At 44.2% G+C, this 144179-nt stretch overlaps 4 protein-coding genes across 5 annotated transcripts; 2 read left to right on the top strand and 2 right to left on the bottom strand.

The window, feature by feature from the left end:
- The first annotated feature begins 14514 nt into the window (after window positions 1-14514).
- Window positions 14515-20240, top strand: RPS14 (ribosomal protein S14). Its single transcript, XM_035105667.2, has 5 exons — window positions 14515-14659; window positions 17753-17903; window positions 18773-18934; window positions 19491-19567; window positions 20132-20240. The coding sequence occupies exons 2-5, from the start codon at window positions 17755-17757 to the stop codon at window positions 20197-20199; spliced, it is 456 nt and encodes a 151-aa protein (XP_034961558.1). The 5' UTR covers window positions 14515-14659; window positions 17753-17754; the 3' UTR covers window positions 20200-20240.
- A 6923-nt stretch (window positions 20241-27163) lies between these two features.
- On the top strand, window positions 27164-48009 carry CD74 (CD74 molecule). The gene is made up of 9 exons (XM_035105666.2): window positions 27164-27394; window positions 34493-34668; window positions 35660-35736; window positions 37369-37431; window positions 39771-39866; window positions 40842-40911; window positions 44393-44584; window positions 46233-46330; window positions 47483-48009. The coding sequence occupies exons 1-8, from the start codon at window positions 27330-27332 to the stop codon at window positions 46319-46321; spliced, it is 828 nt and encodes a 275-aa protein (XP_034961557.1). The 5' UTR covers window positions 27164-27329; the 3' UTR covers window positions 46322-46330; window positions 47483-48009.
- A 2852-nt stretch (window positions 48010-50861) lies between these two features.
- Window positions 50862-92084, bottom strand: TCOF1 (treacle ribosome biogenesis factor 1). Of its 2 annotated transcripts, XM_035105664.2 has the most exons (19): window positions 91858-92084; window positions 87937-87992; window positions 86135-86262; window positions 85713-85810; window positions 84492-84843; window positions 83582-83664; window positions 81601-81810; window positions 80735-80944; window positions 80278-80526; window positions 75443-75629; window positions 72298-72449; window positions 70152-70373; window positions 69123-69411; window positions 67890-67972; window positions 63755-63941; window positions 60105-60611; window positions 56111-56187; window positions 53945-53978; window positions 50865-52051 (listed from the first exon to the last, which is right to left on the bottom strand). In XM_035105664.2, exons 1-18 carry the CDS (start codon window positions 91969-91971, stop codon window positions 53949-53951), a joined length of 3234 nt encoding a protein of 1077 aa, XP_034961555.2. In that variant the 5' UTR covers window positions 91972-92084; the 3' UTR covers window positions 50865-52051; window positions 53945-53948. The 2 variants fall into 2 exon arrangements, with proteins under 2 accessions (XP_034961556.2, XP_034961555.2); XM_035105665.2 differs by lacking the exon at window positions 80735-80944 and having other exon boundaries at window positions 50862-52051.
- A 27719-nt stretch (window positions 92085-119803) lies between these two features.
- LOC132591650 (uncharacterized protein K02A2.6-like) lies at window positions 119804-132947 on the bottom strand. The gene is made up of 2 exons (XM_060271042.1): window positions 124105-132947; window positions 119804-119955 (listed from the first exon to the last, which is right to left on the bottom strand). Exons 1-2 carry the CDS (start codon window positions 127937-127939, stop codon window positions 119804-119806), a joined length of 3987 nt encoding a protein of 1328 aa, XP_060127025.1. The 5' UTR covers window positions 127940-132947.
- Window positions 132948-144179: the final 11232 nt, after the last annotated feature.

Below are 144179 nucleotides of genomic sequence, written 5' to 3' on the forward strand. Positions count from 1 at the left end.
CTTAGAGGGTTAGACTAAATGACCTCAGGGTCCCTTCTAACCCCCATTTTAGAGCTATGTGAAAGGCAATGTGTCTGATGTGGTGATGGGTTGAAATTCAGCCCAGCTCTGCTTTCTGGCAAGGAAAGATTATTGGTTTTCAGAGTTGGAACAAGAGTGTAATTGTTTTTTTTTTATGGAGTGATTATATAAGTTTTTATCACGTTGTCTATTAAGGTTTAAAGTTTAAGCACATATGAAAGTCTTGAACATTTCCCAATCTTTATCCAATCTTAAGGTTTGCTAAAGGCTTCTATATAACGTTGGTACTTTTAATCTTCCCCTTCCTTATTTTTCCCTTAGTACACACATGTGCTTCCGTGATAGGGCATAGCCTGTGTTTCCTTCCCAGTCAGGCGTCTGTACTCAAATGTATGTGTATCCTAAGGGCAGTGATAGTGTTGAGATCCCCATATTTCAGAAGGGGGGGACTAGATTACTCAAGATCCCTTCCAACCCTTTCCAAACTTAGAAAAAGGAGGGAGAGAAAATGTGTTTGTAAGCACTGAAAAGTGAGTTTAAACCCTGGTGGTATAGTGAAATGGCCTGAATTCAGTCAAGCATTACTCTTTGGTGGAGAAGGATGGAAAGATAGATTTTTAAAGTTTGGCATGAAGAGTTTGAGGTGCCATTCAGAAAGAGGTAGAGATGGTATATCATGCATTGAAAATGAATGTCTGGTGTTATTTTTTCCACCATATTGTCAGCTATTTTTTTTAACTGCAAAACTCCAGCCAACAGTTCAAGTAAATAAAGGGCCAGAAAATTTTGTCTGGAATTGGTAAGGCTGAAAATCAATGAGAATGCAAAGGATTTTATGAATTCTGGCTCTATGGCCATATTACCCATAGATAAAGGGGCAGAGAATTTAGTCTGCCATGGCTGTAATAAATTAATTAAAAACAAACAAACAAACGAAAACATTTGCAATTACGAATTCACCCCGAACCCTGTAGATAAAGGGGGCAAATCAAGATTTATTTTGCCTGGGGTATGAGGTGTTTATTTGGTGACTTCATTAGGACTTTAATCTGACCCAACTTTTATTGCAGCTTCCAAGTTAGTTTAAGGTTTATAAGCCTGCTTCTTAAGCAGCAAGAAACAAGAAACAATGTATCAAATTGTATTAGGACTCCAAACAAGGAAAAAGAATTTAAACTGGCTCTGAAAAAAAAAACACTGCTATGTTTCTATCTTTTGTTTGAAATCTAACCCTACTTTAAAATCTACTCTTTCCCCTTCCCTTCCTTTATTCAGATGGTAATGTTGTCAAGAGGTACAGCACTTTAAAAAAAAAAAAAAAAAAGGGTATAATAGACTGCCGAATCATGAACTCTGTACATGCACAGAGGCTATGTCAGCTTGAAGAGGAAAATAGAGGAGAAAAAGGAGGTTTAAACTAAGGGGCGAAAAGGTTATAATCTGCTCATGAAATATTATTCAAATTTCTTAATGTAAAGCTTTGAACCACTGAGGGAAAACAACCTCATGTATGTTACTGGTCCATCAAAGTTAAATGGTTGCCAAGTTTCAAAATCTTAACATGCCAGATTCTTTCCACAGGTATAAATAGCAGAGTACTACTATAAGTCTGTCTCTTGAGTAGTTTATAAATTAATTAAGAGGTTCAAGGTTATGCTTTGCACATGAAACTTAAATTTAAATTTCTTTATGTAAAAATAAATAAATAGATAAAGAACCATTGAGAACCATCAACTGTTTAGAAGCTGCCAATTCCAGTTCAACATGCAAAACTCTGTACATTTTAGGAACATTTCCTGACTGATTTTCACATGAAATAATTTTCCCTTTCCAGCAGGATACTGAGATTCAGTGTGCAGAGAAATTCTTTCAGAACCTTAATGCAAAATTATCTCCCAATGGGGGGGGAGACGCCACCTAAACAAGCCCCCTCCACACTTGGAAATTCATAGAAAATTGCTGTCTACCAGTTGACAGACTATGCAAACAAAAGGCTCCATTTCTTTCCTAGCAGGTACTCAGGATGGATACTTATCTCTCATTTGCATTTCACCCCGAAGCATTACCCTATGTTAATATAACCCTCCCTTTTCTAATGTAGCAATGATTGAGTGTTTTGCCAATTTTTTTCTTCCACAGCACAAAAAAAAAAAAAAAGAAAGAAAAAGTGAGGAGTGAGGAGATACAAACAGTAATTTCATTTCTCTTTGGCGCTTCTCTTTAGCTTATAAATAATCTGCTTCCATTTATTAAATCAGTTTTTCCATTATGTCTATGAAATTATTCTAACAATAACCAGGTATTGTTTTGTGACTGTATTTTGTCAGGTAGTCTTGCCTGAGTATTTCTTATTATGATGAATTTCAAAGCTTTTTCCGTTATTTTACCATTTTTCCATCTTAATTGGATATTTCACCTTCAGATCTTTAAGGTTCCTCTCCAATTTATAATGTCTTTGTATTATTTAATGATAATTCTTTTTTTAAAAAAATCTGATATCTTTGTGTCAAGTCCAATTTCATTTGAAAAATTGTTGTGTGAGTGGTAATCTAAATTTTATTGTTTTATTTTTGTATCTTTTTTTTGGTATTTCTACTTTTTCTTTCTGTACATACAAATGTAGCATCTAACTCATTCTTTCCTGTAAATAATAATAATAATATTAATCCCTTTCAAACAAGATACGTGAACCTCAAAGAGAATTCAGAACCACATAAGGAAAATGTTAATAACTTATCGATTGTGTCCTAATTAACAAAATTTTTGTCCTTTGTTTCCTCCACAGCCAAACTAGGTGAAGTAAATTAAACTGACTGAGCAGACAATAACAGCAGTAATTAAATATGAATGATAATAATAATATTTAGATGAATAAAATGCTTAACTATGATCTTATATTCTTTGCAGCTTCCCAAGAAGAAATTTCTAGAATATTCTCCCCTTTCTTGACTTTATCATTATTATACTATTTATTATTATTATTTTTTAACTAATTATATCTTCAGACCCCAACCCCCTGCAGGCCTATTTTCAAAAGGATGTTTTACAGGAAACCAAATTGACATTTTATCTCTTTGATCACAACCTAAGAAGGAGGACCTAGAAAGCTATAACGTTTCAGCAAGGTTTAGAAGTGCTGTTATAGAAGTACTGTTAACTTCCTCCCAGTGACTCGAAGGCAGACAAGAAAACCCCCTTGTTGGAGATACATGCAAAAGCAGCAAGAATTATCTCAAGTTCACCTGATTGCCTCAAGATATACAAGTGGCGTATAATTAATAATTTGAAGGTTTTGTGCATTATGTGTTATATAGGAACACTGAAATGTGTCAAATGACTTTGGGACAAAGGGGGAAAGTGAATTGCAAGGACATTCTCTCTCCTTGACCTCAAGACTCTGTGCCCTAGGATTTAAAAGCAGCCGGAATTGTCTCAAGATCATGATGGCCTCAAGACATACAACTGATATATGATTATGTTTTATGTTGTGTGATATTCGACAGAAACATTGAACTATGTCTGACAGTATGTTATTTCCACAAGGAGGGGGGGTGAACCAATTTTGTGTTTAATTGTTTTTTTATGTTTAATGTATAGTGTCCCAATGATTTTTTTTGTATTATTGTATGCCTTTTAAAGGATCAGGATATTGCATAGTCCAGTATTTAGATTAGATCAACTTATGACCACGTTTTCTTGTCCCACCTGGCACTCTGCAGTGTGCCAGCCTTCTTACACAATTTTAGATTGTTTTAAATCATTTTACCAAGAATAAGCCCCAAGATCCATGAAACACCAGATAAATGAAGGTATTTATGTCTTGATTTAACAGGAATGATCCCTTTTAGAGTTAAATTTGACTAATTTGGACATGTTTTATGGGGCTGTATAAATTCTAATTGGGTCAGTTCTAATTGGGCAAGTGTATCCAAGGTGCAAGTAGCTTTCTTCCTTTAAGAGCAACTGGGCAACTCCCTACAGTGCAAGGCCAGAGCCTATAATAAAGGCCCATAGAAAGCCCAAGGCAAAGGCATCTCTCTCATGACATGTCCAAACCTGTGGCAGCTATGGTGAGTGCCAGGCGACATGGTCAATATGAAAGCCCTAAGGGGATTCACCAGGGATTGTTGCTGTTGTGCCACGATGGAGGTGTGCAACCAGAGGAGAGCTAGCTTTTGACACCTGAAGAACACACAAAAGGGTAAACAAACAAACTGCACTTTCCAGTCAATATTGGTGGACCATCCTGTTAAATGAAATACGTAGACCATTTTTGAGAAATGCTTCTCCCAAAGTACTAAAACAACACATCTGGTTATTCTTTTGTGGGGCAACAATTTTTAAGAAAAATTATAGCCCCAAATGGGGGATATTGTTATAAGAATTTTGAGGTCATATATATATATATAATAATTGTTCATAAAACATGTACATGAATGTACAGAAACATGTCTGAAGCAGCACAGGAAAACAGGCCTGACTGACACCATTTTGACTCTCTCTGACCAGGTGTTCCTCTGCAAGGAAGAAGGGGGGTGGGGGGAACCTTCTCATTGTCTCAGGAATTAAAGTGATAATCCCTGGCATCCTGATACCTGACTGCCAGACAAAAGGGTGTGATTAACTTGGCTGGGAAACAGGGAAATGTAAATATCTCTCAATTTTGTTGATTAGGTTCTGGGGGCAGGGGGCAGGGTCCAGGGTGCTCAGATTACTGCCACCAGACCTCCCCGTTCATGATGTACCTATGATGAATCTAGGGAGGGGGGGTCTTGGGCTACACCCCTTCTGTGACATATGGATGATGCTTCTGGGGGGTGGGCTGAAACCAATTTCAAATCTCTTTTTAAGGGCAAGACATCTTTGTTTGGGGTTCCTTCCTTGTTCTCCTGTGTGAGAGGAAGGACCCTGTTGCAACAGCAAAAATAAAAGTGCCTTGCTTCGCACGTCCTGGTTTGGTCTCTGTTATTTGGTGGGCAGGAGACGCTTAAACTTTGTCTGCTTGCCAGGATACCTGGACTCTTCCTGGGTCAAGGATCCACTTAATTCTAGGGCCGTGTAGCTCTGCAAAATTTTTACAACACCTGCTAAAAACATTCCTGCTTAGACAAGCCTTCCTAGACGCTTAGAAAGCTGGTGCTGAGTTTTAATTGGTTTTAGTCTACTGCTTTCACTTTCTGTATGCTTTAAAATATTGTTGAAAACTTTTCTTGTGATAATCATCTAACTGTCCTATCTGTTTTGTAAAGTGTTTGGAGGTCGTCCCCCCACAATCAAGCGGCGTAATGAATACTAAATGAAAAATAAAAACATAATGGGCTTATGGTCTGACTTGGTATAAAACAGCTTCCTACGGTCTTTAAAAGGGAAGGGCTGGGGGCTGAGGAATCAAGACATCAGAGAAAAGCCTTGCATACAGAGGAGCAGAAACAGAAAGTGAATACAGTTCTCCCTTGCAAAATTCATTTCAGAGACAGCAGATAAGAGAAGTGTGGGCAAATAGCAAAGCTGTGTTATTTTCTGAGCCTTGACTAGGCATTTTCAGGCAACTTTTCTCCTGGCGTCCATAATGGTGAGGGGCCTATTTATTCTTTAAGAAAAAGCAGTGCTAGTATTCTCTTTACATTCCAGCATTGGAATGAGAGCCAGTGTAGTGTAGCGGTTGGTCAGAGTTTTGGGCTAGGACCAGTCACTGCCTCCCGGCCTAACTTACCTCACAGGGTTTATTGTGGGGATTAAATGAGGAATAGGAGAACCATGTTTGCCACCTCAAGCTCCTTGAGATACGCATGCAATACATTAATAATAAGATTCCCTGCAGAACAGGATCATAACCACCCAGATTTTTATAGCTGTAGCATGTTTGCACACTGAAGGACCGTCTACAAACCAGACAATGAAAGCACATTTTACACACCCACCCAAAGAATCCTGGGGACTGTAGTTTAACCTCACAGAGCAATAATTCCCAGGACCTTTAACAAATTATAGTTCCCATGATTATTTGTGGAGGAGAATGTGCTTTAAAAAGTATGGGGTGTGTGTGTGTGTAGCCAAGGGCTCATAGCTGTAATTGAGTTGGTGCCTGTAATTATATACAGTACCTTCCCACTACTAGTACCACAAGGAAATGATAGAGGACAGGAAAGGAACAGGAAAACCAACAGTGGGTCCTCTTAATAAATGCCCGGCTAATATAATGATTTAGGTTCCTTTGAAATGTAGAGGCACAGATAGAAATCTAGAGAGAGCTCCACACGGAATGGGGTCCGCCATACCAAAGTCCAGCTTGCTGATTAGCAGGACTAGCCACATATATTTTTCTGTCTGAAGTTATGGGCACAATTGCCTCTCCCCACTCCATGAGCAAAAGCCTACAGCAATAGCAAGATGGGGACAAGTTGGCTAGTATATTGTGTCAGCCCTAAAATGTGTCAATATTTATTTTTAATCTCTCACTTTCATAGCACCTTTTGGTTAATTCATTGCATTAATGGTCCTTTCTTCCTTTATTGAATGAATGAATGAATTTATTAATACGGTCGCAGACCAGCATCAACACATACAGTAATACAGATCAACACAAAGCATAACAAAGTACAAAAGGCAGTGTGAAAATAACGAGGATTTAAATAGAAAAATTAAAATCACTTCTTAACGGACTCCCTATAGTTGACATTTAGGGGTTGGGTCATTATGGGACCTTTATTGTCCTTATCACAGCCATCAGATGTTCTGCTGTTATTCTCATGTTGCTAGTGGAGAAATGAAATTGAATGGGAGAAGCTTGCCTAAGGCCTTCTCATTAGATTGCAAAGTTGATCTGGGGCTTGAATCCAGTGTCCTAGGTCAAGCTCCAGTCTAACACCTTACCAGTGTATATCTGAAGAAGTGTGCATGCACACGAAAGCTCATACCTATGACAAACTTAGTTGGTCTCTAAGGCATAGCTGTCAAGTTCTCCCTTTTTTTAAGGGAAATTCCCTTATGCTGATTAGGCTTCCTCGCGAGAAAAGGGAAAACTTGACAGGTGCTACTGGAAGGATTTTTTAAATTTTGTTTTGACCTTACCAGACCAGTCTCTATAAAGGTTTTTTAACCATGGGATGTGGAGCTCACTGTACTGTACGAGGCACATCCTTCTCTTTGCCCTACACACTTTCATTTTTGTATCTGAGTCCTGTGCTGGCAATGTGAGTGGCTGTCACCTGGACTGAACAATACTGTTTGGCAGTAAGTAGGGGAACCATTTGCTTTCATTTTATTCCAGGGATTTTAAAATAATCCTTGGGTAGACTGTTCATAGCTCAGCAACAGAGCACACTTTGGGTGTAAAAAAAAAAGCCCCATATTAAATTCCCACCATTTCCAGTTTAAAAGTATTAAACTTCCACTGAGACTATAAAATATCCGATGAGCTTCTATGACAGAGCTTTTTTCTTTAATTCATCTCAATGGACATTTACCAGCAAGGTAAGAGATACACTTAAGAATAAACCTACCGGTAGCTCACACAAATGGCTATATTCTAATAGCTGGGATGTGAAACATGAACTACGGTACAGTTCAAAACAAACCCATTACAAGAATACTAAATGGAACACAATTACTGTATATACCGTAGCTGAGAGAACTACCCACATCCCTTACTGAATCCATGAGATATATAAGGTCACATTTGCTAACAAATTCCAGATCTGTAGCTTCTCATTGCAATTGCTCCCTTTCTGTTGTTCGCTTCATAGGAACTTTGAGATGTTTGTTTGTGTGGTCATCCAACAATATCTCAAGCACCCTCTAGCGGGAGAATAGAAAACAGCACCATCCACCTTTTAGTTTCAGGTTTTTATTTAAACTCATAACCTGACAAAAGCGAATATGGTTACATCCATCTTCATTGATGCCTTAGGCAGGGGGAACTGGAGTTCCTTATAATAAGGACAAAACACATATGATCTTTTTTCTCCCAAACTCTTAAATTATCAAGTAGCTCCATAAAGTTCTGAGCTCCCTCAGATCCCAGCAAAGTCAGCCTTTGTTAGGGCCTTCAAGTATTGCCTTCCTGTCCACCCCCAAAACCATTGGATCAATTCAAAATCCAGAACTTTCTCAAACACTGAATCTGACTACGTCCACTCTTTCTTTAACCAAGGACATCTCAGGCCAGGAAATAGTCCTTAAGCTCTGAGGTGCACATTTAACAAATCTTACTCTGTTGAGTAAGATGCAAGGAAATTTCCCTGCGGTGACCTGCTTAAGGAAGAAATAAAATGGCAGTCCCAGTTCTGTCATTCTCTCCGCAAAGTCTATGCCATTCACAGCAATAGCCTTATGTCCCTACAGAGAGTGATGTGGATTAAAATCGCCACCAATTAGATCTTTTAAGAGAAAATGTTTCAGGGAATTATTACGTACATTAAAATCCCCACATACAGTTTCATTATTCTTTAAGACCCCTTTATACTCCACTGTAGATAAATTTTCACAAGAAGGCCATTGCTGTGTTATGAAGTCGTCTCACAGGGACTTCATTTGATTTTAATTGCATTACATTCCTATTCTGTCTTTAATAGAAGTGTCTTTTATCACAAAGAGACATGCACCACTGGGAAAGGTTAGAAGCAAATACTATTGCTTAGACGACTTTTAAGTGTGAAAAGACAAAGGTGTTGGTTGTTGGGTTTTTTGTTTTTGTTTTGTTAGCACGTTATTTAAATGTGCAACTCTTTCAGCACCCAGCTGACATCAACCACTACAAAGCTGCCAGCTTTGAGGCATGCAGTGAAGCCCTCCCATGCCAGCCAGGCCAGGCCCCCCAATTCCACCTCCAGCATGTCAGTTTTGTCCCGTGGCTCCCTTGTTGGTTGGCCCAATGCTCCAAGTGGTTGATCCAGTGCTGTTCCACTTATTTTGAAGCACAACTAAAACTATCCCGCTTCTTTGAAACAGATTTTAAATCCATCTCAGGATGCCACACAGAGGATTCCACAAATATCGCAAAACGTCACCTGATCAAGAACCTGGATCAAGCCAAGGGCCTTTCTAGCTGAGCATCCTGTTTCTCACGGTAGGAAGCCACATGCTGATGCAAATCCCACATACCAGGCATGGGCAAAATAGCCTTCTCCTGCCGCTGTTGTTCCCCTGCAACTGGTAGTCATAGGCATGCTGCCTGTGATCCTGGAGGTAAGACCTTTAGCGTGCTGAGCACTCTGATCTTCATAAGGTTAAACTATGAATTTTGGTTCCCCACGCCTACTAACCAACACAGCTTCCTCTGCTTTTTATGTACCCCCCTAGGTTCTTTGAGCAGGCGACTAAGTGTACAAAACTACCTGGGAGCAAGTCTGAGTGAACACAACTACAGTGGTACCTCGGGTTAAGAACTTAATTTGTTCTGGAGGTCCGTTCTTAACCTGAAACGGTTCTTAACCTAAGGTACCACTTTAGCTAATGGGGCCTCCTGCTGCCACGCAATTTCTGTTCTCATCCTGAAGCAAAGTTTTTAACCTGAGGTACTACTTTCGGGTTAGTGGAGTCTGTAACCTGAAGCGTTTATAACCCAAGGTAAAGGTAAAGGTAAAGGGACCCCTGACCATTAGGTCCAGTTGTAACCGACTCTGGGGTTGCGGCGCTCATCTCACATTATTGGCCGAGGGAGCTGGCATACAGCTTCCAGGTCATGTGGCCAGCATGACAAAGCTGCTTCTGGCAAACCAGAGCAGCACACAGAAATGCCGTTTACCTTCCCACTGTAGCGGTACCTATTTATCTACTTGCATTTTGACGGACTTTTGAACTGCTAGGTTGGCAGGAGTTGGGACCGAGCAATGGGAGCTCAACCCGTCACGGGGATTCGAACCGCCGACCTTCTGATCGGCAAGTCCTAGGCTCAGTGGTTTAACCCACAGCGCCACCCGCGTCCCCATAACCCAAGGTACCACTGTACAATTATCATAAAGCAAGAGTGGCTGACCTTTTGGGGCCTGATCCGTAGTCAACCCTCTGGGGATTGCATGCCAGAGAACATTCACAGGACCCATTTCCTAAACTAATCCATGCAGATCAGCTAAGGAGGAGGATTCTCACCCCCTCTCCACTCATACGACGATTGATCTGATGACAGCCCCAACAGGTCACAGGGCTCCACCCATGCCAGAGCTTTGTGTACAGTACTTTTATTTACTTTCCGTTTTTGCTGCTGCCACCCAAATCAGTAGTCTTCAGGAGCCAGAGCAAAATTACTTTTTGGGTAGTGGTGGTGACATGAGCCATGCCTACTGTTAGGTAAACATGAATAGGACAGGCTGCAAGGAGGCCAGCTACAGCACTCCCAATATCAGAACCAGCCCTGAAACTCCCACCACAATCCCAAAACGTGAAAGGTATCTGCAGCAATCCTTTGCAACAGTAGAACAGGATCTGGAATTAAGCTTACACAAAGAAGAAATTACTTATATTAAACTATTTAAATAATGAATCCAATTCCGCTAGGAATGAATGTATGGGTGGCTACTCTTACGTTACAAGAAGATTCAGCCCTGCATTTATGCTATGTGCTTTTATTCCCAGCAGTGCTTTTTGTTTGTTTTAATTCCCTGACTGTGTTTCTTCTCAGCCCCCGATCCCCAAATGAAATGACAGTCAGGCTGCTGAAAGTATAGCTACATCATCATCATCATCATCAGAGAAGTAGGGAATGGACGATTGCCCATTCATGATTACCAATCAATGATTTCTTACAGCAACGTGGCCTCCCACTCCCCTGTGTAAATCCTTCCAGGACCATCAAGCTGTGACAAACCTTAATGTGAAGGAAGCGTCAGGCTCCGGAGTGATATTTGAAAGGTCCCTTTGAAATATATGGCAAATCTCTCTCTTTCTCTCTCTCAATCGATGCAAACGGATGGAGATTCGTTCCAGATGAATGAGAGGTGGCAGAGCCCATCCTGTTGCAATAATCATCCGGCAAGCCTCCTTGAAAGATGAATGATATGTAAAATGTTGCCCGAGTTCCTTTACAGGAAAAGGGTAATAAAGAGATTGGAACTCGTTGCAGATTTCTGCTGCAGCACATTTACTTCTTGGCCAGGAGTCCTGCTTGTTCTGCTTCTTCCACTTGAGGGATTTCAAAACACCTTCAGATTCCATGAGCTGCCTCATCTATGACGGATATGATTTTGAGGGGCGGTAGTGATGGATGGATTGCCTTGCTTGCCATCACGGTGCTACTGAAGTGCTTAATAAATCTTTCATTGACTTCAGCGGAATCATGATTCCAGGCCTATACTTTCAGCCGGGTATATTTAGGCTGCTCGCTGGGGATGTTTTATTCACATGAGTGGCGGCAGGCTGGGGGTGGGGCAAAGGCAACATAACTAAATGTGTGTTGTACGAAGCACAAGGGTAAAGAGCCTGTGGCCATCCAGATTTTGTTGCACAACTCCCAACATCCCTGACCACTTGCATGCAGCCATGCTTATAGTCCAACAGCATAGGGAGAGAGAGAACACGTTCCCCATCCATGTTGCAGCCTGTACAATGGGGACAGAATTATAATTCAATGTAATTGAAGCCAGCTTCTAAGATCAAAAGAAAGTGTATATGTGCAAGTGTGCACACACACAGAACAAAAAAATGATCTGCTTTTATGTACACACACACACATAAACACCACTTTTGCAAGCCTGGTGCATGTCCCAAGTGGGAGCTTTAGGAAGAGATGAAGAGGTTGGCTCCCTCCTTGTCTCTGTTTAATAAATTATTTAAAATATACTTACTTTATCATGTGTTTCTCTCTTGATGATGTTCCACTTGATTCTCTTCTTTTTCCAATTTTAGGCTAATTGTTATATAACCGTGGGTTGTGTTTTTTTAACTGCAACTTTTGAAGATTTCTTTTAGCCTCCCCCAGCACGTGAAACATTTTCTTTCTCTAATTTTGTTCCCTTTTGTTATGAGCCTGCAGACAGGACCTGTGTAATTTCACATATGCCCAGACCAGCAGTCCTCAATTCCCTACCCCACCACCAGCAGACCACTTGGAAAATTGCTGGGGGTCTCAGAGGAAATCCCCTCCTACAGATCAAAGCACATACACAACTCATATTTTAATAATCACAGCCTTGTGTTTCATTTTGGCACAGACGGCACTTTCCACCTGACAATGATGGAAACAAGCCATGTGAGCTCATAACCAGTAATGCTATGAGCAGGGGTGCAAGCAGAGGAGGTGGGGTTAGCCATAATCATGCTTAAAATTCTGCTTAGTTATTAATTACGTTTCATCAGCAACTACAAATTAGCATTTACATCATGTATATTGCACAGAAGCAAACACTGCTTCATTGACACAGCTAACTCTATCCTATGAATCCTATACACAGCTGACAAACCATGACTGATCCAAATAACACTTGCAAGTTAGCTGTATTGTATGCAATGGAAGCAATGTACACAGGATAGCTGACAAAATGCATCAAAAATGAAAACCACACATGTGGAAACAGCAAAATGCAACCAATCAAAACTAGTGCAGTTTTGGGCAATACTATTTTTAACCATGTTTTGCTTCTGCAACAAATACAAATACATATTAAATATTTTTTTCTTTTTGTTTTTTTGTCTGTCTTTCAGCATCTGCACAATTGTCAAACCAGTGGTATTATGAAAATCACAGGGTTGCATCCAACACATTTCCACACAGGGTAGACCTCTTGAAATTAAAAAAACCTAAATCAAGTCACATGCATTAATTTTAATAGGTCTGAGAAGCGCTGAGTTGGATACAGCCCACATGCTTTAGGTTAGATCAGGTATAGGCAACCTTGGCTCTCCAGCTGTTTTGGAACTACAGCTCCCATGATCCCTAGCTAACAGGGCCAGTGGTCAGGGATCGTGGGAGTTGTAGTTCCAAAACATCTGGAGAGCCAAGGTTCCCTATGCCTGGGTTAGGTCATTCCTTTAACTCAGCTATGGGAAACTTTTGTTCTTCAGATGATGTTGAGCTACAACTTTCATCAGCCCCAGCAAGCATGGCCACTGGCATGTACATCAACATCCAGAGGGCTAAAGGTTCTGCTGTAACTGGTAATTTTCAGGAAGGAAATGAATAGACTGTGTCAGCACCATATTAGGAAAACCACAGGCCCTTCCTTTGGAGCAATCCTAACACTTCCACCCACCCAACATGGTAGGGCTTTACAGAGCAGCAGGGTCACTGTCACTTTCACAGCTCTGCTGAGCATCCCAGGTGAAGGGTGCAGGCAGAGACAGGGCCCAGCTCACTCAACACTGCCACATGATGGCAGCATGGTCAACTCACATTCCAAAAGATCCAGAGAACCTTCCGACCCACCTCTGGAAAGCCCCCATTTCTTGGCAGGCAGACAAGGGAGATCTGCACCTGAGGGACACTTCCATCCAGCCCAACATCCCCACCACCAGCACCACAGCGTAAAAGGGATATGGATTGCTCTGTCAGTATGATAATCCACCACTAGCCAAAATGGCCTTCATCTCAGAAAAGGTTGCAGGGCCAAGTACAGATATTCTCAACGGTTCTACAGCTTTTTGACACACAACCCAAAAAAAGTTCAACATCTTTTGTGTCCAGATTTTCACTTTTTTAATATGTACCCTACCCTCTGACCTCCATCATATAAGCACTTTTGCAAATAATAAATGCTGCTAACAGAGGTAGGAAAGGAGCAGCTCTGAGCTCTGAATAGAGACAGATTTCCCACCTTCTGGGGAAGCCACTTTGGTTATTGCAGAAATGGGACCCCCGGTTGCAGTTACAGCATTTCCACTGTAATTGCCGCAACCATTTTTCTAAGACACCTAAGCACCCCTCGGCGGAAGCACTTCATCCGATGGGCAGAGAAACTCAGGACTGGGTTTCGGCACAGACAAAACACTTGCTGAGCCAGCACATTTCGGGACTGGGAAAACGGGGCGGCCACATCCCAGCGTCAAAAGCAAGGCGCGTTTCCTTTGAACCAAGGGAGAGCAATCGCGGTCCTCTCCTCGTGGCGAAAGGCCGGCGCAGAGGAAGCAGCTCTCTCCAGCAGGTCCATTAGCTGCGCTCGCGCACAGCGAGGGATCAGTGAACGATTTGAGTGCGCTTTCCAAATATGTTGAGGTTTATGTAAATGCGCCAGTTCTAGGTTAAGCAGCAGCCCTCTGCGCAGCACGGCGGAACTCCCGCTTTCCTTCCCCGCAGCCTCCATCTTCGCCACGGACACTCGCTTTGTGTGTGTGGCTGGGGAGCAGAAGGGTGGAACGCGATGACGTCAGCGCCGACACCCGACATCTTGAGGAACAGCCCTTTAGTCTCCGCCATCTTTAGTGAGGGTTTCCATCACTGCCCCCCTCGCCGCCATTTTTGAATAGGTCATTCTGACTCCTGCCTTTTTTTCTTTTTCCTTTTTTGCTCCATATCTTACATCGCTTCCCTAATCGATCAAATTTCATGTGTGCGCGTGTGTGTATTTAAAGATTAAGCCGGATTATTTTTCGAGGAAGTGATCCGCCTTTGTCTGCGGTATCGCTTCCGGGTGAAGCGAGGTGATCTCTGACCCCCGCGACGCCCGCCTCTTCCTTTCCGGTGTTGGTTGCTGCCTGCGGAGACGTGCGAGTAAGTGTAGAGGGAAGGGGGCCACTTCCATCCACCCCCATCCTTGGGGACCCGGCTCTCCCCGAATTTGCCCGCGGTTTCCCTGGCCTCTCCTCCGCCGGCTGCACGGGGAGGGCTGCGCAGGGGTGTGCCTGGTGCCTCCGGTGTCCGCGGGAGTAGGCAGCACCGCAGTGGGAATGAGCGCGGCTGGGCAAAGCGGGGAATGAGCCTCGTAGCGCAGCCCGCCTTTCCGCTGGATTGTGCCGTTGGTTTAAGTTGCACGCCTCTTTATAAAGAGGCAAAGCAGTAGCTTGCGTCGCTTTCCATGATGTAGGCCTCTGTGGTTCTCATGAAGGCCAAGGTGGACGAGACTGAGAGGTTTCCCTAGGGCCGCCGCTTGGGCCTGTGGCTGAGTCTGCTCTCCAGTAGGCAGGCTGGCTCCCTTCCTTTTGAGATGCTTTGGCGTGGGAAAAGCTTCTTTATTTGCTAGCTGCAGGCTGTTTCAACTCACAAATTCTCTCATCCCTAGGAAGTGAACTTTTTGGGTCTGATTGCGGCCTTGTGAGATCAGAGATTACCTGGCACCATATTTGTGTTTTCTGGCCGTCCTGTTACAATTGGGTGGGGGGGGGGGAGATCCATGTATCATGGAGTGGTCTGCATATGCAAGGTTACATACAGTACACGGCCTAGCTCTGCAGGATTGCAGCCCTTAATAGCCTTATTTTTAAAGTTTCCACCTCAAAGGCTGCAATCCTAAAGCCCACATACTTAGCAGTAGTTTGCTTTCAATTCTGTAGGACTGACTTCTGGAAATCAGTTGTGCTTTAAAGAGTAAAATGTGCTTGGTTCTTTTCAACTGGAATACCTCACACAAACTCTGTTGTGTGTGTGCATGCTCTTTTTGGATTGTTCAGTGTTTGGAGATTATTTGCTTAAACCGATCATAACCACAGTGTACTTCTTAATTATAGAATGATTTTTTGTATTCTAGGTGGGGGGCACGTTGAGCTTTGTACATAGGAGAGACAGCTAACACTTCTTTTCTAACCATGGGAACAGTAAACCATAGTAATGGCATAGATTAATATATTCTGTATGGCCATGAGAATTCTCAGCCAGACCTGGAAAAGTTTTCAGGATTACTGTACTTCTGTAGTCATTTGGGGTAGGAACATGGTTTACTTTATTTTTTTAAGTATGCTAAAGCTGCTGCCATATTCCAGCAGTAGCCAATGTGCTGCCATCCAGACACTGTGTGCTCCAACTCCTAATGCTCGTTATCAATGGTCATGCAAGCTGAGGTTGATGGGAATTGTACAAAACATCTGGAGGGCACCATGTTGGCTACTCATGCTGTATTCCTGTCTCTGCAAAATCCCTGCCATCTAGGTTTCCATATATTCTGCCTATAATCTCCCTTATATGAAAGTTGAATGTAGTGACTGGAGGGTTTCCCTGTTGTAAGATAAATATCTGTTTCTTACATACCCTATTGTTTAGAAGTACTTAAGTGGGTGCTGTTGTGCTGAGGGTCCATTTCCCCTACTCCCATCTTCTTGTTGGCATTGTCTGTAGACAAGAAGCAGCCAGAAGCAGCTTTGTCATGCTGGCCACATGACCCGGAAGCTGTCTGCGGACAAACGCCGGCTCCCTCAGCCTATAGAGCAAGATGAGCGCCGCAACCCCAAAGTCTGACATGACTGGACCTGATGGTCAGGGGCCCCTTTACCTTTACCCTTTAGCTAGTATAATTAAGTGTGGAAGCAACACATTTCATTGAAATGCTGAGTGTTGCACAGTCGTACAGAAGGGATGTTAATTTAATAGGCCTGAAATAATTTTAAAAAGAAAGTGGAGACCATTATGTTAACTCATTTGGCTTCTGTGCCCTGTTTTATGAGGAGAATTATTAAAATATGTTGAAGAAAAGTCAGTGCAAATTAGCACAAGTTTTGTGTTCCCAGAACTCCCAATTCTGGTTGTTGTTGGTCTCACAATGCTGTTCCTGCCAATTAATATATTGCATGTAGAGTATCTTAATTAAGACTGTGAACTTAGTAAACTATGGTGCTATTGATGTCCTTTATCTTCTCCTTGGATTTAGAAGAATGTTCAAATCAGCTTATATTTGCCCCACTATTTTGACTGCAGTAGCTTAAACGGAAGGAAGGAATGGTAGACTTAAGTACCCTAGCTGTCAGCAACCTTAGTGGGAAACCTAAGCATGTTTTGCCATTCCCTGACTACTGTGACAAACAACTGTTAATTAATGTATCGCGGAAAAGGTTTTATTAATCCTTATTTCCTTTTTAAGTTGCCATTAAATAAAGAAGGAAACCAGTCACACATAGAAATATACAACTGTATATTTGGTGATGGGAAAAAAATGAATAAATATCATTCAAAAAAAAAGAAATATACAACTGTAGAGTTGGAAGGGACCCCTATGGTCATCTAGTCCAACCAAACTGCAATGCAAGAACCTCATCTAAGGCATCCATGACAATTGGTCATCCAACTGCTGCTTAAAAGCCTCCAAGAAATGAGAGTCTATTTTCTGACAACTGAATTGTGTATGTGGCTGAATTGAATCCACCCACCCTGGGAACACAAACTTTTCTAGCAGTCCTGACACCCATTACAGGTGTCCGCAGAGTATGCTGCAAGGGTGAATGGATGTTGCTGGGAGTGAGGTGCAGGTTAGAAGCTGGAACCTCATGTACAGGGGCTTCTATTACAACCTTTGCCAACCTGGTGATCACATGTTTTAGACTACTATTCCCTTCTGCCCCATACAGCACAACCTTGCTGGCTGGGGATGCTGAGTGTTGTAGGGCACTAGGTTGGTGAAGGCTGCTGTACTGCCTGACTGAACTGAAAGTTGGCACCAATACAGAAAGGATTTTCTGTGCAGAGAGCTGCATAAAATGGCTGTGAACTGGCCCCATGTAGCTGCTTATTAAAATAGCTTGCTTGTGTGAATTGGGTCTGAACTACTTTCCTTGCCCTGGAATTTTAATTTAATAAAGATTTATAAGTAGATCCCTCCCAAGAGACAGTACTTTAAGGCCTTCCATATCCTCCATAATTTGTTATGTTTTCTTATAACAGAAATGGCACCTCGTAAGGGCAAGGAAAAGAAGGAAGAACAGGTTATCAGTCTGGGACCACAGGTGGCTGAAGGAGAGAATGTGTTTGGAGTCTGCCACATCTTCGCTTCCTTCAATGACACTTTTGTCCATGTAACTGACCTGTCTGGCAAGTGAGTAGCACCTGTTTGTGACTGCTTTCTTTAACATGTTTTTTAAAATGAAAGACGTATGGGGGGGAAATGTTGGTCTATGAAGTTTGGTAAACTTTTACGCCTCAATACTCCTAAATGCATCTACTGGACATACCGTGCTGGACATCAAAGGCAGACCCTTGATCAAATGCAGAAGTCAAGAGACACTCACATTGGTACAGAAAGGTCCTCTTAGTTTAAAATCCTGTAAGCCAGGACTCAGGAAACAATGTGGGCCTCCAGGTGTTCCTGAACTACAACTCCCATTCTCCTTGATCATTGGCTGTGCTGCCTGGCTGGGGCTGATGGGAGTTAGAATCCAACAAAATTGAGGGCCACCATTTCCCCATGACCTGCTATAAGCTGTTCAGGCATATGGAGTACAGTGGTACTTCTACTTACGTGCCCCTTTTGTTACGTATCCTACGGGATGCACACATGGTAAACCCGGAAGTATATTTCCGGGTTTCACCCCATGGCAGAAGCACTCTACCATGCTGTGTGTGTGCGCAGAACAGGCACCTCCGCTTGCGGAAACCTTGGGATCTGACCAGAGCTCCGGAACGGATCCCGTCTACAACCGGAGGTACCACTGCAAGTAGAAACTTAAAGGACAACTAAACTTTGTGCGGCTGGCTCTGTGTCTTGTCTGCTAGGATTTACCTAGGACTTACGGGCAACAGTAGAGGCAGTAAGGTTTGGAAGTTGTTGCTTCCATATTTTAAAAACAAATTGGCAAAGAAGCCAAGAATACAATTTCTCTGCTTACCCTGTAACTTTGTATCTCATGTGAAAGTGAGACTAGATTTGGGGTTCCTCAAATAATCTCTCTGTTCCTTCTTTCTCAGGGAAACAATCTGCCGAGTAACTGGTGGCATGAAAGTGAAGGCTGACAGGGACGAGTCTTCTCCTTATGCTGCTATGTTGGCTGCCCAGGATGTAGCTCAGAGATGCAAGGAGCTGGGAATCACTGCCCTTCACATCAAGTTGCGGGCTACAGGTGGAAATAGGTATGTGTGTCATTCTCTCCCACACAGAGCTTATAAAATGTAATTAATCAGATACTAGTTAGTATCTAAGGCATTCAGCATTCACCTCTTAACAGTCTACATTATGCGGGAAATACCACATGAGAACTTTACCATGTATATAATTTTGTAGCATTCTGGTAAAAAGTATTGTCCACATTCCCAGTAGATTAAATGTCTGAATTGAAAAAAGAAAAGAAAAACCCCTGCTGGTTAATATAAAATTCCTCCATTAAACTCTTTCCTTCAACTTCCAGCATAAAGATGAGCCTATGAAGTTAGCTGAAAATGACATGGCTTTTTAAAAAATGCAGTAAGAGCCTTATTTGCCACTAGACCAAAAGCTTGAAGTTGAACTGCCATCTTATCTTCCTACGTGTCCCATATTGGTCTTTGTCACCAGTTTACTCCCTCCATATGAATTATTATAGAACCATCCAATATATATAAAGAAATGCAGTGGAGACCGACTAGACATCAGAGATAAGTAGTAAGTGCTTATCTGCTTCATATATTTCCTCATTTTTTTCCTTTGCAGAACAAAGACTCCTGGGCCTGGAGCCCAGTCAGCCCTCAGAGCTCTGGCTCGATCTGGCATGAAGATAGGGCGCATTGGTGAGTTGTCAGCTGAAGATGCATTTGAAGAATGCATCTCCTTGGAAGCCCTCTCATTTAGAAAATGGCTGGTTCTTAACGTCCCATTCTTACTCGCGTGTTAAACAAACCCTCTTGGTTTCCCATGATAACGCTTTTTAAGATTGTGGGGTACATGCTAAAGGTGCTGAGTTTACAGAATGTTGCAGATTAGACAAGGAGATGTCCCAACATCAGGTAGTTGTGACCTTTAGTTAGAAAGAATTGAAACTAGTGCTAAGCTGCATTTTGGTAACTACCATGGTATTATGAAATGTTTTTCCCTGGTAGTTGTGTCGTCCCTTCTTAATTAAGTAAAGTGGAAGTCCTAAAGCGTCTGCAGACTTGTCTGAACTTGGGACTTTCACATCCTAAAATACAGTTGCTGTAAATTGGAAGTACAGCTTCTCAGTCTGACTTATGATCCTACAGTAAATTGGGTTCTTAGTGTTAGATTTTGACCACCAGCCTTCTGCATTGGATGTTTCTGGGACCTGTGTATGCAAGAAAGTCTTCTGAATGTGAAATCCTTATTTCTCTCCACAGAGGATGTCACCCCTATTCCTTCAGACAGCACTCGCAGAAAGGGCGGTCGCCGTGGTCGCCGTCTGTAAACAGTAGCTGTTATCTTTCATCATTAAAGCTTTCCAATAAACCTCTGCTCTCATTTGTTCTATTCTTATGCAACTCTAGTCACCGCTGGTGTCCTCAGAAGTGCATCCTTGAGTTGGACCTTTTCTCACTAATTACTTACACGAAAAGCAGTCTCTTTGGGGGAGTTTCTCTGTGGATTAACAGCTTCCACGGGATTTATGTTGTATCACTTTTCCACTGAGTTATTTTTCTATGAAGCTACTCAATACTACTTAGCAAAAATAAAAAAATCTTGCTACAGTCTTAAGGACAGTTTTGAAGGTGGTGGATAAAAGTAGAGGCAAAGCATCTCAATTTGTCTTTTTGTCAAGATCTAGGGAGAAGCAATTGTGCGAGAAGTGTTTACCTGTGATTCTCCACAGGGTTGGTTTAAATAGTGCTGGAATGAGCACCAGCCAAAATAAGTGTATCTGAAGAAGTGTGCATGCACACGAAAGCTCATACCTATGACAAACTTGGTTGGTCTATAAGGTGCTACTGGAAGGATTTTTTTTTTTTTTGACTGCGTCAGACCAACACGGCTACCTACCTGTAACTAGCCAAAATAAGGACTTTGTCATAGCTCACTTTCCTATTAACACTGCACTTATTTATATCCTGTCTCTTAATTTTGCTAAAAATTCACAAGGCAGCTTCCACTAAAACAGGCACAAAACTGTTCAGAAACTAATTGCATTAATGTAAACGGGCATCATGAAATGAGAAAGCAGCAGGGTTTTGTTTTTTAAAAAATAAATCATGGTACTAAAATTAAACTGTTAATTAAAATCCCAGGCAAATAAGTTTTAACTTTACATCGCAAGTTAGGATTGGTGCTCCACAGGCCAGGAGCACTGTAGAATAGGGCATATCTCAGGCTACTACCCCTTGGTGTCTGAAGATGGAGGCTTTCAGAGCAAGAACTTAGAAAATAATCTTTAAAAATTGTTGCAGCGTTACTTAGGGAAGTTTTTAATGTGATGTTTTAGCGTGTTTTTAATATTCTGTTGGGAGCTGCCCAGAGTGGCTGGGAAAACCCAGCCAGATGCATAGGGTATAAATAATAAATTATTACATTGTTTCAGTCAGGCCATGCCTGGTTCATCAGTCTCTCTAGTTCCATCATACCAAATGAATGCTGGACCTTTTCTTGATACTGACTGTCTCAAGTTGTAGCAACAATATTCTTGATAACCAAAGGGCCTGTAAAAACAGGAGCTATTGGCGTTTTGGACTGTACCTCTGCCTTGGATTATTTCCCTTTTTTATATTATGGGCTGTACAGTTCTGAGTGTTTTAAGCGTTTTCTTCAAAACAGGTTTTGGTTCCACAGCACTGTTTTGGTGGCTTCTTCCTGACTTGGAGAAACGATACATAAAATGTCACAGGACCTTGCATGTAGCTGAGGTCTACTGTATTTAGGCTGATGAGAATATGCAAGGGGCAAAAGTGTATTCTCTGAGCAAGCCCAAAATGGCACCGCCTTCTCTTCAGATTGAGCTGCTGCCCTGTATTTTGACACTTGAAGCAATGCTTATCCCCTTGGTATTAATAATGCAATAGTAAATAAACTGCTCCACTGCTTTGTGGGACATCATTGGGAGAAGACATGGCTAAGGAGTAAACCAGGCTTCCTCAACCTCTGCCCTCCAGATGTTTTTGGCCTACAACTCCCATGATCCCTAGCTAGCAGGACCAGTGGTCAGGGATGATGGGAATTGTCTCAAAACATGGAGGGACGAGGTTGAAGAAGCCTGGAGTAAACCCTACATAAGTATGGAGTAGAGCCCCTAAGGTGGTTAGATGGCACATTGTACGCCACCTCCAGATCAGCAAGGTCAAGAGAGTGGTCTTCTGGGCAGCCCCCAACATCACACATGCTGCCCAGGCTTGCAGCCCATAGAGGTCATTTGGGTGCTGCTAATCCAGCAGTTTGACTTAACCCCTGAGGCACACAACATTGTCTTGAGACAGATGCCAGCAAAACAAGCTTTTTCATGAAACCTGAAATCCAGTGCCTGGGCAGATGCCTCATTCTGCCTACCAGCCCTGATTCATTTGGTCCCCGGATTAATGACTGCTAACTCATTCTTGAAATGTCTTCCATTTTCAAGATCTCTTTTTGTGCATCATTTCGTGGAAAAGGAACTTGGAATTAAAGAATTTCTTCCTCATTTTGTTTTGTGGTTTTATATGGAAACCTAAGAAATAGAAAAGGGGAAATGATAACCAGTATTCTAGCCAATCAGATATTGGCTACTTCCTGATGTTTAGAGTTGCTAGGTAGAAAACGCTTCACAAAAGGCTCAAGGTGTACTTCTGCCTTTGTTATGAGAGTGCAGTAGCTTGTTTAGCAGTTGTGTTCCAATGCTTCCTAAGCAAAAAGGTCATTTTGAAAAAGGTGAGCTTACTAAACTTTCCACCAGTAGTAGCTAGACAAAAGAATAAAAATCATATTCTTGTACACCTTCAGCACAGGGCAGAACTATTTCCTTTTCATCTTGAAGGATTCAAGTGCTCGAATCCTGCTTGCTGGTTTCCCACAGGCATCTCATTAGCCACTGGTGCTGGACTTTTAGGGCCCATTGGCCTGATCCAGCAGGCTCTTACGTTCTTATTGTCCACACAGACTGGCAGTGGCTCTCTGGGGCTTTAGACAATGATTTCTCCTATTCCTACCTAGGAACCAAACCAGGGAAAGCAGATAATGTACCACTGAGCTGTGGGCCCTTGCCTGGTAAAGGCTCTTGGTTTGCAAACCTGAGAAAGCCCTTTGCCTCTTGAAGAGCAAATAGCCAGAAGAGATAATAGTGGGCTTAAGTGGGCCAATGGTATATGTCTCAGTACAAGAGTTTCCACCCTTCATGAAGTACAGTATATTCCTGCGTATAAGACTACTTTTTAACCCAGGAAAATATTTTCAAAAGTCGGGAGTCGTCTTATTCGCCGGGTCGTTTTATTAATACGGCGAGTATATCCCAAACTCTATATTTTAACTGGAAAAGTTGGGGGTTGTCTTATACGCCCAGTCGTCTTATACGCCAGAATATACGGTATCTGAACTGGTGAGGTAAGTCATATTCATGATACAGGTGGCAAGCATTCATTCAACCTCCCACGACAGAGTACAGGCATGTGTGTGCTATTGTAGGGTGTGTGCATACCACAATGTTTGCACATCTAATTTCATAAGCTGGGGGGTGGAGGGGGCAGGAGATGAATACCAACGGTATTGTAGGTGGAAGGTTGACTCATCCTCTCACTCTCTTCCTACTCGCCCAATTTCATTAAAACTGCATGTAACACTGCTCTACAAATATTCTTGTCAAGAGTGCTTGTGACCTAATATCACTGTTAACGGGCGAAAGAGTTGCATATCACAGGATACAAGAAGAAGAAGCCACGCAACAAATAGTGTGTTATTTTAGAGATGAAAATATTTGGGGATTTCATAGAATCATAGAGTTGGAAGAGACCACAAGGGCCATCCAGTCCAACCCCCTGCCAAACAGGAAACACCATCAAAGCATTCTTGACATATGGCTGTCAAGCCTCTGCTTAAAGACCTCCAAAGAAGGAGACTCCACCACACTCCTTGGTAGCAAGTTCCACTGCCGAACAGCTCTTACTGTCAGGAAGTTCTTCCTAATGTTTAGGTGGAATCTTCTTTCTTGAAGTTTGAATCCATTGCTCCGTGTCCGCTTCTCTGGAGCAGCAGAAAACAACCTTTCTCCTTCCTCCATATGACATCCTTTTATATATTTGAACATGGCTATCATATCACTCCTTAACCTTCTCTTCTCCAGGCTAAACATACCCAGCTCCCTAAGCCGTTCCTCATAAGGCATCGTTTCCAGGCCTTTGACCATTTGTTTACAAAAACAGTGCTGTACCAAGAGAAGCTGAAATGTCTGAGCCACATCTGTTGTACAAATCAAGCGTATCTCTGCTTATTTTGCGTTATTTGGCTTTTGCTGGTCATGTGATGATGCAAGCTGATATGCAAGCACTGAAGTCTTACCCTTCAGTGCCTGGAAATCTTCAATATGATCCCCTAGTCATTGCCAACATACTTTCAAACCTGTTAGTTAAGACCAGGCATCCCCAAACTTCGGCCCTCCAGATGTTTTGGACTACAATTTCCATCATCCCTGACCACTGGTCCTCTTAGCTAGGGATCATGGCATTTGTAGGCCAAAAACATCTGGAGGGCCGCAGTTTGGGGATGCCTGAATGTAGATGATTTATCTGCTAATGTGGACTCCAGTTTTCAAAAGTCCTGTAATAAATAATAATAATAATAATAATAATAATAATAATAATAATAATAATAATAATTTATTATTTATACCCCGCCCATCTGGCCGGGTTCCCCCAGCCACTCTGGGCGGCTTCCAAAAAAACAGAAATTCTAAAATACAGAAATCCATCAGACATTAAAAGCTTCCCTAAACAGGGCTGCCTTGAGATGCCTTCTAAAGGTCTGGTAATTGTTCTCTTTGACCTCTAGTGGGAGGCCATTCCTCAGGGTGGGTGCCACTACCGAGAAGGCCCTCTGCCTGGTTCCCTGTAACTTGGCTTCTCGTAATGAGGGAACCGCCAGAAGGCCCTCGGAGCTGGACCTCAGTGTCCGGGCAGAACGATGGGGGTGGAGACGCTCCTTCAGGTATACCGGACCGAGGCCATTTAGGGCTTTAAAGGTCAACACCAACACGTTGAATTGTGCTCGGAAACGTACTGGGAGCCAATGTAGGTCTTTTAGGACCGGTGTTATGTGATCTCGGCGGCCGCTCCCAGTCACCAGTCTAGCTGCCGCATTCTGGATTAGTTGTAGTTTCCGGGTCACCTTCAAAGGTAGCCCCACGTAGAGCGCATTGCAGTAGTCCAAGCGAGAGATAACTAGAGCATGCACCACCACTCTGTTAACACTGGTAATGAGCATGGTACCCACAATATGTTTTGAATTAGACCTCACCAATCAAAGCTGGCTGGGGCTGATGGGAGATGGAGTCCAAAACATCTGGAGGGCACCTGGTTGACATATGTTAGGGCCTAGCACTTCAAGAGAGAGGCAGGCCCCATTTCAGTACAGTGACTGTCCAATGTAAACATGATCCAGTGAAAGGTTCTAGCTGAGCAAGTGTGACTTATTGTCCTGATCCCCTGGCCAACCTGGCAGCCAGACAGCGTACCAAGACAGTCCAAAATCTAAGGGTCAATTAGCATCTGCAAAGTTCACAGTCTGAGAGTCAAAGGCTGAAGGTCAGGAAACGAGGTTCAGGGTCAGTTAGGGTTGCCAGACTCAATAGAGGACAGGACTACTGTGCCTTTAATTGCCCTGCTCTCTTTTGAGTCTGGAAACCTTAGAGAGAGACCAGCAGACCCTTTGTTTAATTCCGAAGCAAAGGGTCTGCTGGTTTCTCTTTAAGGTTTCCAGACTCAAAAGAGAGCAGAGCAATTAAAGGCACAGAGGTCCTGCCCTCTATTGAGTCTGGCAACCCTAGGGTCAATCCAAGCCCGAAGTAGAAACCTGTGGTGGTCCAGGAGAGCACAAGACAAGGTCCTTCATGGCAGTTGAGCAGACATGGCACCTAAGCTCTGCTGTTTTCTTATACAGTGCCTGCTGGCTGTAGCATCTGGGCTTGATGAGGCATTTGACTCTCACCTGCTCTCAGCTTGCTCCAGCTGAGGAATCGCATGCCTTCTTCCCCACCTGGCCAGCTAGTGAACTGGGCCTTGGCCTTGGCCTGCCCCTGCTTCCTGGAGTGCCCTGCCTGCTGTTTCTTATGCCTCAGGACCTGCCATGTTGATGGGGTTCCTCCAAACTCTGGCTCTGGCAAAGGGTTTGGCTTCCTGTGCACTGGTCCCCATCCCCTTGTCATCCTCTGTTACCCTGTGAGTACTTCCTACACCAACCTCTCCTTCCCCATCCCCAGCTTGCCCTCCCCCTGTATGATCCAGTCCCACCTGCACCCCTGGCTGAGATCTTCTTCCTCCTCTTCCTCCCCCCTGAGCTCCTACCAGTTCATGACACTTACTCCCATACCCTCCAACATTTCTCTGATGAAAACAGGGACGTCCCATTCCATAATGATAATTTTACTATTTATACCCCACATATCTTACTGGGTTGCCCCAGCCACTCTAGGCAGCTTGCAACATACATAAAAAGGTAATAAAACATTAAACTTTTTAAAAAAAAAACTTCCCTATACACAGGATTGCTTTCAGACGGTTAACACACAAATACCCAATCTCTGCAGTCTTTTTTCTTTAGTCTAAACTTGACATTTACATTGGGACTAGCTGGTAGATTTCTGAAGCCTGCTCATTCTTTCCACCTATGAGAGAAGAAAAAATGGGGACTTTCATTTGTTCTCTGTTTCTCATGGGGTGATGACACAGGCCCTGCTATTGAATGTTGGAACTGGGAGTTCTAGGCTGTGGCGTTTTAAATTTAGGTGGTGGTTTTTGTTCTTGTTTGGTTGCAAATGAGTTAATAAAAGGTTGGTACTATATGATCTTCACTCCTTGCATCTCACTGTTTCAGGGAAGTTTTTAATCTGGTTTTACACCCCCACATAAAAACAGTATTGTTCATCACAACTTGCTATATTGTGGCGTATTGCCTCATAAATATGCAACAGTATGTTAAAGATTCACCACATGCACTTTCCACATTTCCCCTCCAGAGCCCAATCTGAAGTAAAATCTCTCTCCAAAGAACAAAAAGTTACTTTATTTGAATAAACCGTGCCGTGAGAGACTCATGAGCTACATTACAGTGTTCTCAAACGCACAGTCTATGAGGTAGCACGAAAAGCTGCAGAACTCTGCCTGACAACCGGTGATGTCATTTGAGTAGCCAATGAGATTTTTTTAAAAAAGTTAAAGCTGGCATAATTTGCTTACGACCTGTGTGTTGATACTGGTGGGGGTGGAGGAAGGACTTGAAGGGTTTTTCCAATTCTTTAGGTCCTGCAACTTTCACTTCCCATTTCTGTGCTTCTAGAAGCTTCTGAGGAGTGCAACAGCCTTTATAGAGCCCTTGCAGGTCCCAGGCAGAACATCTTAATTTGAAGCCACCAAGAACATCAAAAGAGACAGCACCATGGAAGATGACAGGAACAACCTTCTCCCCAATACATACACTGGTTCTGCTCCAGTGCCAGAAAGGTACATATGACTGCATGTGTGTACTTTCCCCCCACTACCTTGCACTTTTAATAATTTGTATGGGGTAAATAAGCATCAAGGTTTCCCACTCTAAACTGTCTGCCCCCTAGAAAGGCAGCCTGGCAGTGCCAGCCCTACCATTAGGCAAAATGCGGCAGCTGCCTCAATTAGTTGGTTTTAGATATCATGAAAGGGCAATCATATTGAAAGGTATTTAACATGTATTATATTTTTATCACAGGGGAGGTGGGAAGGTGTTTGCAGGATTTTCTGTCTCAGGTACCAAAATAACTAGACTGGTCTTGGACATTTTGCATTCCCCCCCCTTTTTTTTTCTCTCCCTCCCCCTTTTGATGGTGGTAGGGAGGCACCTGGTGTTGCTGATGATGTTGGATCAGGCAAAGAGATAGTGTAACTGCGTGTACTTTCTATGTAGCTGCCAACAGGTCCCAACTAGGTGGGCACAAAGCTGTGGTAAGGTACGGCACTCAGCTTTCAATCCCTCTCAAATTAAAAGGCTAAAACAGCAAAATATTTGGTAGCCTAAATTGGGTGGTGGTGGAATTAATTGAAGCTGCAAACCTGTATGCATTTACCTGGGTGAGTAAGCCTCTTTGTACACAGTGAGACTTGGGAATAGGATTACATTGCAGAAATGACTCCTGCTTGTTTGCAAACCAGTGCGCTTCGAACAAAGCTACTTTATATTTCTCCTCATGCTGAATTCCAGACCTTTGGTACAGTTAGTTCTGTCACAGTTGGTTTTGTCTCATACTTGGGCTGTTTTTCATAACTGAAATGAAAAGTTTGGTGCAATTGATGCTTTTTAACTTTTATTCTTGCCTGCACCTCTGCAAATAAGGGGCGATTGGTATGTTTTATATAGTCTCAGCCCTATGTTTTATAATAATTCTTTGGAACTTTTGTATTTACCAGCATTTGAGGGGAGGGGATGTGTTCTTTCTTTCTTTCTTACCTTTTTATTCTGCTGGAAAGGCTATTTTACTTTTGAGGGAGGAGGAAATGGAAAGTAAAAAATATCAGTGTGTGAGCTTGATTGTTTAGTAAGGATTTGAGCCTGGGTTTCCACATGCAAACCAACCTCTCTAGCCCTTGCACCACACTTACTTTTCTTAGTGTGCCTCCATTTTGTATATCATGCTTTCAGGTTTCTTGTCTTTTTATTAATACACGGCAAATAATGATTTCTTAACAACAGTGACCATTTCGGGGAATTACACTGCTGCGACGCTGGCAATAGGCAGTTCCTGCCAAACAAAAAAGCGAAAGCCAATCAGATAATAGAGACATGGTGGTGTCACTTGTTGCTAGGGAGAAAGGTGTTCAGAAAATGAATATCCAAACTTGAACATTATAGCAGACTTTATGTCCCGCATGTTGAGTTACTGGTATATGGAGCTAAACTATACTGGAGATGGATTTTTATTTTTAAAGCAACAAGCATTATATTCTGCTTACATTTAAAGTGAATAACCTCCGCTTGGGCTGTCTAGACTTGAATTCACATGACAGAGTATAACTATTAGAACTTCAGTGTTTCATAGAATTATAGAATCACAGAGTCATAGAATTGTACAGTTGAAAGGTAAACAGAGGTACCACCCCCTGGAATGCAGGAATCTCAACTAAATAATACCTGATAGATGGCCATCCAACTGCTGCTTAAAAATCTCCAAGGAATGTGTGTCCACAGCCTCATGAGTAGCCAAGAGGGGGCAGGGAGGGGCAGCTGCCCCCCTAAATCAAGTAAATCAATACAAAATACTTCAGTAACTGTGGTTCTCCGCCCCCCAACACAAAGCCCGCCCCCCCATGTCCCAAGGGAGCCCATTCCACTATCAATTAGCTCTTACTGCTAGAAAGTTATTCCTGTTGTTTAGTCAAAATCTTCTTTCTTGTAACTTGAAGCCATTGGTTTGGGTCCTAGCCTCCAGAGCAGGAGAAAAGAAGCTTGCTCCATCTTCCATATGACAGCCCTTTAGATATTTGAAGGAGGTTATCTCCTCTCAATCGCCCCTTTTTTACCAGGCTAAACATACTCAACCCCCTCAACCGTTCCTCATAAGGCTTGGTTTCCAGACCCTTTATTATCTTGGTCACCCTCCTCATATTCCAGCTTGTCGATATCCAGGGCTTTTTTCCAGCCAGAACTCAATTCTGGCACCTCTCAGGTGGGCATCATTGCCATTGTAAGAGTACAAGGGAGGCGTTCATGGTGAGTCCCGCCACCTCTTTTTCTAGAAATATAGCACTATGCGATATCCATCTTAAGTTGTGGCACACAGAACTGGACACAGTATTCCTGGTGTGGTCTGACCAAGGCAGAATAGAGCTGGACTATGACTTTCCTTGAAGATGACTCTTCACTTCTGTTGATGCAGCCTTTAGGGTTTGTTTGTTTGTTTGTTTGTTTGTTTGTTGCTGCATCACATTGTACCTTCTCGTAGATTAAGCAGGTGCTGTAAATACCCTCGCCGTATAAGAAATACGACCCGGCGTATAAGACGACCCCCGACTTTTGAGAAGATTTTCCTGGGTTAAAAAGTAGTCTTATACTCAGGAATAGACAGTAATTGGGAACTGTTTTTAAAATAATATTGATTATTGAGAGTATTAATATAAAACAGCCCCCCTGCACTTTCATGATTCAATTTAGATTTTTGTAAGCCCCATGTATTCTTCAAATAGGATTAAGAATTTCTGTTTAGCATAATATTCAGTCCCATTGCTAATATTAAACAGCCAATCCAAACATCTCTTCCATTAAAACAAAAAAACAAAATCCTGGTTTTCTTAGCCACCACTAAGTATTTTTTTGGTGTGGGGATCTGTTCCTTATCCCCCCCCCTCACCCTTTTCCCCCTGCCCCGAAAAGCTACTTTGCTTTTGAGGGAGGAAGAAATGGAATGCAACTGCTTTCCCTTTCGCTACACATGCAGTCACTGAGTTACTTGTTCCCTCAAGAAACTCTGAAATACAATATTTACCAGTATAACAGCCCCATAAAGTTGTCTGGGTTAAAGAGCTGAAAAAAAAGCACCTAGTAAGCTTGATTTAGGGACACGGGTGGCGCTGTGGGTTAAACCACAGAGCCTAGGGCTTGCCAATCAGAAGGTCGGCGGTTCGAATCCCTGTGACGGGGTGAGCTCCCATTGCTCGGTCCCAGCTCCTGCCAACCTAGCAGTTTGAAAGCACATCAAAGTGCAAGTAGATAAATAGGTACCACTGCGGCTGGAAGGTAAACGGCGTTTCCGTGTGCTGCTCTGGTTCGCCAGAAGTGGCTTAGTCATGCTGGCCACATGACCCAGAAGCTGTACGCCGGCTCCCTCGGCCAATAACCCAGAGTCGGTCACAACTGGACCTAATGGTCAGGGGTCCTTTTACCTTTAAGCTTGATTTGAACCTGGGTTTTCACATGCAAGCCAACCTCTCTAACCCCTGCACCACACTTACAAAATGGAGGCACGCTAAGAATTGCATGTCATGTTCTCAGGTTTCTTGTCTTTTCTTTTTTTAAAAAACAACAGTGACCATTTTGGGGAATTACTGAACAGCCAAAGCCAATCAAATAATAGAGATATAATGATGTCACTTGTTACTAGGGAGAAGGGTGTTCAGAAAGTTAATATCCATACTTAAACATTATAGCAACCTTTTTGTCCTACAGGATGATTTATATGAAGCTAAATTGTACTGGAGATTTTTTTTTTAAAAGCAACAAGCACTACATTCCTCTCTGAATCAGATCCAGAACATTTAAAGCGGATGAATTTAGCTAGGGTTTTTAAGTCTTGAATGTACATGACAGGAGATATAATAGTAGGACTTCAATGTTTAGTAGAATTATAATTCTTCTGATAGAATAATAAGCTGCTGTGAGTGATTGAGTGCTCTTTCTAAAAGTTAATTGTTTTTAATAAAAGTACTTACAAAACAATGTGTGTGACAGGCAGTAGTTTAGAAGAGATTAATATGCCATTATTGCAAAGGTTGCTTGTTATATAAAAGAAGGTAGAAAAAAAGCATAACAAATGTATTTAGAACTACTAAACATTTGTTGATTCTTGGCACTAAAACATATTTTTAAAATGTTAGTTATTTATCTGAAATATTACAAATGATTGATTTATATTTAACTGTGTGTTTATGGTTACGGTATATGAGAATTCAGTTGGCATTATCTGCATTTGTGTTTTATTTTAAAGCAAATAAACAATTTTCTTTTTCTTTTTTTTAAAAAGGGCATCATTCTCCTTTTAATCACAGAAATAAGTATTTCTCAGGTGGTGTCTGCCGCGCATAACACATGCATGCATCATTTGAAAGGGAGAACACTTTTTGTGTGTTAAAGTTGCTTTATTCATGTGCAGATTAATGCGAATTTACTCGACTGAATAAAACGCCTATGATTGATCAACTGTCAAGGTATCTTTAATCTGGTGACAGCCCTAATAAATACACGGAGAATTATTGATGTAACTGAAGGTCAAACTTCACATTACAACAGACATGCCTAAATGTATCTCCATCTCTTTAAAATGTAGCTGTGGGGAGGGGAAAGGGGACATCAAGAGAGACATCCAATATGGAACCACAGCATATGGAAAAGAATTATCCCTTTCCCCTTTCACTATTTCCCCAATGAACTTACCCCACCCCACCCAAACGGCTACTTACCCCATTAGTAAAATCATACTTTAAAAAAATTAAAAATCAATGAGGCTCAAAGCAGCTTCAGTGTTTGCTCCCGACTTACTTGCATTGAGCTCCTCCCTGTAAGGGGTGAGCTGGATTGGCTCAGGGGAACCACTGCTCCACTGCAAATGCACAAGAGATCTACATGTCTGTACTGGTATGCATGCAGAATCCCTTCATATACACACACAAGGAGATCTGTGGCCACTTGGCATATCCATGTATCCAAGGGCTAGTCCAAGTATTATTTGAATGTGGGTGCGGGGAGGTTGCCTGAGCCCCACTGTTGTGATGGCTAATCATAATTATGTGCAGTGCTTTTATTCTTTAAAAATGTTTAGGGGTACTCTCATTTTGACTCAAGAAAATAACCATTTTATAGTTCAAATCAGGAAAAATAAATACAGTAAATAGATAAAAAGTACAAAGATTCACAAAATGTTTATTGTATACCCCTGCGTCCCCCCAGAAAAAAGGCACTGATTATGTGATACAAGTGAAAACATTTATATTCTGATGCAATCTACTGTACAGGCTGCAAGAGTAGAGGGGAGAGAGAGAGAATTCCTGCAGGGGGTTGTACTAGATGACCCGTTGGGGTATCTTCCAACTCAACAATTCTATGATTCTATTATATACTAGCTGTACCCGGCCACGCGTTGCTGTGGCTGAGTCTAAGATTGGATGTGAGTTTCGTTGGCAGGTAAGACACAGACAGCAGGGTTGTATTGAATGTAGAGAAGGCCCCCCTGTTTCATAGTCCCCCCAAAAAAAGATTCCGGACATCTTCGTCAGAGTAGGAGTCGCCGGGCAGGCATTCCTATGTACCCGGTACTCCGACCTCTCCCTCTCCTCCCCTCGCATACCGCATGGTCTCGACGGTACGCATGTTCCCGGTGGGGGCTGCCGGGCGAAGGGGCAGGATCTGGCCGCTGCTCTCGGAGCAGGAGTTGCTGGGCAGCCACTCCCATGGACCTGGCACCCCAACCTCTCCCTCTCCCACCCTCGCATACCGCATGTTCCCGGCGGTACCGCATACTCCTGGCAGGGTCCGCCGGGGGAAGGGGCATGATCCGGCCGCCGCCCTCGGAGAAGGAGTCGCTGAGCAGTCATTCCCAGCAGCCTCTTCCTGCTGATGTCAGGATCCAGCCCCTGCCCTCGGAGGAGCCGCTGGGGAATCGCTCCCAGCAGTCTCTGCTTGGTGATGCATTTAGTATAGCATGTGTTACTTTGACTCCCAGGAGATGGCGCTCTGTTTGTGAAAAACAGGGTTTTACCTGCCAGAGGTGTGACACCTGTGCAATCTAAGTATATGCAAACACTCCCGTATGCGCATGCAACTTTGTGTTCAAATTTCAATGCAATCAGTCAAGCACTTTTGGAGATTTTTGCACACTTACATTTTTATTTATATAGAGATAGATGATAGATAGATAGATAGATAGATGATAGATAGATAAGATAGATAGATACCTGTATAATTATTGCAATCATACAGCATTTACTGCATTAAAGCCTATGGCAGGAATCCCCAAACTTCGGCCCTCCAGATGTTTTGGACTACAATTCCCATCTTCCCTGACCACTGGTCCTGTTAGCTAGGGATCATGGGAGTTGTAGGCCAAAACGTCTGGAGGGCCGCAGTTTGGGGATGCCCCCTGGCCTATGGCATTAGATCCACAAACATTTCTTCCTTTTCACGTGCTGTCTGCCTAGCAACAAGTGAGGTGACAAGCAGAACAGATAATGACTGGCTACAGCTTGGGAATTTCCCTCACGGTGTTTTCCATCAGGGTGAAGGGCTGTTAAATACTGTATGAATAGCATGGAGGAAAGGAACTGTAAAAGGGAATTGCGGTCCTCATGGTATCAGGGGGAGAATCCTGATTAGCAGATGTTGATCTTGCACTCGGGAATTAATCTTAAATTGTGTATATCTCTTCTATTTAAAAAGTTAACTGGATAACTGATTTCCAGACTGTGTTGTGGGAAACCATGTGACTCCTCAGAGGCTTAACTGACAGCAAAGCCAGTGTGGTGCCCTCCAGTGGTGCTGCAACTCATTACTTTGGAAGTGGATACTTTTGATCAGGAAAATTTTGTGTGTGTGTGTGTAGCTCTTATTACCGTGACCCAACTCCACTTTCCCTCCTTTTCTATGGTTGCTTTTTTTAAAAAAACTTTTAATAAACCCATCTCACCTAATTTAGCCCTTAGTTAACCAAGTCAAAGCATTCTGTTTGTGTTACAAGCCAGAGATATGCCGTGCCTTGGTAATTTGCATGCAGGTGAAGCCAAACCTGCTCTAAGAAAATAAGCTCTCAACCTGGACATCTGGACCACTGATTGGACAAACTGACATGCCTCTTTTCTATCTTGCAGGGGTTCTTCCAGTCGTAAACCTGTCTATGCTGCCTTTTCCATCCTAATAGCCTTGCTTATCGCGGGTCAGGCAGTGACTGGCTACTTTGTGTATCAGCACAACACCCAGATCTCCAAAATAACCAAGACCACCACTGAGCTGAAACTGGAGTCGCTGGCCAACAGTCTCCCTCATGGTTAGTAGCTTCTTCCTTCCTCTTCCTACCCTCTCCCCCACTCCTACACTGTCTAAACACCTTTAAGTTTAACCATGATATATTTGCAAGCCTACTGAATTCTTAAAACATTTCTCAATTTTGTGTGTTAATTCTGCAAATCAGAGCTGAAGGGACTGAGCCTGGGTCTGTCAGCTGTTTATGCACTTGAATCCTGATAGCCATCTCTTCTCTGCTTGCTTGCTTGGATAGACAGACTAGATGATAGTTTACTTTATTTCTTAAATTTATATCCCACCCCTCCTCCCAAAGAAAGGAAGACCTAGTGGATCTACATATTCAGAATGTTGACATTTTAATCTGGGGAGCAGTCACCCTGTTCTGATCAGGTTTAGTCATTTTTATTTGTGAGTTTTATAGCTTCGGTTTATATTCTGCTCTTGAGTTGCTTTCATGACTGTTATATATTGTACATTAACAGTTTATATCAATTTACAATTAATAAAAACATGAAAAGAAGCATTCTGCCCCTGAAGTCCAACACTGTACAACTTGGGCAAGGTTTTACACCCTGTAGTTAGCATGGATGAGTAGGTTAGTGTTGTCAGTTGTGCAAGAGCTCTTCATAATATATTTGGATATGCGGAGGGCTATAGCTCACTGGCAGCGTGGTGTCCTCCATTAGTTTGAATAATCCTTTTTTTAAAAAGCTATCTGAGCTTTTGGACAGTTTCGAGGGATTTCCCTCCCAGGGGTAGAGTTTGGAAAGCTGTTTCTAATATGAGATGGGGGGGTGTCTGCTACTGGGGGGAAAAACAAGTCCAAGTTTCCACTTTTGAGTCCAGCTCAGACACCTTAATTGAAACCATGAACTCTCTGTGCAATATAATTTGTAATTTTGTATGTTTGACTCATCTGTATAAGAGGAATATCCTTGGGGGAAACCACTTTAAAAAAATTTTTTAAAAAAATCTCCCTACATGTTTAATTACACTACTCTTTTCTCCTGCAGCTGCTAAGGCAGTTAACCAGAAGAGGATGTCAGTGGCCAACATTATGCCTATGGTCCTGAGGGACCCAGATGAAGAGGTAAAGATGACAATTGTTTAACTAGCACAGGGCGGGGAGGTGTTAGGGTTGCCTACTGCCTCGGAACCTCTCCTCTTCATCCATACAACTCGCCCGGTATGGCTCCAAGTTTGCAAGGGACAGCTATGGATGAGGGGGAAGACATTCGCTCTGTCTTCTGGGGCCCTTCCTTTCCAGCCAGTCTGCCAATACAAAAACAAGCCCTCCTGGCTAGTATGCAATGCACCCAGCTCCTAGACCTTACACCAGTGTTGGAAATAAGCGTTAGGCTCTTGAGACTGACAGGTCCTGCCTCAAATTAAGCTGTGCAGAGAGATTCCATTTGAAACAGCAGCTTCAGAGCAGGGAGAGTGAGTTGGCTCAACTTGACATGAGTCAATGTGACATGAGTGAAGCTGATAGCCTATTAGGCCAGCTCTGTTCTCAGTTCTTATTTGGTCAATTTGCAGTATGCAGGAATGGTTTGCCAGGGAAATAGCCTTCCTTGTCAACGTTCTCTAGAGGTGGCGGCAACCAGGGAATGGTGCCAAAGCTGGTTTAGGGACACCTCAGAACCCTTGGGAGGAGGTTCCTACTAATGGTTTGGATGCCGATTGAAGTTCATTCCATGGAGTTTCCATTTAAGTCAACGATACTTAAATGAGATCTGAATCACAAAAAAGTCGCAACTAAATTTTCACGTTGAGTGCAAAGAGACCTGGGTGTAAGTAAGTCCATTGTAGCGTGTGAAGGACAGGGGAAAGCCCTTTGTGTAGTCTGTTCTGTAGGATTGGGCAAGGAGCAGCTTGATAGTGTGACAAAGGTTGCATGCCACCCCCAATCTATGCCAAGCAGTAGCAAGATCCCAGGGGGGTTCCAGGCGCTCACCAAGGCCTGTGTTTCCGTTGGGAAAATCGTGGCACAGTGGAAGCTAGTGTCTTTAAGAAATAAGGTTAATCGTACACATATTTGCACCTGGAGTCTTCAATGAACAGGACACCCCAAGAGTGTTTCTCATTGCCCCTCTCATAGCTTCAGGGTTCAAAGCAGCAGTCAGTCATGCATGGGCTTAGCCAAGGGGGTGGGGTGGGGCAGCTGCCATCCCAATCAAGTAAGTAAATAAAAATACTTAACTGACCAATCATGTCACAGATACTGGTAGCTCAGTTCTGCCCCCCCCCCCAAACATAAAGCCTGCCCCCGTAACATAAATCTTGGCTACGCCCATGCAGTCATGGTTCCTGGTCTCTCGGTACAGCCTCTTCCATCAAATGACATCCATTCCTACTTTTTCCTTGTTCCCAAAACACCTTTAGATTTCAAAAGGACCATTTTTCCTGTGATATCATGCCCCAATCACCTTGGTAACCTCCCAAATCTCCTGCCTTTGTCCACTCCTGGGGCATGGGGTGGGGTGGTGATGGCTTTGTGCATTTCCAATTGTCCTAAAATTAAACTATGACTCTGCACTTAGCTAGCCCCAGCAGACTGGTTTGCATAAGCTAACCCATGTCTGGCACAGTTCTGCAGCTTGTATTTCCCTTCATATTATCTAAATACTACCGTTTATTAATTTCTACCATTCACTAACAGACTCTGGTACCCTAGATCTATTATGATATTTTAACTTCTTTGCTGTTGTCTCTTCTACAGTCTCCAGAGGATAAAATGAAGCTGACCAATAGCACTGAAGACCAGATCAAACGTCTGCTCATGGTAAGAGCCTCGTGTCTTTGCCTGTGCAAGTTTTGCTTGTCTTAGATCAGGCATCCCCAAACTTCGGCCCTCCAGATGTTTTGGACTACAGTTTCCATCTTCCCTGACCACTGGTCCTGTTAGCTAGGGATCATAGGCCAAAACATCTGGAGGGCCGCAGTTTGGGGATGCCTATCTTAGATGGAGAGTGCTCAAGTTTGCAGCTACAGACTCAACTGCTGGAGGCCTAGGGCTGAATCCCACAAAGTCATCCTTCCACTTGCTCAATGGAACACCCTCTAGCACTCCTCTTCCTGTGGGCCACCCAACCCTCTGGGGCAGATTTGGAGAGAGAGGTAGAGGATGCACAGGCACAACTTTATTGGCTGCAACACACAGCACAGAACGAGACATTTTTATGTTCATAAAAAACACTAACCTATCCTTTGTTTTCCAACTACAGTATCTGACAGGTGTGTTTGTGTTCTCAAGAAGGACTGGGGATATGGTGTTTATGCAGGGATTAAAATGAAGGAAGGGTGGACAAGCATGTGTGTTTCATTGCTTTTAGTGCACCAGTTAGTACTGCTAGATTGAATAGTTGGTTATTTCTTCAGCATGAAAAGCAACAAGGCACAATTGCAGCAACCTGTGCCTTTATTTCCCATGAGCCTATACCTCTTCAGATCCAAGGACTGTAGCCTAAGTGTCATAACATTAACTGTGGATAACGCACAGGTTCTGAACTACATATACACTTTGGAAACTTTCCTGCACCCAAAGAAGGCACTACTGCACCAATTAAATCTCCCAAGTGTCCTGAACCCCTGGCCTACCTGGCAGCAAGTCAGCATGCCAAGTTCAAAGCCTGAGGGTCAATCCATACGAAGTCCAAAAAGTCCAAAGATCAGGAAACGCAGTCCAGGGTCAACCCAAGTAGCCAAGTCCAGCAGTCAGGATACAGTCCAGAGCCAAACCCAAAGCACAGTCCCGCAGAGGTCCAGGAGCATCCAAGTCAATGGAAATGGGCAGTTGAGCAGACAAAACACCTCAGCTCTGCTTCTGATTGCAGCACCTGGGCTTGATGAGGCAGGTGACCCTCACCTGTTCCAAGCCCACTCCAGCTGAGGAATCACACCCCTCCTCCCTCCCAGAGCTAGCAAGCCCCACCTGGCCAGCTAGTTAGCTGGGCTGTGGGCCTTTGCCTGCACCAGCCTCCTAGAGCCCCCTTCCTGCTGCCCCCTATGCCTCAGAGCCCACCATGTTCATGGAGACAGGGGCCCCTCTGGTTCTGGTCGGTGATGGGTCCTGCAACTCCTTGCCACCCTCCATCACTCTGTGAGTACCGGTACTTCCTTCCTCACCCCCTGCTTGCCCGGGTGTGTCCCAGTCCCAGCTACACCCCTCCTCAGAATCCCCATCATCCTGCCAATTCATGACACCAAATGACCTTGGAGGGTGGCATGGCAAGCATCTGTTAAACGAGAAACTTAGATAAAATGGTGTACTCGTAATATGGGGCTATGCGGACAAAGATGGATTATATAATAGGGAGTTTAGATAAACATTCAGACAGTGGGAGTTTGTGGTGCACGCTGTGAATAATTGTCATTAAATTTTAGGAAAAGCAAAGGCTTTTATTTCCATCTCAGCTTCTCACTGGATGCACTTGCTTGCTTGTGGTTTTTTTTTTGTATTTTCCTCCCCAAACCCATACCCTGCCCAATGTCCCAAAGAAACCCAAGGCATTTAGGAAATTGGCAGCAAAACACTATAACCCAAAAATAATTAAAACCAACTCAATTATTGACATAAGTTAAAAACAAATTTAACCATTCCAAAACAGCCACCAGAATATGCAAAAGCTATGCCAGCGAAGAAGCTAATCAGTTGGCTTGTGGCTTGAAAGGACCCAAGGACAGGAGAGGAGCCCTCCTCTCCATTTGTATCTTCCATTCAAAATCATTCTGCTGTGGCTGTTTTCCTCATAAAAGGAGTTGAATCCAAACTTTGAGCTCCCCAAGGCAGGGAGGAGCAGTGGAGGGAGGCAGCTTTAGGATGAAAGGGGGGAGGGGGCAGAGATAGATCACCAGTCTCTCCCACCTGTACCTTTTGCCTGCCTTAGAAGATTGTGCTGGTGACTCAACTCCTACAAATGGGTCTGCTGCCCATGCTCTCTGGTTGGGCCTCACCGTCACTGTGTCTGGTTGAATTCATGATATGGAGTTGGTGTTTCACGTCCTGCCAATCCAGACCCAATCCTTTGAGCATAGTCTTGCTATGCTATGTGATCTCTTTCTTGGCCTCCAGCAGAACTTACTTTTCTCACATAACATTTGTTAACATGTTCCTCCCTGCAGCGAGCAAACCCTCTCATTAAATTTCCTGAACTGAAAAACAGCTTCATGGAAAATATGAATACGCTGAGGAACCGCATGGATTTCGAGGACTGGAAGGTAAGTGCTGCCATCTTTCACAGAATCCTATCCCCCCCCCCCTGCCCCGCCCTGCGGTCCTGAAGAGAACATGGTGTCACAATGGATAGGCAATATCTCATTTAACAGATCATAGAGTTGGAAGGGACCATGAAGATTGTCTAGTCCAACCCCCTGCAATACAGGAATATTTCACCCAATGTGAGGCTCGAACCCATGGCCCTGAGATTAAGAGTCTCATGCTCTAGAACAGGCATCCCCAAACTGCAGCCCTCCAGATGTTTTGGCCTACAACTCCCATGATCCCTAGCTAAGAGGACCAGTAGTCAGGGATGATGCGAATTGTAGTCCAAAACATCTGGAGGGCTGAAGTTTGGGGGTGCCTGCTCTAGAAGCTCTCTATCCTGTTAATTTTATTTGCCTTGGGACTTATTCCTGTTGGAGTCTAAGACTTTGGAAGGGATCCTAGTCCTTCCCCTCTTGTGCTCAGGAAGGGAGTACAATACAAGTATCCATTGTCACTTGCAATGCTTCCTAGTTTACTCTTGACTGCTATCTAGTGTTTTGAGTTGCTCATGTGTGGGATTTAAATAGGCCTCAGTTAAACTTGCTAAATGCCTGAGATTCTAGGAATTATGTTTGGAAAATGGCAGCAGAGAGTTCTTCCATGAAGGGACCACAGCGCTGGACCTCTGTTAATTATGGTATTATGGTATGGTATGGTATGGTATGGTATGGTATGGTATGGTATGGTATGGTATGGTATGGTATGGTATGGTATGGTATGGTATGGGACAAAGCCCCACGTTCATTAATGTAGTTAAAATTGGCTGAACTATATCAAAGCCCTTTCCTGCAGTGTAGTACAGTGGCATTCACCCAGCAGTGAAACATATGGTGGACTTCTTGTCATTTGGCAATTAGACAGTTGTTAACTTACATTTATTTATTTGTGGATAGGGATGCCTTTTATTAACTGCATTTTATCTCTTGCAGTCTTTTGAAACCTGGATGCACAAGTGGCTGCTCTTCCAAATGGCCAAGAATGAGATTCCAGCTGCACAAGGTACACAAGGACTGTAGCCCTGAAAGGAATTCTAAGGGTGGTGGATGCAAATTATCTGAAGGGCTCAAATCACAACATAACAGAAAACATTCCATTTTGCTGCAGCTTCAGATCCTAAAGAGATGCAGGAAATCATGTGAAACAAAATCCCAATGTACATCCCAAGAAACAGTACATTTCTGTAGGAGGGACTGAAAGGGCTCTGCTGCATGCCAGAAGACTATGGAGAGGGAGTTGATGTATGCTGACGACTTGGGGGTGGAAGGAGATATTATACAGGATGTTGAGCTGCTGTTGAAAATGATAGCCCTGTGTGGAGTTCTTCCTCTTTATTTTGGAACATGGACAGGACTGGCACCAGAATTTATGGAGGCCGCAACATGGTTCCACCCATGCCCCCCCCTCAAAACACCCTTCCAATGCAGCTGTGCTTTTTCTTTTTCTTTCATGGTAATGACAACTCCACCAGTATGGTCTGGGGCCTTATATTGTGGGTAAATTAAAATGGTAGATAGTCATCATGGATAGGAGCGGAGATTGGCTCCCCTTCAAAAACAGCACAACTACCCATCCACCATTAAAACGGCTTTCCAGAGGCCCAGTGAAGAAGGTGGCAAGGCAGCACAACAGGATTGGGCCTGTGGGGTCCTTCTGGGCCTCTGGGGTCCTTGGCCAGTGCCTGTCCTGGGCAATTGCTTGCGCTGGGCCTGAACGCATAGCATCACTTAACCAGTGATCTATTATCACGTGTTTCCACACAGCCCCAACTCAGAAGTAATGCACAGCATGAAGACATCACGACACAAAGTGGCTAGAAACTGTTACAGGTGTGCTTGTGGAGGAGAACTCAACACAGTGTTGCTCTTAGTGCCGGCGGCCCCATGTCCCTTGCACTGGTTTGGATTTGAGTGGAAGGCACTTCCTCTCATGCAAGGGGGCACCTGCAATTTCTGCAGACTTCTCTCTTCACCCGCAGTTCCCCATCCAACTTTTCAGGGGCACAGGGGGCTGAAATGATGGGAGGGAAGCAGCGAATTTGCATTAACCTGAGAACTCTGCAGTTGGTTGGATCCAGCCCAATGCACAGCCCCACTAGCCTCAAGCAAGCCAGGGGGTGAGAGCCACTCACAGGCAATGCTCTCCCAGCTGGAGTTCAATTGCAAGTGTAAATCTAGTAATTAGTTGGCGAAAGCCTCGTAGCTCCAATTAACCTGGCAAGCTTTGGGCTGGGGGGAGGGGGGGAAACTGCTCACCCTTAGCACAAAGACCACCCAAGCCCAGTATTCTCACTGCAGTTCATTCACTATTTCTTGGCCTTTCTGCGCTAGGCACAAAGGTTTAGGGGTCCCCAAACTAAGGCCTGGGGGCTGGATGCGGCCCAATCACCTTCTAAATCCGGCCCACGGACAGTCCGGGAATCAGCATGTTTTTACATGAGTAGAATGTGTCCTTTTATTTAAAATGCATCTCTGGGTTATTTGTGGGGTATAGGAATTCGTTCATATTTCCCCCCCAAAATATAGTCCAGCCCCCCACAAGGTCTGAGGGACAGTGGACTGGCCCCCTGCTGAAAAAGTTTGCTGATCCCTGGTTTAGCCCTACAACATATTTCAGAACACAGCTGCTGAAAGAGGCTGCTGACAGGTGCTGCCTTGGCCAGGACCGCTTATTTTCAGCGGCAGATCTAAGCACTTGAAGAGTGTTTCCACACGGCTGTTTACTGTGCACTTGACACTGCTCACGTGTGCAACTTCTGCACAGCATCCAGTTGATATTTGATCCATAGTCACTGTGTCCAGAGGGTGGATGAGATCATGGAATGACATTTTGATGAAGATGGCATCCCGTGGATGCCACAAAGGAGGGGGTGCATGAACAGCACCGGGTCCCCAGTAAGCTGCCATGTGCTCTGCAAGTCCCTTCCAGTATGAATCTGTGACATTAGCTTCTGGGCCTTGTTTAGGTGCTGGCTTACATATGGATGGTCTATCTGCAGGAGCATTGCCCAGTCTACTATCTTCTGGGCTAGTAGAGACCTGCTGTGCAGACCTTGGTTTTGGGGGGTGGGGTGGGGATTTCCTTCTTTATCTCAATTGAAAACTCATAGGACCAAGAGTAGGGCGCTCTCAAAGTGGCACTGCAGCTCTGGATTTCAGAGAGGCCTTCCAACAACTTCTGTATCAGTTGTCTAGGTATGGAACATCTTCATACTGTACAGTTGTTTGTTACATTTTAAACAAATTCTGCATTGCCTTGGATGCTGTTCAACACTGAGGGACCTAATAATGAAAACAGCAAAAAATGAATGTCTTCCTTGGCAGAAGATGTGAAAAACATGTTTCGACATGTTGTGATACTGACCATTTTACTACTGAAATAGGCTTGATGTGGAGCACAGCTTGAGCCCAAAGCCACTTGCTGTTTCTTCAAAGGAAACGTGGCTGCAAAGGAGCACTCTTGGCTGACTTTCAATTCAGTGGACGAGGTCTTTGTGTTATAGAACCACTGGTTTTAAAAAAAGCCTCTTTTCGCTCATCACAGCAGAAGCAAAACACGGTCTGTCCCTGGGAAGAGTGATTGGCAAAGAGCAATTCATTTGAAACTGCAATTATCTAAGCTAAATGATGCACCCATGATGAAAGAAGACCTGTTGTTTGAATTAAGGCCCACTTCAAATACATTTTTTTTAAAAAAAGGAAACCCTACTGAAACAATTTTAACAGTCACACACACACACACACACACACACACACACACACACACACAGAGGGAGAGCCTTATTAATGACATACATGGCCAACCACTTTCCTGTCCCAAATTTGGGCACCAATGCAATGCTTAAAAAAAAGAATGTTTCCTCCTCCTGTGATTTCAGCTGTTTCTGAAATAAAAGCCCGCAGCCGAGATTTTCATACCAATTAGCCACTCAGCAGTGGTCGGACACATTCCCATTAGCAGAATTTATATTAATACTGCCTCCATTAAGCAGTACTCATTAGCATTTGCTCTCATTAGGCTAAATGGGTTCCATGGGAGCCATCCCAATAAAATAGCTGTCCTAATTAAACGGGCATATTGTTACAAAAAGCAATTCTTTCCTTACACCCCCCCCTTTCTTTCCCATGGTGCAGCCACAATGAAACAGCCTCTTCTCATATTAGGAGGCAGTTGATACATTCAGCCAAACAAAAAAGGATTGTTTCTTCTGGACTTTCAATTTCAAAGCTGCTTCTATGGAGTTGGGGAATGCTCCCAGCTGTGCTACCTTTCTATAAATGGGGAGCATTCAAGCATTTGGTGCCATCTTACCACCTGAAGTGCTATGGTGCAGGGAAAGCTTTACCTCTGAACTTAGCCATATGTCTCAAGCAAGGCAAGGGAGCTATTCAGTTGTAGTTACTTACAGTTGCATCACAGGGCAATGCTAGCAGCTGGCGGTCAACTGTGCACACTGAAGTTTCTGTTTTTGTTTTGTTTAAAGTGAAAACCAGGTGCCAGACAGAAGAATGTGGTCGGGGTGTCCACCTGGGACGATTCTGTGCCAAATGTGATGGAAATGGCGACTATCTGCCTAAGCAATGCCATGGTAGCACTGGCTTTTGCTGGTGTGTCTACAAAAATGGCACCATGGTTGAGGGCACTTCTAAAGTCCGTGGGCCACTGGACTGCACTGGTAAAGAGCTTCTGTTTCCTATCAAGGGGGAAAGGAGTTAATAAGCAAGCAGTTGTCCTTTATATTCTTGAGTAAACTGGATTATCTAGAGTTAGGGAGCAACATTTTAATGGCCCAAGTCCTAGGAGCTAATGCAGGCACCCCCAAACTTCGGCCCTCCAGATGTTTTGGACTACAATTCCCATCTTCCCCAACCACTGGTCCTGTTAGCTAGGGATCATGGGAGTTGTAGGCCAAAACATCTGGAGGGCCGAAGTTTGGGGGTGCCTGAGCTAATGAGCCCCCCCCCCCCAGAGACCTAGATTTGAGTCTTAAACACAGCCAAAGTATTTGCAGGGCAACAGCCATTGTTGCAGTTGTAGCAGTGTTCTTTCCTCTTTCTAAATAGAAGAGATGAAGTCAGGCATATAGGCAGGGTGGGCTGGGGTGCTGCGATTCCCAAGAGTCACAATACAACTGTGTGTGAACCACATTGACTACTTTCCACATCCACCATGCCAGACTTCCCTAAGAAGCTCTTATTACATAGGCAGTGCAGTTAGAGCAATTTTGCCCAGTTTTGCACAAAATACTTTGGTGGCAGAATTTGGGCCGTCTGGTTGTGGAGCCAATACTTGTTGTTGCCAAATTCACATTGTTTTTCCTTACTTGGAAGATAAACCCACTTTGATTTCTGCACGCGTGTGCCTTATGTTCCTTGTGGCTTCACCATTGGGATGGTGTTTGGTCAATATTACATGAGGCAACTTGATGTGAAAAAATAGCCTTGTTGCTATTTTTTACTTAGTCTTGCTTGATGACTGAACTTACGTCATTCTCTTACCACCACCCACATCAAGAAAGTGGGAAGACTGTTGTGAACAGTTAAGGAAGCTTCCCCTATCCTTGTGCTTCAGATTTCTACCTGATATCTGCCCCTGAGTAAGCTTTTCCCAAATGTAACAAGCAAATGCAACACCAGCCATTAAAAATAATTTAAAACGTTATGACCTTACAGCGCATAGAAATCTCAGAAAACCCAACATCTTCATTTGTGTCATTATCATTATGCCAATCTAACACATTCTCAAGAAACAAAACAAAACTTGGAATTAGTCAAATGACAAAAATCAGAAAAAAAATTGGAATTAGTCACAGCCTATGCAGAAAAAAACTTAAATTATAAGAACATAATAAGAACTCTGCTGGATGAGGCCAATGGCAGATCTAGCCCAGCACCCTGTTCTCAGTGGCCAACCAGATGCCTAAGTAGAATCTGAGTACAACAGCAATCTCCCTATTGGTGATTCCATTCAACTTGCATTCAGAGGGATAGTGCCTCTCAGAAATCACAAAACTAATATATACCTACCTGCCAATAAGTACACAACTTTGCGTTGTTGAATGGACCAAAGATACAAATCGGTCAGTGCTCATTTGTCAGATTTCAAATGACCTTTCTGTCTACAGGCAGTGGAAAATGATATGGCCAAATGTTAAAAATTTTGTGTATTACTAAAAAAAAAAAGATGAAAAACAAACAATTGTGCTGCTGGCTGTACATGAGTTAGCACAAACTGGTAGGAAGCATCCTAAAGGTGATGTGGAAACAAAGAGGACATCTTAGGGCATTGGGAAGTGCTAATCTCTCTATCCCTCCCTTTTCCAGGAAATGGGCAACTGGTGAACGTGACAGCTGGTGATACTGAGGGTGATACTGAGAATGTGACAGCTTCCCAGCTGAGCTTCCGTACCTAAATGACTGAGGTAACGCAAGAATTTTGCTGGATCAAACCAAAGAACTATCTAAGCCCACCATTGTTTTCCCCCCATAGTGGCCAACCTGATGTCCATAGGGAGCCCACAAGCAGGAGATGGGGATCAAAGCACTCTCTCTCTGTTGTTCCCAGTGACTGGCAAATCAGATACAGTGGTGCCTCACTAGACGAATTTAATTTGTTCCACGGGTCTTTTCTTATAACGAAAAATTCGTCTAGTGAATTCCCATTGAATTTTTTTTGAATTTTTTTTTGCCCATAGGAACACATTAATTGAATTTCAATGCATTCCTATGGGAAACCGCGATTTGCTAGACGAATTTGTCATAAAACGAATTTGTCTAGCGAGGCAACCTCCGCTCGAAAAATCCTTTCGTTAAGCGGAAATTTCGTTAAGCAGGGCATTCGTTAAGCGAGGCACCACTGTACAGTCATCATGCCAGGAGCCATTGATCACCTTATCCTCCCTGAAAGTAGCTGACTTAGGTCTGGAGAGTCTAGGAGTTCCCCTTAAAGGCAACCTTTCATTTCAGTGCTGGTGTTCTCAGCTACATACACAAGAGAGCAAGCCAAGTACGTATATTCCGGCGTATAAGACGACTGGGCATATAAGACGACCCCTACCTTTTCCAGTTAAAATATAGTTTGGGATATACTTGCCGTATAAGAAATAGACCCGGTGTATAAGACGACCCCTGACTTTTGAGAAGATTTCCCTGGGTTAAAAAGTAGTCTTATACGCAGGAATATACAGTACTTTGTTTTTAAATGTAGGTGCCTTTTTTAAACAGCCCATACAGATTGAATGGGCCACAGTTCCTGTGGTAGCCAAGGCCTTCTATGTGCAGATAGTGGCACATCCACTTTTTTTAAAGCCTGAAATACAGATATTCTCTAGGTGTCAAAGGCAGAGTGGGTTTTGTGGTGTGTGTGTGCAGGAAGACAATAAGTATACAAGCCAAATTAGGATACCTCCCCACCCCAAGGCATAACAATTAAAGGCACCACTAACTTTAAGGGGCAGAACAACACAAGTTGTGTGTGGATTGGCTTTTTTGTACTTCCCATCAATTTCTGCCTCTGTATTACTAGGAAACATTTCTGGGGCTTGACTTCTAATGCACATTTCTCATTTCTTTAGAAATGCCAAGCAAACAAGGCAGGCACCACCACCAGCCGCATCAGCTCAAGAAGCACAGCTTATCTTCTCCAGTTTGCTCTTGTTTTTGCTTCTGTATTGATTTCGTGAATTATGTTAGCTGCAACCACTTCTAAAATTCCTAGGCTTAAGCATTATCCTTAATGGAGGAGGGAAAAGTAGGTTGATTAAATAGCCTGCTGAGCTAAGCCCTGAATTACCTTTTTAGAGAAGTAACCCTTGTACAACCACAGCTTTAGCAGCAAAATGCTTCAAGTGAGAAAGGGTGATGTTTTCTTCAATTATTCAGCTCATGCAGAGAGGACCCCCCCCCCTTGAATAAACCCTGCAGTGATTCTTGTGGCTAATCAGGCTACATGAATAGGGGAACATTTACTGAATGTATGTGAATAACAATAGTATTCTGAGACAGTGAGAACATCTTCTGCAATGAAATATGTTTCCCTCAAATGGGGGAGTGGGGGTGGAATATAACATTGTTTTCCAAATATATTCTTCAAAGGTTATTACTCTATGTTTAATTCACTTTACTCTTTCCCCACTGGATTCCTCCTGATTTTAGATAAGTCTTACAAGAGGTAGAAGATATCTACTGAACCCTTCATTTATTTGTTCTTTGCATCTTTTTGCTTTGGTGATCACTCGTAGCCGAGTAAGGTTGTCTTCCATGAACACGGTCTTAACAGTGAGTCTGTGACTGTGGAGCCCAGTTCTGGATCCACATGTCCTTCCACAGTGAGGACATAGGTTTCCAGGCAGGAGTTGATCACGGTGAGGGTCTGCCAAACGTGCCTTCCTCTTAGCACGTTTCTCCTTTTTGCCCTGAGTTCGTGCTTCTTCAAAGTGAAATTTTTGAGTGTTCTTTACATATATGGATATGAACTGCTGTCATCCTGAGTCATGCTGGCTGGGGCTGATGGGAATCAGGGTTCTGATGGTGTAGAGCAGGCACCCCCAACCTTCAGCCCTCCAGATGTTTTGGACTACAATTCCCATCTTCCCCGACCACTGGTCCTGTTAGCTAAGGATCGTGGGAGTTGTAGGCCAAAACATCTGGAGGGTCGCCGTTTGGGGATGCCTGGTCTAGAGGAATGGAGGCATTACCTTATGTAAGGTTTAAATATAGCTGTGAATCCTGAAACCCCAAATGCTTTAGTAGTTTCTAGCAAGGCTATATAAATTTATCTGGGCAAAGAACAGACTTCTCCTGCATCCAAAGCAAATATAAGTGAATGTTTCTTCAATTACACAAGCAAGCCAGCAGAGTGGATATATATTAGTGATAGATGATAGACGAGCACTCAAGCTTATGACATACTAACTATACCCTTTGAATATATGATCACTGCATTATTAGTGAACTCAGAAAGATGATTTTAACTGTAAGTCGTTGTAAAGTTAAAATAAAAGATAACCTTCTAATAAGGTGCTCTTGTCCATTGAGGTGGATGACTGAGATAAGACTCCAATTAACTGGTTAACACAAGAGACGACTCTACACATGGATATCACCAAATGGGCAGCATCGAAATCAGATTGATTATATTCTCTGCAGCCAAAGATGGAGAAGCTCTATACAGTCAGCAAAAACAAGACCTGGAGCTGACTGTAACTCAGATCATCAGCTTCTTATAGCAAAACTCCAGCTTAAACTGAAGAAAGTAGGAAAAACTACTGGGCCAGTAAGATACAATCTGAATCAAATCCCTTATGAATACACAGTGGAAGTGAGGAACAGGTTTAAGGATTTAGATTTGGTGGACAGAGTGCCTGAAGAACTATGGATGGAGGCTCGTAACATTATACAGGAGGCAGCAACGAAAACCATCCCAAGGAAAAGGAAATGCAAGAAGGCAAAATGGCTGTCCAACGAGGCCTTACGAATAGCGGAGGAGAGGAGGCAAGCAAAATGCAAGGGAGATAGGGAAAGATACAGGAAACTGAATGCAGATTTCCAAAAAATAGCAAGGAGAGATAAGAGGGTCTTCTTAAATGAGCAATGCAAAGAAATAGAGGAAAACAATAGAATGGGGAAAACCAGAGATCTGTTCAAGAAAATTGGAGATATGAAAGGAACATTTCGTACAAAGATTACCATAATCAAGGACAAAAGTGGTAAGGACCTAACAGAAGCAGAAGACATCAAGAAGAGGTGGCAAGAATACACAGAGGAATTATACCAGAAAGATATGGAGGTCTCGTACACCCCAGGTAGTGTGGTTGCTGACCTTGAGCCAGACATCTTGGAGAGTGAAGTCAAATGGGCCTTAGAAAGCACTGCTAATAACAAGGCCAGTGGAAGTGATGATATTCCAGCTGAACTATTTAAAATTTTAAAAGATGATGCTGTTAAGGTGCTACACCCAATATGCCAGCAAGTTTGGAAAACTCAGCAATGGCCAGAGGATTGGAGAAGATCAGTCTACATCCCAATTCCAAAGAAAGGCAGTGCCAAAGAATGCTCCAACTACCGCACAATTGCGCTCATTTCACACGCTAGCAAGGTTATGCTTAAAATTCTACAAGGCAGGCTTAGGCAGTATGTGGACCGAGAACTCCCAGAAGTGCAAGCTGGATTTCGAAAGGGCAGAGGAACCAGAGACCAGATAGCAAACATGCGCTGGATTATGGAGAAAGCTAGAGAGTTCCAGAAAAACGTCTACTTCTGCTTCATTGACTATGCAAAAGCCTTTGACTGTGTCGACCACAGCAAACTATGGCAAGTTCTTAAAGAAATGGGAGTGCCTGATCACCTCATCTGTCTCCTGAGAAATCTCTATGTGGGACAAGAAGCTACAGTTAGAACTGGATATGGAACAACTGATTGGTTCAAAATTGGGAAAGGAGTACGACAAGGTTGTATATTGTCTCCCTGCTTATTTAACTTATATGCAGAATTCATCATGCGAAAGGCTGGACTAGATGAATCCCAAGCAGGAATTAAGATTGCCGGAAGAAATATCAACAACCTCAGATATGCAGATGACACAACCTTGATGGCAGAAAGTGAGGAGGAATTAAAGAACCTTTTAATGAGGGTGAAAGAGGAGAGCGCAAAATATGGTCTGAAGCTCAACATCAAAAAAACCAAGATCATGGCCACTGGTCCCATCACCTCCTGGCAAATAGAAGGGGAAGAAATGGAGGCAGTGAGAGATTTTATTTTCTTGGGCTCCTTGATCACTGCAGATGGTGACAGCAGTCACGAAATTAAAAGACGCCTGCTTCTTGGGAGAAAAGCAATGACAAACCTAGACAGCATCTTAAAAAGCAGAGACATCACCTTGCCGACAAAGGTCCGTATAGTTAAAGCTATGGTTTTCCCAGTAGTGATGTATGGAAGTGAGAGCTGGACCATAAAGAAGGCTGATCGCCGAAGAATTGATGCTTTTGAATTATGGTGCTGGAGGAGACTCTTAAGAGTCCCATGGACTGCTAGAAGATCAAACCTATCCATTCTTAAGGAAATCAGCCCTGAGTGCTCCCTGGAAGGACAGATCGTGAAGCTGAGGCTCCAATACTTTGGCCACCTCATGAGAAGAGAAGAATCCTTGGAAAAGACCCTGATGTTGGGAAAGATGGAGGGCACTAGGAGAAGGGGACGACAGAGGACAAGATGGTTGGACAATGTTCTCGAAGCTACGAACATGAGTTTGACCAAACTACGGGAGGCAGTGGAAGACAGGAGTGCCTGGCGTGCTATGGTCCATGGGGTCACGAAGAGTCGGACACGACTAAACGACTAAACAACAACAACAACTGGTTAACAACCAAAGGGAGAGAAACGGAACATACATTTCCATAAACCTTCCTGTGAAAACAGAAGGGCTGGAAGCTTGGCTCTCTTTAAGAATGAAACAAACAAACCACAAAGACATGAGCCTGTTCAACACAACATGACAGCTGTGTGCAGCTGACCAAATCCTTTGGAATTGTTTAGCTGCAGCCAAGAGATTTACACATTTTCAGTTTCCAAATAACACACAAGTGCTTTTCCCAGTTCCTATGGTTTTATTGTATACCATTATTTAAAAAGAGAGAGAGAGAGTGAAAAGTACAAGAGAAAAAGCCAACCTAGAATCAACAGGGTTTTGTACATATTGAACACAATTCCTGGATGGACACTGCAGAGACATAAAACTTCTTCCTTTAATGTAGTATGAAAAGAGGGGGAGGCGATCTTTTCCTTTAAAAAAATATAACTCTTAAGGGTTGGGATGCGGTGAAGGAGGAAGAAGAGATAGCAGTAAAAGTAATTGCTGGATTCAGGATTGAAAATCAAAGGTGTTTGTCTTCCCCACATTCTGTCAGTTACAGTAGCTGCATCTTCTCCATTGGCCAAGCAATCGGGGCATGTCTTATTCCCAAGCAAATAGCCAGATCAACTGTTAGCAATGCTTAGCTCTAAAAGTCACAGTTAAAAATAGTTATAAATACTGAAATTAAGTCTTTGACATTCCCATTTTCTTTTCTTTAAAAATATAAACAAACAGTTTCTTTCCCTTGAATGCTCCCAGCATATTTTTATTCTTCACTTCATGCTTTAAGCCACTACAGGAAAGGGAGAGAGAAAGAACACATTAAAAAATGTACTGTAAAGGAGGGAAATTCTGCCAGTGACAGACTTGTCAATGAGTAGGAAAATATTTTTCCAAATGCATTGCAAGTATCTTTTCTCATCCACGTGTTAATGAGGTACTACTCTCACTGCTACCAGCTACCAGAAAACACCATTGACCCAGCTCTACCCTAGAGCTATTTGACTTTTGCAAAGGAGGGAAAAAAGATGAAAGAACTCTAGGTACTTGAAGATTGATTTATTTTAGGCCTGACACATTCCAAAATACCGTACTTTTCAGTCTATAAGACTGAAAAGAGAAGACGCCCCCTATTTTTGGGGACTCAAATTTCAGAAAAGGGGGGGGGAGAGATGGCTCCGCTTTTTTGCGGAGGATTGCCCAGTTTTACAGCTTTTTGCGTGGGGGATTGCCAAAAATTGCTCGCACGCAGCCACCCACGCTGACAATCGCCCACTTGCCACAGCGACAGCCAATCGCAAACAGACCCCACCCCAACTGAGAAAATCTGTCCGCTGGCAATCTCCGCGCATCCCAGAACAGCAGCTGCCAATCGCAGCAGTGACAGCCAATCCACAGCAGTGTTTGCTGCAGAAACCAATCACCAAGCCAATTAGAGAAGCAGCAGCCAATCCAAAGCAGCCCTTCTAGCAGCCAACAATTGTCACTGACATGCTCCTGCTCGCAGCTGCAGCCAATCACCCACCCACCCAATTCACTATCCATGTATAAGACGGGGCAGGTTTTTAAACATAATTTTAGAGTAAAGAAAACCTTGTCTTATACATGGAAAAGTACAGTAAACCTCCTTCAGAGCACACATTTTTAATGCCAATTCTCATCATAAAACTGCTGTCGCTATGGAACTGCTTTAAATCCTTATCGGAGTTCTAAGGGGCTTACTGCCCTCCAGATGTCTGGACAATTCCCATAAAGTCTGGCCATTGGCAAAGCTGACTGGGGCTGATGGGAGTTGGGAGTCCAACAACATCCGGAGAGCGCCAGGTTGGGGAAAGCTGCTTTATGCTCTTGATAGGAACTGCTATTCTGAACCTGGCCCCAAAGAAATATTTCAAAAACACGACAAGCCTGAAAATCTGTCTTCAAGCACCTGGAGTTCCTCCCTGTCAGCAATGTTTTCATGGTTTTCTGGTAACACCCCCCCCCCCCGGACCCTGACATTACATTGGAAGATGCTTGAGCCTGCATCCCTGGACTTCTGAGCACAGCTTCTGTAGGCCTTTAGAAAGCCATCCATTTAGCCCTTCTAGAATGTGACTCTGATCTACGGTATGTTGCCAACCCTGTAAGCTCACGAACTTCCACTTCCTACCCGAATGGTAGTTTAAATTTATTTATTTATTTAAAGGAATTTATACCCCACCCGAATGGTAGTTTTAATTAATTTATTTATTTAAAGGAATTTATACCCCACCCGAACGGTAGTTTTAATTAATTTATTTATTTAAAGGAATTTATACCCCACCTTTCAGGGGGAAAGACTCGTCCCCCAAGACAACTTACAAAAATCTAAATCTAATTTAAATCCATAATTAAAAATGCAATTAAAAACAATCTAAAAACCTAGAACAGAATCATCTTCGTATACCTCTAAACTAAAAGTGATCCTGGAAGGAAGAGGCCCAACTGCCGGGGGGGGGGGGGAGGCACAGGTGCCCTCCCTGAAATCAATAAAAATACTTAACTGAGGTTCTCTTCCCCCCCCCCAGAACATGGCTACGTCCATGGCAGCTGCCTTGAATGAGAGGAGTTCCTAAGCAAAAGGCTCTAACCAGAGAAAAAGAGCCATTGGAATTTGCCAAGTTGACATTAACTAATTGGTAGAGTACTTTAAAAAGATACTTACTGGCTCATGCTGCTCCCTCAAGGTCACCAGTTTTCTGAAAGAAATCCAGAACAATTTAGGTCTGTTGTTGTTGTTTTTACGCCCCCACCGCCCCAAGAACTGGAACTGCCTCCAACGTCCTTGGCTCCCTTCACAGTACAGAGAACACAGACCCAGTTTCAGATGGTGAAGCAGGTCCTTCCAGTTCTTCCTAGGCTCAGCCACTCATGCAACCATCTTTCCTACTCCCAATCTCAAATGCTGACAAAGTAAGACTTAATTCTCTGTTTAAGAAACACAAAGCATTCTGGGAAAGGGCATCTCAAGACTTTAGTCGTCAGGGCAAAGTGCTCGGTTCAGGCCCATATTCTGGAGTGTCTGGGTAACAGTCGAAGCAAAATAACTCATACCATCCTGTCAGAAGAATTACGTAGCTCTAGCCTGGCTTTCACCCCACAGCCTAGTTTAGCTTTTAGGCCATATTCCAGACAACCAAGCAAAAGAAAAATGACTGCTATGCAAGGCTGAACCTACCATTGGGCACAGTGAGGTGGCAGAGACCCGAACTCTATGTGTCACACCACCCACCTCAAGACCCTTAAACTAGTCTGCTGCTCTCAGGTATAGTGGAGAAAGCCACCCTGCCACTTGTGTTGAAGAAATCCCCAGCTGCCAATCAGATTGGCTTCTATAGATGGAATTGGGAGGAGGCGACGCCATCAAGTGGCAAAATGTCTTGGAAAAGCCCTGATCCCCCTGCCTCTTTTTTTAAAGGGATTGCTCCATGAGGGATAAATGCACCCCATAGCTACGTAACCTAAAGGTAATGAAGTTTAGGAGGAACCAAAGTTTCTTGCGATGCAAGTTTCATACGAGCGGTGTCACATGCCAGCACCTCACCTTGCAGTACCGTGTTTCCCCTTTTTTAAGACACCGTCTTATAACTTTTTTCTCTCAAAAAAACACAGGGTGTCTTATTTTTGGTGGGGTGTCTTATTTTTTTATTTGAATACAGGAAAATAGTACAAAGCTATTTACTGAAATAGAGCATTGGCAGTCTCTCACTCATGTGGCAAGGACAAGTTATCTGAAACTAGCTGAATAATTTTGCAAGTGGTTTCAGACCAAGTAAAATGAACCCAATGTACAGACAGCACTGTATCCCATTGTACTTTACTTTTGTTAAAAACTCCAAGATAAGCAAAGTGAAAAGCTCCTCACAACACTCACAAGGGACACAATATAGTTACGGACAAAGTATGTGTCCACCTGTATGTGTATATGTGTACTGTACAGTCATACCTCGGAAGTCAAACAGAATCTGTTCCGGAAGTCTGTTCGACTTCCAAAACATTCGGAAACCAAGGCATGGCTTCCGATTGGCTGCAGGAAGCTCCTGCAGCCAATCGGAAGCCGTAGAAGCTGCGCCAGACGTTCGGGTTCCAAATAAAGTTCGCAAACCAGGACACTCACTTCCGGGTTTGCGGTGTTTGGGAGCCAAAACGTTCGACTCACAAGGCGTTCGGAATCCAAGGTATGACTGTATTTGGGAGTGGGGGATGCACGTGCTCCAGTGTTAAAATTTCGCTAGACATGCATAACTAAGATGGGGAAAGAGAAACTGAGCTGAAAGATTCACTTTCAAAGTGTTTTCAAGCTGTATAGCAAGATGAACAATAGGTCTTCCTTCCCATGGATACAAGGAAATAGGTGGCTTTCCCCCTATGCTAAATAAAGCCACTCCTCTAAAACAAAATTTAAGAAGACAGACAAGACTGTTAACGCGGGGTGGGATAGGAGCCTTGATTTAAGCTGCTCTGAGCTGGTTTTAAATCAAACGAACAAGTCACCTCCATTCTTTAATCCTGCATGTATTTGCATCATTGATACGGGTTTTTTGTTTCTACTACACCCCCAGCATATAATACTTAAGCTAAGAAATGCCTCTGACAAGGCTGTCTCCTAGCAACTTTGGAAATTATGTAGACCAAATTGTGTAAGTATTCTAGGCTGCAGTCACACCTGGTTCTGGAAAAACAGCAGAGTCCTGGAGCCCCTTCAAATGCAAACAACCTAACTCTGATGGCGCAATCCTGTATACATCTACTCAGAAGCAAAAACACCATTAAGTTCAAGTGCTTACAGACAGGTTTACCCATCCAAAAAAGTTCTCTAGTGTCCTGTTACCTTCTTTTTCTTTTTCTTCTTTTTCTTCTGTGATCCATCTGGGGTAAGAGACTCCAGCTTTTTGCTCTTCTTTTTCTCTATAAAACAATTATGCAAGAAAGAAAATAAGAATCTGCTTTATTAAAAAAACCAAAACATACACGCTCTAGCAGCTTACAAAAGCAGCCTTCCAGCAGTTTGACTTCACCCCCAAAGGCCCACTCCTCCATTGTCTCTCGAGACAGATGGATGCCAACGATGGTGATATTTTTAACTTGCCATTCATTTATTTCTAAGAATATTTATAAAGCACAATCAAAGCTACAGCTGGGTGATGGATGGGTGTCTGAATATGTTCTGGAAAAATCCAACATCGTCAGCTATTTTGCTACCAATCTTCAGCCACAGAAATCAACCCGAAATCTTAAGATCAAACAAGTCGAATTATGCCCAAGGGACTCACTGAAACCTGTAGACATTAGTCAGAAAAGCATTCTGCTGTAGCCAACAGAATGGTTATGGTGTGCATTTGATTGCAGGGTGTGCTTTTTGCCCCCAACAGTAAAAAAAAGTTGGCGACCTCTGCACTAGGTGATCTCACCTGTTGCTACATGGGAATCTTTACAAGATCAGGGATATAACATTTAGACCGCTCTATGAGTGGAGGCAAGGTGGCATTCTGTTCAGAAATATTGGCAGCTGCACAGGAATTAAGATGTCCAGATGTTTTGTGTTTGTTTTCAGTTACAAAATGGATGCAAACGGAAGAATTCACTGCACTGCCAGTGGACTAGATGAGCTGGGGGGAAAAATAGGTCTAATTGCTAAGGTTTTGGCTAAAATGGAAATAGTCAAGCCAGTGTTCAGATGCATATGCATTTTTCTGCGTTTCTTTAAAAATTGCTCTTACAAGTAAACTATTTTAAAACCTGTCCCCCACCTCCTGAAATATCATCACAGCAATTGTTCAAAACCTTTGGTAAAAGCTAGAATATAAGGCCTGATGCCTTGATTTTCACTCCATGCATAATTGCCTGCTTCCCTCTTCTCCACACAATGACTTAGATGGGAGTCTGGCATATAAGAGGGCTGGAGCCAGGAAAATGAAAAATGCTATCTTAGCATGATAGCCCAATTGTACAAGACCAACGTTGGCTAAGGGTTTTTGTCAAAACTTGGGAGACAACATCTTGAGGTCAGACAAATTATTAGCCAGCGTAATCAAGGTCTGCTTGGCTCTCTAGAAACAGGGGAGTGTGCGGAAGAACAAGCTCTTCAGTCCTGAAGCTATCTCATTCAGTTATATGGGATCATTTCCTAGGTTAAGAAAAGAACTACATTTAGGTAACAGCATAAGGAGGCAACTCTCATCGTCCCTGACCTTTGGCCATGCAGGTTGAGGCTGATGGGAATTGTAGTCCAAAAACATCTGGGGACCAAAGGCTGGGAAAGACCGGGGAACGGGGGAACAAAGACATGCTCCCATTATTTCGAGAAAGCACTTTCCCATTACAGATGAATCCTCTTCCCTATACAAGGGTTTCCATCATTCACAATGACCCTACTTATGGGCAGTAACGCAGCAAGTGGGATCACACAACAGGCATGGCACACAGCACACAAGCCCCCATTTAGCTGGGCTAGTGGAGCTACAACAGAAACACAGTGTCCTCGGAATTTGTGGCTCAGGGTGCCCTCCGTCACTAGCAAAAAAAGCAAATGAAGTTCAGGCCAGAGTGACCCAGCAGCTGGAGAGAAGTGTTTGGCGTATACTGCATTCGGCACAACAAAAGCACTATACTTAGGCAATCTCTGTATATTAGAATGTACAGGCTGCATGCGAAGCAGCCCAAAGAAAGGGAAGGATCGTGGATGTAGTTTCTTACTGCAAAACCACTAAAATGGTATTTACACAAGAATTTGTGAGAACTTTTGAGAATCTCAGCATTGCTAAAGGTTTTTTTTTTTTTTTGCAAATGCTGGTGATCATCTTGCCCTTTGGGAATGTGCAAAATGAGCCACAAATATCCAGCCCTTATATATTAAATGACTTTCCAGTCATGTCTCTGGTTTATAGAGGGAGAAACTGAAGACATTCCTTGCACAGCTGGTGAAGAGTGAGCATGAGCACAGGTATCATTCTTCTTTACATTAGTGATTCATTTGCCCAGTGTCTGGATCAACACAGCCATATGTATAAATCCGTGCATAATTGATTTCCCCAAAAGCTATATATGTTAAGTCAGAGCCTCATCCTTGCCCAACAATATAGCTGTAACTCAGCTTTGTCAGGAATCTCCCCTCCCATCTATTCCATTGCCCTTTCCATCCTCTGCTGGAGGAGGGCTGGGACGGTCTTTCCCTGTGTGAGGCAGCAGCAAAGCGAGAGAGAAATCACTATGGAAGTATACTAGCAACAGGAATGTACCAAATCTTAGCAGGAGCCTCACACAGGCTGGAGCTGCTCTTTTAACAGAGAATGATTAAGAGCCATCCTCTCCCCACCCTCTCTGTGTGGTAACAGCAGCTCTCAGCACTTAAAGGCAGCTTTAATACTGTAGAGTCATCAGCACAGAGATCCACGGCTTGCTCAATTACTGCTAAATGTCACAAGAACTAGCAGCCCTTGCAACTGAATTTCGCTCCTCCTGTGAATCTATGCATAGAACCAGGATGGTACTTTTCCATTTCAGTTTTTAAAAACAGACCCTTTCCTATACAGGACAGAAGGCCGTTCCCTAGCTTAGTCGGGCCACACAGATGCCTGGCCATTTAATAGCAGAGACTTCTCCTCTTCCCTCTGCCTTGCCAGGACCAGCAAAATGGGGGGGGGGGGAAATAGAGCTGGGGGTGAGAGTGCATGCACACAAGTGGAATGTGCAAAAACACCACAACTGCAAGGGCTGCCCTTCTTATGGGACATACCTGCATATGGCTTCTGCCCTTTCCTGCATTTGCAGAAAATAGTCCTTGCTGCTCCGAATTGCACTGCAGAAATCCCTTACAAGCACAGCCACGGCCTTAAGTAGGAAGAGCTTTGCTGAGTAAAGCAGCCAGCTTATTCACTGGCAGCAAAGAAACTCCAGCCACACGACTGCATTGTTTGGGAGGCAACAGGGAAGAACGGGAGCCCAGCCTGATGGACCAATTTATATGAGGATAAGGCACATCAGGCTGGTTCTAAGTTTAAGATTTATTTTCCACACCCTGCTCTTTCTGTTAAACCAGCAACAAAGCAGCTTACTATGCAACGTAACGGAACAAAATAGGGACAATACAACAGCAGGCCCTATTCAGATGCTCTACTTCTGCATTAAATCAAAACACACAGTAGCTCTTTCCCCATACATTGTACAGGGCTGGTATCTGTAAGGAGCCTGCGTGCAGCTCCACACAGGAAATCTTCCCTGCAGATGCTTGGATGGGCACCACGTGGAAGGACTACTCAGCACCTATGACACAGCCCTGCCCCTGCCATTTGACCCAGAAGCAGAACACCTGAATAGGGACTGCATCAACTGGGTGCATCCACAACAACAGGGGACCCACATAGGCTTAGGGGAAACAGGAGGATGAAAAGTTGGGATCGTGTTTTTGGAGACTCTCTGAACACAGGATTCAGATCCAGCCTTCTGCATAGCTTGGCAGAAGGGTAGAGAAGGGCATGCAGCTGCAGCCTGGTGACCTCCAGATTTGCTGGACTCCTGACTCCCATCAGTCCAGGTTGACATGGTCAATGGTCAGGGATAACAGGACTTTTATAGTCCAAAGCTTCTGGAAGGCACCAGGATACAGAAGTCTAACCAAAGCCTACTGAACAGATGGTCCTCTGCAGAGAAACCTGCTGGTCTGAAATCTTGCATCCTTTGCTTACTAACACAAACACACACTACGGTTTCTTGCCAGCCAGGCAATACTGCATGAGCCCATCTGGGGGCAGCAGAGTGTGCTGAACAGGGCAAGGGACACCTGTTTTTGTGTGTGCAGCGGCAGGATGTGTGTGTGATGCTCTTACTGTCTTTTTGATCTTTGCTGCTTTTTTTCTTTGGTTTTTCGTTGTCGGTTGACTTGGCTTTCTTCTTCTTCTTCAGCTTTTTTGGCACCTCTACGCCACTCTCTGCTTTAAGCTTCTTTTTCTTCGGCTTGCCCGGGCCAGCATCCCCAGCTGCCAGCTTTCGCTTCTTGGGCGGCTTCTCTTTTGCCCCAGCCTTGGAAGATTTGGGAGGCTTGACTGCCACAACAGGGGTGGCTTGGGGCTCTCCCTGGGCGGCTGCACCAGGAACTTGGGCTGCGGCCTCCTCTGAGCCAACTCGTGCTGTCTGGGTGCTGGCCAGCAGGGTGAGTGGCAGCTGCCCTGCGGGATTCCTTTTGGTGCTGCCGTTCCTCTGAGCCTTTGTGGCAACTTTCTTTGCAGAGGCGGCTTTGGAGCTGATGCTTCCCGCTCCTTTTTTCCTTGCTGTGGCCCCCTTAGCCCCTTTGGTCCTTGCCACTTCCTTTCCAGAAGAGGGTAATGGGCCAATCTCTGTGGAAACATAATTGAAATAGAGAGTGACTCAAGTGCTCTTGACAGCCTTACTAGCTACTGAGAAGCTTATGCCTCTCCAATGCCTCCTACTTCCAAAGCACTGCAACTCACGGGAGGGAAATCATGCCATGCACCAAATTAGTTGAATGTTTAACAGCAGGAGAAAAAGGCCCAACTTATGGAGGAGTGAAGCCAGAAGGTGGTGCTAGGGGACTCTTTGATGCCTTAGCCTTTGGCCTGTGGTCCCTCAGGGTTCTGTCCTGTCCATTTTTAACATTTACATTAAACTGCTGGGAGATATCATCCAGAGTTTTGGGCTTCTGTGTCACCAGTATGCTGATGACACCCAGCTCTATGTCTCCTTTCTGCCTAAAGCCAAGGTAGGGCTGGGCAATGTTGGGTTTCCAACACTGTGATTTATCACCCACCAAACGTCGCGGTTTGGCAATGTTGAAATAAGTTGCATCGGCTCCTGCCGGCAAGGCGTGGGGTGAAACTGCCTCCACTCTTTCCATTGGTGTTTTCAACCCCAGCACCTTGTGGGCTGGGGCCAATTCAGCTGGCCCCAGCCTGCTGCTCAGGAGTGGGGCGTGGAAAGGCTCCTGCTCCCAGCTGAGCCAGCCCCGGTGTCCCTGCTGCTCATGCGTGGCAAGCAGGAATGCTGGGGCACCTTCCTGAGGTTCCCTCTGCCTTTGCCAGCACAGGCGGCAGGCGAACTACCTCGCTCACTCACCCCCCACTCCCCTAAGATGGACCAGGCGTTGCCTTTGTCTGTCTGGGTATTCTGCCTCTTTCCTCCTGGGGTGGTCATACACCCCAGGAGGAAAGATACAGCCCACCCTCTCAGGACGAGGTCCGTGAGGCAGGGCTGCCTGACGCTGCTGGTGCTGCTGGCTGGGCCTGACCCCAGTGCCGAGGCTGTGGTGGTGGAGGCAAGCACACGGGCCTTGGCGGGGAAGGGAGGAGTGTCTAACAGAGCTCACACCCAGCAGCTGGCTCCCACAAGCCAGAGGCCAGGTGGGGGACCTTTTAAACTTCTCCCTTGAGGGGGGAATGACAGACACCCCCCTTCAAGGGGGAAGTGTGATGGAGCCCGCAACTCCCCAGCTGAGCAGCCTCGATCCTACTTCTGCTGGTGGGCTCCCTCAGCTGGGGAGGGGGAGCACCTTTATGGAGCCCCCCCACCCATTCGCTGGCTCATGTGGCGGGTTGGGAGCTCTGTAAAACTGCTTGGCTGAGGTGAGGGCAGTGGCACAGTCCTCAGCCAAGCAGTTTAAAGATGCAGAGGGAAGAACAAGCTGTATCGGCATCTCGCCAAAGCAGCTTTTTTCTCCCTCTGCCGGTATGAAGGCAGGCAATGGCTGTTTCACTCAGCGGTGTATTGCTGGTGAAACCGCGGCCTTCTGAGTCCCTCTGCCCCAGCTGCAACTGGTAGCTGGTAGCAGAAGGACTCGGAAGGCGGTGGTTTCACCAGCGATATACCACTGAGTGAAACTGACATCGCGGTCTGTCCCTCATACTGATATATCGCCCAGGCCTAATCCAAGGAAGCTGTCTTGGTTCTAAACTGATGCCTGTCATCACTAATGGACTGGATAAGGATGGACAAATCCAGAGAAGACAGAGGTTGCCTAGGCTGAATGCCATCAGAATAAACCCAGACTTTATCGTAGCATCCAAACCCAGTCAACAACAGCGTCCTGCAGCCCATTTTTTGCCAGCTTTCAGCAAGAAAGAAAGTGTGTCTTTTCCCTATTTTAGCAGCTATGTTGCGTGACAGTTTGCTCATTTAGCTGGCCATATAACAATTTAAGAATGCAGTCAGAAAGAGGAAAGGGAGGAGGACACACTCACTCTCACTACTAACCCTGGGGAATGATCCACAAAACCAACACCTATCAGTTATTCCCTTCAGGTGTCCTGGCCAAGGGATTCACAAGACCATACAAACAAAAAGCAAGCCTGATGTGTTCCTGATGGATGTCCAACAGGTGGCAGCAGAAGACTTGCTCCTGCCGACTAGCCCTTATTTTAACGATTCATGTTCTTGGCCACAGAACTTTACAGAATCCCAGGACACAAAGAGAAGCCTTGCGCTTCAGAACACCATGACCCCAAAAGTGCTAAACTTTTAACATTTTAGAAGAAACGCCCCCCCCCACTTGCTTCTGAAAACCACCTTTTTGGTCAAAACCAGGGCAGAGCCCCCTAAATTGCCTAAGCCTAGGGATGTTAAAAGAGCATCATGTGACACAGACCCCCATTTTAAAATGTCTGCCATCACCCCAGACAGACACTTAACTGAGAAGATGAGCAGAAGTGGACTAGCTGCTTCCCTAAAGTGGCGGCCGCAGGGGGGGGGGGGAGCACTTCCAACTTACAGGCATCACTCAGCACACAGGCCTATTTTGGCCAAACCATGGGCACCAGCCACTTGATGTCACAGTGTGGGGCAGGTGAAGTCCTGGCTCAGCTGAAAGGGCAGGAAAGCACTTGCTGGGTCTTTCTAAGCTCCTTGCAAAGCTCTCTGCCAAGAACCACGCAGGCAGTATCTAATGATACTGTGCTGTCAAGGGCGATTGACAGGTAGGCAGCTCAGAGTGGCGGGGGAAGGTAACTATCTGGCTTGCTGCCCACATTTCTTTCCCCATTCCTGTCCTAAAGAAAAACAAATAAGCAAAGACTATGCCACGCTTCAGAACACAGCTGCCGTCTTAAGACGAGTGACCTTAAGGGTGATGCCACGGCTATGGTGTGCAAGCTAAGAACAAACACACTGCATGGGGTTAACCCTTCAGTGCAAAATACTGTCCCTACCCACCTCAGGAGAGTCCCTGAATATGTCTATGCAGAAATCCATGGCTGCTATACCCTCTCCCTCCTCCCTCAGCGAGTGGAAGATCTCAGAAGTTTCATGCCACACTGAGTTTGGGAGGAGGCAAAAGCAGCAGCTGAGACTCATTGCTTGAACCCCTCCTCCTGTCCACCCCCCAAGCTGAGAAATGGGGCCTTCCTCACCTGAGTTCTCAGGTGGTTGGGACAATTGCCTCTGACAAGTAGACCTGTGCCCATATCACATCATGTACTTGAACATTCCTCTCCTCCAGCCCTTCTGTAAGGATTCACCCTCCAAGACTAACCTGTCTTCTGCCCAACTATTTCCTTAGCATCGGCATCTGAGTCGCTACTGTCACTGGAAGAGCTGTCGCCAGAAGCCATGCTGATGGGAGGACTACGAAGAGCAGAGGAGGGTTTTCCGGAACTCTGTTTGGATAACGCAGGAGCAGCACCCTTCGGCAGAGTGGGCAGTGGGGTCTTTAAGAGGGACTAGAGGAGGGCAGGGGGCGGGGAGGAGAGAGAACACATACACAAGAGTTAGGAATTGGAAGTTATTGAGGGATGCTGCTATCCGTCCTCAAGCTGAAGAACCTGGAAGTGGTACCTTACAAATCACCATCGGATCACTTAACTGGATACTTTTTCATAGTCCTGCTGCAATATTGACAGGTGAGAATCCAGGAATATGGTTTTTCAACCTCTGCATCTCTTAATTTTAATGAGGCATCAGAGCATTGGTGGAAGGTGGGAAGAGCATGAGCAAAGAATTGGCAGGGCAGGTTGAGAAGACAAGGCCATGTTGCCATCCACCTTTCTCGAAAGAGAATGGAGTGCGTCTCCGGGGGTGAAGTCCAACTGCTGTGATAGCAGCACTGAAGTGACTTCCCCGGGGCATAAGCCTGGGCTGTGTGTATGAAGTCCTGGACTGCCCAGATGGCAAGACCCCACTCTCAACCTCACTGATGTTGTCCAAAGGAAAGCAGGGCACTGTGCTTGGCACCAGCTTGGCTGCAGGAGTTGCTGGAAGGAGGCATACAAGGCTCCACCCAACTGTCAAGGCTCCACCCAACTGTCTTAGAGACTCCATTCCGGATTCGTGTAGTTTACTCCTTAGCCCTTTTTTCTCCCAAATATAGCCTGCAAGGCAGCAAGGGTTTAGGATCAGAGCTTTCCTTCTCCTAGATGACCTACCTTCCCAGGTTGACGAGCCCCATCTGCCCTTGAGAAGACAACAGGAACATAGGCCTTACACAGAAGTAAGTCCACTGGGTCCATCTGGCTCAGTTGAGCCTAGACCAGGGGTAGCCAATGTGGTGTCATTGGATTTCTGTTCCCATCAGCCCCTGATCCCATGGCCAATGGCCAGAGATGATGGAGTTGTAGTCTAGCACCATCTAGAGGATACCAGGTTGGCTCCTCTTGGTCTATACAGCAGCTCTCCAGGGTTCCAGGCTGGATTGAATTTGGGACTTTCTGCATGCAAAGCAGATGCTCAACCCTTGAGTTATGGACCTTTCTCCAATGAGGTTGCTAATTCCTGAAGAAGGAGGGAACAGTTTTGCAGGGAGTGGGGGCGCTATGTACAAGGACATACTAGTGAATTAAGCTTTCAGGTAGAGAGAGTTATGACTAGCCTTAAGCACACTGGGGCCCTGGATCATCTGCACCATTCATAACTAAAAATGTGCCTCCAAAAAGGTCTAGCACCTCCCCCCTTTTCAAGCTTCCTAGATCCAGTGGCATGCAGTCCATGGACCAGAGGGATTAGCTTAGCCCCCCATGGTTCTGGTAAAATTAGACGCACACACCTCCGTGCTTCATTTCTGTAAGAAACCCTCCCTCTTCCCTCCTCCAACCTTACTTCCTGAGCCTCTTCTTTAGCCCTAGGCAAGCCAGAGGGCTGCACTCCTTGCATGGCAGATCCAAGGGCGTGTCTGGTGATCTGGTGGCACAGAGCGGCCTGATTATATGAAGCTGACTGGTGGCCCCTCTAGCTCTGTACTGTCTACACTCACCTCCACCTTGCCCCAGCTGTTTGTGGAGTATGTATATGTATCTAAAATTGGTGATGCTCAGACCCATTCATTCTTGCAGAAGAAGCTTTATACCCAAAGGATGGTATGTAATTGTGACCATTAGGACCCACTGGAATGACAAAATGACTTGCAGAGGCTGGCTTGTGCTCAGAAATTTGGTTTATCAGTAGAGTTCTGCTCGTAACAAGCTGAATCCTACTACTTAAACTGTTAAGTTCTACTGTTGTCAGCAGAAGAGGGTGGTGAAAGTTGATGCCTCTGAACATGTGCAGAGTGGCACCCTCCCAAGTGACTGCTGCCTGTTCAAGGCCATTCTAGAGTAAGGGCATAGGAGGATCTAGGGGTGGGGGGTACATGGCTTTAAAAAAAAAACATATCAAGTGATTCAGTGCTGGGAAGGTTTGATCGCTCTGTTCTAATACCTTCCCCCCGCCAAATATTTGATACATTGAATGCTGTGTAAGAGCAGCTCCACTGAATGCCGACAGTTGGGTGGAGCCTGAAGCTATTCTCAAAAATGCTGGGTACTATCTAGCGGTGTAATTTCCCAGGGCAACTGGCCCTAACTGTTCCCCTTCAAAAAATGTCACTGCATGCCTCTGCCTAGAGACATGATCATGCTTCCTCTAACTCTGGCTCCCGATCTGAGAAAAGCATTTTGTAGATTCGTAGAGCTTGAAATGCTGATACAGAACTTTACAATGACGCTACAAATTCCACAAGCAAGCCCAGGTCTTATGAGCCCGTGACGGAAAACACACGATGAGCCCCCCCCCCCCCCGGCCTGCCCCAGTGAGGGTAGAAGCAAGGAAGCAGCTCACAGGCTCTGGAGGAAGCATAGCTAGAGAAAGGCACAGGGACAGAAAAACCTGTCCTATGTTTCCATTCCCCCTATTGGAAGGCAGCGGGGGAGAGAGAGAGCATGTATGCCAGTATTTTATGGGTTTACAACACACGCAGTAAATTTGCTTCTCTGTTCTCTCCCTGTTAAGCACGCATAGGGGAGGCTGCTGACCATTACCACACTCCCAGGTTCGCATGCAAGTCTAATGCGTTGCAGATGTACAGCTCATACTATATGTATGCTGCTCATAAAAGGACATTTTATAGCTTAGACATGGCTTAAATTGCAAATAAAGAATTGCTGCCGTTTGCCTAACACAGCTCCCCTTGTTTAACCGTTGCATAGCCCTGAAGTTTCACCCTGGACCTCTCTCTCTTCATCAGGCAGGGCAGGTTAACATGAGGTCAGGCGCAGATATAATCAAGATTCTACTTCCAGGAAGCACCTCTCATTCCGCGACCCTTGCGTTCAGCAGGTGCATTTAAGATGACGACATCTTTGCCGAACCTATTCCTATTCTCAGTTTTCTTATGAGTAATGTCAATACCAATTTTGAATATAAAACGTGCAATAAATGTTGAACCCATTTGCCCTGCACTAATATAACCTTACATTTCTTATCTAGTTGCATGCCTCCCTCACCCCCAATCCCTTCCCTTTCATACCCCATGCATTTATCCTAATACGCAGGAGCACGGTTTGTCATTTACAAACAAAATAAAACCACCCCACAAAACCACTGGGTCAGCCTGAAAGGAAAAGAAACACTGAAACGCCAAAATTTCAGGCATCCAGATAATATCAGTATGGTGAAAACCCTCATTTAAACAAACTAAGTTTATATTATAGGCATAAGGAGGTTTAAATATCATTATTTTAAAAGCCACTTGGCTTCAAGAAAACAGTGCATCTTATCAAGGGCTTATGATATTAGATCCAAATTAAGACTGGGGGTCACTACATACCCCAAGTGCTGTTCCTAGATAACTATATCCTTAAAGCAGTTTCTTCTTTCTTTTTCTTTTACATTAAATTGGAAACATTTTAAAAAAAATTATCACTTTTGGTCATGACTACAATACCAGATCAATACCCAGCTTGCAGATAGACTGAATGGGGAGACCTTCCTTCACCAGGCTTGAGTAAGCAGCTGTAAGAACTATTTTTACCAATCACACTTAACATCTGATGCATTTACAAGACCAGTAAAATTCCCTTCTTGCTCACTGCAGTGAAGCCGTGAGACAGAGCTATTGTGTCTCAAGATGGGGTTCAAGACTGATCCCCAGGCCCAAGACCGCTGAAGTGAGCAAAACTCTAGTCTGTATGGTGTTAACAGCAGATAACCATGCAGTTGAATGGTGAAGTCCACACCTCACTGGCATTACTTATAGCTATGAGGCCAAGCCATACAGTACTACCATCCATGCTAAAAAAAAATCCTTTGTGCAGACATGCACCATTAAGACAAAACATCAAATGCAGCCTAATGGAATGTGTGCCAGGGTTAAGAGCTGTATTCTCAGCAAGCAGACCCCATCAATAAGGAAGCAATACCTGCGAAGCCTCTTCATCACTGCTGGTCGCTTCAGATGAGCTCTCTGGCTTCCCCCCCACTCCTTGTTTTTGTGGTATCCTTGCTAAAAGAGAAAGAAAGAGGGGAAACTGCCAACTGTGATACTTCTGCTGCAAAACTGTTGTGACACAAAGTTTATCTAACTGTGGAGACAGTGCCAACCCAAGAGCCTTATGAACTTTTACCCACAGAGTTTGCCCATCCCAACATTGCCAAGGTAGTTGCCGCAAAGTTTAGGTGATGTCCACTGCGGTTGCTTTAGCTGTGCTATAGGAATACCAAACTTTCCTTACTTCTTTTCTTTTTCCCCCAAGGTAGGCAAGTGAGGGAGTTATTGGGACAAGAGCTACGTGACCCTTGGGCCCAGCGAAGAGGCAGACCACTTTCAAGACTACTGTACTTGAATTACCACAGGCAGCCCACTTAGGGGCCACATTTCCTAAAGGAATTGTGTCAAATTCTACAGTGCTCCACATCTAGTGTCTAGAACTACAGTGGCACCTCAGGTTAAGAACTTAATTCGTTCCGGAGGTCCGTTCTTAACCTGAGGTACCACTTTAGCTAATGGGGCCTCCTGCCGTCGCCACATGATTTCTGTTCTCATCCTGAGGTAAAGTTCTTAACCCAAGATAATACTTCCGGGTTAGCGGAGTCTGTAACCTGAAGCGTTTGTAACCTGAAGCATTTGTAACCCGAGGTACCGCTGTAGTCTCCTAAAGAAGGTTCACCATACTTAAGGGTTTCTTTGAGGGCAATTTTTTAAATTAAAAAAACAAAAACAAGAAAATCTCCTTGTGAGATCAAGAAAAAATTGTGAGCAGGAAAACCATAAAGTTCTTCTCTAGTGCCCTTGTAATAAGACAAAATGAAGATATAACCAAGGATTTTCTCCCATTGAGACTTGGCCAATTGCGCTATCAAATTTCTAATGCGAAATAGCCACTGAGAGTGGGGAGGATTAACTGGAGTCATGGCTCAGCCTCATCACCTATTTCCCTGGCTCAGGGATGAACAAGAAAGCCTATCCCCTCAACATCCAAGATTCCAGGTGAGAGGCTGTGGCTTTCAGATGGCTAAACACCCTCTGTAAACATGCCATGAATAGGCTAGGATCCTTCTCTGCTTCTCCGCTCATGGGGGCACTGCTATCTTGTTGCATCTCCTCACTTTGCTTGCCACATTCAAAGGTGACTGGAATTTCCCCTATCTCTTACCAGGCTGTGAGATCTGCTTGGTGGTTGTCAATGCCTCCTCCTCGCCATCTGAGGAACTGCTGCTTCCAGAACTCTCGTGCTTAAGGATCCCATCGGGTTTATCAAGTGGAGCCTGGCTTAGTTTAGGCTTCTTGGAGGAGCTCTGCTCCACCTTCCCCGTTGTTACTGCAGCAGGGCCTTGGCCCATGGTGGAAACAGAGTTCGGTGTACTAGAGCTGGCCTGTGCATGCTTCCCTGGAGGAGCAGCTGTTTTTACTCCTTTCGGCAGAAAAAAGGGGTGAATGGGGGGCTGCAGGAAGATACAAAATCAGAAATGTCTATTAGAAGTTAAAAGAAGAGGGTGCAAACTTCACAACCAGCCACTTTTGGAATTAACAGACTATTCTTATGCCTAAGGAAAGCAGGTTCAAACATTCTTGTTTCTATTGCCACCTATCACGCACGAACAATGCAAATCTTTAGGGCAACTCCGTTCCCCGTCACCAGGTATTTCTTAGGCCAGCAACAATAAAGCTCAAGTAGTTGATCTTTATTTTTTTGTTTTAAAAAAGCACGTTAATATATTAATAACTCCCAACACTGGTATCAGGAGATAAAACGGCTGATCCCTGCTTCTTTCGTAATTTTCATACTGTTTTTTTATGGATTTGTAATTTTTATAGATTTTGGGCCACCCAAGTGGCATGTTTATACTAGAAGGATGGGATATAAATGTTGCAATAAACAAAAGAAAAGAATTTACATAATTGGCAACAAAGTGCTATCACTTAAGAAAGATCAGAGGTGATGGGAGGAAGGCAAGGGAAATCCATGCCAGAGAGAAGTAAAGCAGCTCTACCAAAAGTGCCTATGGATGAAGACAGTCACCACGGACCCTTGTGACTGAAGGGTCTCCACTGCCTCAAGAAGCTATTGAGAAGAGAAAGGTGTCATTAGCGCTGGTGACCAGGCAGCTTCACACCTGAAGTCTGAGCCACTAGTACAGCTGCACTCTTTGATTCTGTGCAGCATAACTGATTCTCTTTTTACCTGTTTCACAGGCTTTGCAGCCGCCACCTCATGCTCTGAAGAATGAGAGCTGTCGGTCTCTGAGCTCTCTGCGGCCTTCTGGAGAGAGGCAGCTGCAGACTTCAGTGGGCTTGCTGTCCAAACTTTTCCTGCTGGCTGAGCATTGCCTGCTTTGCCTGATGTGGCACCTGCCATCTTTGCAGCAGGAGCGGGTGTGGGTTTCTGAGTCTCCTGAGCTGGTTTCTAGCAAAAGGGAGGATTATTACATAATTAGATTGTTGACAAGAGCAGAAGCTCTATATGCATAGAAACTCAAGGGAATTTCTTTCTGTGAAGGTCTAGGTTACCAAACAACAAATACAACATATAACAAAATATGCACATTTATTTGTTTGTTTGTTTTTGTTGTTGTTAAACTTCTGCTCCATCTTTCCACTTGCACTTATGTTGCCATTCACCCCACATTTTAAGGGTTAAAAAAAAAGTTTAAACGCTGCCTCCATTAAGAAAACCGCAATTGCTTCCCCCAAGAAGCAAGATAGCAATAGTCCTCATAAAGTATAATGGGCTGTTATACTCAGTGTAGATCAGGCGTCCCCAAACTTACCACGCTTTGGGCTAGTCCCCGAAGCACAGATCCCGCAGTGGGCCAGAGGGCGGGGGAGCGCACACCCATGCGCCTGCACACACACTATTTCCGGCGCACCTCCGGGTCGCTGGAGCCCTCGGAAATGACACTTGCGCATGTGCGTAAGCTATTTCCGGTCCTCCGGCAACCCGGAAGTGGGCTGCTGCGCCCAGCCACGGCGATAAGAGCAGGCAGCGTCAGCAGGCGTCACTGGGGGCCAGATAAATGAGCCTCGAGGGCTGTATCCGACCCCCAGACCATAGTCTGGGGACCCCTGGTATAGACCCACTGAAAGTAACAATTATTATTATTGATAATAATAAGTCATTTTCCTAACAAAACTGACCCAAAGCCCTCTGTCAGTAAAGTGAGATGAGCGCCGCGACCCCAGAGTCGTTCGTGACTGGACTTAACTGTCAAGGGTCCTTTACCTTTACCTTGGGTACATTTCAGTAACACTTAGAACATTGAAGACACATTTTGAAACAGAATGGTGTTTTGTTTTGTTTTTTGCAACCCTGTATGTAAGCCGCAAGCCTGCCTTAGATTTTTGATTTTCAGACATAATACTATTCAGATTGTTAGTTACCAGCCTCTCCCGACCTGCACCACTGGATGGAGTTTTTGCGGGGTTTTCATGTGTTTTTCATAATATGCTACACCTGGCACAATAATATAAAATATATTTTATGCATCCAGCATGCATATATTGTATAATGTGCTTCAGCTGTGATGTGTAAGTTATACTTGCTTTAACGAAAACAATTTTAAAAAACCCAAATCTGTCAGCTGTGAAAAATAATAACTACTTATTTATTCATCACTAGGAACAGTCTTGGCAACTCCTGCACTGGTTCTACCTAGGCACCTGCTCGTTTCTTCTTTTTTGAGACTTCCAAGGAACAGTGGCTTTCAAGTGTGGAAAGCCCTAGAACTGTTTTCAGAAGCAGATCTGGGATCCAAAATGTGGAAGGGAGATTTTTTTTGGGGGGGGGGGCAATGAGACTACTAAAAAAAAGCAAATCAACTATCTGCAAGCACTAGGTAGAGCTCCATGCAACCTCAAGGCCAGAGGAGTGTTCCTAGCCGACCACAACCACTTCATACTCACTCTGTGTCCTACAGCCTGAGCCGAATGGCACAGCCATTGAGTAAACACAAATGCCCAATTTATAGCTAGGGGCTGTGAGTGCACACAGTCTGTTACCTGAACTGTGAGCAAAAGGGGTCCTGCACACACAGCAACCCCTTCACAATCTCAAAGCCAGATCTTTTGGAGAAGCCAACGTCCTACTCATCAGATTTTCAGAAGCAGGAGGCCAATTCCAGATCCTCATCCTTCTTCCATGCTAAACAGCCAATCAGCAAATTTGGGGGGCTTTCTTTTTATATACTAAAAAAAGTGGTTCTGAACACACCAGACGCAAGCGCACACCTCAAGCTTTGCAAAGCAAGCAACCATGAACTTAGGACCAGGATGCGAAGCACAGTCGGAGTTATACAGGTGGGAGTTTCTGCCCCTCTTGCTTTCTCAGTTACCTGGGTGAACACTTTGTCTTCTTCAGCGTCAGACTCATCGCTAGAATCCTGGCTACTGTCTTCACTCTCCTGGGTCTTCTGAAGTGGTCCTCCTGGTGGGGGCAGGGACTTTGCAGCAGACACCACCTGAGGTGCAGCGTTTGCCTTGGTTGCTAAAAGGAAATAAGGAGGCGAGGCAAGAGCTCAACAGGTTAAAACTTAAGGGGGCTGCAGCTCAGTGCCGGAGCATATGCTTTGCATGCAGAAGGTTCAATCCCTGGTGTCTCTAGGTAGGGCTGGGAACAATTTCTGCCTGAAACCCTAAAGAGCCACTGCTGACCACTGCAGTCCAGGAACATTAGACCCTCCAGATATTGTTGCACTACACATCCCATCATCCTTGACCATTGGCAATGCTGGTTGAGGCGGAAATTGGAGTTCAATGACATCTGGAGGGCCACGGGTTCCCCATCTGTTGTGGGCAATACTGAGCTAGATAAGCCAATAGCCTGACTTGGTATTAGGGCAGCTTCTTGTGATAAGATAGCTTCATCTGTAGATAGGAGCTCAAGCACTCTGGACCTGTGGCTGCAGCCATTTCTTCTTAAATGAAAAAAGGAACAGAGAGGAAGTGAAACACAGACTTCAGGAACAGCCACTGCTCTCTTGGAAAATGCTTGCTTGCTGGCGATTTCCTAGTACTGGCTGAAGAAAAACAGGAAGGAATTGGAGATCATCACAGTTCATGCTCCCACTAGAAAAGCTGGACCCCGAACCGAGAAATGTCTTCCCCTCCAGCTTCTGGACAAATATGCCAGGAAGTCTGTTGGGATCCAGCCTGCAGCAGTGAAGTCTAGATCTTACTAGCAGCTACCTGCTGGTAAGAGACAAACTGCTGCCTGGTATTCCCCCTCCCCAAACTACAAAGCCTGTCAAACCTACAAGCAGGGGAGAAAGCTTTTTAGATGCAAGCCTTTAAAAAAAGCAAATCCGTTGCACTGCAATTAAAAAAAAGAACTCATTGCAGGACAATTCCTTTAACCTTTAGCTGGTCTAAGCTCCCTGGGGGGAAAACAAAATACCCAAGCCTTGCAGTACAGTAATGCCTCATCTTTGTACAGTTAGTTCAGATAGACCAAACATGATAAAGTTGTGGGGGTGGGGTGGGGGAAGTTTCCCAAGATCTCCATTGAAACCTCACCCACTCTTCTTTTCCATGATCATGGTGGCAAAAAGAAAGGCGTTGTAAATCCATGTTAACTCAAGGAAAGGGGTCATAGTTCAGTGGGAGAGCACTTGCTTGGCATACAGAATGTCCAGGGTTCTATCCTTTGCTGCAGGTGATGGGGGAAAATACTTTGCTGGAAATTCTGGAGAGCTGCTACCAGTCAGAGTAGAATATGCTGGGCAAGGTGGATGAACAGCTTGGCTTTGGATAAGGCGGCTTCCTGTCTCCTGTGCGCTGGTGCCAAAGGGTAGCAGGGAAAAGACTAAGAGCCGCGCCAGAAATCCTAATAACTCACACAGGGTCATATTCAGCCATGGTTTACTCAGAATAAACATAGAAATTATGTTTCAGAGTAAACACTGGCATTGATGGATCTAAATTAGTCGTTTCAATGGGTCTACTCTGTGTAGGCCTAGCAACGGATGCAACCCATGCTTTGAAAGATGAGAGGTGGTGGTTTTAAGGCACCAAGCAGTAGAGTCAGTGAAGCACACGTTTAAAAAATATGCACTATTCAAGCATGCTACAGTGGGACCTCGGTTTTCGAGCGTCTCGGAAGCCGAACGTTTCGGAACCTGAACGCCAAAAATCCAGAAGTAATCGCTTCTGTTCTTGAACGTGACTCGGAAGTCGAACGGCTTCCGCTGCGTGTTTCCCCATTTTTTCAATGGATTTTGCTGACTGCCCATTGATCCTCGGTTTTCAAACGTTTCAGAAGTCAGTCTTCCGGAATGGATAACCTTCGAAAACCGAGGTTCCACTGTACTGTCACTACATTGGTGTCCTAACCTACCTCCATGAAACTTCAGCAACGCTGAAATGTAAACTTAGGCCAATAATTTGCCCAAAGCTATTTAATGGCTGAGGGAAGACCGGAACTTGAGCTGCCCTGTGCCAAATCTCCCACTCTGAATGTCCGCTGGGTGCAACATGCTGGATCTCTCATTTTTAAGGTTTTGCAACAAATAAGCTTTTAAAAAGACCTTGGAAAGAGAGGGTATACATGCTTTCGTAGTCTTTCTGGTGCTAAGCATCCTTGAATTCTTGGGTTTACGTTGCAACACAACATCTTACATTGGGTTCTATTATTTCATGGAAAGAGACAGCTTCTACTGCAATGTCAAAATTTTGGAGAACATCTAGTCCCTCAGGGCTTCTCCCCTTCATCGCTGTAAGATTCCAGGAATATTTTTTACTGCTCGTGTTATGAAACAGTGAAACCTGCTAGGCAATTTGGGGCATACCATTTGCTGAAAAACAGTCTCTGAACATAATATCCAGTGTAGGGTTATGCTGTACCACAAGGATGGATGGATGATAACCCTCTTCACTCCTCACACTGCCCAAGAAGGGCCTGGGAAACACCCAGTATTGCCCATGGCACCTCTGACCATCATTCAAGGCACCCCAGGGTGCCATGGCACACTGGCTGAAAACCATTGGTCTGCAGTAATAAAGTGATAGAAAGAATATTCCAGAGAGGGTTTCATAGCAGCTAACAACATTCCTTTATAAATAGGCAAAGAAGCATGAAGCCATTTTTACTGGCTGTTTTCTTCAGCCTCCAAGGGGAGCTCATCCCTCAGAAATGGATCTGCTTGGCAAACGCTATGAGGAACCAGAAACAATGAGCACCCCCCCTCACTCCTCCTCCTCAAAACATACAGTCCCTTCAGCCAATTTGGAAGTATGTTCTGAAACAAAACGAATACAGAATTGGAACACTGACAAGTTCCTCACATCAGCTTCAGAATAATTGGCATCTGTTCCTGTGTTTTGGCACTTCAGAACACATTTTGTGAGTGTGTGTGTGCGCGCTTTTACCCTTAGGGAAGCTGTTTGTTGCTCTGGAGCTCCCAATGCTCAGGCAAAGATATTTTACAGAGAAGCTGAAAACAAGAGGCCCCCAAGCACCAATGAAAACCAGGGGCTTCTTACCGAAAGGAGGTGGCAGGTTATGTTGTGATGGAGGAATCATTTCATCCTGACTGTCAGATGAGCTGCTGCTGCTCTCACTCTCCGTCTCCTTCCCCTTCAAAGCCCTCGACGCGGCTTTCGCCGGGGTGCCTGGTTTATCAATCTGATTTTGTCTGGCTCCAGCGGGAGGCTGAGGAGTTTGCAATTTCTGCACCACAGGGAAAAAACAAAACCCACACAAAAAAACCCGCCATCAGTAAAGGATTTCTTTTCATGGTTCAAAGTGTTTATTTGAGTTTCATTGGTTTCTTATGATTTCCCCCCAATCTGTCTCCCAAAACAGGATAAAAAAGGGATATTCCTGGATGGGAAAGACTGATAAATTACAGTTTTTAAGTGCAACTGATATTGACATGGCTATTTTGCATGACCTGAACCAGAGTTCAGACATGAGAGTTTAGGACTTGAAGTGAAGGAATTTAGGTTTGTCTTCCCCAATTACAGTGTGTATTCTCTGTCGAATCCCCTGGGACACTCCTACTGCTGTGGCATCCTAAAGCGATGAAATTTCATACTTTAAAGCAACCTTCCTGAACATCGTGCTGTTCAGATGTTTAGCGCTACAACTCCCAGCAGCCAAGTGACGTGGGGCGGAAAATTTTCTGTTTCATAAATGTGTTAGTAACAATGAATAGATGCCAATTGAAAGAACAATTTTAGGCGAGTTTCAAAGTTTTCAGCTTTGTTTACGAAATGCAAGTAAAATACAGCACGCTACGTTAGATCACTCTAGGCACCAGAATTCTTCTCGGAGCAAATTAGTTCAATTCGCACAGGACGTATTTCCGAAATGCCTTCGCTCTCCTGGAGCTCATCGAGCTGAAGAAACAAAGTAGGGCCTTCTCTGGCCATGCTTTGGCTGGCTGAAGAAGCAGGTGGAGCGGGTGGTTCGTGATTCTGCAGAAAACCTGTGCAACTGTCTGCCGCTAGTGCTTTGAAATGCCCTTTATCTTGGCTGTTTCAGGCAGAGCAGATACATGGTTTACCATTGTACAGGACATCCCCCACCTGCACCAAATCACTTGGTTACATTGAACTGACTGGGGTAACTGTGCCCCTGAAGGACCAGGTGCGCAGCCTGGGAGTCATTTTGGACTCCCAGCTGTCTGTGAAGGCGCAGGTCAATTCTGTGCCCAGGGCAGCTGTTTACCAGCTCCATCTGTTATGCAGGCTGAGACCCTACCTGCTCGCAGACTGTCTCGCCAGAGTGGTGCGTACTCTAGTTATCTCCCACTTGGACTACTGCAATGTGCTCTATGTGGGGCTACCTTTGAAGGTGACCTGAAAACTGCAACTAATCCAGAATGCAGCAGCTAGATTGGGGACTGGGAGTGGCAGCCGAGACCACATAACACTGGTCCTGAAAGACCTACGTTGGCTCCCAGTACATTTCCGAGCACAATTCAAAGTGTTGGTGTTGAATTTTAAAGCCCTAAATGGCCTCAGCCCAGTATACCTGAAGGAGCGTCTCCACCCCCATCGTTCTGCCCGGACACTGAGGTCCAGTGCCAAGGGCCTTCTGGCGGTTCCCTCACTGCAAGAAGTGAGGTTACAGGGAACCAGGCAGAGGGCCTTCTCGATGGTGGTGCCCGCCCTGTGGAACGCCCTCCCAACAGATGTCAAGGGAATTAAAAAAACCTATCTGACTTTTATAAGACATCTGAAGGCAGCCCTGTTTAGGGAAGTTTTTAATGTCTGATGTTTTATTGTGCTTTTAATTCTGTTGGAAGCTGCCCAGAGTGGCTGGGGAGGCCCAGCCAGATGGGCAGGGTGTGTGTGTGTGTGTGTGTACACACACACACACACACACACACATACACACACACACACCGGTATATATAATTATTACTACTACTACTGTGGATTAAAGTATATTCCTATCTTTCTGGGCTCTTCCTCCTTACCTTTACTCTCACCCTGCCCTAACTAAGCAACTTTGCATGTAAGCCACTTTCTAACACCCCTTCATAAGAACACGAGAGGCAGCCCACTGGATCAGATCAAAGGTCTCTCTAATCCTCTTCCCCACAGCCACCAGCTAGGTGCTTGTGAGAAACAACCCCCCACAAAGCATGGCATTGCAAAGCTTGCTAAAGTTGCTGCAATCCCAGGAGGAAGGAGTGCCTATCAAACAAAACACCAGGGCATTCAACTGCTTGAACAGCAAGCACTACAGGCAAAAATATTTAAAAGGACATTATCTATTATAAAAATTTGTATTACAAGCTATCAGTTGCATTTTTAGGATCAAAGATATAATGGAATACCTCGAGGAAAAAAGAAGGGCTAACTGAATTGTCCTTTAATTAAAAATTGTTTCAGAAGAGGATAGTGCTTTGGCAAATTGAAGTATGTTCCAAAGCAGATGGAAAGGACTAAACTGAACTGAAAAAGCACCAGGATCCTTTCCTTAGAATTCGAATGCAGATCTTTCATAATGTTTTAAGTTTCATCTCTCCAATTAACTCAGTTGCTTTCTCCAAATGACACGAGACAAAAATATCAACCAATTCAAAACCCCATTGATTTGTTAAGTGCTATAAAGGATGGCCTACACACATAGCATACAAGACCTAAGGATATGGGGAGACGTACATTGTCTCTCGAGACAGACAGATGCCAAGAACAACATGAAAGAGCTCATGAGAACATGAAAGGGGGTATGGGCAGAAAGCAAGAAGCAAGTTTGTCCCCTCCACCAAATTCAGTTTTGCCATTCAATTGCCTAAGAAGAAAGCCACACAGCAAGCAATGCACATTATAGTTGGGCTGAATTACACTGAAGTTCAAAGGCCCCCAAAGGAAGCAAAATCAAAGCAGCCATTTCAAAAAGAACCACCACCCCAGCATCTGGTCTTCTGCATTTTTAAGAGCACTGGGGAGTAGAACAAGGCTCTGGGCAAAAAGAGGGAGAGGATGTCTGAGCAGCTTTCATCTATTAAGAGAGGCTGATGTCAAGACTGGCGGGCGCTTATAACAGCTGGAAGCCTTTCTTAAGGTCTCACCCAGTTGTGTCCTGGGAATGAATGCAATAAGCTGGCAAGGAAATCTGTGGAACACACCTTGTCCAGCTGGCTCATTCTGATCATGTTGTGACCAGAATTACTCAAATCAAAAAGAAGGGGGAGTTAGGAAGAAGAAAGCACATCTTTGACAGAGCCAGAATGAGCATGGGACCCTAGAACTAACAATATGGGAACCAGAGCCTGCAAAGCGCACAGCAGTTTGCCATGACAAAACATATCTGGTTTTGTTCTGGGAAAGGGTTCCATTAATAACCACTGCTTGCTTCCATTGTTGTTGTTGTTTAGTTGTGTCCAACTCTTCGTGACACCACGGACCATAGCACGCCAGGCACTCCTGTCTTGCACTGCCTCCCGCAGTTTGATCAAACTCATGTTTGTAGCTTCGAGACACTGTCCAACCATCTCATCCTCTGTCGTCCCCTTCTCCTAGTGTCCTTAATCTTTCCCAGCATCAGGGTCTTTTCCAGGGGGTCTTCTCTTCTCATGAGGTAGCCAAAGTATTGGAGCCTCAGCTTCAGGATCTGTCCTTCCAGTGAGCACTCAGGGCTGATTTCCTTCAGAATGGATAGGTTTGATCTTCTTGCAGTCCATGGGACTCTCAAGAGTCTCCTCCAGCACCATAATTCAAAAGCATCAATTCTTCGGCGATCAGCCTTCTTTATGGTCCAGCTCTCACTTCCATACATCACTACTGGGAAAACCATAGCTTTAACTATACGGACCTTTGTCGGCAAAGTGATATCTCTGCTTTTTCTTGCTTCCATTAATAATCACTAAAGTTTATGGCTCCACTTTACATGCAGAAGGTCGCAGGTAAAATCCTTGGCATCTCCTGGTAGGGCTGGGAAGGCTCTATCTGAAATCCAGGATACTGCCAACCGGTGTAGACACGACTGAGCTAGATGGACTCACAAGAAGATAAAAGCCTGCTGGATCAAGCCAGTAACCCGTCTAGTCCAGCCTCCCGTTCTCAGTCACCAACCAGATGCCTGTGGTCACACATATTATTTGCAAGGTAGAAAATAAAACAAAGACTACAAAGCAACAAAAAGACAAAACAGGTAGGGTGCAATAATTCAAGATAGGAGTCTGAGAGTTGTGTTCCCTTTGACATTCCGGAGGTTTGTAAGATTGAAAATTCCAGGAAGTGTCTCACAGATCAGCAGTTTTTAGGAAACTCAACTCAACCAAATACTGCTAAATACTCAAAGCAGCAACCTTAAAACTGCTGCGGAGGACAGACATACCCCAAGACAGGCCAGGGAACTGAGGCAAGAGGCCAAACGGCAATAAGGGCATTGTGAACAGCAGAGATTTACCAACTGCATTTCTGAGCGTCGAGGTGACACCAACAACAAAGGCTATAAACTTATTTTAAGCTTCGTAGTGAGGAGCAGTAACACGCGTCCAACATTCGGAAAGCAGTTCCAATAGTGTTTGTATAATAACGTTATGTTGTGAAGGAAAACATTTTTGCTTCATCAGCCATGACCATTCCCTGTTGTTAAAATGCAAGCATCGGAAAAGCAAGCTTATTACGCTTTAGCTAGATTGGCAACATACTGAGGAACCAACTGAATTGGAGACAGCCCGAGAGATTCTTAAAAAGGGTGATCAAGGACAAGGGATTGAGGAAAGCAACCTGTACAGTAGAGATTTCATGCCCAAGAAATACTGTACACATAATTCTGAATGTGTTAGGTTATGTAAGGAAAGGTGGGGGGGCAGAGTCAATCCCATTATTTCAAGTAGAAGCAGTGCATTTCTAACCTTCTGGGTTACTGGAACTGAGGGAGCCTCATCCTCACTCTCCGATGATGACTCGCTGCTCTCTGAGCTCTCTGCTTTCTTCACCCCGCCAGCAGCTTTGGCAGGAGGTGGCTGTTTCACTGCAGAAGTCTTCGGTGTTTGCTTCAACAGAGCTGGAATAGTGACTGTCTTGGTTGACAGGAGACTGGGTGCTGCTGCACTTTTCACTGGGGATGAGAAGGTCTGAGGGGTTTTTCCAGGTGACTTTGCCTATTTTTAAGATTAGAAGAATAGAATAGAACAGATAAAAGCCAAATCATGAACTAAAGTGGTTCTTATGTCAGGCTTTAAAAATAAATAAATCCCAACATAAAAAAACAGATCAGCAAATAGGTTTTTGGGAAGCAACTTTCAAGGCTGGGCAAGTACCCTGCCTTAGGGAAAGAAAGGAAGGGCAGGTATTCCCAGGATGTCTCACCTGTGTTGCCAAGGAGGGTTCCCCGATGTCTGTGTCAGAGGAGTCACTTGTCTCTGAGCTGTCTGCTGGCTTTGTGGTTTTAGCCACATTTCCAGATCCTGCTCTGGTTTGCTGTGCCGTTTTCTTTGCTGGAGATGCCTTTACAGGGGTGGCTGGCACACTTTTTGTCAACGTCGTGTTGACCTGCCTGCTTTCCACAGCTGGTTTTACCTACAACGGGAAAGAAAAATTAATAAAATAAATAAATCCCAACATAAAAAAAAGATCAGCAAATAGGTTTTTGGGAAGCAACTTTCAAGGCTGGGCAACTTCTTTTGGAGTCATAGGAGGCACATGCCGACTTATCTTGTGGTTGGAGTTTCAGCAATTTGAACAAATAATAAAACTAACTCCTTTAAAACACTGCTATGTCACTTTCCCAGATACTCTGAAGGAGTCCACAACAGTAAGAACGGACTTACATAAACACAGCTATAAGTGCCATCAAACCAAACAACACAATCAGAGTGTTTCATTTTGAATTGGCTAATTTTAGGAACAGCAACGCATTCTGTCACTGATGTTTTGGGGAAAACATCTAGTCAATATACTGCTGAGCCCCTAACCCATGGTTTGGGGGCTTGGGAATGTGATGGCCAAATGTAGCCCATTTTAAAGCTGGCATCCCTTCTTGGATTTTGTGCTTATTGGCTTACAGCAGGTATGGGAAAGTTATGGTCCTTCAGGTGTTGTTGGACTAAAACTTCCACCAGCCCCTGTCAGCATGGTTAGGATGTTGGGAGTTGTAGCCCAGTAGTACCTGGAAGGTCACAAGTACCCTGCCTTAGGGAGAGAAAGGAAGGGCAGGTGTCCCCAGGATGTCTCACCTGTGTTGCCAAGGAGGGTTCCTCAATGTCAGTGTCAGAGGAGTCACTTGTCTCTGAGCTGTCTGCTGGCTTCGTGGTTTTAGCCACATTTCCAGATCCTGCTCTGGTTGGTTGTGCCGTTTTCTTTGCTGGAGATGCCTTTACAGTGGTGGCTGGCACACTTTTTGTCAGCGTCGTGTTGACCTGCCTGCTTTCCACAGCTGCTTTTACCTACAACAACAGGAAAGTAAAAATAGGCACACAGCAGCTGAGAGAGCTGGAAAGTTCTCATGGAACATGCCTATGATAAGAATGCAATACATGGTCACAGTCCTCCAAGCACCTAAACTGCAAGTTGCCCTCGATTCCCAAGCAGTTTTGGAATCTGGCATTGGACCGTGGTTAGGTAGGCAAGACCCAGAATTCAAGGCCAGCCAACTTTCAACATCTCATTCGGGAGAGAAGAGACTCCTCCACTTTGAAATGGGCACCTTGAATTAAAGAATGCTGATAGTGAACAAATGTATACAAAGGATCCCAGGACCAACCAAGAGAAGGAAGACAGGTAGTAATACACCGGGGAGAACTAACATGGTGTATAATGAATGTGACCAACCAGCGCTGCACCTCAAATATTTATACTTGCTATCCTACCAAATGAACAGGAGGAACTGTTACAATGCCCAAACAGGCAGGATAAGGATGTTTGGATGGGCGCTAACAATTGGCAAGCCTATTCTCTCCTTGATCCAATGACCTAATAAGTCATCCCAATGAGTTATAATCACAGGGTCTCATCACACAGTGCTACCCTCTTGTGCTGCTAAAGCCCTGGAGCGGGCAGTGTGTGGTGGGAAGGGAATACAGAAATGGAAGAAGCGACATGTAGCCACTGCCTCTGCATTCCCTTGAAAGTTTTCAGGTGGCAGAAGACATCATGAGAAGGATGCAAGTGGGCTCAGCTGGAGGCTGGGAAAGCAAAGGCATCAAAGGTGGGGAAGAAACAGGAAGAGTAAAGGGGGGAAAGCAGACAGGACAAAAAACACAGGAAAAAGGCAGGGAAGAAAGCAGAAGTTGGCAGTAGTTCCCATTTTAAAGCAGCAGTCAAATAACTCTGCTTTCCCTAGTGTGACAGAGGAGCCCAAAACCAGGGGAGAACTCTTCCACAGAATAAATTGCTGAAGTTAGGCAATGGTCAAACAGGCTGGGGCTGATGGGAGATGTAATCCAAAAACACCTGGAGGGCATCAAACTGGGGAAGGCTGGTTTAGAGCGATGTTCCTGAGAGCCAATTTAAATATTAGCACAGGCACATGGCAGCATATACTGCATTAACATTCACATGGGGGAAACAGCTTGCACGAAAGCACCCAAATGTCCAAATCTCCTGGCACGATGAAAGTTAAATGTCATTAGGCTGGAAAGCTCCACCCCCGTGTTTTAAGCTTTTCCCATGCAGCGAGACTGGGACATGAGGAGACGCTCAAACAAAGCAGTGGGAGGAACAGTTCTATGTGGAAGTAGCTCTCTGGTGTTCACTTGTCTTTGGGAGGAAAGGACAGAAAACACTTTCCCACAATGGAGACTCCCACTTCCCTCAGCCATAGGGTGAAGTGTGTGCACAGAGCCTTCCTAGCCAAGGTACATGCAACTCTCTCTGTCCTAAAAGGAGCTCTTAGATCAGGAGTGGGAAGCCATTTCCAAGACAAATGCCACTTGCCCTTGGGGGACACATTACCTGGGGTGGGCTGGAGCCAGTGGTAAGCATGATCAAAGGCAAAAGTTGGCAGGGTCAGCTGGTGATGGCCAGGGGATCCATTTTCTTTAGGTTACCCATTGCTACTCCCCTTCTTTCCCACCCCATTTTGCACCAATGGGACCTTTTCCCTCCAAGTATGGTGAAAGGAACTAGGACAAGAGAGCTGGCTGGATTCAAAAGCACCGTGAGCTGCATCCAGCCCGTGAGATGGCTGTTCCTCACTCCTGCAGTAGTTGGAACTACCTGGAGTGTTGCAGTATTTGTTTCTTCTTCTGAATCTGAATCATCACTGGAGTCTCCACTGCTGCTCTCTGCCTTCTTTAGAGCTAAAACAAAGAGGGGACAAAAGCACTTAAGTTGACTCCGATAAACGCGAGAGAACATTAAATGCAGCTTTAGAGATCCAAGATCAAAAAAGGTAGGAAGCTCTGGGGTGATTTTTTTAAAATTAGAGTATCCATATCTCCAAACATCAGATTTTAAGATACTTGCATAAAGCTTGTTTTTAAGTGGTCCCCGACCCACATAGCAACAGGTCATTTAAATTACCTAAAAATCTTGCTGTTTGAAAATATATGCCCTGGCTGCTGACTACTCAGCTCTGGAAAGGAAAGAGAAGCCCAATTGTGTTTTTATTCACATGAGTCATGCCATTAGAAATCTTTAGCCTCCTGTTGGCATGTTCAGAACATACCAACCACGTACTTGAGATTATACCAATAAATGACACAGCAGCAGGATATTCTTCTGCAGTAAAAACCAATTATGTTTTAAGAACCAAGTATGGAGGGATGTTAAAAATTCACAGCAGAAGTGGCTCATAATTGAGGAGGTTTATGCTCCTGGAGTTGATAGAAGTGATGAGCAATATCCAATATTACTACACACTGCATTTGTGTCCTTTGGATCTTTTAACGTGTTTTCTCTCTTTGCAAGGGATACCTGCTCTCACTGAGAGTAATGAACGTTTGAACAGTTTTCTTTTATATTTATCCCCTCAAATAGAGCTGAAACAATCAAGCCTACAACATGATTTGCAAGGCAATGCAGGCCAACCTCACTGCAAGTCAAAAGGAAAGATTTGAGCCTGAGAGCTTGGATGATGTTTGTGCAGTGCCTTGCAACACACATCTCAAGCCAGCCAACTTCTTACCTGGCTTGGGTACTGGGGTTTTTACTGCTGCTGGTGTCTTTTCTTCCTCACTTTCAGATGAACTGCTGCTGCTACTGCTTTCAGAGTTCGTTGTCTTCCTTGCAGCAGCTGCCTGTGATGCATTTTGCCCTGCAAGAGGCTGTGAAGCAGATCCTGGTTTAACAGGGAGGATTTTATTCTGTCCTGCCTTTGTCACAGCCGGTGTTGATGGCTTATTTGCAGTTGCTTTCTTCTGTTGCCCTTTTGCCTGGACAGCAGCTACAGCCACCCCTTTGCCTGGGAAGGAGTTCGTCTTCTGTGCAGCGAGTTGCAGCAAGTTGCTGGTTTTGTTTCCTGCTGCGGAGACTTTCACCTAAGAGAGAAGCAATCTCATTACACTTGTCAAGTTGTACATAGGATACCACCAATGACTAATTCTTCTACACTGCTTTGAGGCTTTCCTACAATCAAGCAGTATAAAATACACAGCCTATGCAGTCCATCACAACTCTTCTCCAGAGACTCCAAGTTTGCAAACAGCTCCAATAAGACAACATTAACTGGCAGCTCTGCATGTTCAATAGGGAGAGGAGAGCTGTGCCCTACCTTTTGGGCCATGTGTTTATTGTTATAGGCTTTCTCCTATTCAATATCCCCAAGACTGATTTCGATCTGAAGGTGGATCAATGCCTGTCTAGAACTGTCTAGACAATTGCCTAGACATTCAAAGCTTGTCTAGAATTTACCATGTAAAGAATGCAACTTATTATGGTCACTCTAACAAGGTGGATTTGGATGCATTTCAAACAGGGAATGGTTCCTTTTGCCATAGGTATTCTTGGTAGGTATGTTTTTTTTTCTCCCAAATCTTACAATAGCCGCTTGTGAGCCTTCAAAGCAGACACATCTCAGTTATTCCAGGCTCTTAAAGCGCTCTCATGACTTTTCCTATATCCCTGAATTAAGCATTTTGGGGATAGGCTTTTAAACCCTCAAAGCTGTGCAGCATATGGGCTTTGCCTTTCTGGAAGGTGAGCAGAGGCAGCTCAAACCTTCCACTGTTGTCTTTCTAAAAAAAAGGGACTTTCCAAAGTGATGAGAGATTTTGAACATATACAAACAAAGCAAGTGCTCTATTTGCAATCCTGAAGTCTGATTTTCCACAAATATCCTATTTGCACACACCAAACACACACACCACTTACAAGCACTAGCAGTTAACAGTAACAAATGCCTTCTCACCTCCTTGCAAGCAGCTTCTTCCTCTTCAGAAGACGACTCCTCGTCCTCACTGCTGCTCTCCGCTTTAGCTAGGGAACTGTTATTCACAGCCGCATTGCCTGCAACACAGGTGAGATGTCAGCGGATACAAGTCTGAAGGATTTCAGTGTCTCCAAGGGGAGGGGAAACTGAAGTCGCAGGAAAGTTTCCACCCTGTCTAAGCGCACCATGTGACAGAATTCTAGGAAGTATCTCAAGGTTCCACAGCACTCCTCATAGCAAAACCTCTTTGCAAACAAACTGCCTTTGCCAGGAGCAAAGATGAGATGATCCCTCACATGCATTTGCTCTTTTCAAACAGCACCTAAGGTGCAAATTATACATCACAAAATAGCCAGGTAGTAAAGTGCTTGGGGACATGGAATTAGACAAGTGCTTCTTACTTTTTATGGGTTTTGCTGCTTCCTCCTCCGAGCTCTCAGAGCTGCTGTTGGGATCAGGAATTCTGATCTTTGCTGGGCTGCCTTGCTTGATTTCCTCCGCCTTTCGCTTCTGGCCTTGTGAGGAAGTTCTGTTGGACAGATTTTGAAAGTATGTTGAATAGGCGTTAAACAAGGATAGTTAGCTGAAAAGGGTCCACTCAACAGCTTTTTGAGTCTCCTGCCTCTGTAGGACAAGAACCACCACTGTCCCTCATGAAACATTTACTTTGCTATGGAAAGAAAACAAAACCGGGTACTTCTTTGACTTGAAGAAGAAGAAGAAAAGTTTGTAGTTCAGGCAAACTGTCTCCTGAAGTTAACTTTTAAAATTAACTTATTAGAGGCAGTAATAGAACTAGTCATACCCAAGACCGTGAAATTAGGATGAGGAGCTTAATTAAAACCTAGTAATAGCCTCATCCTATCTGCATGGCTAATTTGAAGCTGGAATTTTCCAAGCCCGTCACACTGATCACCTACCTGTCAAGTGAAAAAAAAGTTGAGTCTAAACATTATCCAAGAGAAAAACAATTAAAGATAAAAGGGATCAGCTAATGGATCACTCGCCCTCACAGAAGAGTGGATGGATGGATGGATCATAGTTTAGGACACACACACCCCCCCAAAAAAAGGAGTGAAGGGGGAGAATGAGCCCCACACAGAAGGATTGCCATGGTATTGGTGGTTCCAAGGGGGGAAGGAACCACAGAGAGAGAATAAACAGGGGGCAAAACCTGACATCACTCAATAGGAAAGTTGGCATTTCCTAGCAGATCCCTGCCTTACATTGCATTTTATATCATGTAGGTGTCATTTGTTTAACCATTTAGCTGGATGGGACAGAAAGAAAGAGGCAGCGAGATTTACGTAATACTTAGAAAACAACTTTTGGGGAAACCTGGAGGTAAAAAATGAAATGAAAGACTGAACAATTCAAAGTTGCGACCCACAATTAGTCAAAATTATGTAGGTTATGTGTACAGTACTGTTACTTGAGCATGGTGATTCGTAGACAAAACACTAATCTTTTTTTATTCTCAGGCCAAACAACCTTGTATTATCAATTTAGATATAATAAAGGATACACAGAGCCCATGAAGTAGTCCCGGATTGATGGAGTGAAACAGAAGGAGCTTCGAAGTTTTAATTTGAGCAAAAAGAATAGGGACATAATATTCCATTTTTCATGAGCTGGGTGAAAGGGATTTTTTAAATTTTGAGGGCTTGTTTCAGAAGTGCTTTCTGACCCTTCTACAAAGGAAGCTGCAAGTCTCCAGAGTACAAAAGGGGAGGGCACTGGGGTTCAGATGCCCCCTTCCCAGGGGTTCTTCGAATGCTAGGCCAGCTATGCCATCGCCCTCACATGTGAAAGCCCTCTATGCATGTAGTGACATGTCTATGTAGAGCACAAGGAGGAGTCCTGGGGCAATAAAGACCCTTCCTTGCCTGGGAAAGATATATTTGCTCCAGGATTGCTCCAGGAGGAGTCCCTTATTACAAACGCCAAATGGATGGCATGTGCAACTCCACAACGAGACTATTTTATCTAATCTATCCTTTTATTCAGGGTAGATTATGTTGGTCTGCAGGTTACCCTTCCAAAAGGAAAGTAATTAAAATGCAGAAAATACTAGTACTACTATTATTAAAATGTATTGCTAATAAATACTAATTTAAAAGTGTGTCTGTCAGGCACAGTATCAGTCAAAAACACAACTTCATCCAATAAAAGGCTTGGGTGTTGTTTTTTTAAAAAAACTTACTTTTTCCACTGAGTGAAGATATCTTTGAGAGGGACTGGGGATGGTAGGAAGGTCTTCTGTACGAGAAAAAGAGAAGTTTATTCTATCTTTTATCCATATCAAGAACAGAATCCCCACTCTTTGGCCCCACATTTTTTAAAAAACAACAAGAAGAAAGTAAGTACATTACAGGCCCAGAATTAAGAAACACAAAATAACAGAAAACAATTTGGCCAAAAGATGCTCCCAAGACACAACTAATGTCTTCTCATTGTGAAATATTTACCCAAAAAATGCCACTGGTTTTATATCCCCCAAAAGGCAAGAAGATAAGCCCAACATAATGGAAAATAGTATTTCTGGCCCCAGATTAAAATGTTTCTCCGAAAATAAGACACCGTCTTACATTTATTTTTCCTTAAAAAACAAACCACACACTATGGCTTATTTTCAGGGGATGTCTTATTTTGTCCTCCTCCTCCTGCCGTGGCCGGCATTGCTGCTGCGCCTATCATTATGTCTTATTTTCGGGGTATGGCTTATATTCCTTGAATGCTTAAAAATCCTCCTACGGCTTATTTTATGGCTATGTCTTATTTTTTGGAGAAACAGGGTATCTGAAGGTTGTTTTTTTAGAAGTCTATATACAGTACATACAAAGTCAAACTTATCTGTTCTGAGAGTCCATTCGACTCCTAGAACCGTTCGAAAACTAAGGCACAGCTTTCAATTGGCTGCAGGAGCTTCCTGCACTCAATCGGAAGCCGCATCGGACATTCAGCTTCCAAAAAATATTTGCAAACCAGAACACTCACTTCTAGGTTTGCGTGCCGATTTGTTCGGGAACCAAGCTGTTCGACTACAAAGGTACCACTGTACTCTCATAAAATCCTCAAGAGAAGTGTTGGCAGCAACTACACCCAAGTGCCTAATAAATGCCAACTACGACAATTGGAAACATACTATTACCAGCACTGATAAATATATCCTATATATTATCCTATACACATACAAAACTGCCAGGGGTTGCCAACTCTGACATCAACTAACACAACACTGAAGGTTTCCTGTAATGTGCTTTTTGCATTCTTACTCTCCCTCTTGCATGCTACTTAATCCACTGTCAGTACAGCCAATTTTGGCTCCAGGCTTTATTTGCCTCTCATGGCTGCAATCCAAATGGAGAGGTACAAGCAGTGGGGAGAACCACATCCAGAAACAAAGGTGCTTGCAACACTGCTGGATATGTGGGAAAGAGTGCTATGTGCATTTCAATGTACACACACCGGCCTCCTCTGTACCAGGATAGGCGGGAGGAACTCACATACCGTATATTCCGGCGTATAAGACAACCCCCAACTTTTCCAGTTAAAATATAGTTTGGGATATACTCGCTGTATAAGAAATACGACCCGGCGTATAAGACGACCCCCGACTTTTGAGAAGATTTTCCTGGGTTAAAAAGTACGTGTCTTATACACAGGAATATACAGTACATTTAAATATAGAGAGATGCTTCTCACACAAAGGCACTTGTGGGGACACATTCAACGCAGCTCCTCAATGCGTGAGAATGGCTTATCTGAACACCCCTAAAAGTAACAGTCACTGCTCTACAATGTTATTTCTAGGTGGTAAAAGCCCACATGACTTCAGTCTGGATGAGAAACCCCTGATGGATACCCCTGAAACCATAAAGATTTCGTCTGATATTGTTTTCAGTGTAATTTCATGTTTAGGGTCTTCATTGTCTCTCAGATCTCCCAGCTTCATGTCTGGCTACACCAGTCCTATACACACGTAGCATCATTCTCCTCTATGCCACAAAATACCTTCAAGTTGCAACCCTGTCTGCCTATAAATTATTTGCTTCAGTCTGATAGCTTAGTAAAAAGGTAAAGGGACCCCTGACCATTAGGTCCAGTCGTGACCGACTCTGGGGTTGCGGCGCTCATCCTGCGTTATTGGCCGAGGGAGCCGGTGTACAGCTTGCAGCTTAGTCCTAACCCCTCAAATGGCAATGTTCAAAGCTGATGTGCATCGTACAACTTGCAGCTTAGTACTACCCCTCAAATGGCAATGTTCAAAGCTGATGTGCATCAAGTCTTGCCAGTGCTACCACGAAGCTCTGTATACCTGTCACAGGCGGGAAGAAAAGGTTTCATACTAAACAAAAAACCCAGCCAGCAGAACCACATTGGAGATTCTCCACTTAGGGGGTTACAGCATTGAGGGAACTCTGTGGTGATCCGGACATCAGGACTACAGAGCCTCCAAGGAGAAAATGATTCTGCATTAGAGTTCAGGGCTGCATATTCTTCTTCTTCTTCAATTTATTTATACCCTGCCCATCTGGCTGGCTTTCCCCAGCCACTCTGGGCAGCTTCCAACAAAAGATTAAAAATACATGAAAACATCTGTCATTAAAAACTTCCCTAAACTTCAATGTCTTCTAAACATTAGATGGTTGTTTATTTCCTTGACATCTGATGGCAGGGCGCTCCACAGGGTGGGCGGGTGCCACCACCAAGAAGGCCCTCTGCCTGGTTCCCTGTAGCTTCACTTCTCACAGTGAGGGAACCTCCAGAAGGCCGGATTGAATGATGAGGGTGGAGACACTCCTTCAGGTATGCTGGGCCGAGGCTGTTCCGGGCTTTAAAGGTCAGCACCAATACTTTGAATTGTGCTCGGAAACGTATGGGAGTCAATGTAGGTCTTTCAAGGCGAGTGTTATATGATCTTGTACTTGCACTAGGCCAGGGGTCAGCAACCTTTTTCAGCTGTGGGCCAGTCCACCATCCCTCAGACCATGTGGTGGGCTGGACTATATTTTTTGGGGAAAATGAACGGATTCCTATGCCCCTCAAGTAACCCAGAGATGCATTTTAAATAAAAGCACACATTCTACTCAAGTAAAAACACCAGGCAGGCCCCATAAATAACCCAGAGATGCATTTTAAATAACAGGACACATTCTACTCCTGTAAAAACATGCTGATTCCTGGACTGTCCCTGGACTGGATTGAGGATGATTGGGCCGCATCTGGCCCACGGGCCTTAGGTTGCCTACCCCTGCACTAGGCCATATTTTCCACGCATACACCCTGCTAATGACCATAGTAAAAATATTCGGACTGTTCACGTGTGTTGCTATTTTAAGCTATAAATTATTTTAATATCAGGCGGTGAAGACCATCTGCACCTGCAGACACATCCTCAAGACCAAATACAAATAATTAATCTTTACAAAGTCAGTGGTTTCTGGGTTGTGACCTCACCCACCCCAACTGTAAATAAAATTTAGGATAGGTCACAAGTGGCTTACTGCAGTACAAGAGAACGTAAATATTAAGTTATTTAAAACCCTCATTTCCTGAGGCTATACTCAAACACCACACTAACCCCTTGCTTCCTCTATAGGTTATATTTTTAATCTATTCAATATTTAAGCAGTTGCACACAGCCATTAAGTAGAAGATGTAAAACACATACAGTAATTTTATCATAAGCTTGCTTTGGGTGTATAAACCTCAAACCAAAACTCTAATTGGAACCCTTGCATTTAACAGGCTTAGGGTAAATTCACACATGCATGTGTATTTCTGAATAAAGCTGAATCCATGAACAGCCTCAGAGATTGGACATGAGTGTTACTAAGTCCCTTGCTTTCAATAAATCTATTCCAACGATGACTAACATTGTATAACAGCTAGAGCTTTCAGTTTCATTTCCCTTCAGGCTCCTCGCACACAGTATTTTCTTCTTCCCTACTGCAGGATGACCGAGGAGGGGGAGTGAGGGCAGCTGCCTCGTTAGACCAGAAAGACAAGAATTTATAGGGTTGCAGTTTTATAGAGTTATTGGGAAGGCTTGCTAGTGAGGCAGGGGAAGAGCAAGGCTCGCCAGCCCCCCCTCCACCCACGTGGGAGCCCGTGCAGTTACCTGCCCACTCTGTGCCAGCAGCTCCCTTGCTGCTCTCTCATAGCCAAACTGGACCAAGTGCTGGTGGATCAGAGCCAGCAGCTCTTTCTGCTCGCTGCCTCCTGCTGCTGCCATGCTATAATAGCTCCAAAGTTTCCGGTCCTTAGCCCACGTGCACTGCGATTAGCGGAGGCGCGGGGTTCACAGCGAGTAGCTGGTAAGCCACATGCTCCCTGCCACTTCCTCCTCTAACCTTTTGACCAGGTAGCGGCGCGGTCACGTCACTTCCCGTTCCGCAGCCCCAGGGGCTCCTGGGAAGTGTAGTCTCTTATCGCCAAGCATCCCAGGCTCCCTTGCTTGTAATTGGCGCGCTTTGTGCCCTCTATGCTGCTGCGTCGCGCTATACTGTAGGGCTTCAACGATCGGCTTCCTGCCTAAAGCGCGACGCAATATTTTAAAGGGCACAGCCGAAAGGACAAGCGAGGCTCAAGTTTTAGGAGGCTGCATTAAAAAAAGAAAAACAGCAGCGGCTTTTGTTTTCTTTGACTGATACTCTGGATTTCTGCAACTTGCAAGGCATGTATAAAAAAGTAAAGCAGCTCATCGCTCGTTTTCTTGGGACCTGCAGGGTAGCTCAAGATTTTCTAAGTTCCTCTGTTTGGAAAGACTGCTCGCCCAAGTATAGATTGCATTCCACATTTAGCTTTTTTGTAAATATTGCTCTATGCAAATAGCACTTCCGTTTACTTAAACACCTGATTGTATCTCAAAATTCTGGACACCTACCAGACCATCTGTTTAAATTAGGTTGTTTTTGCAGGCAGGTGGTTTTAGAGTTGTTTTCTTACTGAATAGGTGTTCTGCTGCTCTGGGCAGCTGCTGCCATTTAGTGTCTGTCGCTGCATTTAAATTTATATGTAGTTATACATAGGGACAAAGCAGTTAGATGAGGTGAGTGGTTGCCACAAGCCTCAAAGTTTGTACTTTATAGGAGAAAGTTGGCTCTCCGCACTCTCTGTAAAGAAATGCCTCTATTTTTAGACAAGCTAATAACGTCCAGCACAGGCTTTTGCAACTCTGAAATACAGAGTCTTTATTTGTGTATAGTGAAGGCTGCAGACTTGTACCCACTTACCTAGGAGTGACCCTATTACCTAGGAGTAAACTCAGTGGGGCTTGCTATGAATAAGTATGGGCTGCAATCCAATATCCACTTGCCTGGGACTAAGCCCCATTGTAAACATCTGAGTAGATATGCATGGGATTATTAAAAGAAAATTGCCCCTGCTTCAGGAGGTTCTATAGATTTTAGTTATTTGCTGTATGTTTAGTCCACTTTTCAAACAATTATTACCTCCTGAAGTAGCTCGCATCAATATATAAAGTTTAAAAAGGAGAGAGATGGGATTTCCCACCAGGCTTACAAACTAAAAGATAACACCCAATGAATGAAGGATGGAGGCAAAGCGCAGAGGATGGAGATTAGTTGTCCAAGGCAAAATGGTGAGCTGCAAGAGTTTAAGCCAGGCCAGTCTTCACTTGCTGGTGTTCTTCCTTGAATAGCATTTGGTGGCTCTTGTTCCTGTACCCCACAGATGGGGTCAGAGTATCCTTCCTCTTGCTTCTAAGTAGTCCCTGGACAACTAGCAACTTGGAGCTGAGTGAGTATTCTTTATAGTGGGGCAGAGAGACTGAGATCTCTGCAGTAGCTCCAGGTCAAGGCCTATGGGTGGGTTGGTATCTCTTTTGTTTTAGGATTATTATTGAGAGATAAGAGGAGCAGTTTCTAGTGGCCCTCGCATATCATAGTTGGCCCGCCACCAGGCCTGTGATTTTATATCTGTAAGACAGGATTTTGTAGAGGGAGGAACTGCCGGAGTGATAAAAGAGCAGTGTGGTTGCTCTTGCTTTGACAATAAAAATGGAAACTTCATTCACTTATTGTTTACTCATTTTTTTTTCTGTTTGCGTCCAGCCTCACTTTTAATTGTCCCATAAGTCTCTGCTCAAGAATGAGTGGGGGGTGATAAAGGCAAGAATGGAGAGATAACCAGCTTCTTGTGCCCTTTCTGGGGTAACCTGACACACACTGTCTGAGAATCCAGGATATAGATAGTGGTGTTTCTGTGCTTGGTTACTGGATTAAAGAGTCCTGTTATGTTTCAAATATGCCATTGTAATGCTTGCAAATTATCACTTGATGGCACTGTAGTGCTGTTTTCACAGCTAAAACATGAAACATAAAAAGGAAGGCCAGCATGGTGGGGGGGAATAGCCCATCCTTCCTTTAGACCAGGGGTCAGCAAACTTTTTCAGCAGGGGCCGGCCCACTGTCCCTCAGACCTTGTGGGGGGCTGGACTATATTTTTTTTGGGGGGGGGGGAAATAACAAATTCCTATGCCCCACAAATAACCCAGAGATGCATTTTAAATAAAAGGACACATTCTACTCATATACAAACATGCTGATTCCCAGACCGTCCGTGGGCCGGACTTAGAAGGTGATTGGGCCGCAGCTGTCAAGTCGAAAGGATACATTTATGCATAATATTTGTAACATTTAACAACTTTAAAGATGTGCCGCCGCCCGCCCCCCCCCGTAATTTCCATAACAGTTGAGAGGGTGGCCGCTGGTCTGGTCCCTGGCACTCTCCTGTCCAAGAGTTCTGACCAACTGCACCGCAGAACTGTGCCCTTGTTTTGCACAGAGCAGCAGCTACATGCTAAAGAACCGGGTACAGAAAGAGATCAGTCCCACAAAGGGACATTTCAGGAAATAATTGGTCAAAAGTGTGGTGGAAGACATTTGCAACCAAAAAGATTGCGGTTGTTGTTCCATTAATTTTGCTGTGTCACCCATCTCTGTTCAAATAACTTGGATCAGGATTAGGCAACCCATGGATACAACCAACCTTGAGATCTCTCTCCCTATCCTGAAAAAAACCCCAATTCCGCCAATATGCCTTGGTGGACTAGAAACATCCCACAATCCTTGTGTTGCTGAAACCCCTGAGTTACACTGCTCTTCTCCTCCTCACAGTATTTTTCTCCTTTCTACCTCATTCCCAACAACCTTCCTTTGTCCTGTCCTCAGAAGGAATATTGCAATTCCATCTAGCAGTCCAAGCTATGCATGTGGGAGCTTGAAGTATTATAAATATCCCAACTGGCCTCTCCATTGTGGGAGTCGTAGTAGCTCTAATCCAAATTCAGAAAAGGTAATAGGATACTCTAAGTGTACTGAGGAGGCCATCTTAGGTCACATGTTAACTAACATATAGAATCAAACTGTATAGAATCAAACTACTGTATTGAGAGGGAAGGGACAGGGTGGAGGGAGAGGGGATCATACCTTAGGGGCGCCCCAAGACACAAAAGGCCAAAATGGTCTCCAAGGCACCATTTCCAGGTACAGAAGTATCAGTGGCAGAATGATATCCTCTATCACACCTGAGGTGGCAAGTTAACATAAGTTATGCAGGGCAGGCCTCCAGCACCTCACTGCTGCTTCCCATCTTCCAGCATCAACCGCCTGGGGTCTATTTGTGCACCAAAATCACTACAATCTAACCCAATGTTTGCTACGTTTGCTTTAGCAAATGGCTTTCAGCCACCTCTGTTTTTAGATGCATGGGTCCAATACAGTTAATTCCAATAAGACTCAGTATGGAGAGCAGAAAAGTACACTGGAACCTCAACATCCGAATGCCAAGACTTCCGAAGGTTTCGACTTACAAAGTCGACAACCCTGGAAGTCTTTTCACTGCGTGCGCGTTCTACACCTGCACAGAAGCGGTGTGGTCCACGCATGCGCAGAAGCGCAAAATCGCGCTTCGCGCATGCGCAGAATGGGCGCTTTGACAACTGAAGACTTCGACTTATGAAGAGCGCCGCGGAACGGATCATCTTCGTAAGCCGAGGTACCACTGTAACAGATAGATAGATGCATCAAAGACAAATACTGTAGTACACTTAGCCAGATTGTTGCAAAATGTTGTCAGTCTTCATGAAGGCAGCTATAACATTAGAACTTTGCTTCCTACTGAGACTCATGATAAATTAACTGCAATTGCAGGCTGATGTGCTTCAAGGTCATATAAGTCCAAAAAGGCTCATAGGCTTCATTCATGAATAGTCACCAGCAAACTCTGGTGGAGGAGGGGGGGGGAAGCATTATAGCAACAGAACCCACTTAAATGGATGAATCCGCAGTTTTTTCTCGTCCCATAGTTACCGGCACAGAAGGCATTTGAGTGCTTTTGTAAACATGGCAAATAATAAATAGAGCTATTCAGCTAAGCAAACATTTGCATCATTATAAATAGGAAAAAGCTGCCATGACCAAACTCTGGCACGGAAGGAACGATGCCAAGTAATTATTAAAAGGTGAGGTTTTCGATTCATGTTGTTTCAACTAGAGGTGGAACTATTTTGCCCTCTGTATTTTTAGGAAGGTGGAATGTCCCTGCTGTATCTCAAGAAGTCAGTTCCTTAGGTATGCAATTTCAGCGCCAGGAGTGACCAGTGACTCATGAAGGGAATTGCAGGAAGCTGTTTTACAACCAGAAGGAAAGGAGGTCAAGCAGGTAGAGATTTATACACTCATAATCAGGACTGTGGTCCTGTGCCTCTCGTCTCCCTGGGTTACATATTTTACTCAGTACTTTTAAAACCACTTATGTGGCTCTTCATTCAATATTAATTTATTCAAGTGTGCCACGTTTTGAAACTGGACATGTCGGTGGCCTGGAAGCTTCTGTGAACCCCTGTCAGAAACATATGGAAGTGTGCACCTTATAATGATGCCTTCAAAAGGGTGTTTAGGCCTTGAGAGCTGATGCCAATCTGGTGTTCATGTTGCATACATAAGAACCAGGGCAATCTAATGCCCAGCTAACCTTGGCAGCCTTTGCTGTCTTATCAGAGTATTTGGAACTTTCAAGTTGTTTCAGTGAGTTAAAGACCACTGAAAAACCATGTTTGTTACTGGTACAGCATTTTCTTGTGTACAGTAACATGTTTTCCAGTCTTCATCTCATTTACCCTCAGAAACTGTGAGGCAGGTTACTATAATGAATGTTTTATTTTATTTTTATTTCATTTACTTACATCTTACCTTTCTTCTAGGGCTTTTTTTCAGCCAGAACTCAGTTCTAGCCCCTCTCAGGTGGGCACCATTGCCGTTATAAGAGAATGAGGGAGGTGTTCATGGTGAATTCCAGCACCTCTTTTTCCAGAAAAATAGCACTGCTTTCTTCCATTATTAAGCAGCGTGTACTTGGAGTTCCCAGAAAGTCTCCCATCTAAGCACTGCTCAGGCCCAAGCTTCAGTAAGGTGGGTACATCCTGTGCCTTTAGACCCTGCCCTGGCATTCAAGGATCTGAGACTATTGCTGGCAGTAATATGCCCCAGTTTTGTCGAAGACCACCCACTGAAGCAGGATTCCTCAAACATTTGTGTTGAGAGCCAAAAGGCAAGCTTCCCTTTCCACTCAGCCCTTCCAGCTAGCTCCCAAGGCCAAGGCTTAAATGAGGAATGCCGCCCCCCCCAAAGTCATACCTGTTTTCTATTACTACGACTTGCAAAGAGCCTGCTTGCACCCACATCCACCCACCCACTTCCATCACTTTGTCTATGCCCATACTCCTCGAATACTGGAAGTTGGATCAGCTTCCAGGCATTCATGACGGAGTCCCTGATTTCCATGCTAACAATCAGGGGAAGAGAAGAACAGGCTGTTGAGGCAGTGCCAGCCTTAGGTGGGGATGTCAAAATAGCAGCTGAGTATACACAGAGGAATGCAAAATTATGCAAACGCCGTTTACCTTCCTGCTGTAGCAGTATCTATTTATATACTTGCACTTTGACGTGCTTTCAAACTGCTAGGTTGGCAGGAGCTGGGACCAAGCAACGGGAGCTCACCCCGTCGCAGGGATTCGAACCGCCGACCATCTGATCGGCAAGACCTAGGCTCAGTGGTTTAACCCACGCCGCCACCCACTTATATGTAGGTAGCAACGATTAATTGAACTGGAGCACAGAAATGAGTACTTTGTAAACTTAAATGCTACCTTTTTTCTTTATGGGAAATTCTTTGCTATTTGTATTTTCTTCTTATTATTTTCTTTGTTTATAAAGAAGATAATTTAAAAATAAATAAAAATAAAAGCAAATGTCCTGAATTTTGGGGTTTTTTTAGGTGACCTGGGTGCGGGCTTTGGCGGGGGTGGCTCAGGCTCTGTGGTGACAGGGGGGCTATTGGGCAATTGCCGTAGAAAAGCTCAACAACTTTCTTTTTGTGTCCAGATTTTTATCTCATGAAATATGGCAACCCTAATAAATCGGCTATTCTCCATCTCTGGATTCAGTTGTTGTCCACTGCATCTAAAACTAAGCCCTTTTCCATTGCACAAGAGGAAATGGCCACATAGGTAATAGGAAAGAAGGACAGACAAAGAGAAAGGAGCAGAACACCTGGTTAGCTCAGTGGTACAGCATCTACTCGGCATGCAGAAGGCCCCAAGTTCAATACGCAGCATCTCCAGGTATGTCTGGGAGAGTCCTCTGTCTGAATCCCTGAAGGGTCAATGCCAGTCAGTGTAGGCAATATGCTGAACTAGATGGAGCAGTAGTCTGAATTGGTAAAAAGCAGCTTCCCATTGCCCTAAAAGAATAGCGGAAGAAAGGAGCAATAATGAAGATCCACCTTGAAACTGAATGGGATTTTGCAAAAAGAGAAAAGGCTTTGTAGTTTTTAGGTGAAATTGGGTGGTCAAGAATGGAAAACATGGACAGTGTATGGAACAGCCAGCAGCAATGCAGGGTATTTTTATAAAAGAAACTGACTCAGTGAAGAGGAAGGAGAGAAGAAAGACAATCCAGGGAGTGTAAAACAGAAAGGAAAAGGAAAGATCCAGGTTTTAGCTGCATGTTTTTAATGTATTTTAACTCAATTTGCCAGTGTTTCCCTAGCAGATGTTCCCCAGATGGGTGTGCTTGAGGGAAAACGGAATGCGCTGTTGTTTCTGTGGGGATTTAAGTCTTTCTGTTATTTGCTTTAATATAGCTGCAGAGACTATATATTTAAATAACATACCTAGGTCTGTGTTGCTAAGGGTGGACTTCTGTGAACAGCTGGTGACTGTTTGATCAGGAAGTAAGAACACTGTCTTTTTTAGGTCAAGCAAGAAGGGTGGTTTTAATTCTGAAAAGGCCCTATTTTCTACTGCGATATTGCAGGGGAATTGTCCCCCACTCTTTCGTCTGCGAATGTGCAACAGATGGGAGGAAATGCCATTTTAAAATGTCACAGCACCACAGTGATACTGAAAAAATACACATAATCTTTTCTCCATCGAGTACACAGAGGATCACATTTTCATCTTCGCACTGCTTGCATGTGTTCATTTTTGCATAGGAAACTCTGCAGTCAATAATGAAGATTCAAAATGCAATTAATCTGAGTTGCCGGGGTGGGGGTAGGGAGGTGGGAATCAATGGAACTGGCCAGAAATAAATAGTATGAGGATTGTGTAACTTCAGCTGGATATTTGCAAGTGCAACAAGCTCTTTCCAGCCTCATTCGTACTCCGCCCCCCCCCCCGATTATTCAGAATTCCCACTGATTTCAACTGACTGTAATCTCAAGCAAGCTTGCATAAGATTGCAGCCGAGCATTGGGCTTGCTCCAGCAGCAAATAAAAAACACAATAATGGGAGAGTTGGAGATAAGAATAAAACAGCAGTGATGCTTCTCTCAAAGGCCAAGCAAGCTGCTACTAGAGGGTTGGTGGTGTTTAGGAGGGTCAGTGCAGCAGACAAGCTAGGACGAAGTTGTACTTAATCTTGCAGACTGTAATCCTATTATGCAATAGCCACTTTTATTGCTGCTTAGGTTTTTGATCCCACAATATTCATTTGTGTATAACATGCTGATTTCTTCTTGCTATTTATAAAAGTGGCTAACATTCTCCTTTCCCTTCCTCCCCCACAACAAACACTCTGTGAAGTGAGTGAGGCTGAGAGACTTCAGAGAAGTGTGACTAGCCCAAGGTCACCCAGCAGCTGCATCTGGAGGAGCAGAGACACGAATCCAGTTCACCAGATTACGAGTCTACCACTCTTAACCACTACACCACTACACCACACATTGCTCTTGCAACTTCATTATGTTGGTATATCTTCGGGTTACACACATGAGGATTTGGTTTTGCTCCTAACCCATCCCAGCTGGCATAACTGGAGGATAGGCTCACTGTGTAAAAAGAGGCACAGGCAATTTTTTATGATCTCATGTCGAGTCAGGACCATGCTCTCATCAAACTGCTGGCATAAAAAGACAAGGCCTTTTTTTAAAATAAAACAACAACATCTGGTTCTTAATGATTCTGTATATGTACATGCACATATGTGAATTGTATATATTAAATTCCACTGTTATATTTGTGTGGTTTCCTCATTAGGTAAAAGAATTTGACTTTGACAAGCCATCAGATTTCAATCAAGCAACTCCTGAAGGCATGTTTTTAGTACCATTCAAAATCTTTGCCAAATTCTACATCTCAGCATCAACTCCGGGGTTTTGCTGATATGCCCTCTCAGCCTTTGTGTCTGCGAATTTCATTTGCGTCTGCTCTCGTATGCCAAATTCAAAGCAGCTTTTGTGTCTTGCGCACTTTTGAGTTAAAGATGTGCCTGACATTGTCAGCTTGCTTCATTAAAATAATGAAATGTTTAAATTACTCAATGGGCTCACAATTATGACCAGTCTGTTGCTGCATTAGAAGCCACATCACAGATACTTCATAACCCATTAGCTACTACAACCTTAGTTGATCCAATATTGTTAGCTGGGATCAAAATCTACCTCCATTCCATAAAATACACTTTAATTTAATGTCTGGAAGAATGGTTTTGGAAAACTGGAAAAAAATAAAATAAAAACCCTAATGTTATACAGTAACAGTAAAAAATACAGCTACAACTACTGTATTTCCAACCATGCTTAAAATGTATCCCCATACTTTAGGATACACAATGGCTTGTCACCCCCATGCCAGTTATTTCAGGCTGACACTCCAAGTTTAGCTGCAACTAGCAATTTAATTTTACATTATTTTAAAACGAAACATAGGCTGCTTCTCTGCTGTGACTACAGGCTTATTATTATTAATTGCCCTAAAAAAATCAGGTTTTACCAAAGCTTTACCTTGGGGCTAGGTTTGTAAGTATTTCCTCATTAAAAGACTTGGCAGCCATGCTCAATCCTTCAGGCCAACATCAATAGTTACAACAGCACTTGTGTGTTTATACAGATTTCTGCCGTTCCACGGTTATGAAGTTTAAAAGTTTGACATAAGGGAACTGTGTTTATGTTTGAGAAGTGCATTTTTGTAGTGCTTACTTTGTGGAGTTGAATTATGTCAAACACCATCTGACAGTAAGGGGTGGAGGGAAAGAGAGAAAACAGGTATTGCATTGCAGACTGGGGGAAATCAGAGTTTAGTGCAAGTTTGTGTAACCATAGTGTATGTGTAAAAAACTGAAGAGGACACCAGAAATTGACTTTTGAGGTGCTGTGACCGCTCTTGGAAACACTATTGCTTTTGACCTCATCACAGCCCAAGATGCAGAGGGGTCTTCCTTCTCAGGGCCAAAATGCATGTTAAACACACAATGTGTATAACTGCAGGCTAACAGTTGTTACATTTGTTCAGAAAGCCACTTCAGCATGATGTAGATTGATAGCAAAAAGGAGGACGAAAGACATGGGTGCAGCCGGGGGGGGGGCGCTAACTGACCAATTGCATTGCTGATAACTCAGTTCTTCCCCACCCACCCCAAAAATCCTGGCTAGGCCCATGGGCTGCTACATGTCCGGAGATTACTAAGATTTCTAAGTGGGAAAATTTCCACAAAGCGATGCTTTATCCTGGATCTTAGGCAAGTCAATTGAAAAATTTCATGTTGTTGTTGTTGTTGTTGTTGTTGTTGTTGTTGTTGTTAAAGCTCATCAGCTGTGGGGTTTGTCTAAATAAAGCTCAACAACTTATGGGGTGTCCTGGTTTCTACTTTTTGAAATATGGCAACCCTATCTTAACCCCCCCCACCCCAATTCCTAGCTCCAAACAGCTCCCCTCCCCAACAGTTTGTTGGGTTTCAAATACACATTAGCCCTAAAAACAACAACAATAACAATAATTTATTGTTTATACTCTGCCCATCTGGCTGGGTTTCCCCAGTCACTTTGGGCGCCTTCCAACAAAACATTAAAATGCAATAATTCATCAGATATTAAAAGCTTCCCTAAACAGGGCTGCCTTCAGATGTCTTCTAAAAGTCGGATAGTTGTTAATTTCTTTGACATCTGATGGGAGGGCGTTCCACAGGGTGGGCGCCACTACCAAGAAGGCCCTCCACCTGGTTCCCTGTAACTTTGTTTATCGCAGTGAGGGAATGGCCAGAAGGCCCTCAGAGCTGGACCTCACTGTTCGAGCAGAATGATGGGGGTGGAGACGCTCCTTCAGGTATACTGGGCCAAGGCCGTTTAGGGCTTTAAAGGTCGGCACTAACACTTTAGTGCTTTTAACATGTGGTCCGAATGCAGAGATATTGGGAGTGCATGTACATATTCCTGCTTGCTCCACCCCATCCAGGAAGGTCTGAAAGAGGCTTCTAAGAGTGGTTGAACTGACTCCATTATAATATCGGAGTTCCCGATCATGAGGAGGCTTCTAAGCACCTTCAACCAATTGTGCTTAGAAGCCAACTTCTAAGCCAATATTTTAAAATCTTGATTCCCACCACCCCCATTTAACTACCATATTTAAACTGCGCTTCAAATAAGTGCCCTTTAATTTCATCATACTGACTGCATTCCCCCCTTCCTTAGTGATCAGTTTTCCTTTGGGCTGCTTTAAAATACAGTGCCAGAGCACATTGTTTCTCATTTAGGAGAAGAATAGATTCACTGGCTTAATTTCAAAACATCACAGCTTGCAATGAAAGATTTTGCATTTTGCTCAAAATAACTTGGCTGCTCTCTTGATCAGATGACCACAAGTGAGCCAACTGTTGCTCGGACCCTTGGCTACTCAAGTATATCAACCTGCTGTGAAACCTATTCAACTCTGTCCAAGTTAAACATCACATGTGACAGTGGTGTCAGACTACTGGCAATGACAGGACCAAATATATTGTAGAATACAGTTGTAAGGTAAATGGAGACCCCAAATAAAGAACACTGCAGTATTTGTCTCAACCACCTTCTATAGATCTTTACTTCAGCCATTTTTAGCCCAAATAATTAACATGAAAATGTCCTCCAAATGCAATGTTGAATGCATTTTGCAAGCCTTGCCTATCGTGCCCTGTTTACAACATATCTGGACCATCATAATAAAATAACTTGGTAGTTTGGTGGGTAGCCATTTTCTGAAAATCCAAACTATGCTAGATTTTTCACTAAAGAAGATATATTGCCTATGTTGCAGATGAGTCAAAAGGCAATGCAGTTCCAACAGTGTTGCGAGGAGTTGGAAAAAGGGAAAACCCATGTTAGGGCAAAACCAGAAGTAGGGGCTGTGCATCCTATTTTGCCACCTGTCACATGAATATGTCTATTTCACTCTTTAGCTCACACATCCTCCCTTTCCTTTTCTGGCGCACTTCGTGCTAAACTGGAAGCGGATCCTTCCACTCTCCTCATGGCTGGGAGCAGAGTGGGGAGGCTGTGAGCCCAAATCTCAGCTGGCTCATTTACGTAACACTAAACTATGGTTTCGCATTGCATCCTGACATAAGAGGCAACCCAGATATTACTGGTGGTTTAACAACATAGGATAACCTTTTGTACCTCTTGAAAGAAAAGCAGGATACAAATGTAATGATGAAGAATAACAAGGTTATGTTTTTTGCATGGCAAGTCAATGTAAAAGGGGGAAGCTGCAGTTTAAAAAAATATTTGGAACGGCCCTTGGGGGAACAGGGTGGAGTGAGATTTTACAGAGGAAGAATTAGATTTTCTCTGTCCATGACTTGGCATAGCCTTACGCTCCACATTACTATTAATTCCTTCTCTCCTGGTCTGCTGCTCTTTCATTCCGCTTGCCTCTCTCTACCTCGCTGGCAAATTTGGCCCAAACTGTTGATACCTGTCACCACTGAGACTGGGGTACGTTTTATTATTTTTTATTTGGAGCAGAAATCTAATTTCCTCCAGCTGTAAGTTATCTTGGCTTTCATGTATCTGGCTTGGCAGAGTAAACCAGAATAGGAAAGCAAGAAATATATCGCAGAATAAGGATCTGTTTGTAAGACTGCACTGTTGGGTGGGGTGAGAAAACAAAGTGTGAAATTAAAAAGCACAAGGCAGACAAATAAAAGAGAATCAGTGTAGCAGGCAGGTAGCGATGGTGAGAAAATGTAGTCCATCTTAAAAACAAAATAAAACAAGGAATTTTCCCAGCAGCAGGGGGAAAGTGTTCAAACGCTTCAGCTTTGGATATCAAATGCACATGAATAGGAACATTCAAGTGACATATGTTTAATGGAAAGTCTAACATATGGAACCTTTTTATGCTGCAGGCAGAGTTGACATGTTTTGTTGCATGCAGAATTCATTTGTATTGTCTATGAACAGAAAATGGGGAGAGGTACATACATCGAATCCCTGCAACAGGGTGAACTCCCCTTGCTCGGTCCCTGCTCCTGCCAACCTAGCAGTTCGAAAGAACACAGTGCAAGTAGATAAATAGGTACCACTCTGGCGGGAAGGTAAACAGCGTTTCTATGCGCTGCTCTGGTTTCACCAGAAGCAGCTTAGTCATGCTGGCCACATGACCCGGAAGCTGTCTGCAGACAAACTCCAGCTCCCTCGGACAGTAAAGCGAGATGAGCACTGCAACCCCAGAGTTGTCTGCGACTGGACCTAACAGTCAGGGGTCCCTTTACATTTTTACATACATCTCATACCTGTGGATCTTGAGATGTTTCCAAACCATATCTCCCACCATTATTTGCTACTGGCGATGCTGACTGGGGACAGATGAGAGCTGTCATTCTGTAAGATCTGGTAGGGCACTGCACAGATCAGTTGTGCAGTCTTGTGGCTTTCTTTGTTGGAAAAAAATAGGTACTGGAACTCACAATGAACGCCTCCCTTGTTCTCTTATAATGGCAGTCACCCACCTGAGAGGTGCCGGAACTGAGTTCCGACGAGTTCCGGCTGAAAGCCCGGCAGCAGGCCTGCATAACTTGTGGCTCATCAAGGCAAATGCAGCAAGCCAGCCAAATACAGCAGCCCACAAGGCACTTGCTGAACCTCCTATTTGCTCCTTATGTGTGGTTGCAAAAAAAAGGGGTTGTTAAGCCCTTGGCAAGCCACCATATGTGGGCTGTGCTCAGCTTGGTGGGTCACAAGTCACACAGTCTTTGCTTACTGTGTTCCTGACACATTTGAGTTGGTGGATTTATCTTCTCTAAATTAATTGTTCAAGGAATTAATCTGAACTATTCATTTAGGTAATCAGATGGAAAAGCAAGGGATTTCGTATAAACCGCCCACCCAGTAGTAAACTGCACTATTCTGCTACCAGTTCCTCCACATCTACTGAAGTAATGTTCTAGTGGCTACTAGGCAGATGACTAGTTGTCATAGCAATATGCTCCCTCCAGTATCAGTATGCCTCTCAGTGCTGTTTTCTGGGGATCACAGCAGGGGGGTAATATTGTGTTCATGCCCAACTTGCGGACTTTCCATAAGCAACTGGTTGGACACTGTGGAAAACAGAATGCTTGTATCCCTGCGTACAAGCGGACAATTAGGGATGCAAATAACAATATCAATAATAATACTGAGGAGTCGACAGAGGCTTCTGCCTCGATACGTGTGTCCAAGGTGTCATAGGAAGAGCTTGCAATGTAATTCATTCCGTCTGTATTGCATTTTCCTGCCCTTGGGGGGAATATGAGGATATCTCACAAGATTGAGCAAAAGTACAGCGAAAGCCACATAATAAACTACCGTAGAAGCAACTGTTATAAGAATTTTAAGGTTCATAACAGTATATATAAAGCCACATGTTTGAAACCCCACAGTTTAGGTCCTGACAGTGGCGGAGCTTCATGCTCCGGCACCGGGGGTGGGGCTGGCGCCCGTTCTGGGGGCGGGGCACGCCTCCCGGAGGGCCGTGGCGCACGTTCCGTGGGTGTGGCAATTGTTTTCAAGTCATCTTTCTTCTCTTTCCGTATTAGGTTTTTGTGCTTTTTCCTAGCTGTTTAATTTTATGACATTCTTAAATCTGCTCTGTTTCTCACGGTAGTCTCTAATTGCAAATACATTTAAAATATACTAATTATTGCACATCACTTTTTTCCTATCAAGATTCTTGGATGTGGTTCCTAATCTTGCAGATTTGATCAGCCAATCTTTGTGATGCAGGTGAATGTGACATCAAAATGAAAAAGCTGAACTGTGCCGATTCCTGGCTCCCCCTTCCTCTGCTTAATTCTTTTTTATTTTTTTTGGAAAAAAATGAATGCAATAGTTAAAAATAATTACATAACTGTCATTAACAGTACACTGCCATTATCACTTAACAGTAATTGTCATTATCAGTTAATTCACTGAAGAAAATAGAGCACTTCTCCCTATGGTAACAGGAGTGAAATCTATTGTTTAACTTAACATCTTCTTGCTAATGCCAAGGTTAAGGCAATTTCCTGGTGTAAGGCTGCTGATTTAATGTGTAAGCAAATAACAATGTGAAAGGACCTTTTATGTGTATGCCAGATTTTATGACAAAACTGTTATAAATAGATTAGCAACTGCATTTTGTCTCTGGTTTGTTCAGTACACAACTGCCTGAAATTCTAGATTGTTTATAAATCTTGAGTGTTTATAAGTCTTGATTGTCTCAAAAATTTCTCAATGCAGCAGCAAATAAAGCACTGAAAAAAATTCACGTCTGGACAAACCATGGCAATTTCTCAGCATGACTCTGGTCCAAGAATGAAGGCCTTTGGAGAAGAGCAGTTCCCCTATGAGGAGAGGTTGCAGCACTGGGACTTCAGTTTAGAGAAAAGACCAAGTAACAGAGGTCATGCAGAATGGAGAAAGTGGATAGAGATAATAATAATAATAATAATAATAATAATAATAATAATAATAATAATAAATTATTTATACCCCAGCCACTCTGAGCGGCTTCCAACAGAAAAATAAATACAGTAATCTATTAAACATTAAAAGTCTCCCTAAACAGGGCTACCTTCAGATGTCTTCTAAAAACATGGTAGCTTTTGGCATCTGATGGGAGGGCGTTCCAAAGGGCGGGTGCCACTACCGAGAAGGCCCTCTGCCTGGTTCCCTGCAACTTGGCTTCTCGCAATGAGGGAACCGCCAGAAGGCCCTCGGTGCTGGACCTCAGTGTCCAGGCAGAACGATGGGGGTGGAGATGCTCCTTCAGGTACACTGGACTGAGGCCATTTAGGGCTTTAATGGTAAGCACCAACACTTTGAATTGTGCTCGGAAACGTACTGGGAGCCAATGTAGATCTTTCAAGACCGGTGTTATGTGGGCCGCTCCCAGTCACCAGTCGCATTCTGGATTAGTTGTAGTTTCTGGGTCACCTTCAAAGGTAGCCCCACATAGAGCGCATTACAGTAGTCCAAGTGAGAGATAACCAGAGCATGCACCACTCTGTCGAGACAGTCTGCAGGCAGGTAGGGTCTCAGCCTGTGTACCAGATGGAGCTGATAGACAACTGCCCTGGACACAGAATTGACCTGCGCCTCCATGGACAGCTGTGAGTCCAAAATGACTCCCAGGCTGCACACCTGGTCCTTCAGGGGCACAGTTACCCCATTCAGGACCAGGGAGTCCTCCACACCTGCCCGCCTCCTGTCCCCCACAAACAGTACTTCTGTCTTGTCAGGTTCAACCTCAATCTGTTAGCCACCATCCATTCTCCAACCACCTCCAGACACTCACACAGGACCTTCACCGCCTTCACTGGTTCTGATTTGAAAGAGAGGTAGAGCGGGGTATCATCCGCATAGTGATGGACACCCAGCCCGAACCCCCTGATGATCTCTCCCAGCGGCTGCATGTAGATGTGACAAAAGACAGAGAGGATTCTAAAAAAAACCAATGGCATTGTTAGTAGCTGGCAGACTGCCAATTCCTGCTGAGATAGGGCCAGTGTTGTGATTCGCTAATTGCAGCATTAAGATGACCTATCACAGGCAATCTGTGTGTTTTGCCTGGGCCAGCTTAAGGTAAATATACTGGGCCAAGTGCCCCTGTTTGTCAGTCTTGTTCTTCTTGTTCCTGATGTTCCGATAAATACTGAGCTGAATCTCAGTCTTGGGTCATGCCTGAACCCACAAGTTGCCCACAAGTTCTAGTTATAACACTAGAACTTGTGGACAACCAATGAAGCTGCATGTTGGTATCACAGTGTGGTATGCGTGCCTGACAGCCACGGACAGAGTCTCTACAGAGGGTGGTGAATACAGCACATGATATCATGGGCTTTCCCTTGAGTCCGCTAGATGACATCGCAAGGGGTTGTTGCCTTAGGAGAGCGACAAAAATTCTCAAAGATGACTCACAACCCGGCCATCACCTCTTTAATCTTCTACCCTTGGGCAAGAGATATAGAAGTATAATCAGCCGTACCAACAGGTTAAAAAATAGCTTCTATCCATGGGCTGTTAGGCTGTTGAACGGAAAATAACACAGTGAAATTGACTTGTGAGGTGATGTGTTGTTCGATAAGAGACTGAGTGTTTGGGGGGGGTGAGGGAGGCTCGTCTAATTTCATTGTACACAGGTTGTACAATGACAATAAAGGTATTATTATTATTATGTTTATGTTGGACGATTCAGATAAAAGAAAGTATTGCTTCATGCAGCGCATAAACCGTGGAACTTGCTCCCACAGGAGGTAGTGATGGCCGCTAACCTAGAGGGCTTGAAATATCCATGCCTACTAGCCATGATGGTTGTGCTCTGCCTCCACAGTTGAGAGCAGGGATGCTTCTGAATACTAGCTGCTGGAAACCACAGGATGAGAGGGAGCTGTTGCGCTCAAGTCCTGTTTGTGGGTTTCCCACAGGCTCCCACACTAGTAGTTGGCCACAAGGATGCTGGACTTGAAGGGCCACTGGCCTGATCTAGCAGTCTGTTATGTATGTTTTTGCAGAAATTTGGCATTAAGCCAATAGGCTTCCTTTGAAAGTAGGAATTGTTTTGGCTTGGTCGTTCACTGCCTGCCCCTCAATTCACCTCACTCGCCCCCCTGGCTACAAACATGCACATTCTTAAGAACCTGTATCTAAACTGTACCACACCTGAATGCACATATGTTCATATGATAGAATCACAACCAACCTTACAATTCAGTGATTTCTTTTCCTTCTGACTCACCTCCCCTGTTCACCACCTCTCAGCCTCCTGGCTCTCATGCAGGACTCCACCCATCCACCTTGGCTCTTACCTGGGGCATCAAGTCACAGATCAAATCTCACAACAAATAGGGTTCTTAGAACCTGGTGACATAACTATCATCTATCTAGGATTACTTTTGTAGGCAGGTAAACTAGAATCCGCTTTATTGTTTTGAGGGCCCATATCTTTAGCACTATAGGAAGAGAAATTAGGGAGCATAGGTTATGACAGTGCCCAAAACATTTCCACCCCACCCCTATTTTAGCATCTAATCAGTGTGTCTGGCCTTTGTTTTTCTTTGGAACTTATGGAAATAATTTTAAGGTGTATGAGCCACATGAAATGCATTCCACATACCACATGTGAAAGTTGACAGTCCCAAGACAAATTCTGTATTCACTCTGAATTCATATTGAATGGTGGGGGGGGGAGGGGCTTGTGGGGGAAAGTTTTGTGCTTGTGGGGGATTCGGGAGTATATGCAGGAATATGAAAACATTGGAAGACAGATTTGTCTGCTGGTATCCCTTGTGACCTAAATGTGTGTTTAAAATATGCCTGGTTGTATCTGGAATAATATGCACATCTTTCATCAGGAAGAACTGTAATTTCCTTAGCATCTACTCAACAGAATACTCATTGCTGAGTTAGTACTCTAAGGAAACCTTTCTATTTTCTCTTTAAATATAATATGGAATTAGATCCTACTCCATGCCAAAGCCTTAGATTTTTCTAATAGAAGAGATTCTTTTTCACTTACGGTAGTACTAATAAACGTGTAAATGGCAGAACCAACGTTTTCCATATTTGGCAGAACTAGCAGTATTGGCAGGAAGGATAAAAATGTCAGTCTCTCTATGAACTAGAAGCCAATCCGCATGAATTTGCTCTTGATGCCGAAAATGAGGGATGGGGTTGAAGGTCTGCTAAGCATAAGATGACCCACCCAGAAAGAAACAGGCAACTGCCTCAGCCTGGGCAACCTTGCATTAAAAAGAAATGCCTACTTCACAGATTGGTTGTGAGAATTAAATGGAGAACCATGAATGCCACTTTGAGCTCTTTGAAGGAAACCCCAGTAGGTTGCAGGAGGAACCTATTTAAGATTCCATGGAAAGAAATAGCCCACTTCACGTACTGCAACTTCTTATGACTGTGGGAAGTGAGTCTGAAGCCATGTGTATGTATTTTATTTGACACACAAAATCCCCTCTCACCATTTCCTGCTTGCAAATGGGACTTCTAGACATGGATTTTTAGAAAACATTTTTGTGTGTGTAAGTCTGACAGACTTGATGTTTGATGTTTGCTAATTAATATCAGCCCCTTAGCCTGCTCAGTCTTTCTTTCAACATTGTTTTGGACTACTCCTCACTATAAAAATATATTGATGTGGAGGAGATTTAAATTTTTTTACCGTAAGCACAGCACCTTATTATAGCAAAGTACCTCCCAAACTTTAGATAGCTAAGATTAAAAATAGTGGCATTCTATCTACCAGTTTATTAGCAAGGTTGTTAATAGAGAAATTTGTTTACTGATTTAAAAAAATACGTACAGTATTGAAATTCAATTTCTCCAGCAATCAGTTTTTTAAAATGTGCGACTGAAAATTGTCTTGATTGCCTAAGCTGTAACCTTGCCTGTCATGTGAGCAGCTGAGCTGTGAAGCCTCTCAATTTGACAGTATTTCATGAAAATGCTGACAGTTGGTCTTTTGCTCTGAATCTGGAATTACAGCAAATTATCCTAGTGTCATAAAAGCTCTATAAACTTCTAGTTGGGTTTGGCTCCTAAATGCTTTCTAAATTGTTTGCCTCTTCTAAGGAGTGAACTTCTCTGAGTTATAAATGGAAAGCATGTCAAGCTTTTGCTGGAATCGCATGCTGATTTTAGATTATCATTCCAAAGCAACTCAAGGAACAGGTTTGGGTGCATTTTGTGGAATTTAAGCACATGAAGTTTCTCACTGTGAGAATTTTGAGAGCATTTTTTAATTAATAGAAACAAAAAGCAAAAGGGAGATACGGGAAGTGATATGCAAAAGAAAAGCAATTTTGAAAGGTCAAAGAACATTGCCTCAGGCAGACTCATGATCCTGAAATTAGGAATTTGAAAGAGGCCAGCAGTTCAATCCTGATGTTGTGTTTAATTTTGTTGTTGTCAGATATCCAAGAAAGAAATTTATTAAGTAGTGGGTGGACATATCAGACGACACAGAGATTTCTCCAAGTATGTAGTTCTTTATAAGTAAGCTGAAACTGAATTGGACAGCTCAGCCGGCCTGCTTTTATAGGCAGCTGGCTGTCAACATTGTAACAACAACAGCCCAGGGTTTCTTGCCTAAATTAACTGACCTGAGTGAAAACTATATACAGTGGTACCTCTACTTACGAATTTAATTCAGCTGTCAGCGCCTCTCAGCTGATCTCCCCTTTGCCTTCTTCCCTTGCTACAGCTGGTTCCCCTTTTGCTAGACGAATGCCCCTTTCGCTAGGGTTTGCGATTGGAGGTTTTTATGGCCACGCTTCGCAAGACGAACCGGCAGCCATAAAAAACCTCATCGTTTTGCGAGGCAACCGATCTGATCGCAAAACCTATTCGTATAGCGGAAAATTCGTCTTACAGGGCATTCGTCTAGCGAGGCACCACTGTATTTGTAATTAGAGGTACCACTGTACTGTACACAATACCCCTGGTGGCCAGGGTAAGAATTCCAATACAGTACATAACAAAATTAATGTTCCAGAAAACAGATGAAGTGCTAATGCAAATTTTTCTGAGCTAAAGAGGCATTACTGTCCCCTGTCTGGATCTAGGGCTGATATTAAGCAGATCAGATCTTCTAATGTTTGTAGGCACACACATGACATTTTCTGCTGCTGTTTTATGCGGCTTTGACATAACAATAAAGGATTCAGCCATATGGCTATATGGAGACTGTAGACACACCATTTCTATGCATCTAGTTCCTACTTATGTAGGAACTAGATGCATAGAAATGGTGTGTCTACAGTCTCCATATAGCCATTTACACAGGGCTCTCTGCCAGATTGCGTAACACTCTGAGACCTAGGGACTCAGCTAGGTGGGTAAAGAAAAAGTGTTTAACATGTGTTGTATATGTGATATAACACTGTGAAACCAGATGGCGCTGTGGAGTCCCATCTTTCCCTCCCGGATTTCCCTGTATGAGTTTGCAACGTGTTTAACTGAATCGTTTCTTTGACGTGTCTAGATGTAGCCTTAGTCAGTTTTCACTTTTAAGGTACCAGGGGTCTTGAATTAGGAACTCGGACAGTGAGTAATAATAATAACAGAAATAAAAAACGAAAAACCCATAAGCCTTTTGCAGTTAGGAAAATGCACTGGAAATTGAACAGTGAGAACAAACATCAGACATAATATAAACTGGGAAAACTCATTCAGTACCAGAGCATCAGACTCTTAATCTGTGGGTCGTGGGTTTGAGCCCCACGCTGGGCAAAATATTCCTGCATTGCAGGGGGCTGTATTAGATTACCCTTGTGGGCCCTTCCACCTCTATATTCTATGATTTCCTGCAAACTTTGCAGAAACAAATCAGGAAGAACACTCTACAAACAAGCCACCTGGACATGACTTAAGACAGCTTAGTTAGAAAACAGGCTGATTCCATAACAGCAGAAGATGTCTTATGAGAGTGCTCCTGATAGTTCTCAGAGCTAGTGTTCCTGAGGGTGAAGGCAGGTATAATATGAAAACAAAACTTACTCAGCCAATTTTCAAGCTTTATTATTGGTCTGCTTTCAACTTGACAACTGAAATGGCAAGACATCTGTACCAGTAAATAGGATATTGGACCAGTGCTGGCTCTCCACTGCCCTACCCTGCCTCAGATATACCATCCACCATGCGGGTTTGTGTATTTAAAAGAGTATTTGGGACTTGATCTGTAAATTTGTTGCTTTATTCAGTGTGTGGTTTGTTTGCATTTTAAATTAAAAGTGCAAAACTGTTTCCAGGACTGGGGAAGTTTCTGTTTAACATCCAAGGGCACCAGCAGGTCAGTGGACAACTCCACAGCTTCTGTCTGCTTAAAGTTTGTGGAACCACTGTTTCTTTCAGAGCTCGATTCTGGAGAGAAACAGGTACTTTTGAACTCCTCCAGAGTGGCTCTAAAAATGTTACTTCGTCCTCAGACACACACTGATGGGCATGCATAGACAAAGAACACCAAGTGATCAAATGAATGAGCAGTCGTGAGCAGAACCTTTAGTATGCAGACAGACTAAAGGAAATAAATTCACTTAATGATTCTGCCTGCATGTGTGTCTTAACCACAAAGCCTGGAAGTGTAGAAATATATGTTAGGATTGGGAATTGCCAACACTACATTCAGCTCAGTCTGCAAAGGTAAATACAAGAGAGGCCTGTAACTCCTGCTGTTACATCTGGAGAAATGCTTACCGAGGTTTCTAAGAGTCCTGTGCGCCTCTTGCCATAGTCGGGTGTTGGAAATGGCATAAGGCCCCGTGTTTCCATCACACACAAACACACAACCCTGTGCTTCATTTTTTTCTTCTTAGACATATGGCAGTGCGGATCATAAAGTTACATCATTCCAAGAACTTTCTTGCCTCTAAGGAAATTCTCCTTCAGTAAGTAAATAAAGCTAGCAATAAATTTGAATTAAAACTCTTTTGTGGATAACGTTAAAAAAAAAATCTGCACAGCCAAACACCTGGAAGGGCGGGGGCAGGTGGGGGAGGGGATGGAGAGAAAGCCGTACTGCTTTCCTGCACAACTTTAAATGTTGGCAGAAATGAATTGCGCTGTCAATGGTGCTAGTTCAGTATCAGATCAGTGGGAGTTCATAATTCTGTTAAGGAAATGAAAACCAGGCAGTGATGGGCGGCTTAGTTTACTGAAGCATTTTGTTTACTGAACTTCATTCAGATATATATATGGATATATATATATATATCCTCATAGTTGTTATTTCAGGAATGAGACATGTTCCTCTTCCTTTCAGGTCACAAATACTGAGGGTGTGGCTCAGTCCATGCTCGTAACTCTCAACTTCACAGACTGATCAGCACAGGCTTCACACTCTAGAATTGTTTCTGTAACTGCCATAGAGATGCCCTGGGCAAAACAGTAGCTACATTTTTCCAGGAACACTCCATATTTCCAGTTTTGCTCAACTGTGTCAAAAAAACAAGTGGGGGAGAAAGCAGGAGTTTATGGTTATTCTGCCTGTAGTTAGTTACATGTCAGCTTTCCTCACTTGAAACTAATGTGCAGATGATCCTCCATCATATTTCTATTTTTTCCTGCTGGATTTTGCATTTTCCAAAACAGGGAACCAGCTACTGAACATTTCTTCATCGCATGTTTCCCTAGGTGTAACCTGAAACCTGAACAGCACTTTGGAGAGCCTAATCTATTGTGTCTGATATGCCTTCACATACTCCATCTTAAGTCTTGTTAAATGCAGACTTTGTGGCTTTAATACCAAGCCAGCTTTTAACATTTTGCTCCCCCCACATCCGATTTGCATGCAGCCTGAACTCAAAAGGTTCTTTTGTGACATTTTGCTTGGGTTATAAAGGTATTATACCACTGTGGATCCCCCAGCCACCTTATGGGCCAACATGGATACCTTTTCTACCATATTTTAGAGCTTGGTTATAGTTTACTGCAGTACTAACAGTTGACAGTTCTTCACGAGGTGAAAAGGACTGATGTCCATTTTGAAAACGTCTTCCGCTATTGCTTGTTGTGAAGAAAAGCATGCTGGGAGATAAGGAACAGACTTCTTGACAATGTGTTCCATCTGGTTAAGAGACAATTGAATCAGTATATCCAGTTATTAATAAAACAGAACACACACAACACATGCCTTCACCACACTCTATTGAAAAGGCACAGGGTCCATAAGATTTCAGAGAAGAACTTCAAAGTATCCTGTCTGCTAGTCTTTCTACCACTCCCAGAAACGCTAGAGGATTAATAATACACTAGGTCCTCCTACTCATCTTCTAATCTACCATTCTCTATGGAAAGGAAACTGTTCTGACACAAGAATTCAATTTGTGCTCCTGGCTTTGTCAGCAAGAAAAGAGAGCTCTCATTATGTAAGTTATTAATACCTCTCACATTAAGTACCCCATCTTCTAATTTAAATGTTTCTTACATTGTCTAAATAATCTTTTATACAGCACATTTTTGCATCTTTCTATATATCACAATCACAGCATACATTTAAAGAACTATGATACCATTTTACACATTCATAGAACAATTAGTTTGTTGAGGGGGGGTGGTTAGGAGACCCCTACTTCCCTTTGCAGAGGTACAATTCTGAGTTCCTAGGAATAGGAATTGATTGTTAAGCCTCTCTGGAAATTGCAGAAACAGCTCATTTCCCTTTAAGGCTCCCATTCTAAACATTTTTCTTCTGAAGGAAGGGCCTCACTACATGTTGCACTAATTGCATGGCTTGCAGCCACATCACAGATTATTATTATTATTTAATTAAAACCTAGGCATGGAATGGGCGAAGCATTTCCATAGGAACTGCAGTACGTGGGGGGCAGGGAGTTAGGGGGCTCATTCACACTTCCTATTGTCCCTTTTTTGCACTCAGTTGTAGTGTTTTCTCCGGATCAACGTTTGTGCTGATTTAGGACTAAAGACTAGGCTTTCCCTTAGAATGAAACAAGGTGAAAACTGCTAGGACCCATGCTTGGAAAGTGTTTGTCAAGTGGAAAAAACCTTGGATTCGTTGTTTCTAGGCCCGGGACAAGTGGAAGGTTGGACAAGCCCTAAGACTTCCTTCCACAGCCACAACTGCGATGGAAATTGCTCCCTCACTAGTGATAGAAAAATGTTCTCATCTCTTTAGCTTTCAACTAAGCATGCAGCTTTATTTTACTTTTCAGGCTAATTAACTGGTAAATAAAATGCTTTTCTTTCAAATAACCACAGGGGTTTTGCTATGGGATGGGATGGAGTAGGGGGTGAGTGGCTTGTCTGGGGTGCATTTGTCCCCCCCTCAGACCAACAGTGCCTATGCATCTCCCCCCACTCCCATTTTTAGCCATCATATCAACTGTATGGCTTTATCAGGACTGTAGCAGGGTACCACGGCGCCGGCCCGCCAGGAGGGCGCCGCGAGCTGCCCCCGCCCGCTGGCCCGCTGGCCCGCTGCGCAGCTGCGCCCACGGCAACCGCGCTGTGCCTGCCCGCCCACGGCGCAGCAGTGCCTGTGGCAGCCACGCTGCGCGCTGCACCCACCCGCCCACCGCGCTGGGAAACAGGGCGGGGGGGGGGTGCTGGAGGGATCTGTCGCTCCACGGCACCAGGGGCGCTTAAGACGGCCCTGGGCTTTATGAAACTATTTAGGCATATTTCTTTTTTGCTTTCAGTGACACCTGTAAACTCTATAATCTGAGAATTAGCAAAAACAAGTCACCTGTGGACAGGAGGAAATCTAATTAGCAAACAGGTCTGTCATTTGCCTGCGGGAACAAGTCAAACTGAAACGTACGTGAGTATTAATAGCTTGTTACCTTATTTAGTACTCTGAGTACTTGTTTCTTCCTGATAAAAGAAAGATGTGAAACTCAAATGCTTACTGTTTTAGGCTGCAATCCTATACAAGTGGTACCTCCTCGGTTTAAGAACAGCCCTGTTTACGAACTATTCGGTTTACAAACTCCGCAAAACCGGAAGTAGTGTCCCGGTTTGTGAACTTTACCTTGGTCTAAGAACAGAAGCCGAACGGTGGAAGGGCACCAGCGGCAGGAGACCTCATTAGGGAAAGTGTGCCTTGGTTTAAGAACGGCTTTAAGAACAGACTTCCAGAACGGATTAAGTTCATAAACTGAGGTACCACTGTATACAATTACTAGCGAAATAAGTGATATTGAACTTTTGGGGACTTACTCCTGAGTAGACAAGCAGAGCATTGCACTGTGGAGCACGTTGTGGTCTGATAGAGGATATTAATAATAATAATAATAATAATAATAATAATAATAATAATAATAATAATTTTATTATTTATACCCCGCCCATCTGGCTGGGTTTCCCCAGCCACTCTGGGCGGCTTCCAACAGAAATATTAAAATACACTAATTTCTTAAAGATTAAAAGCTTCCCTATTTGGCAAATTCTGTATGATAGAGGATATTTGGCAAATTCTCTCTCTTTTTTCTTGGTTTCTATGAAATCAACCCAGGCACCAGTGCTTTTGCCCTTCCTTCTCGCAGAGCCTGTTATCTTGGGCCTGTCTGTTACCTTCCTGAGAAAGGAAAAGCAACACCCACTCACCTCTCAGAAACTGACCACATCAGCTCAAAGTCCTGGGAGCACGTAAGTAGACGACCCTTTTCCTGTTAAGAGACTACATGTTTTAGCATAAGGCCTAATGCAGACAGGTGTGTTTTCATTTCTGTGAACTGGGATTGGCTTACAAATAAACAGAAAGACCAGGTGATCATGTTGCCTCCGCTGGACCCTTCCAAAACGTTTCTCAAGTAAAAAAGGGCTCCTTGTTTCAAGCACCGGCATGAGCCAAGCAGTTTAAAACAAAACAAAAAACCCCTCTTTTTTGTGCTTGGCTGCATCTACAGGGAGCAACAGACCTCAGGGAGAGTCAAGAACACTCCTTGCATTTGTCTGTATGCTAGAGGGTTTTTTTTAGGTCTCTAACCAGGCAAAACATACCTCCGGTGTTTGGAGTGGTTATACCTCAAAGGGACGAAAGGAACCAGGAAAAGAGCAATCTCTCGGGATCTCGAATGCTGCCAAGGCAGCAGAAATAGATAGGTGGAATGGGTTCTTCCTGCAAAAAGGTGGGAATTATACAGAGGAAGACAGGGTCACACGATGCTTAGAAGATATACAGCTATGAAGTTGTGCAGTTGGTGCCTAGGACTGCCATCGAGCCCTGTTGCATTTTGTGCCGTACTGTATTTCTAGACTTTTAATGTGAACATTCCTGTTTTGCGGTACAGGTACCAAGGTATCTGAGAGACGGCAGTGCTCATTTGGAGAAGTCTTGGCAGAACCTTCCACCCCAGTCCTTGTTCCATCCCTTCTCCTACCCTCTGCCAAAGCTTTTCTCAAGTATTAAATATATATTCTTTAACTTCACACATTCAGCAACTTTTACCAAAAAAGCAGCAGCACACAACTCTTTCCAACTTCTATTTTCTTGCTTTTGCATATGAGCATCTATTTCACAGTCTATTAAAAGTCGCTTTGGCTATTTTGAGAGCTGATGGCAGATGCATGAGCTGCTTTGCATTTCTGCATTTTTTTTCCTTTTAGCTTTTACTATAATGCCCAAATGGGAACTTTCAAAAGAAGGAGTGAGGAGAAGCACCACATATATATATATGCACATATCTAAACCCTACCATGCAAAAATTGATTTTGAATACTTTTAGCCATTGCTTTTTCTTTCTTTTAGGGGGTACTCAAGGGTACGCAGTACCAGCACCTCTTTTTGTTGTTGTTGTTAAAAGGCGGCTACACTTCTCCCTGGCAGCAGTCAATGGAGAGAGAACGCCATTTAACTTCACGATTCTGTCAAAGTACAAGGCCAGCTGGGCTCTAGAGCAACAGCACGTTGAGTTTGTCTTGTGACACACAGGAAAGTTCCCAAAGGAGGAAAGTAGAAGGCAGTGAAGAGAACCATCTGAGCTGCAAACGGGCCTCCTATGAAGTTCAGTGAAGCCAAAGGGAGCCAACTCCTGGGCTTTGCTAGACTGAACCAGGGATAGGCGCCTGGCTCTTGCTTGGAAGGAGATCTTGTGGCCTCTTTCTTTGCTCAGCCAGGATGAGACAGGAGGTCATGCCAGCTCCCGACATACTTTCAGGAGTGAAAATGTTTATGTGTGCCTCGTGATTAATCATGTCAGGAATTAGGCTCGAAGAGTCCAAAGTCAACATGCCCTTGAAGCTTAAGTGTCAGGGTCATTGGGAACGGGGAACGCTGCCAGGAATCCATGCTGCTTTAATGGCTTACATTTTTCCTTCCACCACACTTGCATCTCAATGGCCAACTGGGGCCGTGTATGTACGGTATTACCGGCTTAAAACGCGGCTAGGTTGTTCTCCCCCCCCCCAAGTTTGGATCAAAGCTGCATTGGGGAAGAACACATCAAAATGGAGTACTGTATTTCATAAAAGACAACATAACAGATAATAGGGTAGATATGGAGAGCGACTAATCTCATGTCATTCCAAGCAAACAGTGGGAATGCACGTGACATCCCATAAGCCAGGATGTGTTCTTTGCACCAGCACTTTTTAGCAGCAACAGCTGGAGCATGGAGAAAAGTATCTTGCATAATCAGTCAGCATAATGAAATTGGATACGAGATATTTCTCAAAGATAATGCACTTCGGCTTGAGCAATGTTGAGAGGGCAAGACACTACTGAGAAACTACTGGCCCTGACTGGTATGGAATATCACCTGGATCTAATTGTTCCCCCATCTCTGCATCAAACCACATCCTCAAGAGCCTGCTAGGAATCGCTGCCCAAATTGGTCCAGGGCTTCAGCAAGAGCATGGACTTTCCCTGCACCTTTCGGCATCCTGGTGAAAAAGCTGCTCTCGTACCACTTGAGAAACTGGACGCAGTTCAGATCCGTACTGGAAATGTGGGCTTGAATTCAAGAGAGAATGGAGCCCGTTGAAGCAATGTGGAAATCATCAGGCATGTGAAGAAGGGAGCTCAGCCAAACCCACAAGATTTCTCTCCAGCTTCTCATCTCTTCAAAGAAAAATACACTAGTCATTTAAGAGAAGATGGATGGAAATGGAACATGAATTGCAAGTTTGTGGGGGGGAATGTCTGCAAGAAGGCTTTAATGGCTCTTCATATAAATCATGGTCCATATTGACAGTCCACCATCTGCTCACACCGCCACCTGCTCACACCAGTGGCGAGTCCTCCCTGTCTTCTGCCCTACAACAGTTGCTGGGTGCAGAGCCAGTGACAAACAGAGCCAATGAACTCTAGTTTTGTCCCCATTCTCCTTCCTGCTGAATTCTACAACCGACAACCCTGACACCGAAGAGGAGGAAGCTGGCAGGCAGTGCCAACCCTCTGGACTGGTTGTAAGTAGGAAGGAAGGCAGTTAGGAGCTGGCCTGGGGGGCAGATGGGTAGGTGGGGAGTGCCTCATTCCCCCTAACGAACCTGCCTCCACTGGTCCATGCGAGCGCTCCAATTGGAGAACAGCCTTTACCTAAGGTGTCATGGACTTCGGAGACGCTCAAACTCAGGATGAAAGGGAGAAACGTGCTAAGAGGAAGGCACGTTTGGCAAACCCTCACCATGATCAACTCCCACCCGGAAACCTATGTTCCCACTGTGGAACGATGTGTGGATCCAGAATTGGCCTCCACAGTCACTTACGGACTCACTGTTAAGACCATGTTCGTGGAAGACAATCTTACTCAGGTACGAGTAATCGCCAAAGAAGAAGACTGGTCCCTGGAAATGATGCGGAGGAGAATCAGAGCCAATGCATGGGTGGCATTTTCTACAGAGAGGAAGGAACACCGCTGGTTTGCCACCCCAACCCATACTGTCTTGCCATGTTTACACTTCTCCTGGCATTTCCAGTTTAGTGGTAAAGCACTGGAATGAGACTACAGGAGGCCCCTCTGTACCCTGCCCATGGCAGACTGAGGGTGAACAAACATCACCTTCATCATGAACAACTTGCCCACTTGCCTAAGGTTAGTAAAAATTCCTTCCAGGCAAGCAGCTAGCCGCTTTCTTCCAACCAGTGATGGCCTGAGACGTTTTGTTGCCCGGAGCGCAGCCCACCAGGGCCAGCACTTAAAGAAGTCTTGCTGCACTATTCAGAGACCAGTTCCTGACTTTGCTGAACCCCACCTTATAGTGCCCCTGAAGTAGGTTGTTTCATGCTGCTGCCTGGTAAGGCTGGCCTAAAAACTGCTAAGGAAAGAGAGGCCACCGCCTTCTGCATCTGCTCTGCTGTTGAACAGCTTGTAATGTGTCATGTACAGTGATGGCTCAGTGCAGCTAATGAACAGTAATACTATGTGTACTTTCTTGAGGATTATATACCATCAAGGAACAAAACAGGGCATGGGAGGAGTACACATGCAAAGTGTTGAGAACAGAAGTTTGACTGAAGAATTTGAGAACTATCAAAGCAAACAAGTACTGTGGCTTTAGACAAAAGGCAATTTTAAAATGTCTATGTAATTTTTAGAGGCATGCTTATTGTTATCTGAAGCATATATTTTTGTTTTTTAAGTCCCTGAGCTGCAGGAAAACTTCAGAGGCAAGAAACACTTATATAGCTCACCTTGAAGTTCAAATGTTTCGGAGCAACACGTTTATAAAAGGTTAGAAATGAATTAGGAACAAGGTTTTAATTTGTTAGAACAAAGTCTGATTTTGAAGAAAGCTGTAGAACACTTCAAGCATGTAAGAAGAATAAAGGAGCTCAGACATAATATAATTAAATAATTAGAAAAGGCAGTGAACAATTATGAGAAAAGGGTACGCTTCACATAAAGACATAATGTAAGGTGGATGACTGGCTTCCCAAATTGACCAGACGAAATCTCAGGCAGTTGTACATATTATAAAACAGATTTATTAAAACATTTATTGCAATAAATGGTGGCAGTGAGAATGAGTTTCTCATTCTGCCCGACCCATGGGCATACACAGAGTGCTTTTATACCTTTTTGACAGAGTGAAGGCCAGCCTTTCTGCAGTACTTCATCAACCAATCAAGAGAGAGCACCCCAAGATGCAAAGTCATTTACCTAACTCCACTAAGTGGCGTTATGTACCTGGTACTTTCATACACGTGTAACTGCGGTTTTGTGGCAGGGCTACATCCTCTGACAGTGGGTTGAAACAGGCCCTGTCTAGTTTGCTAGAATTTCTCAGAAGTGCTGTGTGTGGTTAGATCTTTGCATTAGATGTGCAAACATGCTGTGCCTGTGTGCAAAGTGCTGTCTGGTTTACTTATCAGAGACAGAGAGATTTTGAAAATGGAGTTCCTCTGGCTACTTTAGGGCCTGTGTGGCCTGACCAGGATTATTCTGGCCCTGGTCATTGCCACCCTATATTCCCTCCTCTTCAATATGGAGATGAAGAACAGGTGTGTTTCTGCATCTCCATTTGATTGACCCAACACACTACAGTGTTTCCTGGTGTTTCCTGCTTGGTAGAGGGTTGGACTAGATGGCCCTTGTGGTCTCTTCCAACTCTATGATTCTACAGAGGAGCCAGCAGCTTCCCATGCTCCAATGTTAGGCCAAAGGATGGGCAACAGAGAGCAAAGTAAGTGAGGAAGCTTCTGCTGACTTTTCCCAGGCTTGTTATTCAGCTTGTCTCAGAAGGGTTACCAGAAGGTTTATACAGACCAAGGTTCTGCATAGGGCTAAGACAATAAGAAAGAAAATTAATATTATGAGCAGAATCTCTTTTAACTATGACCAACCTGGGAGCCAAGAACTAATCTAACTCCATACACTGGGCAGACCTTCACCGTCTAGGCTAACCTTGTGGTACAGATCAGCCTGCTTCTTAATGTTTTTAACATCACTCTCAACACGTTTACTCTGGTTGTATACCGATGTTAGTTCCCTGATCCGTCCAATATCGGTCACCACGCGTTGAGCCTGATTGATGTACACACAGCAGGAGGAGTTCAGAAGGGCTACCTGGCCAGCTGCGTCTAGTCCTGAGAGTCTGGCCAAAACCTCATGCTTTTTTATTGAGAGACTTCAGAGCCCTCAGAAGATTGCTGGGCTTCAAAGAAGTATGTAGGGCAGAAGAAGGCTAACTGGAAGCTTGCTCAAATGTTAGGTTTTTGACTTCCAGGGAAATAGTGCAAGGCAGATAGATAACTTCGTGGTGGGGGCTGCCTTTTCTACTGAACAGTTAAAATACCTGACCAAGGCTGTTAAATGTTTCTTAGTGTCACCAGAACTAAAAAGGTTCCAGGAACCTCCGGCTGTGATCAGGAACTAGCAGTCATTAAAGACATAGTACATTGCTTTTCTTAAATCAAATAGCAAAATATTTTACAAACAGACCTAAATTTTGTTACCTGGCACATTCAGACCTTCATTTTGAAACTTCTTAACTTAAGGTATACAAGCTAGTGTTTCTAAAACTTGTGAATAACGTGCATTACTAAGCAGTTTCTTAAAAATGCTGTTGTGACGTGGGGTTTGTGATTTCAGCTCTCTTGACAAAACATGCTGGAGACAGTTCTCTAGTAACAGCTCTTTATTAAAGTGAACAAGACTGACTGTGAGGGCAGGAAGGCTACATTTATAGGGACAGGGGACTGGCTAGGAAGGGATACATTTTGGAGGGAACAATATCAGGCAATCACAGTGCTGCCTTTTGGAGGGAACCAATAAGACAGAGGATCCAAATACAGCAGCTTAAATGAACCAATAGTAGCTGTACCCTCTGGAACCAAAAGGCAGTTACTTTATCCTAATGCAAATACAGACAATAAGAATACAGATATAAAATCCTTTGACTCAATACACAACACCCCTCCCCCCCTAGTGAGCACAGCAGACGTAATCCCTCAGGTACTGTGGGGTCCTACAACTTCTACCTGATCTCCTGACAACAGGTGTTGCAGGTTCTGGATTGGGTGTTACCTGTGGTGGAGGGGCTGCTATAGGGGTTTCGTCAGGAACAGATGGAGTCCCAGACATCTCAGGGTCCCCTACCTGTACCTCGTCATCCTGAGGACTAGCAGACCCTGGTTCATTTGCTGAAGCCCCTGGCACCTCTGGGCCATCTTCACTCTGGTCTTGCAGCTGTGCGTCATTAGCCAGGGATGAATTATCTGACTCCTCCCTGCTGAGCGCCCGGCGCCTCAGCTGATCTATATGTCTCTTCCAAACTTGCCCATTTTCCAAGGTCACATAATAGGACACAGGTCCACTAGCCCGGGTGATCACACCGGCCACCCACCGCGGACCTCGTGAATAGTTCCTCACCCAGACCAGATCTTCAGGGGCGAGATACCTTGTTGTGTCAGTCTCATCCTGGGGGGTTGCTCTTGAATTATGGTTTGGCATTTTATCTGGGTGGACATAATCCAGCACCGTTACCAGTCTTCTACCTAAGAGCAGCTCGGCTGGCGACTTGCCCGTCGCAGTACACGGTGTCGCATGCTGCAAAAATAACATTCGTGCAATGCGAGCCGACCAGTTACCCTCCATTAAGCGCGCAATGGATTCTTTGGCTGTTCGTACCATGCGCTCAGCCTGCCCATTGGAGGATGGGTGAAAGGGCGCGGATGTGACCCCTCTTATGAAGTTATCAGCCAAGAATGCCCTGAATTCTTGGGATACAAAAGCTGCCCCATTATCTGATACAATGGTCTCAGGTAACCCGTGGGTTGCAAACAGCTGCCTCAACACCTTGATTACGGCAGCTGATGCCATGCTAGGGACCATCGCCACTTCTAACCATTTGGAATATGCATCAACGATAACCAAGAAGACCTTCCCTTGGAATGGCCCAGCAAAATCTATGTGCAGCCGGCTCCAGGGAGTCCTGGACTGCTCCCACCAGTGGACTGGTGCTCTGGCCACTTCTGGCCGCACCTCTTGGCATGCCTTGCATGTTCGTACCCATTGTTCTATGTTCTGGTCCATTCCAGGCCACCACACATAACATCGGGCTAGCGACTTCATCCTGACCATTCCTGGGTGTCCCATGTGAAGCGTCTCAAGAACCCTGTTTCTCAGTGGTGCTGGGATGATCACCCTATCTCCCCATAGGAGACAACCCTTATGCATGGACAATTCGTGCTGCCTTGTCGCATAAGGCCTGAATTTTTCTTCATGCGGACCACCTGGCCACCCCCTCCCCACCCAAGTGAGCACACGGGAGAGAACAGCATCTTTCCTCGTTTTCTCAGCTATATCAGTAGCTGTTACAGGAGCCCCCGGAAGTGTTTCTAGCATCATAATGTGCTCCGCCGGAGCAGGATCCTCATTGCTCCCGCCAGGAAGGGGCAATCGACTCAGCGCATCAGCGTGGCACAACTGTTTCCCCGGCACATGGGTCAAGGTGTACTGGAACCCATTCAGGAATATTGACCAACGCAACATTCTGGGGGAGAGAATTTGTGGCGTTTGTTTGTTTGGGTTGAACAACCCTAACAGTGGTTTGTGGTCCGTTTCAATGGAGAAATGGCGACCGTACAAATAATCATAGAACTTTTTGATTCCTGACACAATTGCTAGTGCCTCTTTATCAATTTGAGCATAGTTGCGCTCCGTGGGTGACAACGTACGGGAATAGAAAGAGATGGGCTTTTCCGACCCATCCGGTTCCCTATGACTCAGCACAGCCCCCAGGCCGTATTGAGAGGCATCACATGCCAGGACCAGAGGCTTCGACTCATCATAATGAGCAAGGACGCTCCTGCTACTCAGCATTTCTCGCAAGGAGTCAAAAGCCTTCTGCTGCTCCCGCCCCCATCGCCACACAGTCTTTTTCTGCAAAAGTCTATGTAATGGTTCAGCTACCGAAGCTTTCTGGGGTAAGAATGAATGATAAAAGTTAATAAGTCCCAGGAATGACTGCAACTCCGTCTTGTTCTGTGGTCGTGGTGCCTCGATGATGGCCTTAATCTTAGCATCTGTGGGGTGGATGCCTGATGCATCAATTTTAAACCCCAAGAAATCCACAGTTGGCACCCCAAAACTGCATTTTTCTTTTTTCAGTTGCAACCCCACCTCCTTGAACTTGAGCAACACTGCACGGACACGCGCAACCAGTTCCTGTGGGTCTTTTCCAGCAATCAAAACATCATCAAAAAATGGCAAGACCCCCGGCAGACCCCTTAACAGGCGTTCCATGAGCCCTTGAAAAATCCCTGGGGCCACACAAACTCCGAACTGTAATCTGTTAACTCTGAACGCCCCTTTATGTGTGACAATAGTCTGTGCTTCCGCTGATTGTGGGGTTACTGGCAGCTGTTGGTAAGCTTGTGCCAGGTCAATTTTGGCGAACACCTTGCCCCCAGCCAGTTTAGCCAACAGATGTGATACGACTGGAATGGGGTATGAGTTTCCCCTGAGTGCCTTATTGATAGTACATTTGTAATCTGCACATATCCTGACTTCCCCATTTGCTTTAAGGGGTGTGACGATTGGAGTCTCCCACTTAGCAGAGTCCACGGGTGAGAGAACTCCCTGCTTGACCAATTTATCCAGCTCTGCCTCGATCTTGGGTTGCAGTGCAAATGGCACTCGCCTTGGTTTGAGTCGGATTGGGGCCACCCCGGGGTCCAACTCAAAGTCAACTGGGGGCCCTTTATAACAACCCAGTTTTCCATTAAAGAGACCAGCAAATTCCTTGCATAATGCCTCGCTCATCTCAGGGCAGGTTTGGATTGAATTAAGCCCTGAGATACTCAGTCCCAGGGCGGGGAACCAGTCAGTGCCCAGGAGACTGGGGCGACTGCCCTTCGCAATCACCAGTTTGAGTACAGCCTGTTTGTCCCGGAACTGTACTCTCACGGCACACATTCCCATAACATGGATGCGGCCTGCTGAGTACGACTGCAAGGTTGCCGGGAAGGGCTCCAGAGGGGGCAACTTACCCCTGGGGAAGAATGTCTTCGCAGTCTGGTCCGACACGATGGTGAATGCAGATCCGGAGTCCACCTCCATGTCGCACTGCTGACCCTCAATCTTCACCTTGACGTGTGCCTTGCCTTGCGCTGGAAACTGCACGGCCCTCCCGTTGATCTCCGTTACGTAGTGGCAGTCCTTTAGAAAACGAGGTGCTGTGGGCGGTCTGCGATGCTCCAGTCTAGGTGCTCCTGTCGCTCCCGACGCCGCCGATCTACAGACCCTGGCAATGTGACCCGTCTTTCCGCACGTCCGGCACATAGCATCCCTGAAACGACAACTCTTCCGCTCATGGTTTCCGCCACAACCTGGGCAACTGCCTCGGCGATCTTTGTGCACTGTGCAGGCCTGACGCACCAACTCAACCCCACGGACTGGGCTCTGGCTCGGAGTAGCCTCTAGCTCGTCCATGGCATGCGCAACTTCTATCTGTGGCTTAGTGGCCTTGCGACTGGCATCAAGCTCCTCTCTTTCATAATTCTCCGTGGCGGTGGCCTCCTTCAAGGCTGAAGCAAGGGTAACCTCTTCTTTAGCCACGATGCGTCTTCTGGCTTTCTTGCTGCTCAGACCACCAATAAAACGATCCAGGAGAGTCTCTTCCAGATTTTGGAAGCCGCAGTGCTGAGCGAGCTTCCGGAGTTCAGCCAGAAATGCGGATACAGACTCCCCAGCATGCTGCTGCCTCTTATGGAACTCCATCCGCCGGGCCATCTTGGTCTCAGTAGGCGCCAAGTGGCTTGTTAGGCAGGCAAGAATATCTTTGAGAGATGTCTCACTCAGCTTCGCTGGAGCAAGTAATGCCTTGGCCAGCTTGAAGGTCTCGGGCCCACAGTAGCTCAGGAATGTGGCCCTTCTTTTGCTGGCATCGGTGATCCCTTGAGCCACTGCAAAGAACTCGAAGCGTTCGACGTAGTCTTCCCAGGTGTGGGGCTCTGATGGCTGGAAGGGCTCCAATACCCTTGGACTCTCCATTGTCCTAGCGGGCAGGGTCGTCTTCTCAGCTGGCCAGTGAGTCTTGTTCTCAGCTGCAATCCGGACTCTGAGGCAGGGTTGTGTTTAACCGCTCCTCAGCATCCCGGATCCCACCTTCGTCGCCAGTTGTTGTGACGTGGGGTTTGTGATTTCAGCTCTCTTGACAAAACATGCTGGAGACAGTTCTCTAGTAACAGCTCTTTATTAAAGTGAACAAGACTGACTGTGAGGGCAGGAAGGCTACATTTATAGGGACAGGGGACTGGCTAGGAAGGGATACATTTTGGAGGGAACAATATCAGGCAATCACAGTGCTGCCTTTTGGAGGGAACCAATAAGACAGAGGATCCAAATACAGCAGCTTAAATGAACCAATAGTAGCTGTACCCTCTGGAACCAAAAGGCAGTTACTTTATCCTAATGCAAATACAGACAATAAGAATACAGATATAAAATCCTTTGACTCAATACACAACAAATGCTACCACACATACACATGGGGTTGGAAACTTTCCTAAGGGGGAAAGGATAATTCATTGTTAGGATAGACACCATCAGCTAATTCATAGGGCTATACACAAACTCTGAGAGCCTGTAGATTAAGGCATTCAGTCTGCAGAACTGTCAGTGTAAAATAACCATGAAAGTTTTTTTTTTTTCCTGCTTCAGCTTGATGCTATAAAGCAGAGTAAAAATGCTTGCTGAATTTAAGCCTGGTTCAGCTTTTGATTAATCTATTTCCATAACTCCTAAGCATTTTCTGTTGAAGTTTTTAGCCTTCGTGTTAGACCTAACTGGGAACACATATTTGCATTATACAAACATCATTTTTGTCGAAGCACAAGTGCCACTTTCTACTACATTGCATTTCCATTTGAGGCACAACAAAAAAATCGCAATACAGACTTTTGGCAACAAAGGGTTCTTTCTCTCAGGTGGGCCATGAATCTATAATGGCCACACTAGTCTTCAGAGATACTAGGATACTATAGTTGCTGGAAATCTAAAAGCCAAGGGGCTTTAGCCACTGTTTCCAAAACTTTATGTCAGCAGGAAAATACACAGTTCTCTCTCAGCTCAGTACTGGGCTTCAATGCAAATCAGTGGGTTTCAAAAGTTCCTACACAGTTCTAAAGGCCAGGAATATATATATATATATAACAATTGGAGGTTTGTCCTAGCTGAGCATTTGGCTACAGAAAGAATGGCTATTGTTCCAGTTTGCCAGAGTCAGGAGAGGCTTACATTAGACATCAGTGGGCTACCATCATTTCCAAAGCCAGAACTGAGGGGTGCACCTGGCCAACTTCTTCCAGTTACATCCCCAACCCAGCTATAGCCCTGTATCATCTAGGGAGTTGCTGGAACCCTCCCCATATCTGTATGACCTAGGGAGTTGCTGGAACCCACCCCATGTCTGTATGACCTAGGGAGTTGCTGGAACCCTTCCCATAATTTTCCATGGTCCAATTTCTGAAACTGTTTTGGGTCTGTTCGCTCAAGTGAGGCAGGTACACTGCCCTTCCTTCCAAATTAAGGATACTGCTTTGGGGGCAGGTAGACTTCTACTGTGGGTCCCACTCAATTGATGCCTCCCATACAAATATACATACATACATACATATATAAGGGTCTAAGATTTACTGCATCTCCTTGTCTCCTTGATGTTTGGTGCTGCATAAGATGGACATTCCTCAACCCGTGCGTCGAGTGACAGCGTCCGGAGTGTCACAGCAGGGGCTACTTCGGTTTCCCATGCGCTGGGCGTCTTTTGCCGGTCAGACGCTGCAAGGGGAAACTGGTGCACCGTGCGCTGGGTACCCACTCCTGATTAGGTACAGCAGGGTGTGGATCCAGGGGGTCATCTCAGGCACTTTCACCGGATGGAATGGATACCTCACCACCTAGGAATGAAGAGGGTCTCGTCTCCCTTCCTTCAAGGATTCACTCAGGGACTCGCTAGCGTCAGGCTGGAACCATCGTGTCAGGCTCCGCAAGGCTACACGCTCTTCGCTCGAGTGATTTCCTGTAGATAAAAAACAAAGGGGGGGGGGAGAGAGAGATTGTCCTTGTAGCTGCCGCTGCTGTTTTAGAACTTCTTGCTGGTTAGTCCACCACCAAACTCTCCGAGGTAGTGCGTCCCACGTATTGGACATTGAGGTGTGTCTGGCACACAGAAGTCATCTCTGGGATATAGCAGCAGTGCCTTACAGCAGTCTTTGCCGAATTTCACAAGGCTTGCAACAGGATTCCACGTCTGGTCCATCTTTCAGGATCTCCCCGTGGTTTCTCTTTCCTTCCACAGAACTTCATGCATGTGCAGGGTTAAGGAGGGGTCCTTTAAATCCGTATTTGCCTCCCATCCAGCTGCCGACGGCTGAGTTCTGCTAGGATACTGAAGCCTGTTTTTCAAATTATGCAAAGTCTTGTGGTTTCTAGAAGAAGAAAAAACTTACAGCTGCTTTGTAGCAACGGGCTGTTTCCGTGAGACATAAAATTTTTTAAAGTCAAAGCATTTAGAGCAGTAGTGTTTTTGTAAGCTGAAACGTGGACCTCCAAAGCATAACATCTTTTTCTCCCTACTTTCACAGCAACGGTCTTGGTCACACAATGTCACACAATAGAATGTCCGAAATGGCAACACCAGCCAGGCACAGCCACAGTCTCTAAGTGCAGGTTGCAGGAGAAAGCAAGTTGTGCAAATACAAATCATGCAGAATCGCTTGTGTAACCAAATAAGGGGGGTTACGCCACACATCTCTGCCGGAGGTTTGAGAGACTGCTTGAGATTTTTCGCAGCCTGTCTTCCAATGGTAGTGTTAGATTCAAACAGACAATGTCTTTACACACAAATCTCCATTCAGTATAACTTCCTTCTACCTTATCCTGAATTCTTTAGTTGATAAACATTCATTTCATTAAAATATGCAGTTCTACAAATTTTCCAACGTTGCTGTCACAAAAACATATGAAATGGGGTTGCAGGTAGGAGGGTAAAACCCTTTAAACGTAGTTTGCTTTTAGAAGGACTCAAATGTCTCTTTTTTCCCCATTCTTGTAAGTTTCCCCAAAAACTAAAGTCTGCACAGCTACAACAGGACTTGGGGAAAAGATTATAATTGTTCAAATAAAATCTATTGTCTCTTGCGTTGTGAACTACTTAAGTACATGATTTTTTTCTTTTCTTTTCTTTTGAAGCCAGCTGAAGCATATGAAAACATTTTCTGAGCACCGTTACTGGCATTTTGTCAGTTTCCTGTGGGGGGGGGTAGCCTCATTTCTAGTATGGTGAATAGCATTCTAAAGGTTGCAGAGATGATTTTTCTGAACCAATCCTCCGCTGTCTGTTTGTACAGCCCTTTTAGGCATAAAATCAGTCTGATGCTTCTTTTGGTTTTTTTTTTGGGGGGGGCTGTTTCAAGGATATTTAAAAGCAGAATACTGGGTGCCTATATTTATAACAAAGTCCAGATGCAGGTAACTCTTAAGTCACCTTGACCATGGCTCTTTGCCATGCCTGCCAAACCGACGAACTCTCTTCTGCTGGGACCCCCTTGTCCCATCTTTCTCCGAACACTCTTCCTTCCTCTTTTACATTGACCGAGACATCTCCGTCCTAGCAACTGACCTTCACCAGTGACCTTTGAACCCCTTCTGGTTCCTCACTGGTCCTTGAGCCATTATTTGTTGCTGTTTAACCACTGCCTTTCTCTTCATCTTCTTTCTCAAAATGCCTTTCTTCTCTCTGGGGGGGGGGAATACTGGTTTGCGCCACCCTTTTTCTCTGAACTTGTTGTTGGCAGGACTTGTAAATTAAATTTCTTTTATGACATTCTGAATTTATCTACCATGAATTCTAGGGAAATCACATTTTTCCCTCCTCTTGACCATACTCCTCCCATTTATGGCCCTGTAAAGTATCCCCTCATTCAACCAGAGCATGCACTGCAAACTTTGCCACACATACCATGCATTGGACACTTTACCACACTCTACCTCCCAGTTTTTCCTTGTTTCCTAAATGTCTATTTGTCAGGGGACCTCCTCCCTACTGACTACTAACATACACATTTTCCTCCTCCCTTTGCCTCTTACCCAAAGCGCCTGGTTTTCCCAGTTGACCTCTGATTAACTGAGTACTACCAACACGCTGGAGATGTGATCAGGATCTCCCTTCCCCTCATTAAAGGGGGCCAATTCCCTTCAAGGTACCTTTTCCCTTTCTACTTACCCCAGCCGGCTTTTCCTGTTCTTCCCTTCCAACCTCGGTCCTTTTGCCTCTTCGTCCAGGGCACAGAAACTCAAGGGCCACCTCTGATCCTCCGGAAAAAGTCTGCCGGTGTGCACCAGACCAGAGGCGCCGTTAGGAATCTGCGCCCTGTCCAGTGGGGCAAAAGGGGACTGCCTCTGGTTCAGGGAAATGCCCTCATCCGAGTCACGCACGGCACCAGAAATGTAAGGTGGATGACTGGCTTCCCAAATTGACCAGACGAAATCTCAGGCAGTTGTACATATTATAAAACAGATTTATTAAAACATTTATTGCAATAAATGGTGGCAGTGAGAATGAGTTTCTCATTCTGCCCGACCCATGGGCATACACAGAGTGCTTTTATACCTTTTTGACAGAGTGAAGGCCAGCCTTTCTGCAGTACTTCATCAACCAATCAAGAGAGAGCACCCCAAGATGCAAAGTCATTTACCTAACTCCACTAAGTGGCGTTATGTACCTGGTACTTTCATACACGTGTAACTGCGGTTTTGTGGCAGGGCTACATCCTCTGACAGTGGGTTGAAACAGGCCCTGTCTAGTTTGCTAGAATTTCTCAGAAGTGCTGTGTGTGGTTAGATCTTTGCATTAGATGTGCAAACATGCTGTGCCTGTGTGCAAAGTGCTGTCTGGTTTACTTATCAGAGACAGAGAGATTTTGAAAATGGAGTTCCTCTGGCTACTTTAGGGCCTGTGTGGCCTGACCAGGATTATTCTGGCCCTGGTCATTGCCACCCTATAATAAGAGCATCCCACAATAACCTTCATCAACCTGGCACCCTCTTTCATTTTGGACTATTGTTTGGATGGGGGTTGTTTGTAGTCCAAAACACTTGAAGAGCACTAAGTTGGGAGAGACTGGCCTACACAGTGGGGACAAATCTTTCTTTCTCCCCTTGTTCAATTCTCAATTATTGTGAATGTTCAAGTATTTGGCACTGACCTACAAGAGGAATGCAAACCTCCACAAGTCTTAGAGTTTTTTGAAATAAGAAAGAAGCTGAGCAATTATTGGAATTACTAATTTTCAAAGCTGAATCTGAAGTCTTAAATGATGTCATTGATCTAAAATCATACTTGCTAACAGGACGAGAATGTAACGATACCACTGCAGTTTGTTCCCAAAATAGGGAAGCAGATAATGATGGCAAGAAAGTCTTTAAATCATAACATTGCAGTGAACGCTTTACGTTGTTAGTAGACTCAATTTAATTTATTAGATTTGTATATTGCTTTATACGAAAAGTCACAACATATGTACAGTCATACCTTGGGTTGAGTACGCTGCGGGTTGAGTACGCTGCGGGTTGCGTACTCGGCGGACCCGGAAGTGTTTACTTCCGGGTTCCGCCGTGCGTGCATGCGCAGAAGTGTTCTGTGTGCTTTGCGCATGCGCAGAAGCACTCTATCAGCGCTTCACGCATGCGCTAAAGCACCATTCGGGTTGAGTACTTTTCGGGGTGCGAACGGCACCCCAGAACGGATTGGGTACTCAACCCGAGGTACCACTGTACTTTATTGTCAACACACACACACACACAAGCACACATTAAATGCCACATTAAATGTTGAGGCAATGAACACATCATACCAGAGGTTGTGCAGATGGAGAGAATGGGTACATAACTGCTTTCATTTGAAGGGAAGGCAGGAGGCTTACATCTCAGAATGTGGTTGAACGTGGAAATCTCTGGTTTGTGGATATTTTGCTAAGCCAGAGGGATAAGCAATTCTGATAAAGGAGAAGCTGGTTTACCAAATCAGAAATCTAATAAGAGATGGGCCTTGGAGGTATCTGGCTATTTAAAGATAGCACAGAGGATAATATATATCTTTGAACCTAATAATAATAATCCTTCTGGCTTTCCAATGAGTCTCCCCCTCCGCCCCTCTCAATCAGGATTTTAATTTTATTGGAGCTCAAACCCTATTGATCAGGAATTATTTTAACAAAGTATTGAAAATATTCCCAAGTCAAAGAGGACATCCTAGCTTGGTTGACAATAAATACAAAGTCGGGAGGAATACGCTTGGCATAAACCTAAGAAGATAAATGGCTTCAAGCTACTGTATATTGTGTTTGAAGCATCATTCAGACTGGGAGCACACTTTTCTATCTCCAAGTCACAAGAACTGCTTGCTTTGCTTTTTTCTTTTTCTTTTTAAAGCCTATATCACCTGTTGAGTTTTCCTTGTCTGATACACCAAATGGTTTTGCTTTTAGATATGCACAATCAAGCTATTATTTGCTGCATTTTCATACATACCGGTACTGCATTTTCAACAAGTAAATCTGTGCTCAAAGCGATTTGCACAAAACTCGAAGTCTAAATGCAGTAATACAGTGACAATACACCATAAGGTATAGAATATCACTGCAACATAACACTAAGGGCCTTCCCATTCCTCAACTTAATGTAGATTGCGAAGCCCTCTTGCTTCCTTTAATTCCCCCTTGTCCATGTGACCTTCTCCTCCAACTACTGCTGCCCCACACTTTCTCCTCCTTATATCCAGAGATTCCCTGTGCAATTAATTGATGTTATTCTCCTATTCAGGTTTTCAACGCGTAGGGAATATCTGAATTTAGGAAGGAGAAAGTGTGGGACAGCAAAAGCTTGAGAACATAAAGATGAACATAAAAATCAGAAAAAACCCATTACAATAAAAAAACAAATAGGATCTTGCGAGCATTTGCTCTGTAATAGCAATTCAGAAGGTATTCCTCAGTTATTGCATTCTCGTAGAAGGAAGGTGTTTGGCCTTTCCTACACTAAGTGAAGGAAAATAGTTTATGTTCTTACCAGTGCAGTGCAGGTGTTTATTCTGATGTAAGCATAGGAGTGGTAGGCACTGGGTTTGCCAGCCTTTTCTTTGTGTAGGGCCGGGGTGTGCTGTCTGCACCGATCCTACAATTTGCCCTGCCAAGACACAGACTTGCCAGAAACCAGGCCCAGTGAATCAGCTAATCGGAGATCTCCAGAATGCTGTATGCACACCATACTGCCAGTCACAGAAAGCTTCGAGAGCTGAGAAGTTGGGAAACTTGACAAGGACTTCACTGTGCTTCTTGAACAAGAACAGATCGGAAGCAGGAAATTCCTGACACCACCCAGTGCCATCAAGTGACTAAACCATACAATGAAACTATCCACACCATTTTACAAAACAATGTAGGTTTTTGTACAATCTGGGGTCAACCAAGCCCAGCCAGTCTAGCGACAGATCAGTGTCGATTCCCCTGCGCAGGACAAGATGGCAGGACAAGAATGAAAGCTCTCCACCTCCAATCATTTCAAAACCAGATGCCTCTCCTTGAGCTACATTAGGCATTAGCTCCCCGTACCCAAGCTTTTGAGCTAACCTGAGGTGGAATATTTTTATGGCTTTGGCATTTGGCAAACTGCCTCTTGTTAACTCACCCATAATTTACCACATTTTAAAGATTATTATTATTATTTTAAAAAAACCTATAGCAAAATAATAACGGGGCCTGAGGCAGGAACGAAACCAACCCAAGGCCTCTGTGAATGTTGTGCCACCGGCCTGCACACTTCTGGGCATTTGCATTTTATCTCGTAAAACTATGTCTGCCAATGGGTTACGCATATTAGCAGTGCATGTTTCTCAGCTGCCCTGATATACTGTACGAGCTACACAGCATCATTCCCAGTCAGCGGTTTTTTTAATATATAAAATTAACCCTTCCTGTGAAAGCTAGCCCTTTGGCACTTCAATGCTGTCTTTCTCTCCGGACTCAATGGAGCATTATTAGCGGCAGGATTATTGAAAGCAGAACTCTTGGGCTTTACAATGAAAGCTCTGTGCAAGGCAAGATGTTGCACAAGCTGTTTGCACGGGCTGTTGGTTCCCTTCCCGTTTCCCCACCCACCCCACACCCTTTTAACCTCCCATCCCACCTAACGTGAAGTCAAAACGAATATATGAAAGGGGGTTTAATAAGTCCCATATCACCTCCCTTATAGCAAGACTTCTGACCTAACAGGCCAATGGGGTCCAGACCTAAATTGCAGAGGGCATTGATCTCCTAGGCTTAGATCTTTAAGGGCTTCCGTTCTCCCCTAGCCAGTGTGTAGCTTCTCCTCACCCCCTCTGCTTTTATTGGGCTTTTGATTAAAGGGTCTGGGCAAGTCAGAAACACAAATAAAAAGTCAAAGAAACTCCTTTGAAATCACTCAAACCTAACCAATGACTCCAGAGCTCCATGGCTGTTAGGTTTGCTTTGGCTTAGCCGTTATGGGTCTTGCAGATGATTTTCAAACTTTTTTCTTCTTCCAATCCTAGATTTTTCTCTTAGAACTGTTATTTGTGTGAGCTGTGATTTAGTACTGGTAGCACATCTCATTCTTTCATAATGAATTCCTTCCATAGTATTGGATTTTAAAAAATCAGAGAAGATGTACGCATTGAGATAGCAGGAGTGCATGGATTTCAAGGAGCAAATGCTATTTTTAAAAGACTTCTGGTTCTGGGAGACTTCAATTCCATGCTGAGGTGACTGGCTCTGGAGTAGCTCAGGACTCCATGACACTGCCATGACAACCATGGGACTGTCCCAACATGTCACTGGCCGAACACATGTGGCAGGCCACACTCTGCACCTTATTATCTCCTTGTTGTTTTTTCATAAATTGATCTGTTTGTGTTTGGATGACAGAACGCTTTGAACCACTTTAACTGTGCAAACCTGAAGTTCTGGAACATGCTTGAATCTCTCCCACAAAATAGTCGCAGTCTGGTCAATGCAGTTTACTATATCCAGTTTAGGAGTCAATCCTATGCATGTATAAGATTGTGCTGTAATTTGCAAACTCTTTAGGAGAGCCTCTTTAGGAGAACCATCCTTATTGGGGCAATCATACACAATCCTACTTTCAACAGTATTTGTTCCTACAGAAGTTTTTTGGGTGGTCATGTTGCTTCATTTCCAATCAGTGCATATCCCATAACTTCGTAACTTTTTATGCCATAAATGTTCTGGTTTATTTTTATCCCTCTTTTCTTGTGCTGTATAGCCCCTACAGCCAGCAATAACGTGGTAGCATTGAGGAAGCATCGCAGAACTAGCCATTGCCTAAGGCAGTGTTTCCCAAACTTGGGTCTCCAGCTGTTTTTGGACTATGATTTCCATCATCCCTGACTGCTGCTAACCAGGGATGATGGGAGTTGTAGTCCAAAAACAGCTGGAGAGCCAAGTTTGGGAAACTGGGGTTGACCAAACTCCAGTCTAGGAAACAAATCTTTGAACAGTCTTGAGCATCCCAGAAGTTTGTCTGAGCTTGGAGTAACCTGCTTTCAGCAGTAAGGACCACTTTTGAAGACAATGGCATGATACAGTTTCTACTTCTTCACTGGCCAGTTGAAGGATATGAGTAAAAATATCCCTTTATTACTCCCTGTTCAGAAGATGTTGTGGTTTTCTTTCCCAACTGAAAGCTTGGAATGGAAGTATTGTGGCTCTTCAGATGCCAGTTCTGTGGTAACTGGTAAAACAAAAGCTGACACTTTCATGGCAATTCTTGCAATGTGATACATCAGAAATTACTGGATCTGTGAATTAGGTCAGAGCTTTCCTTCCCACTGGCTACACTGACTCATTCCCGTTAAGCCAAAGCCAAGGCCAGGAGAATCAACAAGTGCTCATGATCTTCCTTTTAGGCCAGCCATCAAGACCGACAAAGCATTCCATGCTGTCAAAAAGTGCATCCATAGTGTTGCTATTTTTCAGGAGAAATTAAAGCTCATAATGGAAATCTAGGTTTGCGTAATTAATGTGGATTAAAGTGCTCCGTTGCCCTGGTGCACTTTCTTCATGCCATGCTTCATTTTATAACCTTCTATCATGTCACCTCTTACAGTGGTACCTCGGTTTATGAACACAATTGGTTCCGGAAGTCTGTTCATAAACTGAAGCGTTCATAAACTGAAGCGAACTTTCCCATTGAAAGTAATGGAAAGTGAATTAATCCATTCCAGATGGGTCCGCGGCGTTCATAAACCGAAAATTCGTAAACCGAGGTATTCATAAACCGAAGTTCCACTGTACTTGCTTTCTATCTAAGCTACAAAGTCCCAAAAGCTGCAACTTTTCTTCATATGGTGGAGTTGCTCCACCCCCTTGATCATTTTGGTTTAAGTACGCCTTGGTTTGAGTATTTTCAGTTTAAGTATCCCGCGGACCTGTCTGGAACAGATTAATCCACTTTCCATTACTTTCAATGGGAAAGTTCGCTTCAGGTTAAGTACGCTTCAGGTTAAGTACAGACTTCCGGAACCAATTGTGTTTGTAAACCGAGGTACCACTGTACTGTAATGAGTATGTAATGAGTAGTAATCGGTATGACGAACATTTAATATTGCCAAATGTTAATTTGGCAGCAAAGCTAAATTCAGCTTCCCTTTCAGGAAAAACAACAGCTTTGGAGAGTGGGGAAGGTTTTTGTTTGGAAAAAGACACTGGGGGTGAGGGTATTTGAGCACCCTCTTTTCAGATCCATTGTGAGCTGCTAATAAAGACCAGACAAGCAGAGCTTTGAAATCCATACCATTACATATATTATACATTCCCGTGGTTTCCTCCTTCACAAACTACTGGCTTGGAGGAAAAAAATTATTTTAGACAAATATTAAGAGGAATGTGCCATAGATCTCTGATCCCTGATGAAAAATGAATCATACATCCATAGTAAAATATATAAACTAGAGAAATTAACAAAGGGAAATTAAGTAAAGAGAATGGAAGTGTGTTTAAGAGTGAACACATATTTGCTGCATGCTATGCATTCAAATTATTTCCACCATGAAAAGTACATATTTTGGTCCTTGGTCCAGTCTATGGGTATGTTTGCATGTCATATTGGTATACTTTACTCATTGATATGTTGATCCCATTACATTTCCAGAGTCAGGCTTCCCCCTCTTGGTTTTTGAAGAGCAGTTCATTTTCACTGCTCCTTTACCTTCAGAATTTATTGTCTCATACAGGTAGGCAGATGCCATGGTACTGAAAGAAGTGAGCAAAACAATGTGTGTGGTTCCCCCGTGCCCCCGTACCCTTAGCATGGATAAGGGCTGCCCTGCAGGTAGCAATCTCCCCCTCTTACCTGCCCTACAGGCAACTTCACATATCACAGATGCTATTGGACTTTATAGCCTGCAAACTATGGTAAGGTTTAAATGAGGGTGAGGTGGGGTGAACCATCTATACCACCCTGAGATTTTTTAAAAATGCAATAATTAACATTATTTAAAATGTTGCATGATAAATGTTATCGCATCAGCTGAGATCCAGCCAGTACATTATTTGGGACAGATCTAAAAACCTGGTACTGAATTCCTTTGAGGTGACATCTCAAGATTACTTCGCTGTCAAAGCTGGCTTTGAATATTACCAGAGTACCTGTTGTCTAGCAACATCTGTCAGAGGAACAACTCAGTGTCAGCATTAAACTATCCAGCAGCTCAACAAAGAAGAGGCTAGGCTGTTTTACTGATTGTCAGAACGATTATGAGTAACACAAATGGACATGACCTTAAGGTGTTTCCCACACACCGTTGTTTCCTGACAGTGTCTGGAGAAATCTGAGAAATGCTAACATCTACCACAATTATGATGAAGCCTGTAACTGCAATTGGACATGCTCTCAACAACTGGAGCTCTCATTGTACAGACAGGATCCTGGGATTTCAATGAGCAGCCACTACTCTATGGCTCCTAAGTCTTTTCTTTTCATCTAATTGCAGTAGTTAATACATTCATATCCTACCTTTCCTTCTAGAAGTTCAGAACAGTAAGCACAGTGCACACAGGACTGCCCTATTTCATCATCTCAGCTGGTAAATTGGTCTTAGAGACATTATGTTCAGACCTCTTGGGAGGGTATCTCTCTCCTACCTCCGCCCTCATGTACACTGTGTGTGTGTGTGTGTGTGTGTGTGTGTGTATAGCCTCATACACAACTACTTGAGAATTCTAAGAAACAAAAAAAGTGTTTTTTAAAACCAGAGGTTAAATTTAGTGCCATTTTTAAAGGTTCAGTCTACCATATTGATTCATAATGGCATCCAATTGACTTCCATTAAATAAATGGTGAAATTTTGTGAATTGTATAATAATAATAATAATAATAATAATAATAATAATAATAATAATAATAATAATAATTTATTTGTACCCCGCCCATCCGGCTGGGTTTCCCCAGCCACTCTGGGCGGCTTCCAACAAAGATTAAAATACATTAAAATGTCACACATTTGGCCATTTTCCTGGGCATGTTTCCTTGGGGGAACAGAAGCATGCATGCCCATAAAGGGTGCTGACACACTTAATGATGTATGCAGTTGTGTCACTTCACACCCACAGGTGTGAATGGAATTTAGCACAGCATGGTGGTATTTTGATCAAAAAGCTGCAGTTCCAGAAAAGCAACAGGCACTGCAGTACAAAGGGAACATTAGAAACTTGGACAGAAGTACTAGTATTGTAACCAGGAAAATGAATGCAACAATCCCCGCATCTGAATGCACTCAAAGTTGTTAATTGTGATATGTTTTCATCACTTTTGAATCTGGATCTCTTCAGAAAGGGATTCCCAGAACTATTTCATTCCACTGGTGCCCACTGTCTCTTTCCTGACTTCAGAACTTTTAGCGTTCAATAAAATGCACACCAAAATCTTAAAAACCCAAGAGATTCCAAAATGAACTAGGCTCTGGGCAATGTTTCCGCTTATGTTCTCATAAGTGTGTTTTCTCTTTGTATTGGCTTTACTGGTTATTCTCATTCTCTCCAAATCCTTACACTGCTCAGAAGCCAAATTCTGCATTTTTCCAACTTCAGCATGAAATGAAGAACGTAAGAGCAGCCTTGCTGGATGAGACCAAAGGCTTATCTAGTACAGCATCTCATTTCCCCACAAGGTCCAACCAGATACTTTTGGGGAGCCCACAAGCCGGACATGAGGGCATTAGCCCCCCCCCCTGCTCTTGTTCTCTAGTACGGTAGTCATCAGTTCTGGGTCATACCAGCATAACTGAGACCTCTCTTTAGGAGATAGCAGTCTGGTGAAATTTTAACAGAACACATGAAAACTGCTTATGAGCGGTGAGAAATCAGTATACTTTAGTATAACTCACAGGGTTGTTTGGGGTAAAAGTGAGGTCCACGTACAGTATACTGTCCTGAACTGCTAAGGAGGGCAGAATAATTAGTGAAAATGATATAGTGAGATTTAGGGGGGAAAGTATTTCATAAGGGAGAGACAGCAATATGATTCTATGAAATGGGAGTCCTCCTAGGTTTACAGATAGAACATAGATTCTAGAAATAGAGGCTCCAGGCAAGCCACCATTTCTCAGGCTCCATCTGTAATGTGATGTTGATAATCTGGGCCTACTTCTCGGAGTTGGAAGCCGCCCAGAGTGGCTGGGGAAACCCAGCCAGATGGGCAGGGTATAAATAATAAATTATTATTATTATTATTATTATTATTATTATTATTATTATTATTATCCAGTGCAGTACACAAAACAAAAACTGTATCACTCCCATGTTTACACTTTTGAAACTCCATTTCTACCAATCCACCTCATTTTTATCCCCAGTGCGGTAGTACCAACAGATCCTAATTTGCATTTAATATATATTCCAAAGGGACGCAGGTGGCGCTGTGGGTTAAACCACAGAGCCTAGAGCTTGCCGATCAGAAGGCCAAAGGTTTGAATCCCCGCGACGGGGTGAGCTCCTGTTGCTCGGTCCCAGCTCCTGCCAACCTAGCAGTTCGAAAGCACGTCAAAGTGCAAGTAGATAAATAGGTACCACTACAGCAGGAAGGTAAACGGCATTTCCGTGTGCTGCTCTGGTTCGCCAGAAGCGGCTTTGTCATGCTGGCCACATGACCTGGAAGCTGTATGCCAGATCCCTCGGCCAATAACGCCAGATGAGCGCTGCAACCCCAGAGTTGGTCACGACTGGACCTAATGGTCAGGGGTCCCTTTACCTTTACTTTTATATATTCCAAGCCTTCTTCTCATTAAGGTGGGGAATTTGTGTTTGACTCTGGATTACACCAATCTGGACTGCAGGTGGCAATGGACATGACTGTACATTCCTTCATATAACAAATTGCTTCAATAAAATTACACTGTTGCTGTCACTCAATTTCTCTAAGTGGTGAAAAGTTGTTGTTGTTGTTTTTGCACAGCATTTATCTAGATTTGGTTCTCTTTGGAAGGTCACTGGGGGCTTACTGGTATTTTGCTATATTGGCAATGTATTTACAAATATACAGGTTGAGCACTGATGGAGGCTCATCTTAAATATTCAAACAGCGCCCCAAAGTCCATTGCGTCCTCATAAGATCTTTAGTGAGACAGCCAGTACTGTATCCCCAAATGGTGTTAGTCACAAAGCTCACAACACAGTTATTTCCCAGTTTCCCAGCTTCTATCCTCAGACGAAAGAATAGGAAATCAGCACAGGATCTCTGTGTTAGCTCAGGATACAGATGATGAGGCTCAAAAGATTCAGGTAGGTAGCCATGTTGGTCTGACGCAATAGAAAAATATAGAAAATAATAAAATAAATTGTCCAGTAGCACCTTACAGACAAACTATGTTTGTTCTTGGTATGAGCATGCATGTACACTGTTATGAAAAATGTACCCCAAAATGCGTTGCCTTTTAAGAAGGACAGACGCGGGTCGGAAGCTCCAAAATTTGCACTAAGTTCAGCTCCGCCGGGAAAATGACCACACGATGCTGTCAGGAAAAACAAACTGATCCTTTTATTACAGAAAAGAAAGAACTACAGCTGTAGGGTCCCTGCCTCAAAGAATGTAGGAAGGAACCCCGGGAAATGGTGAACCTCCCTCTTATACCCTCCTGTCCCCACGTGAAAATCCCTTTACTGGGAGGGAGGGGAAGGACAAGGAGGATGGGTGGTGATGGGATTAACTGGGTGCAGAGACGACTATTTCTTCATATGGTGAGATGTCAATCACTCTCCTCCCGTTGTTGATGGGTTTCCCTTTGTTTGATCAGTCTAGATGGGAGTTGAGGTGGGACCGTTCCTGCGATTGCCGAGGGGTTGGGGTCCATCCGGCAGGTGTTTTCCCCCAGGTCATGCAAGGATGATCCCTGGGATTATGTAAAAGGTGACACTTCTGGAGGTTTGAATAAACTGTCCCAGTTAATCCATCTTTGTCCATGTGTGTCTTTTGAATCAGGATGGCAATGGGGCAAGGTTCAGGTGGGCTGGGGTCATGCACAGGTTATGCAGCATTTCCTTTTACAGGAGACATATCTAATACAGAGAATTCTATGCAAAAGGTATTAGTCCTGATATAAAGGTTCTGAGACATAAAAAGCAATTCTAATACAGAGGCAGCGGATAGATTTCATAATAAGAGGACATATAGTAAAGGCAGGGTTCATGGTAAGAGAACATATAATGGGCTGTATTATTAACTTGAGTAGAAAAGTGTCGCTTTGGATTTGGGCGGCTTTCCCCCCTCCTTCTTCTGGAAACATTGTTTTGTTCTGGGCGGAGGAGAGGGGAAATGTGTGAGTTTATGGCATCGTTGGGAGATGTTTGCATAAGCTGATCCTTAGGGCAGGGTTGCATCCGAGCGGGAGGGGTGGGGGTCTCTGGAGTGGAGCAGAGGTGAAGAAGGTTGTGTTGCGAGGGATTCTGGGTAACTGCAGCTGTCAGATTCGGTCACCCCTCTCTGTTCATTAGTAATGGTGTCCTGCAGCACCCCCCCCCCCCCCAAATATGATTTTATAACAACATGAAAGCTCATACCAAGAAAAAACTTACTTGGTCTCTATGGTGCTACTGGACAATTTATTTATTTTATTTTTTATATTTCTAAGGCTCAAAAGGTACACCAGCAGAAGCTAGGATACATGGCAAGGCAAAGCAAAGATGTTGTCCCAATACTTGACATG

Source organism: Zootoca vivipara, chromosome 2, assembly GCF_963506605.1.
Source record: "Zootoca vivipara chromosome 2, rZooViv1.1, whole genome shotgun sequence".
In the NCBI taxonomy this organism is placed as follows: Eukaryota; Metazoa; Chordata; class Lepidosauria; order Squamata; family Lacertidae; genus Zootoca; species Zootoca vivipara.

Bases quoted from the DNA above. Each gene is read 5' to 3' on its own strand.
- RPS14 (XM_035105667.2), top strand. From the start codon at position 17,755: ATGGCACCTCGTAAGGGCAAGGAAAAGAAGGAAGAACAGGTTATCAGT. The intron at 17,904-18,772 runs GTGAGTAGCACC...CTTCTTTCTCAG, and splicing joins GTAACTGACCTGTCTGGCAA to GGAAACAATCTGCCGAGTAA. The intron at 18,935-19,490 runs GTATGTGTGTCA...TTTCCTTTGCAG, and splicing joins CGGGCTACAGGTGGAAATAG to AACAAAGACTCCTGGGCCTG.
- CD74 (XM_035105666.2), top strand. From the start codon at position 27,330: ATGGAAGATGACAGGAACAACCTTCTCCCCAATACATACACTGGTTCT. The intron at 34,669-35,659 runs GTTAGTAGCTTC...TTTCTCCTGCAG, and splicing joins GGCCAACAGTCTCCCTCATG to CTGCTAAGGCAGTTAACCAG. The intron at 44,585-46,232 runs GTAAAGAGCTTC...TCCCTTTTCCAG, and splicing joins TGGGCCACTGGACTGCACTG to GAAATGGGCAACTGGTGAAC.
- TCOF1 (XM_035105664.2), bottom strand. From the start codon at position 91,971: ATGGCAGCAGCAGGAGGCAGCGAGCAGAAAGAGCTGCTGGCTCTGATC. The intron at 69,412-70,151 runs GTAAAAAGAGAA...ATCTTCCTGCAG, and splicing joins CTGCAAAGCCTGTGAAACAG to CCCCCCATTCACCCCTTTTT. The intron at 67,973-69,122 runs GTAAGAGATAGG...TTTCTCTTTTAG, and splicing joins CAAGCAGATCTCACAGCCTG to CAAGGATACCACAAAAACAA.
- LOC132591650 (XM_060271042.1), bottom strand. From the start codon at position 127,939: ATGGAGAGTCCAAGGGTATTGGAGCCCTTCCAGCCATCAGAGCCCCAC. The intron at 119,956-124,104 runs AGGTGCCAGGGG...CTTGAATTCAAG, and splicing joins CCAGAGTGAAGATGGCCCAG to CCCACATTTCCAGTACGGAT.